The sequence below is a fragment of the Canis aureus genome, chromosome 9 (genome assembly GCF_053574225.1).
Source record: "Canis aureus isolate CA01 chromosome 9, VMU_Caureus_v.1.0, whole genome shotgun sequence".
Taxonomy (NCBI): domain Eukaryota; kingdom Metazoa; phylum Chordata; class Mammalia; order Carnivora; family Canidae; genus Canis; species Canis aureus.
In genome coordinates, this window is record NC_135619.1 from 30,824,144 (window position 1) to 30,967,012 (window position 142,869).

General features: G+C 38.6%; 1 protein-coding gene and 1 long non-coding RNA gene across 3 annotated transcripts; one reads left to right on the forward strand and one right to left on the reverse strand.

Annotated features, from left to right (window-relative positions):
* Positions 1-243: 243 nt before the first annotated feature.
* On the reverse strand, positions 244-67,744 carry LOC144320577 (uncharacterized). Of its 2 annotated transcripts, none has more exons than XR_013386200.1 (3): positions 66,989-67,744; positions 5,180-5,244; positions 244-760 (listed from the first exon to the last, which is right to left on the reverse strand). It is a non-coding gene; the product is annotated as an uncharacterized LOC144320577 (long non-coding RNA). The 2 variants fall into 2 exon arrangements; XR_013386199.1 differs by lacking the exons at positions 244-760; positions 5,180-5,244 and adding exons at positions 27,498-28,555; positions 28,859-28,938.
* Positions 67,269-81,963, forward strand: TMX1 (thioredoxin related transmembrane protein 1). Its single transcript, XM_077909281.1, has 8 exons — positions 67,269-67,508; positions 70,625-70,740; positions 72,267-72,312; positions 74,507-74,635; positions 76,551-76,596; positions 76,691-76,792; positions 76,904-76,970; positions 80,173-81,963. Exons 1-8 carry the CDS (start codon positions 67,357-67,359, stop codon positions 80,349-80,351), a joined length of 837 nt encoding a protein of 278 aa, XP_077765407.1. The 5' UTR covers positions 67,269-67,356; the 3' UTR covers positions 80,352-81,963.
* The last annotated feature ends 60,906 nt before the right edge of the window (positions 81,964-142,869 follow it).

The following is a 142,869-nucleotide window of genomic DNA, read 5'->3' on the forward strand; positions in this document are numbered from 1 at the left end:
ACCATTGTACGTCACCTAGTCAACTATACTTCACCTAAAAATAAATAAATAAAATTTTAGAAATGACTCCTTTCTTCAGATTTTAATTATTTACTTAATTAAAATTCATAGATGTACACAAAAGGCACTGGATCTAGGGATAGTCAGATCTTAATGCAGTAAGAAGAAATTAGTTTTCTGCATAAGGGTTTAGAGATTTATAATTCATGGCCTTTATCACTTTGCTATGCTTCATAATTTTGCATTGCTTATCACAGTGTATTAACGAATACTCATTAAATGCCTGTGAACAAAATCCAGTGAGTTAAAGGACTGATATCAACACTGTCTTACCTACTTTGTCAGAGGAGAGAAGTGAAGATAGATTGAGTTTACTCTTTCCTTCCTAGAAGAATTTGGCCAGAATAATAATTCACTTGCCTCTAACTGGCTGGAAAATGTGGGAGGGGAGGTGAAAAAAAGGCTGGAGGGAAAGAAGAAAGCATCTATATTTTAAGCTTTTCTGTATGTTCCACACACTGGCGATGTGAAGGCAAGGTTCCTGGCTTTGTCTTGATTTTAGATCACTTGGCTTCTGCTGGTGACTGTGTAAATGAATTCATAATGTTTAACATATCCCAACTCACGTGCCTCTTCTGTTTTCTTCACACCACATTGCAGATCTGCTTGTTTGTGTTCTCTCATTCTCTCTGAGGCATTCCCCTCAGATGGCTTAATACCAGGGAGTCCTTCCTTCTATTAGGATGGTGGAGGTTACAGCCTGGAAGCAAATATCAGGCCTCAGGGAAATGCTCAGCAGGGAAAATCCCAGAGCACGTGTTCCCACCATGTGGTGCTACACAATGGACCTTCTGATATGTGACCTCTGGGAGAGAGGGCTAATGCCAGACAAAGCAGTTGCCAGCATGAACCATCAGTTTATCAAACCCTCTAAGATCACTGTCACTCTTTTTTTTTTTTTAAAGATTTTATTTATTTATTCATGAAAGACAGAATGAGGCAGAGACACAGGCAGAGGGAGAACAGGCTCCCCATGGGAAGCCCAATGAGGAACTTGATCCTGAGACCCTGGGATCACACTCTGAGCCAAAGGCAGATGCTCAACCACTGAGCCACCCAGGCATCCTGCCATCACTCTTCCTAATTGGCCTTCCTCTTTGAAATCAACTTTTTGTTGTTCCTGTTTAACGAGACGCTTTTATTAAAGACTTGGTTACATTCCATATTTGAGTAGGATAGCTTTGTTTTGAAATTGAAGTTCAATTTTATACTTTTCTTACAAGATTCACTTATACAGAAAGGATATGTACAGATACCAATGTACATGTAGTGGGGAAAATTTGCTATTTTGAAACTTTACAGAGAAATTAAAGGGGCCCAAGAGAAAAACAGGAAGAGAGATCTCTTTTGAGAGATGGAAGTCAGGCCTATCAGAGATGGCAGGTGACTTCAGAAACAGTGATTTCTTAAAATACACACACATATTAAAAATTCACATGGCTCAAAAATCAAAAATTGAAATCTCCCTCCCACCCCCACCCCCCAGTTCATCCAGACTCTCTCTCTCACTTTCCTTGCCCTAGTAACAACTGTTATTATTTTCTCAGGAAGTTTCTTGAATTTCTGTGTGCCTATACAAGCAGATGTGAATAAATCTATGTATTTATTTGTTCACTTAAAAAATTATCAACTGTTTAGGTAACACAGATTCCTGTCCCCCAAAAGATTACATCCTAGCTGGAAGAGACAGGCAATAATCAGTAGACATAATAAATTTGGAAACAACATATTCCATTAAATTAACAGGGTTAAGGAATAAGGAAACATTAAGGAAGGAGAATTGACATGGGGACCTATTTTCAACATGATCGTCAGAGGGGCCCTCCTTGAGCAGGTGGTATTTAAACAATGACTTGAGTTGAGAAATCCTCATGGGGGAAAAGTTTAATTCCATTCATGAGAAAAATGATTTCACCTGTTTTCTGTGTGCACATGTGGTATTCATTCTCAATTACAGGAGAGTGGTTGGCCTCCACTTCACAGAAGTGGATACACACATTTTCTCCCAAGCAGTGCCTCCTCCAGAAAACTGCCTCCCTTTTTGGGCATCTACCAGTGCCAGAGGGACTCGCTTACTTTATGTTGTTGATGTACAACTTCCTTACCCTAGGAAGAACCCAGAAGAAACTGCTGCATTTCCGCTGTGGTGGGCACCTCACATGCATGAGGAAGAGAGGCAAAGCAGAGCAGCTCATTGCTTCCCTCAGTGGGGAAGGTAATACAAAGTCCTCTCATTTACTGAGCACTTACCATTCATCAGACACACTGCTAAAGCACATTGCCTCATTGGACCTTTTGAACAACATTCAGTTGTTGTGAGATAGGCATTTCTATTCTGTTTTTATAGATTACAATGGTTAATTTTATAGATAAAAATTGTAGACTCGGGTTATGGAAACTGTCCAAGGCCACACAGACCCTAAGTAGTTAACTACAGAGTGTGAGGTTCTGGAGTGGAATAGATTCACTGCAGTCCTTGCTTTGCAAAAGAAATACCAGGGAAGGGACGCATGGGTAGCTCAGCTACCCAGATGTTCAGGTTGAACATCTGCCTTTAGCTTAGGGCGTTGGGTTCTGAGATCAAGCCCTGCATCAGGCTCCCCACAGGGAGCCTGCTTCTCTCCCTCTGCCTATGTCTCTGCCTCTCTTTCTGTGTCTCTCATGAATAAATAAATAAGTCTAAAAAAAAAAAAAAAAAAGAAATACCAGGCAAGTGACTCATTTGCCTTGTCCTTCAAGTTTAGAACAGCTTGGTAGTAGCTTTGGGTAGTACAGGTAAATATGTATGTTATCTCCTGGAAGGTCATTCTGTGGTTACTTACAGAATGCATGGTACTTGGTATTTGGCTCGATATTTTTCACCTTCTATTATAAAATACCATATCAAACCTACCCCTGTGAGGCCAACGAATGTCTTTATTGGCTGTCATATCTCTAAGCCTACCTGTAGATTGCTGGGCAGTTTTAAAATTAATTACATGTTTCTCACATGGAACTCACAAAGTCATAATTTTGTTACTATGATAAAATAGTACAGCTGTCATTTAAAAGTTAACACTTAACACGACACAATCGCCACAATACACACATGGCTTCCATAACACTGTTTGTCAAGTTTTTAAGTTCCTTGACTTGTTGTCAAGAGTCCACAGGAGAAGAAACAAGTTTTTAGTAAAGTGGATCTTATTTATAATAATGTTTCCATTAAAATATATCTCTGATGTTCCTATCTCTAACTAAAGTCTAATTACTCATTAGAGGTAAGACATAACACCTTTATGGGATAAAACCCACTCCCAGGTCAATGCCAGGTGCCCTATTTGAGTTGTTGGAGCTAGACTGTCGATTTTATAATTAAAAGATCAATATTTAGTCCTTCAAAAATGGGGTCGTTTTAATGTTCTGCTGTCATTCTCTTTGATTCTTAGAAAGCAAGATTTAAAATAAACTTAGTTTGTAACCCAGGTAAAAAGTTGACCCAAATACTTCTTTCTGTCATCGAAGATTGATTTTAATTATTGAAATGTCAGTCTTGGAAGTATTATTTTGTAGAAATGAAACTGAGGAGCTTCTCAGGATACTTTTATGTGTGACTGCCTTACCAATCAAATGCATGTGATTTCAAAAACATAATTTAAGAGATTTATTTATGATTTCTCAGTATGCCACATATTCATTGTTCACTGTAAGATGCTTCAACCACAAGTGATGCTGACATAGAAACAATTTAGGGAGGAGGACAGAGATAGAAAATGAGTTTCTGACATTCTGATATGTTTTTAAAATTACTTGGAAGCAATACTGAGAAATATTCCTTAAGTAGTTGCCAGCTTTCAGGCTGCAATTTGTAGTGAACTCTAATTTGATGTCCAAAGACACCTCCTTATAGGAGGAAAACACAAATCATAAGGATAGATCTATGTGACACTTCCTGGAAATTCTTACAAGTTGCCATATAGTCCTATCTTATAATGCAGAAAACAAAACAACTGAATTCACCTCATGTGGCTGGCTGCAAAGACAAGAAAATGTCCTTGTCTGTTTTATTACTGTCATCATTATGATCATTGAGACCCAGTTTAGGAAAACTGCTTTCTATTGACTTTAGGTGTGTCTTTGGTCACTTGCACATAGTAGATGCTTGATGCCCACTTTTTGAATGAATGAATGAGATGTCTATGTTTATGACTGAAATGTGGAAAGAGTTGGAGGATCTTAAAACATTTCAGAGTTCTTCCATGAGGCAACATTGCAATGCTCATGCTAAAGAAAATCTTTCAGAGTTCATTTTCCCCCAAGTTGTTTCCTGCATGAATCATTCTAAAGTTCTCCCAGACACAGTGGGGCTCCCAAATGCCTGTGATGTAAAGCCTCTGCAATGTGTGAAAGTGTAGGAAGTGTTTTTAAGATTTTCTTTCCCAATCATCTTGCCTTTTGGCAGATGACACAATTGAGGTACAATATGTAGGTGGACATTTTCTAAATTATAAAATAAAGGAGGCTAGTGGGTGACTGCAGAGGCAATGACATTAACAAAGTAGAGAAGATAAGGTTTGAGAGTTAGAAAAAGCAAGAATTCTTTCACAATTAATAAAGAACCATGAAACATGATACTAATAGAAAGGATAAAGCAACCAAAATGTACATCGAGTATGCTGCAAGAAGTGCTAGGAAAGCAAAGATCATTTTATTTTTGAACCCAAACTTTTATTTTGATTGCTCTTCCACTACCCTAACTCCTATTTTCAGATTTCACACACTTTCTCTCTCTCTCTCTCTCTCTCTCTCTCTCTCTCTCTCACACACACACACACACAGCTATACACAAAAGTATAATGTGAGCATGTGTGATTTACAAAATAAAATCAGACCATGAAGTACTTTCTAAATATAAAATGAAAATTGAACAATGTCCTCTTTGGATTCCATATGGTGACATTAGGTAGTTCAATCTCACACCATTGAGTGAGGGTGCACACCACTGTGATTTTAGCAGCAGTGGTATTTCAATCCTCAGCCTTGAAGACTGACACTGGGGGTTGTTATACCAAGAGTGGATCCACCTCTTTAGGGCTGACTTACTGGTACTGATATGTAAAATCAAAATGTCACACTTTACCATGAAATATAAAACTGTCACATATGCAGGAGTCCTCACATCACCATGATCAGCTCCTTCCCTCCCTATAAAAAGACCAAATGGAGAAGTCATGTGGAACCAGAAGATTGTATGATGAGCACATACATTCTCATTAAAATGCAGGAAGTGAGAGCAATAGATCAGCTGATGGTATTCAGCAGGGGGCAGGGGTGGTGGGTGGTCAACAGAGATGCCTTTGGGGTCCAGGCAGGTTAAGAGAGCTGAGTGAAGGTAACTGATTGGGGAGTGAAGGTGACAGCTTTTACCCAGTTCAAGCAGATTTTTGCCACATGAAAATGTGGGCTTTTTCAAGAAAAGCAATAAATGGAGAATCTTACCACAAAATCTTTTAAGATTTTATTTGACTGTGTGTGTGTGTGTGTGTGTGTGTGTGTGGCACGCACAAGCAGGTGGAGCAGCAGAGGGAGAGGAAGAAGCAGACTCCCTACTGAGCAGGGAGCCCAATATGGGGCTCAATCCCAGGACCCTGAGATCATGACCTGAGCTCAAGGCAGATGCTTAACTGACTGAACCACCCAGGTACCCTGAATCTTAAAATCTTAAAAAAAAAAAAAAAGTTTCTAGTTAGTTTGAATATCAAAAAGAAAACCTATAGGATCCAGATAATCAATCTGGGAGCGAGGTTAGGTGGGTGTGACCTCTGCCTTGAGTCTCCATAGTCTGATGCATTTGGTTCACAGGAATGGGAATGCAGTCACTGGTTAAGGTTCTCTGTCCTCTGGACAGTGTTTAGACACACACAGCCAACATTTGCCTTAGTGATACTTGCTTTTCTATATTTCTGTGACCACCTCCCACATGGCTTTGGATAATACATTCTTTAGGCACCACAATATATTCATTCTTTCATGGCCCAGTCCTGCTGACCTGACAGCTACTTGGTCTCTAAGCAGATGTGCACTGTCAGCTCTGATCACTATATATTGATTGCATGGTTTAGCACTCAAGTCAATCCTTATTTCCTGTATTGGAAGTTCCAGGGGGATAGAGTATTGTATCTCCATGAACTGACAATATTGCCCTATAAAACATATGTCATTTTGTCAAAATCGTACTTTATTTTTAGTTCTGCCCATTTGACCTGGGATAAACTATTTTTTCCTATCTCTTGATAAAAACAATGATCCTCCTGGTGGCTGGTTTAAAATAGAACCCATCAAATGGACCATCTGTATGGTATCTGTATGAGAGTTTAGTAAAGAGGGGAGTAATATTTGAGAACTGTTTAGTATGAAATAAAATGCAGAAATGATTATTAATTTTTTTGTCTAATCACAGCTGGCTCATTAGATATGTTATTTTTAAAATCAGCAGCATGGTCATAGAAACATTTTCTTCTCAATTTGCCACACCAGTAGGCATATGGTGCTGATGCCAGCATGATAAAATTGAGGCATTGAGGCCTTAAAAAACAACCCATATTATTATGTTTTCCTTTGGGTGCTAACTTGAGATTGAGCAGCTGTTCAACAAGTGTGGGAGGTGTTTCAAAGACAGCTTTTGGGTCTGGGCCTGAAACTCTGCAGAATATGGAAGGTTCTGTCCTATAAGCTGCACCAATCTGGGCATCAGCTCCCAGACAGTACATTTACTGCAATTTAGCCTGTGCTTCATGGTCTCCAAACCTCCAGAGAGAAGTTAAAATATGTTTTATTTTGTCAGATTGGTCTGAAAGAAGCATTATGATCTCTGGTATTTACCTGGCTCTGAAGTTTTGGTTTACTTAAATAATCATTCCATATAGACAGAATTTTCAGAACAGTTAATTGAAAAGAGGGGAAGCTGCTCATGTAGTTGATATACAGATCTTATGGGCCTGTGTTTCATTTGCTTATGAAATACTCATCCAAATCACGACAATAAAAGAAATTTTTTGTTATGGAAAATTTCAAATACCTACAAAAGTTGAAGGAAGGGGTGCCTGAATGGTTCAGTTCGTTAAGCATCTGCCTTTGGCTCAGGTCATGATCCCAGGTCTTGGGATCTGGGATCATGTGCCATACGGGGCTCCCTGATCAGTGGGGACTATGCTTCTTCCTCTCCCTCTGCTCCTCCCCTTATTCGTGCTCACACTTTCTTTCTTTATCAAATAGATAAGATAAAATATTTTTAAAAATTAATTAATTGTAAACAGTTGAAGGAATAATAATAATATAATGAACCCCTGTGTACTCTGAAACCAATCTCACCATTTAGCAACACTGGTCAATTAGTTTCATTTATACCTCTACCTGCCATTTCTACTGCCAATGGATTAAATCTCAAACATTATCTAAAATATTTCAGTGTGTATCTTTAAATAATGACTTTTTTCCTAAAACACACAATAGTATTACCACACCTATAATTAAAAGTTAATCCTAAATGTCATCAAAGATCTAGTCAATGTTCTAATTTTCCTGATTATGTCATACATATTTTTTAATTGGTTTGTTCAAATCAGGATCCAAACAAGGTCTACATATTATGTTATTGTGTCTCCTAAGTATGTTTCTCTCTTAAAATATTTTTTTGGAATGTAAAATATATAGAAAACTGCACAGAGCAGATACATGGCAATGAATTTTTATAAACATGAACACCTTTGTAACTACAATCAGGCCAAAATATAAAACTTGGCCTTTCACTTCAAAAGTCTCTTTCCACAAGACTTATCCTAATGATGAACACTGTCTTCCCCATTTACTTTTATAGTAATTGTTGCTTTGCAGATAGTTCCATCCTTTAGTGATAAAGTGTCTCTGGAAATTGTGAGTTAGCCTTGCCCATTAAAAAAAGATGTCTTTTAAGTGTTAACCTAATCATCGCTGTCTTTTTCTTACCTTTTATTTGGGTCCTTTGACCTAATTTTGCTTATTACAAGCTTATGGTACAGTTCAACATGTTTCTCTGTCCTCGCTATTTCCTGAGAATTGGCAGCTGGACCCAGGGACTGGGTCAGTCTCTCGTTTGATGATCCTTTAAGCAAGAGCATAGGAGGTGTTGGGCAGTTCTATAGGAGGCACATCTGGTTGCCTCCCTCAGAATGTTAACAGCCACTGACGATTACTGCCTATATCTAGTAGTTCATTCGTTTACAAAATGGACATATTCTAATTTTAATAATTTCTATTTCATTTGTTAAATATTACTAATAAAGAGATACCTCCTCTAATCTATCATTTGGCTACCCAGTAGTATAGTTCATGTAGGAAAGGAGGATAGATCCTTGATTCTTTGTTTTTACTTATTTATTTTTAAAGATTTATTTATTTAAGAGAGAGAGAGGGAGAGAGAAAGATAGTGAGTGGGGCAGAGGGAGAGAATCTCAAACAGACTCCCCACTGAGCACAGAGCCCACTGGGGGTACAATCCCAGGATCTATGAGGTCATGATCTGAGTTGAAATGATGAGTTGGATGCTCAATAGACTGAGCCACCCAGGCACCACTCTTTGTTTTTATGTAAATCATCTTTCAAGATAATGAATTTATTCCTATCACATCCTGAAGGTGATCAATTCTTTATGTGTATATATATATATATATATATAGTTACATAAAAACATATGTGTACATATATATTATATATATGCACACACATATAAATATGATTATGGCCTCATAGATTTAAATATATTTAATTTGTTTCAATCCATCAAAATTACTAGTATCATGATTGAAGTTCCACTTGTTCCACCTTTGACCAGGAAAATCTCCTTATGTTGTCTCCTGAACTTTTTTGTGGCAACCCTAGCAGTCTGATAATTTCCTTGGTATTTGGTAGACAAGATATTCCAGGCGTTTTTTGTCATTTTCTGTCACACACCTGGAATCAGCCATTTTTTTTTCTAGAAACTCTAGTTTTAGTGAAAAATGTTATTTCAAGACCACAGTTTGGGCACTAGAGATGCTTACTGTTATGAAGTTGGTCATTATTTCTATTCTCTGTCTCTATTTATACTTATATATGTATATAACTTTTATATGCTACATATAACACATAAAAATATATACCTTATTAATCATTTTAAAATAAGTTGCAAATATCTTGACACTCTTAGTGACATTCCACCTGTTATCGCTTACAAAAATTTTACATTGACTTGATAATATCATCTAACATACAGTCCATATTCAAGTTTCAACTCCCCCTGCCAATGGCATTTACATTTATTTTTAAAATCCAAGATGAAATCCAGATTTCTGCATACTGTATTACTGTTATGTCTCTTTAGTCTTCTTTAACACAGAATAGTTTCCCTCCACCTTTTCTTTTTCCTTTTCTGACATTGACATTTTGAAGTCTGAGCTGTTGTCTTGTAGAATATACCACAGTTCTGTGTTGGTCCTATGATTAGATTCAAGTTAAACATTTTGGCAAGAATACTACATAGATGGGCAGCCCAGGTGGCTCAGGGGTTTAGCACCGCCTTCAGCCCAGGGCCTGATCCTGGAGACCTGGGATCGAGTCCCACGTCAGGCTCCCTGCATGGAGCCGGCTTTTCCCTCTGCCTGTGTCTTTGACTCTTTCTCTCTCTCCTCTCTGCTGTGTTGCTCATGAATAAATAAATAAAATCTTAAAAAATAAAAAAAAAGAATACTACATAGATGAATCTGTATAGTTTCTTTTATAGCTTATGAGAAAGAGGTGTAGTATGCCAATTTTTCTGTTATTACCGAGAAAGTCTGATAACTTAAGGTGTGTCTGTCAGATATCTTCATTGTAAACATCTTTTCCCTTTTTAATTAAAAAAGAGTCTGTGGGGTGATAATTTGAATAACATTATTTTTTCTCCAACAAACTTTCACTGAATGGTTTTAGCATCCTCTATTTATCCTTGAATCAATTATTAAATAAGGATTGCAAAATGGTGATTTCTCATTAAACCATTTCTTCTATATTTATTATTTCCCCTATATATATTATTTTCCTATAAAGGAGATCTTTTTCTCTTTTCTGTTTTTCTATCCCTTTCTCTGAGTTTTACTATGGGAATTATGGATATTTAAGTTTATATTATTCAGTGTGGCTAGTGGCAGCACTCAAAGTGCTTCAAAGAAATGCTTGGTCCACTTTCAGTTTCCTGTCACAATCACAGGACACTTTATAAAACATACAGAAATGCATAATGTAAGGTCATACATCATATATGAATATTGGGCACAGTGACCAGTATCCTGTTGAAATGAACTAAACTTGCACACTCCTGAACCATGTCCATACTTAGTGGGAGTCAAGCCAGTGAAGAGCTTTTTCATCTTCTCAAACTGAAACTCTGTGCCCATTAAACCCTAACTCCTCATATCCCTCTCCCCTAGTCCCTGGTAACTACCATTCCATTTCTGTTTCTATGAATTTGACTACTTTAGCTGCTTCAATAAGGGGAAGCATATAATATTTGTGTTTTTGTTTTTAGTTTTTAAGCAGCTCACAACCGTATTAATTATTTTAAAATATTTTGTTGGAAAAGGAAAAACTGTATAAAAGATTGACAGCATCATCGAGTTTATTACACAGTTTTCAACTTATCAGAAAGACAAATCACTGACAACACGGGGAACAAGGCCTCCCTTTTTTTTCCTGTTTGCCATCAGGAATTAAAACTGAAAATTGTATCATTTGAGTAAAAACAAAACAAAAAATTGGAAGAAAAAAAATTCTCCAGGTAAATGGTTTCTCCCACATTCTAGATATATTTTCCCTTAGACTATCACTTCACTTGATTATCTCTGCATTTTAAAAAGATATGATATGCTTAGAGTGGATGCATAAAAGGAGGGACTCCAAAGGTTGAGGAGAGAGGTGGTGAGGATGGAACTAGGGGTGGGGATAGATCCAACAGGTGAAGGGCTGAAGGAGGGCAATTGAAGTGTGGTGGCACATGTAGGGCCTACCTTCCAGGTAGATAAAGGTCCAAGGTGCTGAGGGTATGGTCCATCTACCAGCAGAATCACTAGTATCTCAGAAGTGGTTCCATGGGGATATCCCCTGTCTTGAGACACAGACACACATTTTTGAGACTATGCCTCAAACTGTGATGGGTTCTAACACGTGCCTGGCCTCTGGTCCACTTTTTCTACATTAAGAATTTTTCCTGTAGGAGTTCCAATGATTTGTAAACAGTTTTCAGAAGCTTTTACCACCTCAGTATACCCTTTGGATTGGCCATTTGCTCCATTCTCTGCAAATTTCAACTCTACCACATTATAGATTCCTACCCAAATCTGCTGCTGGTCTGTGGTCCAGCAGGAGAAGTTGCCACCTACCTCATCTATTTTATAGACCATTGTAGGCATGCAGAACCACAGGGGTCTTGTTGCTGAGCTTGGAGCTGGCTCCCGGCAAACAGGAGGAGGTGACTCCGTGCTGCTATCCTGTCATCTGAGGGCTATGAGGTGGCCGTCAACACATCATCATATAGGTCAATGTGATCCGTAATGCTAAACTCCAGGTTCTGATTTTTTTAAAAAGATTTTGTTATTTATTCATGAGAGCTATGGAGAGATAGAGAGGCAGAGACACAGGCAGAGGGAGAAGCAGGCTCCATGCAGGGAGCTTGATGTGGGACTCCATCCCAGGACCCTGGGATCACGCCCTGAGCCAAAGGCAGATGCTTAACTGCTGAGCCACCCAGGCATCACTCCAGGTTTTGATTGAACTCTTTGTCCATATATTTATCAATCAAGTTCACTCCTTCTGAGATGGTTCCAGAAGGAAGGGGGAGAACCCAGAAAGAGGCTTATTTCACTTAGCATAATGTTCTCAAGGTTCATCCACAAACTATAGCATGAAAAAGGATTTCCTTCTTTTTTGTTTAAGGCTGAATAATACCCCATTGTATGTATATACATATGCTTACCCATTCATTAGTCAATGGCCAGTGGATTGCTTTCACCTCTTGGCTATTGTGAATGGTGCAGCTATGAACATGGATATGCAGATATTTCTTCAAGACCCTGCTTTCAGTTCTTTTGGATATATATTTGGAAGTGGAATTGGTGAACACTTTCCTTGTTAAGGCTGAATAATATTCCATTGTATGTGTATACCACATTTTGTTTATCCATTCATCCCTCCATGGACATTTGGGTTGTTTCTCCCTTTTGGCTATCATGAATAATGCTACCATGAACATGGGTGTACAGATCTGTTTCTGGGTTCCTTCTTGATGAATGCTTGAGGCTCCCTGTTAATTTGTTCATTCATTATGCCTACTATGTGCCAAGAATAGTTGCAAGCCACAGGATACCTCGGTGATTAATCAGATAAAAGCATCTGCTCTATTAGCACTTAAATTTCAAGGAGGGAAGGTATTCCATAAAAAAGAAATATAATAAATAATGTATTAAGTGATATTATGATACATGTCTTGGGGAAAAATAGGGCAGAGTTAGAGTGATAAGATGAAATGGATGGGTTGCAATTTTTAAGTGGGATGCTCAGGATAGGCCTCATTAAGAAGTGGCATTTGGGCAGAAACTTGACAGAGCTTAGGGAGCAAAGTTCAGAAAATAAGTTCTATTCAGCTATCAGGGAGAAATGATAAGAGCATCAATTTAAGTAATTTCTTAACCAAAATTTGAAATGTGTAAAGAATTAAGTTTTTAGGATTATGTCAGTGATAATCTTTTCTCTGGCAGACATAATTTAGTGCTATTATATATAAAATACAGCTTGTGACACAGCTCTCTCTGTATTCACCGAACTCTTTTATTTCCTTCCTGGGCTCACAGGAAGACTACTTTTCCCAGACTCCAGTATCTAGGTGGGACTGGTGTGACTAGTTCTGGGTAAAAGATTGCAAATAGAAATCATGTAGGCCACCAGGTCTCCACCTCCCAGGTGGTCCTTCACCATCCCTCATCATTCTCTCTCTCCCTCTGCACTTGGGATGGATGTAGGTTCCAAGGCTCTAGGGGAGAGATGAGCCACAATATGAAAGAAGCCTGGGCCCCTGAGCCCTGCTAACTTGACAACATTATGAGATGAGCAAGAATTAAGCCTTTTGTGTGGGTGTAAGCCATTGAGATTTTGGGTTGTTACAGCAGTAAGGCAATTCTAATACGTATCTTATCCTAACATATAGCTGAAGCCAGCTGGAAGCTATTTCTTTTCCAGTTATGTGTAAAGCAAACAACCCTACATTGAGTCCCAGGTAGACAGTTCCTTAGACAGATGGTGCTGCTTTTCTTGCACAACTTTCTGCTGCTCCTACCTGAGGTTTGCTGGGCGTGAGAGAGCAAGGCCTTCCCTACTTTGAATAAAGTTTTGCCCCTCTGTGCAGGACTTCCCATGCACTGTATCACAAAAGGTGCTTCTGCTATAATGGCAGGGCCTTCAGGGTAAAACTATATCTGACATAGTCTTAAATATATAGACTCCTTAAATATACAATCTTAAATATATAACTTCCTGACTTCATTCGTGTACCTCAGAAGTAAAATGTTGCCTGGTATCTCCCAGTCACTTCCTGTTCTTTTTCATCCCACTCAGATGGGACAATCATTGTCCCCTCTTTCTGGTTTTTTTCTAAAATGTCTGAGCTGGGTCTCTCAGGTGTTTTTGTTTATTTTTGTTTTACTGTTTTGTTTTCCAGTCCCTAGGAAAGTAAAACACTTTTCTTCATGGGTCTTAGCTTTAAATCAATGGCATACCTCAGATGGTTCAACAGGAGAGGAGGCAAGATGGTGTACCAATTCATCTGGTCCCACAAACTTACCTAGATAACTTTCAAAACATTCTGAATACCTACAAATTCGACCTGAGATATAAAGAGAGAACAGCTACAATGCTACAGAGAGAAAAGTGATTGCTTCACTGGCATACCTCAGGTTTTGACTAAAGAAGTTATTTTAATGAATTTGATGTCTATTCTTGATTTGATAGTTCTGGGAATGGGTTGATTATCCAAGGTTCTAAAATGTTGGTCAGTTTTCCTGAGTTCCCTGTAGTTCACTAACATCTTGTAGCAGACAGTTGAAGTGCCCTGAGCCACACTCCTGGCCCACCTGATTTCGTAATCATTTGAACCATTCCATGCATTCTGACAACATCCTACCTCAAGTGTGTGCAAGGTATCTCTCTGCTTTTCTTAGTGCTTTCTCAGAAGCTGTGGAAGTTTGCTCAATTGGCTTGTGGATTTAGGGGAACCCAAGGTAAAACAGCTGGGAATGGAAGTGCTAGATAAAGCAAACCCTCAGGATGGGACACTGAAACTGGTGAGATGAAAACAAGGACCCCACTCTTACAGTGGTATGTGGAATGGAAAGAACCTCTGGTGAGCTTTTCCTCATAACTGCTAAGAATCTCACTAGTGGAAGACTGGCATGAGGGTTAGGTAGAGGGGGGAAGCACTGACTTCCATAGTTGCTCTAGTATTTATGAGGGTAAGTATGAGGACCACAGCCCTCCACCCTCAGAACTCAGGATGGGACATGGGAGCTGGTCAGTGAACAGTCCCTGTACATGGCCAATGTCTTACCTCAAGCATGTGCCAGGGGATCTCTCTGCTTTTTGCCTTAGGACTTCCTCCAAAGTCTTTTTGGTTCACAAAGAGGTGATTCAGAGGTGTGTGTGTGTTGGGGGGGAAATTAATGCCTGAGGGGATAAACTTCAATGAACGAGGAAGAAGTTAGGGAGTGAATCACCCCGCCTCCCTGTCTTTCAGTGGGCTAATTATGAGACACATTCTCCATAGTTTCTTTGAGGGTCTGCAGTGGGAGTGAGTCCCTGATGTCCACAGCAGTAAAAAGTCTCCCTGTTTTGGCCTCTTTTTTTGCTCAGAAAGTCACCATGTTTTATTCTCTCTCCTGTTCTGTCTCCCTATCTCAGTAGCCTCACTCTTGCTCCCTGGAAACACCTCCCAGTTCAACTACCACACCCCAGTTCTTGTCTCACATTTTGCTTTTAGGGGAGCACAAGCTAAAGCTCTTCTGTGCTAGAATTTCAAGTTCCTAAAATTCATATCTGGGTAGCAGAGTACATTAGGAACCAGTTAACCTATTAAAATATCCTCACTTGGAAAACATATCCTAGGTTAGCATTAGCTGATTCTTGATAATATTGGTATTCTCAAAATTGTACATTTCACTCTCTACCTCAAGTACATTCAGGGAGGATGCAAATTTTTCCTACAAATACTACCCAAGCCCCGTGGAAAGTCCTTGACAGCAGAGCTGAGACAGTAGAGGGAAAGCAAGAGGGAACTTAACTCCTGTAAAGCTGCTGGTCTGAGACAAGGGTTAAAAGTTTCCATAGGCTTAAATACCTCCTTCTGGGAAACAGAACAAATGACAGATAACAACCGCCAGGGGAACAATGGTTGTCTGAGCAAAATAAGAAGTAACAGTTTAAAGCCTGCTTGCACAAGGTATTTCTGTTTTCCAGGGGCCCTAAAGAACATCGACCACAAAGAAAGGCATCCTGTGACTGTCTTGTGTCCAAGACTATTATTAAAAAGTAACAGTCACAAGATAATGACCATGGGACTGAAGGACACTTCCCCACTCACAGTTCCTCACCCTCTGGAAAAGCATCTTTATAAGCCTCCCAAGCTCCCTGTTCAGGGAGTGACATTCCTCTTTCTAATCAGCTCCCTTATATACAAGTTATCTCTAATAAACCCAAAATCCTTTGTCTCGTGTTCAGTGTTCATTTCTATGGCAAGACCTGGTCTTGGGGGTCTGGTAACAAAGCCAGGTAAGGCTTACAATAAGGGTGAGCAAATAACCGGAACCACTATATTTCATACAGAGCAGCTGTTATTAAAAGCAATAACGGGACCTAATTAGGTCTAGTGCAATTGAAAGTAATTGCATTTTCTGACGTAAGCACTTCAGTGTGTCTGAGTGCTTAGCCTTAGTTCTCCATGCTAACTCCCATCACTTATTTGCCCTGCTGTTAGTTAAGACCTGTTTTGCCTGAATTATTATCATTTCTGTTAGAGTTTGTATCTGACTGACTTTTGACCTGTACAACATCAGATGTCTCTGTTTCTACTTTTATCAGGAAAAAATATCCTTCCTGGTTTATATCCCAGATCTTGCAATATTCTCTCTTTGGTAGACACAAGCCTTACCACTTCATTTGAAAGCTTCCAGAATCTCATTTTGTTTCTTTTATCTTCTCTCTTAGGAGTACAATATAATAATGGCTCCAGCCTCTCCAAACTTGGAACCCCTTAGAGCCCTCCTTTTCTGATTCCCCAGGAGAGGCCCTAAGCCCCAGGCAGGCAGTGAGATTCAGACTGGTTGTTTAGATGTTCTTTGTCTTCACTGTGGTGGTTTTCCTTTTTTTCTTTAAAGATTTTATTTATTTGTTTATGAGAGACACAGAGAGGGAAGCAGAGACATAGGCAGGGAACCTGATGTGGGGCTCGATCCCAGGACCCCAGGATCACAACCGGAGCCAAAGGCAGACACTCAATCCCTGAGCCACCTAGGCACCCCACTATGGTGGTTTTCCATTAGAAATTCCTTGATCTTAAAAATAACATCCTTGTAATTCAGTTCCTAGTGCAAAGTCATGCACAGAAAAACACTTAATATAATGTGTTTGTTTTGTTTTGTTTTGTTGTTTTGTGTTTGTTTTTTTAGGGAGGAGAGGGAGAGAGAATCTTAGGCAGTCTCCACATCCAGCCCGATACAGAGCTCCATCTCACAACCCTGAGATCATGACCCTAGTGGAAATCAAGAGCCGGTCACTTAACCCACTGAGCCACCCAGGTGTCCTTTAATACAGTCTTTTATAAATAAAAGCTGAAGGGCACCTGGGTGGCTCAGTGAGTAAGCATCCAGATCTTGGTGTTGGTACTGGGAACCAGCCCCAGGTCTGGCTCTGTGCTCAGCAGGGAGTCTGATTGAAGAGTCTTTCACTCTGTCCCTCTCCCACTCTCAAGCTCTTTCTCAGTCTCTAAAATTAACAAATAAGTCTTAAAAATAAATTAAGACCGAGCCAGATTTAAATCCAGAGAACACACAAAAATTTTTTTTAATGTGACAATTTAATATAATCTAACAAGTGAACAATATTTTGCCTTGGGTTAATATTAGAAGGCTGGCTAGCAGGTTCACATAGCTATAATATACTTCTTAATACTTAGAAGCCAAAAGTAATTTAAAAACACATAAAAAGCACTAAGCTATATGAGTTGGAGAGAGGAGGGTAACAGAATCAACCATATTCCTATATAATGTTTAGTGTTCTCTATGGTATAAAAATAGTGATATAGTAATACCCTATATCCATTATCAGTGCTATTCCTTGGTGTTACACAGCTCTAAAGAGCATAAGAAGAATTATGGTACTGGATAGGAGCTAGGTCCACTGAGCAAATATTTAAGGAATATTGAACACGACTGGAATGACAGAGATTATCTAATTTGACTCCATGATTTTATACCTGTAGACTTAGAGGTAAAGAGGCTTGCTTAGGGCACCAAAGTAGTTTGTGGAACAATGAGTCTTGTGACTGCTTGGACGGTATGCTTCTAACATTCTGTGTGGATATAGAGAGTAACCTATTGATTCTTCTCAGCTGTAGGCTTATCAGGAAACCAGGAAGGATTTTTAGGGATCTAGGTAAAAGGGGGGGGGGAAATCTTCAAATGCAGACTAAAGTTTTATGAACAAAGATATTCATTATAGACTGTTTATAATAGCCAACAAATTAGAAATTATCTGAATTTCAACAATGAGGGAATTGTTAAGTAAATAGTAGGATAATGGAATAATAGGATAACACACAATGGAATACTGTGTAGACATTAGGGGTATTCTATAAAAAAAAAGTTTAATACCATGCAGGAGAAGCAGGATACTAAATTTATATTTGGTATCATCTTACTTGGGTAGACATGAATATAATGTATAAAAAAGATAGAACAAAAGCATACTGAAATGATACCTGGCTGTCATGTACCTTCAGGTGCTGAAACTGGGTGGTGATTTTTATTTTTATTTATTTTTAAAAAGATCTTATTTATTTGAGAGAGACAGTGCAGTGGACAGAGGGGGAGGGAGAAAGAGAGAATCCCAAGCAGACTCTGCACTGAGTGTGGAGGCCCATGCATAGCTTGTTCTCATGACCCTGAGATCATGACCTCAGCCAAATCAAAGAGTCTGATCCTTAACTGACTGAGCCATCCACCTGCCCCTGATTTTTAATTCTTAAAAAATTATGTTCTAAGGTTGCCTGGCTGGCTCAGCCAGGAGAACATGGGACTCTTGATCTCAGGGTTGTGAGTTCAAGCCTCATTCTGGGCTTAGAGCTTACATATAAACAAACAAATAAATAAAGTTCTCAACTTTTCATAATGACTTTTCTAACAGGAAATACTTTTAGGCAGAAACAGTATGATGATCTAAAATGTATTAATCAAAACCTATACATTTTCACATGAAAGAGAGTTTTCAATATTTTGCATCAATCTTTTGTTTGTTTGTTTGTTTGTTTTTGCATCAATCTTTGAATAAGAGAGGATGCATCTCAGGAAAAGCTACACTTTTCATCACAACAATGTGCTGCTGTGGATATTTTTGACATGCCAAATACAGAGGAAGTAACGTCAGAAAATATCAACTGGTTTTAAAGTTAATTTGCAACCCTGACAAGAAAACTAGTAAACTTTCAGATTTTTGTCTTTTTTACTCTAGGTTCAACTTTTTCCCCTTATTTCATTTATTTTAAAGATTTTATTTATTTATTTGAGAGCCGGCATGAGTGGTGGGAGAAGGGCAGAGAGGGAAGGAGAAGCAGACTACCCACTGAGCAGGGAGCCTGACCTGGGGCTCTATCCCAGGATCCTTTGATCATGACCCTGAGCCGAAGGCAGATGCTTATCCAACCGAACCACCCAGGCACCCTTCTTTCCCCATTACTTAAAATTCATTCTTAAACACCCTGATTTTATCTTGTGTGATAGAATAAAAATCATGGTCTTTGTGAGTTCAGGTCCTCTGAGAAGCAGATTCCAAGATGGGGTTAGATGCACATGAGAGGGTAATGGAAGTGATGGATGAGGAGGGGAGGGCAGAACTAGGCAGGAAGACCCTTTAGATGGAAAAAAAGGTCCAACTCCTATGGAAGCAGAGAGGAAGGAGAGGTTGGGTAGTACCGAGTCTCAGACTGCCGTACAGTTCCCAGAGAAGTTTAGGCAGGCCAACAGGGAGTCTTTGAGCCAAATTACCCATTGAAGGAGTCTGGAGTTTCACACAAATAGACACATTTGTACCTCATTGTGGGGGTGGCCTGTGGGAATTGTGACCTTGGTGCCCGTACAGTGGTACATTCAGAGGGATAGCTATTAGAGCCAGAGTCAATTATGCTCATTACAGGTGGTATTTGGCTAGCCCAAGTTCAGGGCCACGACAGTCATTAAGATACACATTACAAGGAGATGGCTGGCTGGCTGGTTCCCTAAGTCTTTGAAACACAGAATGAGTGACTTTGGCATTTTCTTATACTAAGTTATACTCTCTGCAGGTATGCTAAGAGGCAATGTCTCAAGCAACTTAGGAGTGAAGCACATCTGCATTTGTGGGCAAATAATGCATATCACTTTCTGATTCCTAACACATGAAGAAATAGTTATTGTATGCATATTTAACTTCTCCAGATGAACTTTGGCTGGGGATACTCAGCTTATCTATTCTGCTGTACTTTGGTTTTGCTAATTATCTATTTCAGGTAAATATAATGAAGATAATAATATATTGCAAATGAGATACCAATTCAGAACATTTCACAGTATTTCCTTTGGAAGTATTGGCTCAACAGATTATAATTACTGGAAAGCAGAAATGTAAAGCTGTCATACAAATTGAAGTGTTTCTACTATTTCTCTGAGGCATGTAATCAATTCAGCGGAAGCAATCAACAAAACCAGTTGTTTATTGTTATGCAGTCCAAATTGCCTACTGGTTAACTGGGTTTCTTCAGATTTAATTGACTAGCTGCTGAGCTGCTGTGATAACATACCAGCGTACCTAAATGGCTTTTAAGGTGGTAAGATTGCTGAAAGGCCACTATGGCTAATATTAATGAGTAAAACTCCTTTCAATTATTTTACACTTTGAAATAAAGACACTATTGAATTGTAAAATGGTCAACATAGCCAGTAAGTTTAGATAATACAACAGTTTATTGATTTTTGGAATTACCTTGCTATAACTGAGGAGTGACTTAAATTTTGTCTCTGGAATCTTCTTTTTCAGTGTGCCCTTGTATTACCCGGGCAGAATAAACCCTGGATGCCCTCCCTGCTCATGGTAGGAGTTCAATGACTACTACTTTTTTTTTTTTTAAACTGAAGTATAGTTGATATACAATGTGACATTAGTTTCAGGTATACAACATAGTGTATACACTGTACTTTACAACTCTATACTTTATGTTATGCTCACAAAGTGTAGCTACCATCTGTCACCATATAACGCTATTACAATACCACTGACTATACCCTGTAGGAGGTACTTTTCATCCCTATGATTTACACACTTCATAACTGGAAGCCTATACCTTCAGCTCACTCATTTTGCTCATCTCCCCCACACTTTCTGGCAACCACCAGTTTGTTCTCTTTATTTATGGGTCTGTTTCTGCTTGTTTTGTTTGTTCATTTGTTTTCTCTTTTAGATTCAACATATAATTCAAATCATATGGTATTTGTTTTTCCTCTGTCTGATTTATTTTACTGAGCATAATACCCTCTAAGTCCATCTCTGTTGTTACGAAGGAAAAGATCTTATTCTTTTTATGGCCGAGTAATACCCCATTGTGTGTGTGTGTGTATATATTCCACATTTTCTTTATCATTCATCTATGTAGGTCAGTATTTGGTTTGCTTCCATGTCTTGGTTATTGTAAATAATGCTGTAACAAACATAGGAGTGCACATATATTTTTGAATTAATGTTTTTGTTTTCTTTGCTAAATACCCAGTAGTGGAATTACTGAATCATATGGGATTTCTATTTTTCATTTTTTGAGGAAACGCCATACTGTTTTCCATAGTGGCTGCACCAAATTACATTCCCATCAACAGTGTGTGAGACAAGGCAGGAAACAACAAATGTTGGAGAGGATGCGGAGAAAAGGGAACCCTCCTGCACTGTTGGTGGGAATGTGAACTGGTGCAGCCACTCTGGAAAACTGTGTGGAGGTTCCTCAAACAGTTAAAAATATACCTGCCCTACGACCCAGCAATTGCACTGTTGGGGATTTACCCCAAAGATACAAATGCAATGAAACGCCGGGACACCTGCACCCCGATGTTTATAGCAGCAATGGCCACAATAGCCAAACTGTGGAAGGAGCCTCGGTGTCCAACGAAAGGATGAATGGATAAAGATGTGGTTTATGTATACAATGGAATATTACTCAGCCATTAGAAATGACAAATACCCTCCATTTGCTTCAACGTGGATGGAACTGGAGGGTATTATGCTGAGTGAAGTAAGTCAGTCGGAGAAGGACAAACATTATATGTTCTCATTCATTTGGGGAATATAAATAATAGTGAAAGGGAATATAAGGGAAGGGAGAAGAAATGTGTGGGAAATATCAGAAAGGGAGACAGAACATAAAGACTCCTAACTCTGGGAAACGAACTAGGGGTGGTGGAAGGGGAGGAGGGCGGGGGGTGGGAGTGAATGGGTGACGGCACTGGGGGTTATTCTGTATGTTAGTAAATTGAACACCAATAAAAAATAAATTAAAAAAAAAAACAGTGTGTGAGAGTTCCTTTTTTTTCCACATCCTCATCAACATTTGTAGTTTCTTGTGTTTTTGATACTAGCCATTCTATCTGGTATAAGGTGATTATCTCATTGTGGTTTTGATTTGCATTACTTTGATGATTAGTGATGTTGAGCATCTTTTCATGAGTCTGTTGGCCTTCTGCATGTCTTCTTTGGAGAAATGTCTATTCAGGTCCTCTGTCCATTTTTAATTGAATTATTTGGGGGTTTTTTGGTGTTGATTTGTATAAGTTCCTTTTTTTTTTTTTAAGATTTTAAAAATTTATTCATGAGAGACACAGAGAGAGGCAGAGGGAGAAGCAGGCTCTTCACACGGAGCCCGATGCGGGACTTGATTCCAGAACCCCGGGATCACACCCTGAGCCAAAGACAGACACTAAACCGCTGAGCCACCAGGGAGTCCTGTAAAAGTTTTTTATGTATTTTGGATATTAACCTCTGGTTGGATATATGATTTGCAAATATCATCTCCCATTTAGTAGGTTGCCTTTTTGTTTTGTTGATAGTTTCTTTTGTTACGCGAACACCTTTTATTTTGGTATAGTCTCGACAGTTTATTTTTGCTTTTGTTTCCTTTGCCTGAGGAGACATACTTAGCTAAGTATTGTTAAGGTTGATGTCAAAGAGATTACTGCCTATGTTTTATCCAGGACTTTTATGGTTTCAGGTCTCACATCTAGGTCTTTAATCCATTCTGAGTGTATTTTTGTGTATGGTGTCAGAAAGTGGTCCATTTAAAAAAAAACTATTGTAGTAAGAACACTTAACATGAGATCTACTCTCTTAAAATTTTAAGTGTACAGGGATGCCTGGGTGGCTTAGTGGTTGAGCATCTGCCTTTGGCTCAGGGTGTGATCCCGGGTTCATGGGATCAAGACCTACATCAGGCTACCCGCCAGAAGCCTGCTTCTCCTTCTGTCTGTCTCTGCCTCTCTCTCTGTCTCTCTCATGAATAAATAAATAAAATCTTAAAAAAAAATTTAGTGTACAACACATTATCAATGACTGTAGGCACAATGTTGTACAGCAGATCTCTAGAGCTTATTCATTTTGCTTAACTGCAACTTTATTCCTGTTGATTAGTAATTCCCAGTCCCTGGCAACCACTATTCTACTCTTTGAAACTATGAATTTGACTATTTTAGACAACTAATATAAGTGAAATCATGCAGTCTTTGTCTTCCATGATTGGTTTGTTTTACTTAGCATGTTGTCCTCTAGGTTCATCCATGTCGTTGCATATTGCAGATTTCCTTCTGAATGATATTCCATTGTATGTATATACCACATTTTCTTTATACTTTCATCGGCTGAATGCCATTTAGGTTGTTTCTACTCTTTGTGAATAGTGTAGCAATGAACATGGAAGTGCAGTATCTCTTCAAGATCCTGATTTCAATTCTTTTGAATAAATATCCAGAAGTGAGGAATCTTCATACTGTTTTGCATAGTGGCTGCACCATTTTTCAGTTTTCCCAACACCATTTGTTGAAAAACTGTCCTTTCCCCATTGTGTATTCTTGGCACTCTTGTTGAAGATCAGTTAATTGCACATGCATGGATTTATTTCTGGGCTCACTATTCTGTCCCATTGATCTCCATGTCTCTCCTTAGGCCAGTACCATGTTGTTGTGGTAACAATTGCTTTGTAATATATTTCGAAATCAAGAAGTATGATACCTCTGGTTTTATTCTTCTTTCTCAAGACTGATTTGCCCATTCATGGTCTTTCGTGGTTCCATGTGAATTGTAGAATTATTTTTTTTCTATTTATGTAAAAAATTCCAATGGGGTTGTGATGGGAGTGCATTGAATCTGTAGATCATTTTGGATAGCTTTGATATTTTAACAATATTAAGTCTTCCAAACAATGAATACAGGATGTCTTCTCATTTGTGTCTTCTTTGATTTTTTCCATCAATGCTTTGTAGTTTCAGCACACGAGTCTTTTACCTCCTTGGTTAAACTTATTCCTTAGTATCTTATTCTTTTTGGTGCTATTATAAATTGAATTCTTTCAGTGTCCTTTTCAGATTGTTTATTTTATGTATAGAAACACAAGTGAATTTTGTATGTTGATTTTTGTATACTGCAGCATTACTGAGTTTATTAGTTCTAAGTTTTCTTGTGGAGTCTATAGTGTTTTCTATGTTTAATAAGATCATGTCATCTGCAAAAAGAGATGATTTTATTTCTTCCTTTCTAATTTGGATGTCTTTTTATACTTTTTCTTGCCTAATTGCTCTGGCTAGGACTTCCAATATACTATGTTGAATGAAAGTGGCAAAAGTGGGCATCCTTGCCTTGTTCCTGATGTTAGAGGTAAAGTTTTCAGTTTTTTACCACTGAGTATGCTGTTAGCTATAGGCTTTTAATATTTGGCTTTATTTCAATGACTGTATTTCTTGAAGAGAAAGAATGGAATAGACACTTTCAGTCTGTGATTCATTCTCAAAGTGTGGTTCCTAGACCTAGCAGCAACAGCATGCACCCAGGAACTTGTTAGAAGTACAAATCCTCTCAGGCTCACCCCAGACCTACTGAATCTGAAACTTTGGGAGTACAGCCAGCAGTCTGCATTCCAACAAATCATCCAGATGATTTTGATGCATGCTAGGAAGAAGTCTGGCTATCAGCATTTCCCATGTATATTTTTCAGAATGTGGCATATTAACAAGTGTTATGTAACAGAAGAGTTTTTTATTTTGAATACATTTGGGAACTTCTGAGCTAAAAAAAGCTAAATAGAACTCATGGACCATGCTCACAGAGGTCCCCTATGGGTCATTTCTCCTGATCCGTCACTAGTTACAGGAACCTGCTTATGTCCCACAAATAGCACATTTCATGTCCTTTCTCCAAAGAATCTAGTTTCTCATCCCTCTCAGCCATTCAGAGATAGTTCTCCTTCTATCATTCCAAAGTCCACCTTTCTTTTATCTACCCCAGTATGACTGACAGTGGGGAAACAGTGTAGTCTGCTGCCCCACTCACTCTACTGCAGGGTAATCACAGTAATTAATGAGCAACATATTAACCAAAGAGTAGGTTGTTCAGTCCTAAGTAACTACTCTTTTGGGACACAGTGAAATATATATTTAGAAAAAAGACATTTTTCTGCAAGGACACAGTCTTGCTAAAGACATAGCCAATTCCTATTTCTAAACTGAATGAAACATCTCCGTCTGAGGCATCTATATTTGTGCTATTTCAGTGGTTCAGTCCTCCCAAAATTAATGTGGAGTTATTTGCTTTACATTTCTCTGCAATGCAAAACCTAGCAAAGGCCTGCCCACAGAATAGATTCCAGTTTCCATTTTAAAATGCAGAAATTGGTTATGGGCCCCCAGATAGCAGCTTTTTCTTTTCAGCAACTTAGAATTCAAACTCTACCTCCAGCAACAGGAAGAAACTTCAGGCAGCTTAAATATACTGGTGTGTGCCTGATATAGGACTTATATGAGAGAGTCTAAATTACCTTTTCACTTAAGAAAAAAAATGAATATACTCCAAAGCTTTCAAATTTTAGTTTAGTTTCCCCGTCAGTTCGACACTATAAGCCAAAGAGCAGGAGGAGAACATGCAGAAAAAAGGATTATTCGACTCTAAAAAAACAATACTGTGTATCTTGTCTGCCTTTACTTGGATCAAGATATATCCCTATACAATAAAGTACAAACCTCTAATGGCTGCGTAGGAAAGAAGCCTTCCAAAGCACAGACCCTACAGAAAGTGGATAAAATCTGGGTGAGAAAGAACTTGGAAGTTAACTTAAGCATGATTTAAACCGTCTTAAAGGAAAACACCAAATTATGCAAAGTTGCTTGTGCCCTGTCATAATGAGAACAATTCAGTTCCAAAGGAGAAGGGGCATTGATTTAAGGATTGTTGGCATGGGGAACAATAGATGACGTGTCATCCCTTTATATCCTATAATAAGTGCGTGTCATCCCAGTCTTTCCTCCAGTTCCTCTGACTCAAATTCATGCATTGTTAAAAACTTATTAAAATGAACTGAATCAGAGCACTGCAGACAACAAAAATAGAGACAGTTTTTGACGCCAAGCCAAATAATTTTGGCTCTTCTTCCCAACGTTCATGTAAACAAACTGTCAGACACCCATACATGCGAATGGAAAATTATTCACAAAGCAGGCCAATCACTGAGGTTCTCAGAACAGTTCTAACAGCAGGGAATTAACTCACTGACATGTTGTCTGTGGAGGGCTGTTCCTTTCCTTAGTGTCATGTCATATTAACAGGTATTTCATTTTATGTTGTCCACCATGGAACACAAAACTCTCATGTAAATTATAGTAATTAAAACCCAGGTCTTTCTAAGCAGAAACAATAAGCCTTTTCCTCATGTGCTGCTGCTTCTTTCTCCATGTGGAAAGGAGATGCAGAATAATTGTCCCAAAAGTTTGGAGGTCAGATCTTAGGAAATAATAATCAATAAAGCAATCACAATTATCACATGATTTCCCTCATTTGTGGAAAATAAGAAATAGTGAAAGGGACCAATAGGGAAGAGGAGGAAACTGAGTGGGGAAAAATTGGAGAGGAAGACTCCTGACTCTGGGAAACAAAGGGTTGCAGAAGGGGAGATGGGATAACTGTGTGATAGGCATTAAGGATGGCACACGATGAGATGAGCACTAGGTGTTTTACTATATGTTGGCAAATTGAATTTCAATAACAAAAACATACTTGGTAAAGCAGTCACATCTATTAAAAAGATGGTAAAGGGGAAGAAAAGGGGGTGTAGAGCACCAAAAATTCATACAGGAGCTAGAAGAAACTGAATCTAGGGAGATGACCACATTAAAAACATAACTGGATTTTAAAAGTGCTCAATAAATACATGCTAAAGGTTTTGTCACAATTGGGTAACAGTTATAGATTGTAATGGATCCATGAAACAAAAAGTTTTAGTTGTAGTAGAGATTGCCAAATACTCTCCAACATCTGTCCTCCCATCTTTTATAGCATAGGATTTGTAGCTGACTACGTGGCCCACTAGTTTGTCTACATAGCCCAGGCCCTAGAAGCCAGCTGTGACCTAGAGGGATGCACACAGGGGGATGCGGGCAGAAGTGGCACATGCATCTCCCTGGCTGCCCCTGAAGAGAAGAAGCATGCCCTCCACTTCCCTTCTGTCCACAGGTTGAAATGTGGATGAAGATGTAGGTACAGCTGAGGGCAAACCTTAATGATGAGGACCCATAAGACAGAATCCAGGGTCCTGAGACCATGGTGTTGTCAAAGCAGCTCCTGACCACTCACATATAATTAGAGAAATAAACTATCTTGTTTAAGTAATACTGTTTAGATTACCTGTCATAAAAGCTGAATGTATATTCTATTGATGCAAGGTATGTTTGTTTAAAATGAAGGATGTAGAATTCTAATCCTCTACAATGAAGCTTGGTAAAATGACAGCCCCAGGCCAAATCTGGCCTGCTGCTTGTTTTTGTAAACAACATTTTACTGAAATACAGCCATGTTCATTCATGTCTATATTGTCTCTGGCTGTTTCCATACTATAATATCAAAACTGAGGAGTTGTGACAGAGACTGTATGGCCTACAAAGCCTAAAATATGTATTGTCTGGCCCATAACAGGAAAAATGTCCATGCTATCGAGGGAAAGAAAAAGAAAACCTAGTCATCCAGTACAAGTCAGGAAAGAGGGAGAAACAATAGAAAATCGAGAAAAAGAAAATTTAAAATAGAAAGTTAGGAATATAACTAAATGTTGTGGTGGTTCAAATTAATGTGAGTGGGCTGAAGTCCTCCACTAAACATGTTGACACTCATCAGGTAAGACAATGAGTCACATCCGGAGTTGTCAGGAAATCTGGGGCATTTGGATAAATTAGATGATTAATTAGAGAAGCAACAACAGAAGGGATTTGTTGTAGGTAGAATTTTCCTAGGAGAAGAGGAACTTTACTTTCAAGAAATTCTGTGTGAAAAATTCCAGGTAGCTATTAGTAAGCTAACTCAGAGAATCAGTAATCATTTCAGCTGAAGAGAAAAAGACAGGGAGAACAGGCAGTCTTGCTTCTCCAGTGATCTAATGGCCCTTGGTGAAATAGTCTCAGGGAAGAGTGGCTATCAGAGAGGTAGAAGGGACACAAAAGCCAGTTCCTCCAAAAACACAAGCCAAGTCAACTGATGGAATTAAGGGCTTGGAAATCATCTAATTAGCATATACTATCTGCCAAATTTATTCCTTTACATTTAATAAAAGAAATGTATACTTAAGTATCCTAAAGAGCTCTTAACCACTGGAGAAATGCTGAGAAGGAGCCATGATTCTAGTTATGGGTAAAGGACAAACTCGCATCCTCTGGGGGTTACCCAAGGGCGAAAATGGTAAGGAAACCTGTCTTTGAGCTTCTCTGGGCTTCTGTGTGTTTGTCTTGCCAGGAGGAGCATGCTAGCATTCTTGTCATTGACTGCGGCCTTGGTCACGCCTCTTTCAGGGAGCACTTGACTGGACTTCCTCCTAATGCAGCCACCTGCTATGATGTCATCTCCCCGGCTTCAACCATTTCCACCAGAAAAGATTACACAATTGCCCAATTACCTACAGAACCAAATAAGGAGATGCTGACATGAATGGAGCAGCTGCTAGGGCAGGCATGGGGAGGGGGAATGGGGATGTAGGGAGGGCACCCTGACTCTCCTCTCATGCCTCCTTAGAACTAGGAGTCTCCAAATTTGTGATTCAGTAACACTTTAAATCCAGTGTCAGAAAATCATTCATTCATTCATTCATTCATTCATTCAATCCAGTGTCAGGGTGAATTTTTCTGGGATGCTAGAGGTTATAATTTGAAGAACTACTCTTATTATTAGTTCAGTTCAATAAGTATATCCTAAATGTTACCTGTATGTGAGGTATTATGTTAAGTATCAAGGATGCCAAGATGGATTAAAATATGTCCCCTGCCTTTGATGAACTTATACCTAATGGAGAGAAAAAAATTCAAGAATAAAACTCCCTCCATTCTCCTTCCACCACTTTCCCCTAATGCACAAATATAGACATATATGCACAAGTGTGCCAACTATTGGTCCCACATTTAGTTCTATAACTATTACAGTACTTAGGTTGGAGTGGACCCCAGAAACCATGGGTCCCTTCCGGTTTCCAAAATCAGTTGTTTTTGGAAGCAAGGGGACAGAAAATATGGATTTTGTGTTGTTTATAAGCTAAATCTGTTTTGCTGGTATTTTAGCATTACTTAAAAAGGGAAAAATTTGTCTGGTTTAAAAAAATAAAATTGGGGCACTAGGGTAGGCTCAGTCAGTTCAGCCTCTGACTTTTGCTCAGGCCATGATATCAGGGTCCTGGGATCAAACCTCTCAGTGCATCCCAGTTCCTGGCTCACTTGGGAGTCTGCTTGTCCCTCTGCCCTTCCCCCACCCCTGCTTGTACTCTCTCTCACTCTCTCAAATCCCTTAAAGTCCCTTAAAGTCAGTATTTAATTTGTGCTATTTTTCTTGAAACTGGTTCTAACATTTTCTGGCACCCAACACATACTGCTTGAGTAATATACTAATGAAAAATCACATTTCAGTATGGAAGGGACTTGAACTCATTTTCAAGTGTTTTAGAGTTTTTGTTCATTTGTTTCTAGATTACTAATGGCTTTCTGAAAAAACAAAACAAAACAAAACAAAAAAACCCTAAAAAAAGCTCTCCCCTTTCCCCCTGCAAAAAAACTCCTCTACTTTCAAACTTTCAGTGAAAGGAAGGAAGGTTAATCAAGAAGATTTGGGACAAATTTTCCTGTCTTAGAGGTGCAATTTTGAGTTTCATTGACCACTTTCAGAGTTCTATTTGGCCCACAACCAATGTGTTTTATGCATAGCAGAACTAAGTGAAAGTCATTCAAGTTATGATGGTTGTCCCTCTGCTGACAACTGTCAAATTTGTCATCAAAGGGTTGCATGTTGTAGGATGACCTTGGGCAAAATTACCAAGGAAGTACAGGTTATCTTTGACCCCTCTCACTTTTTCTTTCCAGTCCTTCTGCCCTTTTCCTAGTTAACCTTCACCCTTCCTTAATATGACCAGTCTTCCCATGACTGACTGACAGCCCCAACCCCATTATATCTCATCAACCCCAGACTGGTTTTCACTGCCACTTGTTCCTAACAAAATCCTGTTTTTTATGTCATATTTCCTTAAAGCCCATTCTCCTCCAAACATTCCTGGAGCCAATCTGCTCAGGTAGAGTGAGTCAATGTATTTGTCCCTGTTAAATGTCTTAAAGCATTGCATTGGCAGCTTCACTGAATTTAGTTTGAGCTTATACCCTCGGATTTGATCAAAGGTCAGAATAATAAGTGACTATGGGAGAATGATCTTGCATCTTTTCCTAGATTACTGTTGAAAAAAAAGAGTTCATTTTTCCATTTCCTAAACACAAGGGTCTTTTTTTAAAATTTAGTATCAGAAAAATGTCTCTCTCCTGAAAAACCGGTGTCTTTTAACAGGCCATAATCAAATAATGAATCGTAATAAAAAATTCATTTGACTAGTTTCAGGAAACTTGGAGCTCAATCAATGTGTAAGCATAGTCTGGATTTGTGGCATATTTATTCCTTTCTGTGGTCTCTATACTAATGGTCTTAGGAGAAATGTCTCTTTTATTATGTGCCACCTCATGTTTTCCTAGAAGTAAACAAAATATAAAATTGATCATAAAATGTTATTCCTCCCAGAAGCAGATTTGCAATTTCCCAGAATCACATAGCAGCAAATGACTTAACAAAAGCAGTGGTTGTTATGATAACTGGGGACATAACATGGCCTTGGAGATTATTTTGGGATGGTGGTTTTTGGTGTCCCCCAAATTACAGTCCCAGGGTACTGCCTTAACAGGCCCACTCTCAGGCCTGGCCCAGGTAGATCCTGTCTGTTTTGCCTGTGTCCGGTAGGGAAAGTTTGGTGAAAGCCTCCTGGGAGCTCAGATGGTTGGCTTGAAAGAGCTATTCAAGATCAATGTAGAAAGCATGTCAATTTATAATCTAGTCTAGTCTAGAAGGTTAAACAGGAAGACCCTGGGAGGGGGTGCAGAGGGACAGGGGGCTTATCAACAAACTCTTCTGATATAAATATTCAAACCTAGTTTTCATTGGTCACAGTGCTATTTTTGTGTCTGAAATGATGCCCTGTGGGAAAAAAATCAGGGCAACTAGGGCATGGCTGTGAACACCTGGGACTTTATAACAGTTCTAGTTCTAAGTAAAGGTTCTGTTTCTTTTATTCATCCACCTACCCCCCAACCTAATTCCAAGCTAGTTCCCACTTAACTCAGAAGAAAACCTTCATTTAAAAAGCACCTTCACTGTGGATCTCCTTTACATGATGTAAAATGATCTCTTTTAGAATTTAATTCTGCACAGCTGGACAAGCAAGGGGGCGACGCAGGTTGCCACAGAAACTGCTGTTGGTGCTAGGAGTCTTTATACTTTGCTCCTAAAAATAAGATGTAAAATGTACTGAGGGTGTGATTAGTGCAGCACAGAAGGGAATTTCTAAAAGGAGAGCCAAGCCTCCCACCCCCACAGGCACGGGGGTGTTCTTCATAGCTGGAGGACAGGACAGAAATCCAGGAGCAGATGCTTAACATGGCTCCTCCCTCAAAAGGTGCAGGGAAAGACAAATGGGAAAAAGTGGCTTTTGAAGAAGAACACAGTCTTGAATCAAGCATAATTCACAGGAATTTCAAGTTTGGGATGTCCTAAAATCACCCAGGGAGGAAATACTGTTCTTCCTAACCTACAAAAAAGCTATAGAAACTTGGCCAAGAATCTGGATCAGAACATTGTAGCCTGGTGTCTTGCCCAGTGCAAGATGCCGTCTTGCTCCACTTTTGTCAGGTGGTCCTCCAGTCAGTTGGGACATGTTCAGTAACCTTTATTTCCTTAGGAAACATCTAAAAGCTGGGCCTCTCTGTCTAAATATTGTTGGAATCTGCCTTTCTGTAATGTGCACTCACTTGCTTTTGTTTACCTTCTGGAGCAACCAAAGAAAATCAATTGCCACATTATTTTTTTGGTCTTAGTATGATAATACTTCACTTACTACCAAAGTGGAACAATTAACACAAATGTCCACCACATAGCTCAGCAAGGCTCAGCAAACTGAAAAATCAGTCCATTTCACAGATCTCTGGCTTCAGTGCAGAATGACATGCCATTAAAACTGCATCATTTCATGATTACATGCAGAGAATATGTATGTACTCTCCAGCATATTCAGCATCTACCATATGCCAGGCATTGTGCTAAGCGCATACATTATTTCATTTTATCCAGTTACATGAGGTAACTAGTTTATTATTCCCATCATATAGAGGAAATTCAGTTCAGTCTGAATGGCAGCATCCTCATGGGTGTGTGCACACAGTAGAGTAGCAAGGGCATAGACTCTAAAGTCAGAGGGGGTTGAGCTCATTGAACACCAGTTCCTCGACTTGCTAAATTTGTGATCTTGGATAAGTTATATAACCTGTTTAAGCTGCAGGTTTCTAAAAACTGGGTTAATAAAATGTCGTGAGTTAGTAAAAGTAAAGAGAAGTACATGCTTAAAATGTCAAATGTAAAGTGGGTGCTCTCAATAAACCCCAATTCTCCTTCCCTTCCCTTTCAGTCCTAGAGGACCTCACCGCCATTATTGTATGCCAGAGCTGTCAATCAAAAGTCACCTTAGATCCATGTGCAATCAAACCTGGAGAAGCTATCTGTATAGATATTGAACAGTCTGAGCAAATGAACCATTAAATGACTAAATCCTTTGCAAACAGAATATAGTGAAATGATATAAGCTGTTAACATAGAACAATTTACCTCCTTCAAGGAGGTAATATGGAAATCTCACTGACTGTTAAAATGGAAGGAAAAAAAAATAAAATGGGAGGTTGCAAATATAATCTTTAGTTGATCAGCTATATGCCCAGAAAGAGAGAATGAATGTAAAAAGATAATCAGGACTCTCCATCATGACACCGTATAAGATAGTCACATTTTTATCCCCATTGTGCATATTTAAAAAACAAACAAACAAACAACAACAACCCTGAAGCATAGAGAGGTTACGTAACTTGTCCAGGTAAACTAAGCAAACAATGATGGGGCCAGGATTTCAGTTCCAGGTAGTATGGCTCCAAAGGGCTTGCTCTTACTGACCCTTCTGTCCTCTCGGAGTCTACTGTATTTTTTGGTCATTTACTTTTTTTCTCTTCACTGTGCTATATAAGCTCCTCATGGACAAGATCTCATTCATTTTAAAATTTCCTGCAAGGTAGCTTTGCATATAAAGGGTGTGTCATTTCTTAGTTGCAAAGGACAGAGTTGCACACTCTAGCTAGTGTAAGTAGAAAATAAAGGAAGCAAATGATTTTAGTAGCACACATACCGAGGACCATAGCATCAGGGTGAAGGTTATAGAGACTGCAGGAATGTGCAAATTCTACCATCCTGTGGGGTTACCAGATGAAGGCAACACCACAGCTCACTGCTGCCCCCCAGAACACACTAGCTTGTAGCTGAACCTGGGTTCTGGCTGCCTCTGGGTGCCCACATCTTTGCAGTCACATTCCCCAGAATGAATTTGTATAGTACTAGCTTAGGCAAGGCACCAGTTTCTGAACTGAGGTGTTACATGTTTCTGATTGGGGTGGCCTCCATCACTCTGGGGTGGCCTCTATCACTCTCACATGCTGGTGTCTGGCTGCATGGAAGGTGGGAAATAGTTTCTGTCTTCCGTAATGAGAAGGACAGGACTCAAGAGATGGAGAATTTCCCAACATAGGAAGGCTGCTCCAAGGAGTAGGGCAGCCAAAAATACATTAAGTGTCTACCCCATCTGGGCTTGAATAAGGTGTTTTTTTCCCTTCTAACTTTCCTAAATCTTTTTTGCCTGAGAAGTAGATTGTCTGAAATATTGAGATGACTTTCCAGTGGCTGATTAAGAAGAAATGTTTAGAGTTCAGAGAAACCTCAGAAGTTTCCAATTCTATAGTTTTTTTGGCATTGATTTAGTAGGACACAGATAAAGGTAACCTAGCCCATTTAGCTGCTATAAGGGGTAATTAGCAACCTAAATGGTGCCAGAATCTTTAAATGGACTCCAATCTCTCCTCTATCCTCCTCACCTCACTTTAAAAAAAAAAAAAAGGCAGTTATGTTTTTCTTCCTGTTCATCTAGAGCCTATTGATTCCTATCTACTGATTATAAAGTTTCACTATTTTTGTTGATGTTTTACTGATTTATAAATTCATATCAGAGAGAAAATATATGTGAATGAAGGAACACTGAGTTAGCATAATAAAAAAGGTCTTTGAAAACATTAGGTATTTAAAATAGTAATTATTGTTATGCACAATACCATATTATCAAAGTATAATAAAATGAGATTTATTAACCAAATGCATTCTAATAATCTGCTATTTTGACTAGAAATTTGGAGATATAGCAAAATTCTAGAACTATGACTGCTTTAGTTTGGATTCCCCAATTGTACACAATGACTTAAGTACAGGTAGTTGATTTGATCAGAGTGAAGAAATGAGACAAAGAAGGGAGGGCAGCCAACAAAGGACATGTTATCAACCCAGCTATCAATGTGGGAGGCTGAGCTAGAGGAACTTGAGGAACCAGCTTAGATCTCACTCATACCTCAGAGTTATCCTACCTAAGAAGGTGAGGGAGTGCTTGGGGGCTGCTCTCAGGCAGTGCGCATTTTCCTGCCTGCTGACCATCACAAAGTGATGACAGTAAAGTTGCATCTGGGTGGTTCTTGTAGCAAGAGTTCTTGTCCTCAGGTAAAGAAATGGAGGTGCTAGCAGTTGGAAATCATGCTAGAGTAACTTGGTGAGTTTGGGGACTGTGGGCAGGACACCAAGAATGTCTGCCACCATGATTCCTAACTGAACTCTTAAAACTCGACTTACATAAGATGTTGACCTAGTAGTTAATCTATCTGTTAGGAGAAATATGTTTTCTATTAGGACAAATGTTTTCTAAAGTTTCTATGATATTCTCCAGTTTCCTCATCTGTTTAAACCCTGCGGCCCCAGAGTTAATGCTTGCTTGTTGTTAATAGTATGATATAAATGGAATGTTTAATGCTTCTGCTATGAAGGGAAACTTAAGTTCTAGGATATTATTTGTAGTATATGGTATCAAAATACCTGATTTCTTGGTAGGATCTTTTGGGATGTTATTATGACTCTATTCCAGTACATTTTATTGCAATAATTTCCTAAGCCATGGGTAAGAAAAGATGCTTGTTACAGATTTATAGAGAAAGTGGAGACTGGGAGATGTTACAAAAACATTTTTTCATAATAAGAAACCATTCTGGGCCTATAGCTTGACCAGGGAGACAGAGAGAAGCAGATGCCCCCCATTGAGTATGGTGCCAGAGACAATGTGGGGCTCAGTCCCACAACCCTGAGATTAGGACCTGAGTCAAAAATCAAGAGTCAGATGCCCAAATGACTGAGCTACCCAAGAAGCCCCTAGTGCCAGTTATTTTTATCTGGGTTATTTTTCCTTTCTTGCATAAAGTGGTTGGGATTGTTCCGTGGCTTTAGAAAAACAAATAGACAAGAACTTTTTTGGTTTCTCTTCTTATCTAGGGTTGCCAAATTTAGCACACAAAAATATAATACATACTGTTAAGTCTGAATTTCAGATAAACAGCAAATAATTTTTTAGTATAAGTATGTCCCATGTAATATCTGGGATATACTTGTGCTAAAAGTACCTGTTGCTTATCTGAAATTCAAATTTAACTGGACAAACTATATTTTATCTGGTGGCCCTAGTCTTAACCCACTTTAAAATCTGTTTTTGCTTTTATTATGTGACTGACCTACCAGCAATAACTGCAGTTCAATTTCCATTTTCAGCTCTTAAGGCCAAGGAGATACAGGCATAATCTCATCATTTATGGTGAAAATGCAATTATTACAGCAGATGTACTTCATTTGAGAAAGTTTTCTCTTGCCTTTTTCTTTTGAGACTGAAGTATTTCTAGGATTATGTGGAATAATAAAATGAAAAGTGTAATTATTATGGTGTTGAGTTGTGGAATGGAAATTAAAAAATCTATTACTAAAGGCAATTCTCATCCATCACATATGGCCTTTGTGATTAGTTTGTATGTAATCTGCTATACTCAAGGAGTTTTATATACTGTCTGTTATAATAAAAGTAATTTAATATGGGGTGCCTGAGTGGCTCAGTCAGTTGAGCATCTAACCCCTTATGTCAGCTCAGGTCATGACCTCAAGGTCATGGGATCAAGCCCTGCATCAGGCTCCACACTCAGTGGAGAGTCTGCTTCTCTCCCTCTTCCTCTGGCACAAAAAGGCATTAGAAGGCATAGCTGATGCCAGGTTGGAGATAGATGCTCTATGAGGAGGGGGTGCTATCCTTCAGGATGTAAATCCAATGCCATTTTATAGTACTATGTCCCAAATAGGGAGACTACATGGGGTAGGAAGCCAAGGGATAGCAGCAGGAACAGTACTATTCTCCATCATTACCAAGGACCCACTTGGGGACTTTGTGCTTCCCATTCTCACAACTTTTGGCTCTGTGGGTCTGGAAGTCCTTCACATCAAAAGGATGTTTCCAACAGAGAGTATATGAAGATACCCACTAAACTTATTGCTATGGCTGCCATTCGGTCACTTAAGGCTGGCTCCTTGTGCCAGTAGACCAGCAGATACACACAAGACTTCTCACACTGCCAGGTGCAGTCCACCCTGAGCATTATGAAGAGGTAAGCCTGATACAAAATGGGGGTAAAAGGAATATATTTGGTACTTAGGCTATCTACTAAGGCATCCTGTGGTTCTCTCACACCCAATATTAACTGAAAATGGGCAGACGTGAGACAGTAAGATGAAGCCCAGACGTGGATGTAGGTCACTGCACAAGCGAGCCACTTAGTAGAAGTACACACCAAAGACCCAATATTAACTGAAAATGGGCAGACGTGAGACAGTAAGATGAAGCCCAGACGTGGATGTAGGTCACCGCACAAGCGAGCCACTTAGTAGAAGTACACACCAAAGACCAGGGGAATCTAGAATAGGTGCTAAAGGAAGGTGGTAATGAACAATGGTTATAGCTTGGGGCCAAATGCTGCAGGAGAAACCTGCTTTCTTCCTCTAACCTTCCTCCTATAAGCTTCTGAAGAAATTGTGAACTAGAATCCTAGAGAACTTATATCTAGATGGAATGAGCTTAATGAACTGGAAGGCAGTGGATCTGAGCACTGCACAGGATGAACTGTAATAGATGCTGCTGGTGCTCCATCCACTCAGATAACCTATATTATACTTACACACATACAGTCTATTTTCATCAAGTCCCATGGCTAGAATGCTTGGAAGGTCATATACTCCCTTCCTGGGGACAATGATAGTCTGTTAGAGGTGAGACAACTTTGTATGATTTTTACTCCACAGCACCCCCCTCCCTACCTCTGTACCTCTGTCTTTACACACACACACACACACACACACACACACACACACATACACTAATGAATCAGGCCAAAGCTAGACCTGAGACCACATCCTTGCTCAGTGCCTTCCTCTTTCCTTACAGATTTTTTTCCTGAAGATTATTCCCGCAGTAGAACACATTACCCAAACCCCTCTTGCAGGCTCTGATGCTAGAAATCTAACCTGATACTTTGTCATTTCTGACTCCAGGAGGCAGAAACTATTTTTAAGTTGACTTAGACCAAATACAAGACTAATTCAATGATAGGTGGATCTTGGAAGAGAATCCCATGGTATAATTACAGGAGATTAAAAAAAAAGAGTACCTCCCTTCCAAAAAGATATTAAACATAGGTTAAGCCTAAACACTGGAGAAAATAGAATTGAGTAATAGTCGATCTCAAAAACCAAATATGAATTAGCAATGGTAGTGCTATTGTTTAAAGTATTGTTAAAAACAGAGATATATTGAAGAAATTTGATGTCTGAACAGCCAGGAATAAATTTTCCAGTATTTTCTGAATTGGTCAGACCCTTAATAAAAGAGTATACCCTTTTTGGTTAACACAGAGCATGGAGAAACTAGACACCTTGTATGATAGTCACAAAATTGACTGTAAGTACGAAGAGTAGGTTCTGTATGTGGAAAAGATTTTTGGGGGAGAGAAGTATCTTTTTCAGGGAGCCTTTATCATTGACTTTGTTTAGAATTGTCAGTGATCAAACGGTGAATAATAACAAAAATTGGACTCATTTTTAGTCAGTTTTATGACTATTTAAAAATTCTCTATAAACAATACAACTTCTATTGTGTATGCCTAGGTGGTTTGCTCACACCTCCCTGCACTTGGCATGACAGAGATGCACACACATGACAAAAGACTGAGATAAAGTAACAAGAATGTCTGAGAATAGTGCCATGCAAGACATGGCTTATGTTATGATATTGGTTTATGACAAGATAGGTACAGAAATTGAGAGGAAGATCTTAGTTATTTCTTACAGCAATTTGATTCTGCTGATATCCAGTATTGTCTTCTAATAATTCATTTTCTTTGTATTTTACAGAACTACTGGTCTGCAACAATGTTAAATTGTTTTTTTTAAGATTTTATTTATTGGGGTGCCTAGATGGCTCAGTTAGGTGTCTGCCTTTGACTCAGGTTATGATCCCGTGGTCCTGGGATGGGGCCTTGCATTAGGGTCCCTGCTCAGCTGAGAGCCTGCTTCTCCCTCTCACTCTGCTGCTCCCTTATTTGTAATTTTCTCTCTCTCTCTCTCTCTCTCTCTCTCTCTCAAATAAATAAATAAATAAATAAATAAAATCTTTAAGAAAAAAAGATTTGAGAGACAGCGAGAGAGTGAGAGAGAGCGGGAACGGGGGGAAGGGCAGAGGGAGGAGAAGCACACTCCCCTTGAGCAGAGAGCCTGATGCAGGGATCGATCCCAGGACCCTGAGATCATGACCTGAGTGGAAGTCGGATGCTTAACTGTTTAACCAACTGAGCCACCCAGGTGCCCCACAATGAGAAGATTTTTAAAAATCATTCTTTACTCCAGATACTTTGAGAAAATTAGTTGATATCTCCTGCTGAAATACAAGATACACGTGAAAGTCTCTTGATTAAACAAGATGGTGAATAAATCTGTGAATCTAAAAACATAACAAATGGCTGGGCTTAAGAATGGACTAGAAGTCAACAAAGCTGATTATATCAGAACATAGCAGGTTATATTAGCACAATTTTAAACATTAGGTTCTATCCTGGAACAGACTTAATATGGTTTTCCCATATTCCCATATTAGTATGAAGAAGATGAAGATGTGAATATTTGGATGGCTGGTTGCATTATTTGTTTATCTGAAGGCAACAGATTGGAACCAGATAATTCCTTGGGAAGAGTGCTCACCTTGACTTAATAGGGCAGAATCTGGGTAATTGGAAGGATGCCAAGAATAAAATTAATACTATATGGATGATAATGTGCAAAAAAGAGTAGGAGGGATTCTTTGTTAATTCCAGAGCAGTAATAACTGAGATGACTAAGGCAGTATATAATGGAAGACATTTCTGATGGAAATAATTAGGAGATGAATGAAAGCGTCAATCTCTTAGTGACAGGGATTTCTTTCTATCCTAATTTTAGTCCTGATTCTTCTTTGGTTCTTCTGTTGTCTGAAATCTTCTTAAAACAGTTTGGCATTTCCTTTTCAAAAATGCCACCAGGCATCATGATTCAAGCAGCAACTTAGCCCCACAATGTTAATTTTCTCTATAGCAGAGCACAGTAGAGAAGGAAGGAATGTTTATCTCGCAAGGAAGTTTAAATCTATGACTTTTATAATTTCTATGATAGATCTTCTGGGGTACAATTATTAGTCATCTTCACTTCATTATTCATCCATTCATTTCATACTTTATGGTGTATTAGGAAATAATTCTTTGGCAAATGAATGGACTAGATGAATAAAAAAGATTGGAATAAATCTGAGTCTGAGGAATGCTAGATATTCTTGCCTATGGTAAAAAAAAAAAAGGAGAATTTTTTTTTTTCCTTTTCAAATCTATCATGTTGGAAAAACAGTCTGAGAAATCCATTGTTCCAATCACTCAGGAATCAACTGGGCAAAAAAAAAAAAAAAAATGGAGGTCTATCAGGGTCCAAATGCTTTATGATTAGAATGTTTTTTATGAATAGGCAGGTTTTACTGACTTTTTGAAAAAGAGATCAGAGATACTTTTTACATAATCATATTTACTGCAAAAAACCACTTTTGATCTAATGACCCATTATCCAGTGTTCTGCCTGTGGTCAAGTTGCTACTATGTCATAAAACACTGTCATATTTTTAATAAAAGTTATATTAAAAATGACTCTTCTATTAAATAGCTATCTTATGACCTTGTTCAACAGCCAGTTTCAGTGTATAATTAATCTTGCCTCCATGAAATTCTTTGTATGCCTAGCTTGAAGTTTTCAGGTAATCATCGAATTTCTTTATACAACTTTTTTTTTTTCTTTTTAAAGGTTTATTTATTTGAGAGAGAGAGAGAGAGTGCATGCACTTGAGAGGGAGGAGGGGCAGAGGGAGAGGCAGAGGGAGAGGGAGATGGAGACAAGGAGACTGCCTGCTGAGCAGGGAGGACAACTGGGGACTCTATCCCAGGGCCCTGAGATCAAGACCAGAGCTAAGTAGGTGGCTCAACAGACTGAATCACCTAGGCATCCCCTATAGCTTCTTTAAAGAATGACTTTGGTAACATGTGACTGTAGGACAATGTATGGGACCCATACTCACAACTATTTGTTGGTTTTCTGATTAAACTTGAAACTTGGTGGGTTTTTCTTACCCATCTATATACCACAGGAGGCAAAGCAGGACTCTCTTGATGGAAGAAGCAAAGCAGAACTTGTGGGACGAGACAGGAGGAAATAAAAATGTCAGAGGTGGCTGAGTGTCCTGAGATTTTAACCGCCATGGAGGGCTTTAAATTTCTAAGGTTTCTTTTTTCTTTTTTAAGATTTTATTTATTTATTCATGAGAGACACACAGAGAGAGGCAGAGACACAGGCAGAGGGAGAAGCAGGCTCCATGCAGGGAACCCAATGTGGGACTCAATCCCAGAAATCCAGGATCATGCCCTGGGCTGAAGGTAGGCACTACACTGCTGAGGCACCCAGGCATCCCAATTTTTAAGGTTTCTTATCCGTAATCCAATACTTCCCTGTAGCTAATAATTTCTGACAGTTTTTCATGCATTATTTCCAGAGGGAACATTGCTTTTAACAACAAGCACCATGTTATATCAAAAGAAAGACCCGTACAAATACAAGTGGGTGAATGTAGAACCTACCAGTTCACATGTTAATTATTCTTGATGAGGTAAAGTGTGGGTGAGATGAATAAAGTTTCAGACTCAGTTTCAAATAGCTGATAGATCTCCACAGACTCTGTCAACATGTATGTGGTATGTAGTATATTTTCATTGATCATAGTTTATGGAAAACATCTTTAAAAGTATGCAGCATAATCTACTGAACATAAAATACAGGATCCTTTTTTCCCTTAACTAAGTTAGAGCTCTTTTATTGAGAGAACCTTAATAAAGGATTCTAATTTGGCATTAAATGGCACAATAAACTGTGCACATAAAATTTTACTTTTCCCCCTACAGCTCTTGAAATCTAAGATGTAACAAACTGTTGGTAATCGTCATCAGTTAATTGTTATTTGCAGCTCAGTGTATAAATGAAATTTATGTGGGATTTCCCCCAAATACTTTAAGAAAAAAAATATAGGTTCAAATACTACTGTAGTAGAAAGGTTGGCTTTTGGATTCTGTGACCAGGGACTCTGGGATTCCTCTATATTCCTATATATAATCTTGCTCAATTTCGACCTTTAAAGTCACAGTTAATCTCTATTTTTATTCCTTTTTTGGTTTGCTTTATTCTTGTTTTTGAAAATTAAACCATTAAGTGAGTCCAGATTTCTCCTTACACACTTAGATTGAATGTGGTGTATAGCATCTTATATAGCATCCCACTGAAGGATGATTACCATACTAAATATTTTTCTTGATTAATTTAATTGCTGTCACTCTTATTTTGTATTAACTAAGTAAGCATAAATGATGCATATTATTTTTATTACACTTATTATATTTCTAGAAAGAGGTACAATTTGTATTAGGAATTTTTACAAACTTCAATAAAATGCATTTTAATCATACAATAAAATAAGTTTTACTTTGTGAAAATTCCAAACAGAAAGACATGTCAATGAAAACTAAATTTATTAATTTTAAGGATGTATTTGAGAGAGAAACTGAGCACAAGTGGGAGGGGCAGAGGGAGAAAGAATCTGAAGCAGACTGTATGCTGAGTGTGGAGCACGACGTGGTATCACATCTTACAGCCCTGAGATTGGGACCTAAGCCGAAAACCAAGAGTTGGTCGCTCAACCCACTGTACCACCCAGGTGCCCCTCCTTTGTCACTTAAGAAATTTAATGATTGGGCCAGTTCATGCATTTATCACGTTTAAAGTCTAGCACTCTTTTTTTCCATAATGAGAAAGAAATGTCCATTTTTCTTGGCTAAACAATTTTGCATAGAGCACTTTTTAAAAAATTAGTATTAAAACAGAAATGGTAGACTCTCGGGCATGCCATGCATATTGGTGGTCAGCTTAAAACTACCTGTGTGTGTTCCCTGGTTTCAGTAGTATTTGAGCACAGAAGTCACCTCTCAATAGATGTGAGGATGAGTAGAGACCTCTTTTTTTTTTTAAACAAGATTTTATTTATTTATTTGACAGAGAGAGAAAGAGAGAGAATAAGCAAGGGGGAGCAGCAGGCAGAGGGAGAGGGAGAAGCAAGCTCCCCCCTGAGCAAGGAGCCTGATACGGGGCTGGATTCCAGGATCCTGGGATCATGACCTTAGCTGAGGCAGACACTTAATCGACTGAGCCACCCAGGTGTTGCTGGAAGAGTGGAGACCTCTTAAAGCCATGGTGGGGACAGTGTACATCTCTGCATAGAATGAATGCCTCCCAGCATCCAGCATATAGCATGGCAGAGGGCTAGGAAGTCCAGACATACCTGCTGTCTGGCCAGTCTCCTCCAGGAGGAGCCATGCCAAAGGCAGGTCAGGAGTAGGGGTAAATTGTATGGTGAAGAGCAGCACAGTCTCTATCCCCAGCTGGAGCTAGTTCCTTCTTACTCTTTGCTGCTTTTAATATCATAATAACATAGGCTGTACCACTGGCTGCTGGTGGCAGGAGAGAAGGCTGTGACATGAGATGAGAGATGTGATGAAGGATCACAACTACTCTGCGCAGATAATGTGTCACTGCAGACCAGCTAAAAAAAAATGGAGATGTACTCTGCATTTCCTACATTAAATACCTAGTGTAATACCTGACACATCTCTTGCATTATCCTAGAAGTTAGTGCTAGCAGATGGCACTAGTTTCCAGATTAATAAACATTACCATTTCCTTAGACATCAATTCAGATAAGCCAGTGTTCCTAAACTTGAAGGTTCTAGGTGGCCAAGAGACCTCCTTTTAGTGGGTGATTTTTCTTTGAGAATTTTATTGTTTTTTGAACACATACAAAGATGAAACTTCAAGTTTAGGTCACGGGCAGCTACAGTTTCATATGTTGGGAAAATGAAAGAGCAGAAACTTACTTAGCTAAGATCATTTGAATACAAAGAGCCTGAGATGAGTATCGACCATAAATTCTCTCACCTATTCATCTTAGGCTCATGTGTCAGTTTGCAGGGTCCATTCCTGAATTCTAATAGTCACCTTTTACAGCTGTTTCATTGATTTCTCTCATTTGTTTTCCAGAATGTGTGTTTTCTTCAAAAGTACCTGATAAATCACTTTTACCCAGCCTCCCATTTGGGCAGGATATGTTCTTTTCTAATGATAGATGGGACACAATTTGTTCTCAATCCAAATGATATAAAATTGGCTGTGAGCCATTGCTCAAACTTCTATTTTTATATATCTCCCCTTGGTTTTGTAAAAAAATACCTCTAATGAATACAGCTCAGATTTCTGTTCTTAGTAAGATGCATGCAGCATCTTAAACTTATTTTGTTTGTTTTTAGGACTATTTTTAGTTTATCTAATTTTAATAAACCTTGCATTTCATCAGAGTGAACCAGGATTTCTGTAGAAGCATATCATCTCACAAAGGAGTGTCTAACAAATCCTTAAAATGTTCTTTTACTTATGAATGACAATTGTCTTGAAAGCTGATCGTCATCATAGGCTGATGATGCAGGGAGAAGCCCACTGATTCTCTGGCAGATTGTAGCACTTTGTGAAGAGGAGTGGGTCTTTCATTTGAGAGTTTGGATTTTGATTTATGCAGGGAATTGCTAATGTGCCAATATCCATTCTATAGACTTTGTGTAAATATAAATAGAGCCTCCTCTACGGTCCAACTGCAAGAGTGCAAGAACTCTTCTCTCCTGTCCAGCATCAGGATGGGCTTTTCCCATGGACAGTGGCTGCTGGGCCCATGCTGCCTGTCTCCTTCTCTTTGTCTATCTTCTCTCTCCATACCAACTGCTGCTTTCTGAAGCCCCAGACCAACTGTGGCTTGAGGCTCAGAATGATGAGACAGGAGCCCACGATGCATTTGAATTTGCCTGAACCCCAGGGGTCTGATCTCAGCTCCTATATGCTTTCCAAGTAGGAGAGGCAAAGCCCCAGACAATGACTTGAATTTTGAGATGGAACTTGCAATAAATGTGCATAAACCAACAATATTACCAATGATGCTTCTTGTTTCTAGGACTATTAGCATATCACTATGATTCACTTATAGAATTCCTATGAGAACTAGAGAGATCCAACAAAGGAAAACACAGAACGTGGCTGTTTTCATATAACTTCTTTCATGGGGATGAGATTTTCTAATTTCATGAAGATTACCAAGAGCTGCTAATGTATTATAGATCCCATTGCTCCTGAGCTCAGTTTATATCTTCCAGCCTATTTCCTATGTCTAAATGGGGTTTTCCCTTCAGAAAGAGAAATTATAATCTGATTATAACATTTTCCCCAGTAGTTGTGAAGTGTTTCTTTCAGTTTCTGTCAACCTTATTTCAAGATGGAGAGCACTACTAGTATTTTGCCAGCCTGTTTGAAAGATGTAAGAGTAGTAGGCAGATCACTCAGATAACACATAACATACTTCAAAAAGCAATATAATGGCTGCAAATGGTTCTACACCTACTTTCCTCCTTTCCTCAAAAATATGAATAACTTCTATGAGACAGAAATGCCACTCAAAGGAAGCTAAGACAAAGTAATGCATTTTGGATATATACTACATTCATGAAATAGAATATTGAATTCTGGTGATACTATAAAAAATCTGGGTTAAGATGGAAGGATCTTTTACTAAAGAGATAATCTGATCTTTACAAGATGTGCTTTCAGGTAGAATATTGTTTGATTGTACTACATTGTATAAAGGATATTTTACATTTTGAAAGATTAATGTCATCAGATCTTCATGATATACAAAAAAATGTAATAAGTGAAAGGAATGGGTATTACTTATACTCTCAAATATGACACACTAAATCTCACAGTAGGCCATATCAGCAGAACCAACAAGTTACAGATCTACCTTTTTAATTTCAGCTTCATACCACATCGGGCACCATTTCCTACAACTATAGTGTTAACGTGTTTCATGTGATGTATTAATCAGTGACATTCTGATGTGTCAGGCAGCCAGCTGTACCCAGCAGGTTCCCATAGCCTAGCAGATGGTCCACCACTGAAACACACTGCAACACCTGTTCTTTAGAGGACTTCTAACCCAGGCCTTCTCCCTAAACTCAAATAATTTTTTTCAACTTTGTGTAAAAGTCATTCTATTATCTTTTATTGCACATACATGCAAATTAATATTTCATGTATCTATTGGGAGTAGAGGAGGTAGAGACAGAAGAGAATGCTTTTGAGCCCTCAATAAAGTGAGAGAGTATATGTAGTGGTGTGTAAGCAGATGCAATGGAAGGCAGGCTCCCTGGGGCTGCCCTCTGCTCACTGCACCATCTGCTTTGCAGCTGGGACAATAGCAGGGGCTGAATTAGACAAATAACTTAGCCCTGAAGAGGGCCATCTTTAACCTAAAAAGCAACCAAATAGCCCCAGATGGCGGGTTAATGTCAATCCATAGCCTATTTAAGATGATTTGGGCAGCAAAATTGAGATAAAATACTTGATTTAAAAAAAAAAATTAAGGGACTAGGTCTTTAAAAAAAAAGTTTGTATCTTAAAATTTCATTTTTTTTTATCTACAAATATTTGAAGATACAGATTTACATATTTAGATACATTAGCCCCAGTAGCACAAATAAAAGAGCCAGTTACAGATCCCCGAACTATTTTGATCATCTTCACTAGGAAGATCATTGGGGACTGTGGCAAGAGTTATAAATAAAAATCCTTTGGATAGTTCTCTCTAAATTTTAGAGTCTATAAATGACTGTTGACTAAAAGTATAATTATAGGTAGCTATACCATAGCAAATCAGTATTTTTTACATACTCAACTGCAACTCAAAATTCAGGTGTTACTGTTAGTTTGAATTAGGACAAAATGGTAACCTAAAATTAAAATAGAACGCATCCAAGACATGGTAAAAACTAAATCTCAAAGTTCTTCATTAAAAGGCAAACTAATGAAAACTGAATTAGGCCATGGGACAGAGGGAATTCTAATTGTAAAATGAACCATAGAAGGTCATTAGATTGACAAACAGGATGAATACCTGATTCTCAAAACCAGAGCCAGTTTGATAACAACCACCACATCAAAAAGCTCTTGAGGCATATAACATAGAGGATGAAGGGCAAAGATGAAGGGTTTCCAGAATTGAGGACAAAGGAAAATCTTAGTAAAGCATTTTATTTGCATACTTCTTCACAGAATAGTCTATAGCTGTTTACTTGAGGTCATTTAAACAAATCTACTCTTCAGGACATTTTCTAAAACCTTTCTTGTGATCCTAAGGGAATCAGGACAGAAGAGTGGTTGCAAGTGTATATCCTGTGTAGCTTTTATAACACTCTCTTGGCCAGCCCTCAGGTAGATCTACAGAGCTGGGATTATCTGAGGCCTGCTACTTGGCAGACTCACTGCTTAGTGCTGGGGATCCACCATGCTATTTTGTTTTTATATATACACACATAGCTAACATATTTACATTTTACCATATATTATACATTCAATAACGTGTTCAATATATGTTTTTTTAGGATGACAAATCCTAAAAACACTGTGAAGAGTGATGCTCTGGTGTACTGATAAAGGTTTAAAAATCAGCTCTCTCTCTCTAAAAAAAGAGCCTGATTTGTAGCATTTGTTGATTTCTGTGTGTAAATACTCCCCATCATGGCTAATTTTAAGCTACAAATCTGATGCACTGAACATGGGGGTTAGGTAGAAATTTTGTAGCAGCCACTGCTATATGCTTTGGGGCCATACAGATACAATAGATACAAGTAACTTTAAAAACATAGATAATGGTCAAATGCAGTAAAATAATTAGGAAGTGGTAAGTTTTGAGTATTCCTTTTGATTTAACACAGCTCATTTATTAAATTATACCACTGAATTTTTAATAGGGACTGTGTTTGACAGTAACATGTAAAATTCCTGAAAATTTAACTGGCTTTTATAAACAGATAAGCCCTCATACCACTATTGATGAGGTAAGTTATTCCCATTTTACATTAAGAAGAAACTGAGGAACAGAGAGGTGTAGTAAAAGTTTAGTGACTTCCTTAAGGTTCCATGATCTGTGAATGGCTGAGCTGGGATAGCAAATTTAGTCTCCAAAGTTTTCCTGCTTCTCTGATGGGGCAGTGTAGACTTACAACAGCCCATAGGGACCCCAAATGCATCTCTATTTACATTCTTATCACTGGTTGTGGCAAAAACTATTTTGTAGATCTTTAGTGGGGAGGATAATTTTAGGAAGGAATGGATGATTATCCAGCCTTGATGGATAGAAGACTGGTTAGAGGGACACCCCAAGAAGCTAAAAAGGACGGCTTCTTCTCTCCTTTGCTCCCCAGCAGGAGGCTGTGTCTGAACTTAGGCTTACATGCAGAATTTTGTGGAATATTCTTAGTGGAGAATAGCAATGCAAAGTTACACTTCTTAAATTTATATTTTTATATGACTTATAGAAGTCATATATAGAAGTCATTTCTGGCTAAGATGAATGAATTTATAGACTTATAACAGTCATTTAGGCTAAATCCACATTTTCTTCAAAATCCTCATGGAAAAAAGAAAAAAAAATCCTCATAGAGATTTCTGAGTCAGTCATAATTCCAAATGAGAAAGACACAATATTTAGGGGAAGAAAATGTTACCTTTCAAGCAAAGAGTTTTTTATGAGAATTAATTAAATATTGCTGGTCATAACCATTACTAACCCTATACTGACAACAATTACTTTCTGGTATGACTTTTAGTGGTTCTCATTTTATATGTATCTTTTGAAATAATTATTATTCTGAGATTGAGAACAGAAATAATATAAGTCCTATAAAATATTAGGTAATTTTGAATACAATATTAACATTAATCTTGATATTATATATAAAATTTTTCATTATAACTGCACATTTTAATGATCTGCAACTGATAAAAGCAGCTGATAGCATTAAATTGCTTTTTTGTTATGACATTTTTGTGATGAACTAATTCATAACTTTAGGCTCATAAAATGAATATTTCAGTGAATTAATTTTATATTTATAACCTATGATCCTGGGCTGCATATTTATGAAACTCAGGCAAGTAAAAAAATCCATATTCATTTTTGACAAAAATGTAAATCATTTCAAAAACCATTTGAAGCAAATAAAGTACAAGAACATTCATTGCTTGGAGGCTAATTCATCTGAGTTACGAATTTATACATTTATGTGCTTCCTGTGGTCTCCATGGTAACAACAATAAAACAAGTTAACAGAAGAGGTTTCTTTTAATCCCATAAAGGAGGTTGAGACCCTTTCATGACATATTCAAATTTAAGCTATCAAATCAAATTCACATTCAGTCAGCTTCAAAGATTAAAAAGGTGATCAATACACTTGGATGTAATTTTCAACAACCAACAACCCAGTTACCAAATTCAGTGCTATGCACAAGTGTCCTTCATGGCATAAGGCTAAAAACAATGTTTTAATCTATTGCAAATATCATTAAACTATGCATTAATACATTTGCTTAATGAACCTCTAACCTTACTAATTTTCTTATCCAGTTTTTCAGTTTTCATTCTACAAATGAATATGGGCCACGTTGATAATGAATTCTCTGGCTGTCAGAGGTGGAGGCCAGGTCGCACTAGAGGCACTCACTGGAAAAATGGATTCAGAGGAGAGCTGGAAAAATAGCAGTAGAGCTCTCATTATGGCTTTGGGCACTGCGCTCAGCAGAGTCAGGTAAATCTGAGCCCCTGCTTTACCTACTGGATGTCCATTTTCCTGCTTTCATGACTCTTACCCAACCACTGTCTGCTCTAAAGCCTCTGAGAGCCATCTAACATTTGAGGCCTCTCAGGGAAAGATTTCACTATAAAGGTTCAAAGATTAGGAATGGTGGCAGGGCAAGGAGGTGGCTTGAAAATCCTACAGCCTCAAGCCCGACTTGCTTCTGCACAAGGTAAACGTGAGAGTTGTTGAAAGTAACTTCTTTCATAGGACTACTACCATGGACTAGGCAAGGACTGCCACATGTTCAACAAAACCTCCTTGATTTCTGTCCCATGGCTAAACAACATCTCCCAGCCTCCCTTGTGCATGACTCAGTTATGGCTAATGGAACAAGGGCAAAACCATGCTGGCCGTTCCAGGCCTGTCACAAACTTTCTGTGTGATTCTCCACTTCTTCCCAGTCTATATTTGCCAGCTGGATGCAGAAGATCCAGCAAAGAAGTCTGGGAACCTAGCAGATGGGGGGCCATACATGGGAAGGAGACAGCTTCCCTGAGTGGCTACACTGGAGGCTGTCCTCCAACCCAGAACAACCTCCTCACACTTTACACAAGAGCAAAAATAAACTTCTATTGTGTTAAGCCACTGAAATTTTGAGATTTGATTGTTGTAGCAGCCAGGTTTACTTATCCTAGTATTGGGAAAAGGGAAACAGTCTTACATAACATGAATTTTTTTTATCTTTGATGCTTTTGCCAAGGCTGCCCCCTGTTTGTTAAAACATTACTATTTTCAGTGGAGAGATGGCTCCTGATGCTTATTGGATAACTAAAAATAGCAATTTTTAGTAGGAAGACAAAAGGCATTACAGAGGTTCAGAGAAAGGGAGAACAGTACAAATATATAAAATGTCTGGCTCTTAGTGATTTATTGCATAACCATATATACACAAATCAAATCATGCAAAAAGTAGAAATGCAGGTGATAATCTCTTCCTAAACAATTAATGGATAGAGTGGAATATTATCTAACAGCTAGAGGAAATAAGTAGCTAAAATAATAGTATGCAGGGTAATTACATTCTAAATGCATGGTATTTTAAATTGTAAAATCAGAAGAGAGATTTCTGACATAAAAAGACTCTCAAAATTGCTCTAGGTAATCATGACCTCTTTAAAAAAAAGGAAAGGAAAAAGGGGCTGGTAACCACTTACGAAAAATCAATTAATCAAGTAAGTGACAGTAAATAGCTGTAAACTGCTAATCCCTAACATACTTCTATTTATTTCTTTAGCTTAAGGAAATAGTAATATTAAAGAGTCGTCAGTGAAATTTATAATCAGTGTGATAACAATTTTTCCTCCCAAATTCCTATGATGTTGGATTCTTAAAAGGTTTATTTATCTATTTTGTTTTGTTTTTAGAAAAGTTCTCCATTATATATAGTCACAGTGAATAATAAGTCACAATTTATTGGGACATTTAAAATGTATGCATAGTATACATTTAAGTTTGACCAACATAAAGTTTGAATATTTAAAAGGAAACCAGGGCACCTAGGTGGCTCAGTGGTTGAGCATCTGCCTTTGGCTCAGGTTGTGATCCTGGGGTCCTGGGATGGAGTCCCACATCAGGCTTCTTGCAGGGAGCCTGCTTCTCCTTCTGCTTGTGTCTCTGCCTCTCTCTCTGTCTCTCATGAACAAATAAATAAAATCTTAAAAAAAAAAAAAGGAAACTAAAAAAGGAGTAGTATTTTTGAATTTTCATTTTGCCTACTATAATTTGAAGATCTTCATAATGAAAAATGATAAACACTAAAATCTAGTTTAAGTGACAATACAAATAAGTATCAAATTTAACATCCAAAAACTACCAACATCCAATGAACTACTAATTGCTCATCTGTTAGCTTTTCTCCCTTCCCTATTGCAAGGGATAAGCTGACATTTTTGAAAGCATCTTCTAAACTATAAAGCATTTTATGAATGTAATATAAAGTATCATCAATCTAGATGATTTGAGGATAATATCATAATTTAATGAGTAATAAAGACATATGAGATTCAAGCTTCCTTCTGTTGGCCTGCACTCCCATTTTCACATCCAAGAACATGAGGATTTGGAGATGCTCCTTCTTTTATTCAAATAACATCTGTGTAGATATGGGATATCACCTTCACTGCTCTCCCCTCCCCCAATCTTTTCTTTTTCCAAAGAAGAAAACTATAAAGGAAACACAAGGATAAGATACCAACTAAAGCTTTACCAATTAGAAGGAGGACTAGCCATAGCCTTATGAAATTTCTACATGATCACTGCCCCATTTCAGATTTATGTAACAGTTACATATTGCCACAAAGCTTAACATTAAGCAATATTGTATCTAGTTTCTCCCTTTTCCCATTACAGTGTATATCTTTAAAACTGCTACTGTTATTGAGGAAATTTTTAAAAATTGCTTCTTTGATAACTTATGTCAGCTACAGGCTTTAGAATATGTAGTTTTCTGAAGATGAATACAATGGATTGCAAAAACTATTAATGACTGGGTCATCTGATTTCACTTTATTTTCTATGTGTGGTCATGGACACCATTATAATATTGTTCTTGTAAACTACACTGTTGCAGGGAACTTAAAAATTTTTAGTTAGAGGAAGATCTATAAAACAATGGAAAAGTTGGCTTTCATTCATAAATTGTCTTTTCTTGACATACAGGTATAATGGAAAGGAGGTTTTGAGGGAATAGATTAAACATGATGTATAGGAATTGGGTTCAAATGGTTACTAAATGGGAAAAGAGATAGGAGGTTGGACCTACCCACTTGTGAAGTCCTTAATAAACTTTTTATTTTGTAAGGTCTTTAAGGATTAGATTGACAGATATTAATGTGACGTCTAAAATATTAGAAAATATCTGAATTTAACACGTCTAAAACTAATTATATCATAGAGCAGTTAATCCTCCCAAAAAGATTTAATATTCTCCCAGTGCTGAGAATCTGTGAAGTAGTTAATTCCTCACTCTCTGGAATCCAACAAACCTGGTTTGAATCTGACCTCTGCCACTTATCACTGTCTCAGGCACATCGTTTCTTTTCTTTTCAAGACTCGGCTTCTTCTGCAAAGAGTGACTCAAGAGTGTTTGCCTCTGCTAGCTTCTGTGAGTATTAAACAGCATAATGTGTGGGCGCCTCTTAGTCTGGTGCCTGGTATACACAGTAATCATTCAATAAATCTTTGTGGTTTTGGTATTATTGTGGTTGTTACTAAAATATGGCAGTAAGCCAAAATTGTTAATCCCAAGGCCATGGGGCACTAGAATAACGTTAACCTATGAAGTCTACAGTGTGATGCTTTTTATGTTTTCCAAAACCTATTTCCTACTGAAATTCTTTTTAATGTTTTCTCCCTGCTATCAAAAAAAGCATCCTCTGCCACCTAGTGGTTCCTTATGACCAGTCAAGAAAAACCTAAGACACCACCCCCCCCCCAAAAAAGTAAGGAAAAAAACCACCATACTTATTTTAAACAAAGGAATTGTGCTGTAGGTTTTCAAAAGAAGCAATACATAGTAGGAATAAAGCTGCTTAAATTTAAAATATTGAAATATTATTTTTTCTCTATAATATTGGTCAAATTGCATTTGAATATTTAATTGCTAACAACATTTCTGCAGAGTGACTAGTATGGCTTTTATGCCACATTTAAGTTCCTTGGTTTCTTCATGGCATAGGTGATACATGAACATAAGGATTTTAACTGCCATGCTTTTAAAATATAAATATCACAAATGCTGATTTTAAAAAAGTGTGGGGTGCTTAGGGGCCTTCTATTTCTGTGTCTTAAGTTGGGGGTAAGAAAATGTTCATTTTATTACTCTTCTTTAAATATATATATGTGTTATGTAAAAATGATAGTTCATTGGGCAAAAGAGGCAAGAAGGGTCCTCTAGATAGAGGGGACACTGGATGCACAGGCGGGGTATGTGTAATATCAGGTTTTGGAAACCACAGTCGGTCTATGTATTTAGGCTACAAAGTGCAAGGTGAAAGGTGTGGGTAAAAAGGTGGGTGGGGCTCGATTCTCAAAGGCCTGGAATATGATATATCTTGACTTTAGCCTGTGGGATATTAGGAGCCATCATAGAACTTCACAGCAGAAAATACTGTAAGGATGAAAGCTGCCACTAAATAGTCACCTCCTATGTGCCAGATCCCTTTTGTTCTAAAATTATCTCAATCTTTACAATAACCCTTAAAACTTTCCCCCCTCATCTTATCTATTGAAAAGCTGAAGTTCATGGAAGTCAAGTCACTTAGGTGAAGTCACACAGCCAATAAGTGAAGAAGCCTGAATTCAGAGATGATCTATCTCTAAAGCATGACTCCATGTCAGTAAAACAGGAGGCCTATGCCATGCTTCCTGATATGGTCATATTTGTTTTAGGACATTATGTAGCATTCTCTTATTTTGATGGACTTTTTGAGAATTAGGGAACATACTTTGAGGCTGGGGACTGTCTCTTTAAATGTTTTTGTCTACCACTACACACAGTAAGTGTTCAGAGGCTTGCTGAATGACTCCACACTGAGTCCAGAAAGGGTGAGTAGAAGGCACTGAAGTGAAGCAGTGTTAGATGGAACTGCATTTTCATAAACGCATGAGGAGGCATTTTGAACAACCTTCTTAGGTTTTCCAGGCTACCTTATATTAACAAATAACATGTATTGACTATAGATTTTATATATTAACTCATATAATCCTCACAATGACCCATGACTGAGACAAGAGAGATTACATCACTTGCCTAAGGTCTCAGGTTACTAACTGGTAGGATTCAAGACCAGGGCATCTGACTTTAGAACACTCGCTCTTAAGTGTTTCACTCTGAAGTCCCCACTATACTAAACCGCCTCTCAGTGAAGACTGCTGTACTCGGTATGATTTAGCAGGGTAGTAATCTCCTAGAATGATAGTGAGATGTGCAGCCTGTAAGGAGCACAGAAGGAACAAGAGATGTCCTTGGCCTGCTACTGTGCTCTAGGGCCTCCAGCCAAGGGCTGAATTGGGCTCAAAGTCAGCCTGTGTTTTGTTGGCAAAGCCATGTGCCCTGGCTATTGTCCACACCAAATCAGGTCCCTAGTAGGGTTCCTTTGCCAGGACAAAAGTTTGCCTTTTTCAAATTAACATGAAGGCGCAATATAGGCAAGCCCCCTTGCATGGGGATCTGGTTTGCTAGGGGCAGTGAGGGTAGATAAAGAGGATAGTGAGTGTGTGGAAGAAATTACTAACCTTCTAGGACAATTCCAAGGTCAAAGAGTCATAAAACATGATCCTCTGCTTCAGAGTTTGGTCAAGAAAGATCCAGGCAACTCTCCAATCTCTAAAGACTCTTTTAAAAGTCAAATCTTAAATGAACTTAAAATGATCTGTACATAACATACCATTTGTCCCTAGCAAAGCCTGCTTATTTGGGAGGAAAAGACCAATTCTCAGGTAGAGCCATCTGAAAAAAAGTCACGTATAGGAGATAAATCCTCCCTTTGCGCTTCCCAGTTTTATTACCTGCCAAATCATTTTAACTATAGCTACACAGGGGCACCTGGGTGGCTCAGTGGTTGAGCGTCTGCCTTTGGCTCAGGTCCTGATCACGGGGTCCTGGGATTGAGTCTCACATTGGGCTCCCGCAGGGAGCTTGCTTTTCTCTCTGTCTGTGTCTCTGCCTCTCTCTGTCTCTCATGAATAAATAAATAAAGTGTTTTTAAAAAAACTATAGCTACACAATGATAGCTTTGATTTAAAAGTATTATACATACTTTCTATAAATAACAAAGGAATTTGAAAATTGTAAAGTACATATATATGTGAGAGATTAGGACGGTCAAGATAATGGGAAGGATGTTGCTGATGAGATGTTGATGATGATGAAGTTGAAGTCAGATAAGATTTATTGAATTCTCATGATGCTGTGGGTCAATGTGCTGAATAATTCATATGTATTATTTAATTTTTAAACAAATATTTTTGGGACACCTGTTGTAAGCCAGGCATACTTTTTTTTTAATTAAAAAAAAGATATAATTTGTTTATTTAACACACACACACACAGAGAACAATCACACAAACGGGGAATGGCAGGCAGAGGGAGAGGGAGAAGCAGGCTTCTGCAGGAAGCCTGAGCCTTTGACCTGAGCCAAAGCCAGATTCTTAACTGACTGAGCCACCCAGGAACCCTGCCAGGCATACTTCCAAGGAGTAAAGATAAGTTGGTGAATGAGATGCAGTCCTCATGGAAGTGACACGGTAATGAAGGAAAGGCATGATAATCAAAATAGGCAAACATATAATATCAAGTAGTGGTAAGTGATATAAATCAAAAAGTAAAGAAGGATAAAAGAAATGGTCAGGGAAGGTCTTTGAGGAGGTAACAATTAGGTAGAGACATGAATGAAATAGGCAAATGATCTATGAAAACATAAGGGAAAATGTTTTCATACATCAGGCCCAGGGTTAGCAACTGCAAAGGCCCTGAGGTAGGAGAGAGATAGTGTGTTTGAAAAGGTGACCAAAACATAAGGGAAAATGTTTTCATAGATCAGGCAGAGGGTTAGCAACTGCAAAGGCCCTGAGGTAGGAGAGAGCATAGTGTGTTTGAAAAGGTGACCAATGGATAGAGTGAAGTGAGGAAAGGAGACAGTAAGAAGAAATAAGATCAGTTGGTGGCGGTACCAGTAGTAGCAGCAGCAATAGTGATAGTGGCTAAGTCAGTTAGTTGTAGGTAGGTCAGGATCTGGTAGTCCAGTTGAATTTCTAAGTCTGAAAAAATTTTTTTTAAGATTTTATTTATTTATTCATGAGCAACATGAGAGAGAGAGAGAGAGAGAGGCAGAGACACAGGCAGAGGGAGAAGCAGGCTCGATGCTGGAAGCGACATGGGACTTGATCCCGGGTCTCCAGGATCATGCCCTGGGCTGCAGGCGGCTCTAAACCGCTGTGCCACCAAGGCTGCCCTAACTCTGAAGATTTTGAGTTGGGAAATGATATGATCTGATAGAAACGATTATTCTGTGCACAGTAAGTCATTTAATGCTTACAACAAACCTTTGAGGTGGATCTATCATTTCCATATAACAGATAAGAAACAGAGGATTGGAAAATGTAAGTAGTGCCATTAAAATTGGAATACTGGTCTGTCTGACTTCAGAACCAGGTTCCTAGCCACCAGACCTAACCTATCATGACCATTAAAATGGAGCTGTAAGGTGTGGTAGCCAGCCTCCAAGATATCCCCCAGTATCCTTACCTTTTTGTATCTTACACTCATGTGGTCCTCTCCCACAATGAATAGATCTGACCTTTAGCACCAATGGGATGTGGTGGAAGTGACCAACAGTCAGTAGCCTCTGAGGCCAGGTCAGAAAAGACATTACTGCTTCTGCCTCGCTTTCTTGGATGGCTCCCTCTGGAGGAAGCTGGTCATGAAAACCTCAAGCAGCTTATGAAGAGGCCTTCCTGGAAAGGTGCTGAAGCCTCCCCCAGCCAGTACCTCCCATGTACCGGGCACATGAAAGTAACTTTGCAAGTGTATCCTCCAGCACCAGTTAAACCTTTGGATGAATGTCCCTCGAAGAATACCTTGTCAACAACCTCATGAAAGACCCTGAGCCAGAACTCCCAGGAATTAAGTCATTTCTAAAGTCTGAACACACAGAAACTGTGAGGGATCATGTCTATTATTTAATTTAGTTGAGGTAACTTTGGGGAGCAGTACATAATTAATAACTAGGCTTCTGTGAAAGCAATTGCCCCCTACACTGTTGATCTAAATATTCAGAATGGAAATATTAAAAACCAAAAGCAAGGGCACCAGGGTGCTCAGTTAGTTGGTTGAGCATCCAACTCTCGGTTTTAGCTCAGGTCATGATCTCAGGGTCATAGGATCAAGCCCTGTGTTGGATTCCATACTTAGCGTGAAGTCACGCTACAGATTTTTTCTCTCTCTCTCTTTCTCTCTCTCTCTCTCCTTCTGCCTCACCCTCAACATGAGCTTTCTCTCTCATTAAAACAAGTAAATAAATAAAAATTAAAAAAAAACCCAAAACCAAAAGCATATGGGCTTGCTCCTTTTAATTTTTAAAAATGACTGTAATAGTCTGCTTAGGTTTCTATAAGAAAATACTATAGCCTTGGTGGCTTAAACAACAGACATTTATTTCTCACAGTTTTGGAGGCTGGAGAGTCTAAGATCAAGGTGCAGACAGTTTTGGTTCTTGGTGAGGGCCCTCTTCCTCATTTACAAATGCCTGCCTTCTTGCTGTATCCCCACATGGCAGAGAAAACCAGTCTGGTGTCTCTTCCTCTTCCTATAAAAGCACTCATCTCATTATGAGGATTCCATTCTCATGAACTTATCTAAACCAAATGATATCCCAAAGGCCCCACCTCTTAATTCCATTGCATGGTGGGTTAAGGCTTCAACATATGAACTTTGGAGAGATATAAGCATTTAGTCCCTTAATGACAATTAAGGGTCATTTTCTATAATTACTGAGTTTTAGAGAGATACTTAAATATGTGTGGTATGTCAATATACATATATAAACTTTGATATTTAACGTACTAAAATTAATGTAATAGGTAAAAATAAGATAATATGCAATGTTGTTCCATATTAACTGTCAATTCTCATGGGCAAGGAAACTGTGACATCCATGGCATGCTCAGATAACCATTTCTGTCTGGGTCCATTCAAGCATTTCTTGTTGTCCTGACCCTGTATCATTTATGATCCTTTCTCTATCTTGGGCCATCTATGCAGGAAGAGCTGCTACTTGTGTCAAAGATTTCAATGCTAAGTGAACACATTTCTCTTTCTTCTTCTGAAGTTGACATTTCAAAATTTAAGTCTGGTGTCTGTGGCTTTAGCTTTCCTCACGCCTTGTGGACATCTGCAATAATATATATTAAGCTAATCTTGAGCTACAAATCCCCTCTAACTTGCTAAGTAATTATGCCAGTGATTATAATCCTTCAGACGGCTAAATCTTCACTTATGCCTAAATTAGGGGTTTCATGTGATGGCATCACTTTGAATACTCAGAATTTTCTCAAGTTTCATTTAAACATTTTATGCATGAATGAGAACATTATAAAATATTTAATACGCTTCTTTAAAGTAAAATTTTTAAGTCAACCTCATAAATTTAGAATGGTCCTTACTTTTGCCTTTCTGCATCTAGATGGGAAAGGAGAATAATTAATCTTCCTAATCTTGGCTTAGAGAGCTGTGAGACTGTCTAAGGATGTTATCTCACAGAGAGTGTAGTTGTCAGAGTTTAGCTGGGCTACTCCATAATATTGCTGCTTTGGCATCCTTTTGGGGTGGTGAAGCAGCCTGCAGTCTGCAGGTGGTCAAATCAGCCTTGAGCCCTTCTGTGAGTGTATGCCCTAGATAACAGCCCATAATAGAGTCATAAGTAAATGTAAGCTCCTGATAGGACTCCCTCAATGGCCCTTATGATAAATAGTCCCCACCTTCTTTCTAGGACTTTCACTTTGTGTACCTCTTAGATAAAAACTCTGAAATTTACCAAAACTCTGGGGTTTTTTTTTTGTTTGTTTATTTGAATTGGCCAATTTGGCCATAGCCCAAGAATCCCAAAACATTCTACCCACTGACCCTCAAGACATACTGTGTACTTCTCTCAGGACTTGTGAGCAATAAACTTCTCTATTTCAATTTCCCTTGTGTTCTTTCATTAAACTGCAACTCGCCATCTGATAAAGGCTCTTATCAGGGCTCTAACAACAAGTATTAATTTAACAAAGTCACAACAAATGGCTAAGCTAATATCAGACAAAACAGACTACAAAACAAAAAAGTTACTAGATTTAGAGGGAAATTTTTTTTTTAAGATTTTATTTATTCATTCATGATAGACATAGGGGGAGAGAGAGGCAAGACACAGGCAGAGGGAGAAGCAGGCTCCATGCAGGGAGCCCGACGCGGGACTCGATCCCGGGACTCCAGGATCGTGCCCTGGGCCAAAGGCAGGCGCTAAACCGCTGAGCCACCCAGGGATCCCCTAGAGGAAAATTTTATAAAGATAAAAGAGCCAATGGATCAGAAATGTATAACAATTATAAAGATATAAATAATAGAGCTCTAAAACACATGAAATACAAATGGTCAGAATTGAAGAGAGAAATAGTTCGGAACGGTAACAGTTGGAGACTTCAATACCCCATTTTCAATAATGGATAGAACACTTAGGCAGCAGATCAGCAAGGAATTAAAAGATTTAAACAACCCTATACACCACCTAGACCTAATAGACATTTACAACAGAAGAATGTAAATTCTTCTCAAGGGTTGGAATATTCTGTGGTTAGCCTATATGCTAGGCCATAAACCAAATCTCAATAAATTAGGAAAAACTGAAATCACAGGAAGTATCTCTTTGATGATAAGAGGGTGAAATTAGAAATTAATGACAAAGAAATTTGGGAAATTCAAAAATATGTGGAAATAAACAACACACTTCTATATAACCAATGGATGAAGAAGATATCAAAAGGAAAATTATTAAATACCTTGACAGCAATGAAATGATGACACAACGTGACAAAAATTAGGGGACGCAGCTAAAGCAGTGTTTAGAAGGTAACTTAGGGGTTCAGTGCCAATGTTAGAAAAAGAAGAAACATCTCAAGTCATTAACCAAATCTTCCCCCTTAAAATATGTTAGAAGGAGGAAGGGAGAAAACTAAATCCGAAGATGCAAAAGGAAGGAAATAATGAGACAGAGAATTTTTTTTAAAATAGAGAAAACCAATGAAACTAAAAGTTGGTTCTTTGAAAAGATTAATAAAATTGACAAACCTTTGGCTAAACTGACCAAGAAAAAAAGAAAAAAACTCACATTACTGAATTATTGATTAGTAAGATTAGGAATGAAAGAAGAGATATTAATATTGACCTTACATATATAAAAAGGGTAATAATGGGATACTATGAGCTACTATAGGACAAAAAATTAGATAACTTAGATGAAATAGACATATTCTTAGAAAGATACAAACTACCCAACTGACACAAGAAAAAGTAGAAAATCTGAATAGATCTACAACAAAAGATTGGATTAGGAATTTAAAAACTACCCACAGGGCAGCCCCGGTGGCGCAGCGGTTTGGCGCCGCCTGCAGCCCAGGGTGTGATCCTGGAGACCCGGGATAGAGTCCCACATCGGGCTCCTTGCTTTTCCCTCTGCCTGTGTCTCTGCCTCTCTCTCTCTCTGTGTGTCTCTCATGAATAAATAAATAAAATCTTTAAAAATAAAATAAAAATAAATAAATAAATAAAAACTACCCACAAAAAAAAGCCCAGGCCTAGAACACTGCACTGTTGAGCTCCACCAAACATTTAAAGAATTAATAGAATTTTTCAAAAACACTTCTAAAACATAGAAAAGGAGAGAACAATTTCTGCCTCATTTTATCAGGCTAGTATTATTCTGATATCAAAACCAAACAAAGATATCATAAGAAAATAAAACTACAGATCAATATCTCTTATGAATATAGATGTAAATATCCTGAATAAAATACCTGCAAACTAAATCTAGCAATATATAAAAAGAACTAAACATCATAACCAATGGGATTTATATCAGAAATGCAAAGTCGGTTTAAATCAATTAATCCAATACACTATATCAATAGAATAAAAGACAGAAACACCATGATCATCTCAATAAATGCAGAAAAAGCATGTGACATAATTCAACATTCCATCATGATAAAACTACACGACTACCTAGGAACAGAAGGAAACCTCTTCAAGCATTTGTGAAAAACCCAAACTCACATTAGACTTAATGATGAAAACTGAATGCTTTCCTCTCAAGAATAGGAATCAAGACAGACTTCTCTAGTCTTGCCACATCAAGACTATTCAACATTGTACCAGGGGTCTAGCCAGGAAAATTAGGGAGGAAATTTAAATAAAATGCATCTAGATTGAAAAAAAATGAAGTAAAATTATCTTTATTTTTTTTAAATTTTTTATTTATTTATGATAGTCACAGAGAGAGAAAGAGAGAGGCAGAGACATAGGCAGAGGGAGAAGCAGGCTCCATGCACCGGGAGCCCGACGTGGGACTCGATCCCGGGTCTCCAGGATCGCTCCCTGGGCCAAAGGCAGGCGCTAAACCGCTGCGGCACCCAGGGATCCCTATCTTTACTTTAAGATCATATAATCTTACATACAAAAAAATCCTAAGAAATCCACTAAGATGTATTAGAACTAATAAACATATCTAGCAAAATTATAGGATACAAGATAAATATAAATTCTATTACATTTCCATACAGCTGCAATAAACAAACAAAAAATAAAATTAAGAAAATAACTGCATTAATATTAGCATCAAAAAGAGTACTTAAGAATAAATTTAATAAAAATGCAAAGCTTATAATTTGAAAACTACAAAATTTGCTGAAAAAAATTAAGAAGACATAAATCAATGAAAGACACACCATGTTCACAGACTGGAAGGCTTAATATTGTTAAAAGGGAAATACTTCCCAAATTGATCTACAGATTTCATGTAGTTTCTTGAAAAATTCCAGCTTGCTTTTTTATGGAAATCAATAAACTGATTTGAAAATTTATATGGAAATTCAAGGGTCTCAGAATAGCTAAAACAATCTTTAAAAAGAACATGGAGCACCTGGGTGGGTCAGTGGTTGAGCATCAGCCATTGGCTCAAGTCGTGATCCCGGGGTATTGGGATAGAGTCCTGCATCAAGCTCTCCCCACAGGAAGCCTGCTTCTCCTTCTGCCTATGTCTCTGCCTCTCTCTGTGACTCTCATGAATAAATAAATAAAATCTTAAAAAAAAAAAAAAAAAAGGAGAACATAGTTGGAAGACTCACACTTCCTGATTTCAAAACTATAGTAATGAAGACAGTGTGATAATGGCATCAAAGGAGACATGTAGATCAACAAAACAGAACGAAAATTCAAGGAAAAAAATAAAACAACATACATATATGACCAACTGATTTCTGACAAAGTTGCCAAGACCATTCAAAGGTGAAAGAATAGTCTTTCCAACAAACGATGTTGGGACAACTGGATATCCACATGCTACAGAATGAAGTTGGACCTCTTAAGCCACACCATATATAAAAATTAACTCAAAATGAATCAAAGATTTAAATGTATGAGCTAAAACTATAAAATTCTTTTATTTTAAGAGAGAAAGAGAGAGAGAGGTGGGGGAGGGGCAGAGGGAGTGAGAGAAAGAGAAAAACTTAAGTAGGCTCTATGCCCAGTGTGGAGTCAGATGTGGGGCTCGATCTTACTGCCCTGAGGTCACAACCTGAGCTGAAATCAAGAATTGGTGTTTAATCAACTGAACTACCTAGGTGCCCCGAACTATAAAATTATATGAAAACATAGGTAACCCTGGATTAGGCAATAGTTTCTTAGATCATAAAGACTTTCAATTCAAAGTGGATGCCCATGAGAAATGAGAACATTATATCCACACAAAAACTTGTACATGAATGCTCACAGAAGCATTATACCCAACAGCTAAGGAGTAGAACAAATCAAATGTCCATCAACTGATGAATGGATAACCAGGTATGTTCTAATTATACAATGGAATGTTTAATTAGCAATGAATAGAAACGGAGTACTGATACATGCTACAACATGAGTAAACTTTGAATACATTATGCTAAATGAAAGAAGTTAGTCACAAAGGGCCACATATTATATTATTCCATTTCTATGAAATATCCAGAGTACCCAAAACCATAAAGGCAGAAAGTAGATTGGTGGTTGCTGAGAGCTGGGGAAAAGGGTCATTGAGAGGAAATGGGGAATGATTGCTAATGTATATGGAATTTCTGTTTAAGGTGATAAATAAGTTCTAAATTTGACTGTAGTGACAGTTGCATAACTGTGAATATACTAAAAACCATTAAATTGTATATTTTAAAGGGCTATGTTGTGCTATAGGTACATGAATTATATATCAATAATGAGATTATTATTTTAAAAAAGGAAAAAAAAAACCATTCAAGATTCCAGAAGAAAAAGATGATGGCATATATCAGGGCTATGACAGTGGGATGAACAGATAGATTTGAGATGAGTTTAGATGTTAAAACCAACAGGACTTCATGATTTGGTTGATTAGTTAGGAGGGTTAATCTGGTTTTAGTAACTTAAATTTAAGAGTATTTCCTTGTGAGTTTCTGTGGTAAGCCCTAGCAGTGAAGCTAGATCATCAGTGGCTCTTCCCCCTAAACCTAATGAAATAAACCAGAACAGTGAAAAACTAGCTCTCAGAGGGAGAGGAACAGCCCTAGCCTGGGATAAGTCTTCAGTTACATTGTGAAGGTAAAGATGCACCAGTTGTTAAAATATTGAAATACTTGGTTGGTAAACAGCTGCTGCCTGGAGCCTAATGCAGGAATCTATCACCAGGGTGGATCCCAGGACCCAGAAATCGTGACTTGAGCTGAAGGCAACTGCTTAACTGACTAAGCCATTCAGGTACCTGTGTGTGTGTGTGTGTGCGTGTGTGTGTGTATTATATACACACACACATATGGAATATATATATATGGAATAGTTTATGTACACAAAAAAATTCCAAAAGCATACAAAAGAAAATGTTAATAGCAGTTGCCTATGGGGTACAAATTCTCACACAAGATGGGAAAATATTTTAGATGGTATTTCTTTTCACTTAACAGTCTTTAGTACTTTTAGTCCTAAGTGCATTTTTTGTACAGAAAATTTCCTTAAAAGGAATTTTAATAATCTTGAATGATTTATAGTTTAAAAGGAATACTCATGAACATAACCTCATTTTATCCTTTTATCAACCCTGTAAGTATAAACAGGAGGTATTATCTCTATATTACACATAAGAATATATTTATATTCTTTCTTAATACAGCACATACATTAAAATAAAAGCATGGCATATCTATAATTATGATTTTCCTTATTCATTCATTCAACAAATATTTATTGAGCATTTATTATGTACTAAGTTCTAATAGTGGCTAGGCACTATACCTTAGAGATTACAGTAGTGAACAAAATAGAGCTTTCCACTGTCATGAAACTTATATTCTTATTTTTTTTTAAGATTTTACTTATTTGGGGATCCCTGGGTGGCTCAGCGGTTCAGCGCCTGCCTTTGGCCCGGGGCATGATCCTAGAGACCCGGGATCAAGTCTCACATCGAGCTCCCTGTGTGGAGCCTGCCTGCTTCTCCCTCTGTCTCTGCCTCCCTCCCTCTCTCTCTCTCTCTCTCTGTCTGTCTCTCATGAATAAATAAATAAAATCTTTAAAAAAAGATTTTACTTATTTATGTATTTGGGAGAAAGTGTGAGAGAGAGAGAGAGAGTGCAAGCATGGTGGGGAGGAGCAGAGGGAGAGGGACAAGCAGACTCCATGCTAAGTGTGGAGCTGGACATGGGGCTCCATCCTATGACCGTAATATCATGACACAAGCTCAAATCAAGAGTAGGTTGCTTAGCCAAATGAGCCACCCAAGTGCCCTAAAACTTATATTCTTATTGAGTGAGGAAAGAAATCAAATCAGATAAACAAGGACATCAGTTTAATATCATGCAGAGATTTAGAGTAGACTAAAATCATGGATAATATGACTCTCTAACAGGACTTTTAAGAGATAACATTTAAGTTGAGATCAATGACAAAATGGAATGATATGAAAACAAGTGGATAAGTAGTCTAGGTACAGGGAATACCAATGCCAATTCTCTAACGTGGGAATGAGTATGGCATATTCAAGGAGCGATGGGAGTGTAGTAGGGTAAAAGGAGGAGGGAGCAGTTAGGCAGATTTCAGATCATGTAGGAATTTATAAGTGATAATAAGGAGTTTAAGAAGTTGGGATTTAATTTTAAGTAAAGTGGGAATCACTTGGAAGGTTTTAAAGAGAAATGGCTTGATCTTATTTAAGGAGGCAAGAGAGGACAAAGGGAGATCAATTAGGAATCTAATATAGTAGAGGCAAGAGATGATAGAACCTTGGAGTAGGGTGTTGGCTATGGAGATGGAAATTAGTGGTCAGATTCAGGATATGTTTTGGGGGTCGAGTTTATGGGACTTGCTGATGAAGTACAAGAAGAAGGGATGAAGAGGGAAAGCGCCAAAGAATTAAAATGTAAATTTTTGGTCTTGAACAACCTGATGGACGTTGGAGCTTTTTGCTGAGATGGAAGACTACGAGAGGGAGAACCAGGAATTTTATTTTTTGGCCACATTATGTTTAAACTGCCTATTTGATATCCAAGAGACGTCCAGCAAAGAGTTGAATATATGATGTCTGAAACTTCCCAGAAAGGTCAGAGCAGAAATGACAGGTATACTGATGGCTTTTATAGCCAGATTGAGGTTACCTGGAGGAGTGTGTGGATACAAAGAGAAGGAAGGGCCAGTAAAGCAAACTGGGGCAAGCCGACGTCTAGAAATCACATAAAAACCAACCAAGAAGCAGCAGCTAGTGAGGAAGGAGAAAAACAATCGAGTGAGGCCCAACTGAAGGCCAGACAGTAAGGCAGCTTCTAGGAGGGTGTGGTGACTGCAGAATGCTGCAGTCAGTGGAGTAAGATGAATATGGAGAAGAAACAATTGGCTTTGTTAACATGCAGATCACTAGTGTCCTAGAAAGAGCCTTTCAGTGGAGGGGTGAGGAAGTCAGCCAACTGGGGTGAGTTGAGGAGAGATGTGAGGTGAGATGTAAGGGCTACAACTACTAACGTTGGACTAATACTTTCTAGAGGCAGTGCACGTTTTGATGTGCATTTGCATTTACAACGATTGAGAAAAAAAATTTCTAATATTTGTTATAAGCCTATGTGTTTTGTTCCCATTTTGAATTTCAGATCTCGCATCTCTGTCAACTACTACATTTAAAAAGAAATTGAGGGCAGCCCAGGTGGCTCAGCGGTTTAGCGCCGCCTTCAGCCCAGGGTGTGATCCTGGGGTCCTGGGATCAAGTCCCACATCAGGCTCCCTGCATGGAGCCTGCTTCTCCCTCTGCCTGTGTCTCTGCCTCTTCTCTCTGTTTCTCATGAATAAATAAAATCTTAAAAAAAAAAAAAAATCTTGAAAAAAAAAAAAAGAAATTGAAGGACAACATACATCCTAAAGTGCATACAGTGCACTAATCTCAACATGTACGGCTTGATGGTTTTTTATATGTGTACGCCCATGTAACCAACTGTTGAGACCAAGATAAAGAATGTAAAACGTATGCCCTAAGGTTCCCTTGTTGCACCTTTCCAGTCTGTATTCCCCGAGTAAACCAATATTCTCATTTACATAAACATTCATTAGCTTTACTACAAAAAAACTTCAAAAGAAGCAAGGGAAAACTCTAGAGGGCACTTAATTGGAAACTGCTTTAGAGTAAACTTACCAATTGGCTGGAGGAAGTACGACTACCAATTATTTGGCGCCAAAATGCTGGAGCGGTATTTAAGCCAGTCATCTCCGAAGCCCCGCCCCACTGCCTAGGCCACGCCCCCTGCCTGTGCCGCTCCTTTCCAAACGTACTGGGGGCTCGCCAGAGGGTGGGAAGAAAGCGCAACTCTGTCATGCGCACTAGGGACAGGCGTGCTTTACAAACCGACTCAGTCGGACTTGGCCTTGTCATGCGCATTGAGAGTTCCCAGGAGCGCGCGCGGTCAGGCGCATGAGCAGATTCGCCCGCGAGGGCGGAAGTGGAGAGCGGCTGCGCAGAGGTGGGGGCCGCCGCGCTTGCTGTGGGGTGGGCGCGCTGCAGGAATGATGCCCTTCGGGAGTCCCGCGGTTCCTGTGGCGGTGTTGCTGCTCTTGGTTTGGGGGGCTCCCTGGACCCACGGGCGGCGGAGCGACGTGCGCATCATCACGGACGAGAACTGGAAAGAGTTGCTGAAAGGAGAGTGGATGATAGAATTGTGAGTGTGGGGCGGTTGTCTCGGGTCCCCTTGGTGGGCCGGAAGGTCCGCGTCCTAGATCCACGTCTGGACACCAGACCTCACCTCCACCCACCACGCCCTGCGGGCCCTGGGCTCCCCAGTACTCCCCCTCGGAGCCGTGGAGCCGGCGCCCCTGGCTCTTCGGGATCCCTAAACTCGTATTCGGACGCGCCGCTGGCTTGGTCCCACCCCTTCTTGGTTTCTCACCGGGGAACGTTGAGTGTCCCCCGAAGGGTGTGTCCCGCGCGGTGCTGCGGCTCCGAGGCGGCGCTCCGCTGGGAATTCTCGCTCGGCTTCTCACGACTGGGCTGGAGGTGGTTGGTCTGACTAGCTCCCCTACAGCTGTCTATTTTAGCACGATCCTTCCACAAACTTCTCACTTAACTTTTCACCAGACTTTACAAAAGAGTGAATTGAGCAGAACCTCTCTTCTCCTTCTCATTATCCTTTAAAAGTCCATTTATAGTGTTGGAATTTGAGACTCTTTTTTTTTTTTGAGACTCTTTTTTTTAATCTTAAGTTTTATTTTATGGATTGAGTATATTCTTATTTGAGGTGCTGAGTAAATTCAAGTTGGATTGTTGTTAAATTTTCTTTTGCTTTGTTTTTTGTTGTTGTTGTTGTTGTTGTTGTCTGTTTGTTTCACTTTCTCCACATCTCAATTTTCCTTTGGATGTGTTTTGCAAAGAACTGAATACGGTGGGCTGTTACTCTCAGGCTCAAGTGTTATTTCATTAAAAAGTAAAATTAATGTATGAGTGTGATTGTAAACTCTTAAGACCACCCGTAAATGATGATTTACTGTACAGAGGAAATCACTTTTCTGTGGGGACTCTAATAGTGTCCCTTCTGCATCGATAGAAAATAAACTGCCTCCCTTTGCTTTAGTTGCTGATTGGTGGTGGTGGTGGTGGTGATGATAATGATAATGGTACCACTGTTGATAATAGTGGTGTTAGTGATGTTAATTAAAAAAACACTAATGAGTGTTAAGTGTACTAGACACTGCTACGCACATTGTATACATTATCCTGTTTAATGCTCTACAAATTCTATAAGGTATTATTTCCCGCATTTTACAAGTGAGAAATGCCTAAAGGCTTTAATTAATGTGGTCCAGTACTGTTATACTGGCTTCCTTTCTGTTTTCAGAGCCTAAGAGTAGGTATGCAATAATTGTTAGAATAGCCCCCTTCTTTAAAACAGTTCAGGTGAGTGATTTCCTGTATCCTTAGGTTGCCAGTTGATGGATGGAGGTAGATGTCCCTAAAGGAGACCGCAGAAGGCCAAATCAGTAACTCCTGAGTTATAAAATCAAAAAAGGCATAGAACGTTTATATGAAGGAAAAGTTAGGGGGAAGTGTTTATGTAGTATACATATAATCTGTAACTTAGTGAAATGGATTTTCAGGCACCTTTGAAGCTACAGGGCAGAGGAAATATAACCAAGGACAACATTTAGTTTTTATTGACATGAATGACTTATTTTAGATTGTGCCAATAAAATAGTTACAGTTTCATGAATATTAAAACAATAGTTATTATGAATTTATGTGCAAAATACAGACAAGTGGTACTTGAAGTTTTTTTTTTTTTTGAAGTTGTTTTTTAACTCATTTGCTTAAACTATAAATATAGTGGTCAAAAGTTTATTAGGGGATTTGAATTAGAACTCAGTGAAATTAGACTATATTATTGTACTTATTTTTTTCCTTTAGCTTACTGAATTTGGGGTTAAGATTTTAAAAAGCACCTAAGAAACAAGAGGAACTTGAAAAGGGGATAGATCCTTCTAGTCCTAATGATAGTCAGCTCATATTACAAGTCTGTTATCTGCATTACATCCATCTTGATCGGTTTTGTTACAGAGATATTTTCATTGAAATACAATCTCTTGTTAAGGGCTTTCCCTTTCATGTATGGTGCTAGTCTTGTTCCACAGTGCCAATTACTTTCAGGAATTTTATTTTCATAAAGTAATTTCAGATATAATGAAATGTAGAAACTACTCTTGTGTTCAACAAGTACAGGCTTTATTCTTGGTTACATTTAAAAAACTGATTTTTTATTCTTGGTTACATTTAAAAAAAAACTGATTTTTTTAAAACTCAAATTAAAAGATGATAAAATCCTGGGGGAAAATCAGGGCCTTGAAAGATGCTGAATGTCTGAGGAGTAATTAAAAAGCTAATAAACTTACCCATAGATTTGTAAACCTGAGGTCTTAGAAACTGGCTGACCAAGGGCTGGCAAAAGGAATTTTGTTTGGCTTGCCTACTGTTTGTATCTTAGTTAAGTTTTGAGGTAACATTTTTGTATAAATACAGATTTTCAGCTAATTTTAAATAAAAGCTAGACCTTGCTACCAAGCTGTAAATTGCTTCCTGGTGGTCTTGCTGGTGATTATTCTCCATTAAGTAGGGGCCTACATTTCCTTGTTCACCTCAGCCCTGGGGAGTTCCTATTTTTCTCATTTGTGACTCCTGTAGTGCAAATTATTAAAACTGGTGAGCTCCAAATTTGGTTTTGAGGTTTCCAATGGCCACATACTTATAGAGAAATTTACAGGTTTTGTTTTTTTTTTTGTTTGTTTGTTTGTAAATGATTTTATTTATTTATTGAGAGAGAGAGAGCACGCACACAAGTGGGGGAAGGGGCAGAGGAAGAAGTCGACTTCCTACTGCTGAGCAGGGAGCCTGACTGGAGGCTGGATCCCAGGACCCTGGGATCTTGACCTGAGCTGAAAGCAAAGCAAATGCTTAACCCAAGCACTGAGCCAGCCACCCAGGCATCCGAGAAATTCAAAGGTTTTTAAAGAGCTCTTTTGCATGTGAACTTAGAAACTTACTTTTGTGTCTTAAGAACTTATTTTTGTGTCTTAAGAACTTACTCTCACAATTACTTTTCTGTGATTAGTGTTATCAGTTAAGAGTTTTGATTTCCAGAATGTTTGACCCACAATTAAAACTTTTTTATCTTCACAAAATTAATCATTTTGCTGTATTGTTTTTAGTATGAAATATTCTTCACAAGAATTTTTTTCTCTGTGTGGTCATATGGTGCTTAACTTTTTTTTTTTAAACTATATTTCTTAGTTATGCTCCATGGTGTCCTGCTTGTCAGAATCTTCAACCAGAATGGGAAAGTTTTGCTGAATGGGGAGAAGATCTTGAGGTTAATGTTGCAAAAGTAGATGTCACAGAGCAGCCAGGTACTGTAAGTCCGTGGTTAGTCTTTGCAGATTGGGTTAATATGTTCATCCTGTTTGCCACATCACTTGGTTTTAACTCCTTTTCCTTAGATTTTGAAAACGTAACTGACTATGCTACTTAAGCTCAACTACCTCCCCGATGAGGGATCCTTGTGCAGTGGCTGCAGAAAGCAGATTGTATTGCTCTAAGGGACCTTGGAGACATTGCCTTCTTCCCATTCTTGCCCATATAAGAGCCTCTGATCTGATCTTTTTTTCCCTTCTTATCCCAGGCCCCAGACTAGTGGTAAGATGCCTTTGAGAAATCCTAGAATACTGTGGTTTAGGTGGACATTGGCCAAGCTGTCATTTGCATCCATACCAAGCTTCAGAATAAGGAGCATGTGGTTGAGGTTCTATATAGAGCCAAGGGCACATTTCCTGACAAGTGATCTGGATCTTTTAATTGGGTTTCAAATTTAATACCTTTTAATACAAAGATCTCATGGTTATGGGGTCAAATATACTCCTGACATGGCCCCCTGAACAAGTGGCACGCCCTACTCTTACAGATGGATGCTCTTTTTTTAGACCAGCTTTATCTTACCTGTTCTTGGTCACAATAAACTTGGGTTGTTGACTTTGTTCCCATCCCAGATGGTAATAATAGCTAATATTTATTGAGCACTTACCTGGTACAGATATTGTTCCAAGTGTTTTGCGTTTATCCTATACATATAGTTCTGTACAACCTTGTGAGATAGGTAATATCCCCATTTTACACATAAGAAAACTGAGGCATAGATTAAACTCTAGTTATATTACTGCCTAACATGGTTAATAATGTTAGCTGTTATTGCTCACCTTATGAAAGGTTCAAAATAGTTTCCATTTTTTAAATATTTTCCATTTTTAATAACACATTAGACTCTGCCTTTGTTTTTTGAATGTCAAATGCAATTTTATTTTATTTTATTATTTTTTTAAGATTTTATTTATTTATTCATGAGAGACAGAGAGAGAGAGAGAGAGAGAGGCAGAGACACAGGCAGAGGGAGAAGCAGGCTCCATGCAGGGAGCCTGATATGGGACTCGATCCCTGGACTCCAGGATCACACCCTGGGCCGAAGACAGGCGCTAAACCACTGAGCCACCCAGGGATTCCTCATTTGATTTAGACCTAAGATTACTGTTATATTGTGCTCTCCCATTACTCATTGCTAGTAGTCTTATAATTATACCACACAGTGGTATAATTGATCAAATGTTAATATATATATTCACAGATACCTTCGATATTTAAGCATTACGTACTTGTAATTGAGATACTGCGCAATAGTATTGATTTTTAAAGTTGCTTTAAGTACATAATTAGGATTTTTTTTATTGTTACAAAGCTCAACTATTTTTAGGTATGATTTCATATGCTTTCCCCATTAATATTTAAATAATTGAGAATCAACTTTTAGTAGCAAGTGATTGTTGGCTCATATAAAACCTGCTGTGTGTTCTTTCTTGTATTGATTCCTAATCTTTATAATTTTTAGGGCTGAGTGGACGATTTATCATAACTGCTCTTCCTACTATTTATCAGTAAGTATTTGAAGATTCTGTAGTTACGGAGAAGGATTCGACATAGCATAATCAGAATAGTAGGCCTCTGGCCTGGATTAAACAGCATTATATTCAGTAAGGCTTATTTTGCCCTTAGTGCTGTCCAAGGTGTCTCTAGATAGATGGATGATGTATGAGACAGTCCCTGGTCTCAGAGCTTTGTAATTATTTTGGAGGATTATGTTCATATGACATGATGTGATACCAAATAGTATAGTAAATGATGATGAGCCCAGAGTTGTGTTTAAGTCCTGTAGAAAGTCTGGTAACAGAAAAATCACTGGGCTAGGGTGGTTCCTGGTTCATCACAGGGATGTAGATGCAACCCTGAATTTTCCAAAGAGTGCAGAAATAAGCATTCTACCCTTTGGATAATCTCATGAACAGTCATAAATAGTCTCATGAATCTGATATGTTCAAAAATTAGCTATGAAAGGGCTATAGCTCAATCTTCAGACAGTAGTAAGTGAAACGGTTGAGTGCTAAGTAAGAATGAACAAGATTATGTAGTCTTCAGTATCATGTCTTTTAGTTTGAATTTCTCTTCTAAACTGGGGATCAGAAATCTCAAGTCTATACAGGCCCACCTCATTTTATTGTGCTTCACAGATCCTGCGATTTTTACAGATTGCAGGTTTGTGGCAGCCTTGTGTCAAGCTAATCTGTACCATTTTTCCAATAGCATTTGCTCACTTTGGGTCTCTGTCACATTTTGGTAATTCTTGCAATATTTCAGATTTTTTCATTACTCTATTTCTTATGGGTGGTCTGTAATAAGTGATTACAACTTACTGAAAGCTCAGTTAATGGGTTACATTTTTTAGCAATAAAGTATTTTTTAAGGAAGGTATACTTAGTAGACCACAGTACAGTAAATATTTATATGTGTTTGGAAACCACAAAGTTTTGTGACTTGCTTTGTTGTGATTTACTGGGGTGGTTGGGGTGGTACTGTGATATCTCTGAGGTATGCCTGACCTGCCCTATAAGGTAAAGTTCATCTAGCTGGTGAGTTGAATGCCAGGAGGTACTTCTCTTCTCATATAAAGTCATGAAAGCAAGTTGACAGTTTTTTGTGTGTATCTCGCTTTTCTTTGTCAACTTTTTTTTTTCATGTTTATGTCTGTTTCCCTATACCTTTGTATTCTTCCCTACTCCCTTTGTGCCTGTTCATACACATGTTCTATGTCTCTGTAAGTACTACTGTCCATTTTCACTCAATTCTTTTCTCCACATGCCCCTTAACTGGTTCAAATCACTGTCTTTGATTTTCCTTCTCACTTCTTAACATCCCCTGAACTTATCTGGAATTTCCTGTCTTTTTTTTTAAGTCACATTGTTTGTCATGCCCATTCTTTCACCTGTTGAACTTCTACCTATTCCTCAAAAACAGCTCAAATGCCATTGACGTTACAAAACTGTATTTTTTGAGAGGGGGCCTCCTTGTGGTCTTTGGCTCTGGATGGCTAAAGGATCCTCTAACCCTACTATAGGTAGGGAATTTTCGAAGGTTTTTGCACTTAAGCAATAAAAATAAAAGTATTATATAGGGTTGGACTGGCAGTATTATTTAGGGTAGCTTGAAAATAGTAAAGATGTGGGACCAGGGAGAACATTTTTGAACCTATGAGAACTTCATACATTGGGAATGGGAAGGGGGAGGTGGCTGTCAGGAAGAATGCAAAGCAGACAGTAAAATAAGAGGAAAGGAAACACGAACAGATCCCTCCAGGACTTCATAGTAGCACAGTTAAAATGATGTGATTAGGGCTGAAAATACCAGAAAAATGCCTTAAATTTTTAACCTATATAGCTTAAAAGTGGCTAATAATAAGTGCCAGACACTATTCTCACAACTTTTCATGCAGTCATCCTTTTAATATGTGCGTTACACATTTATTGAGCTATAATTGACATATAACTACTGTGTTTCATAGTTTTATTATTTGGAAAGGTAATAATAGTCTTAAGGCTTATGATTGTTTATAACCCCATTGTTTAAATTTGGAGCTAAGATGTTATGAGTAGGCAGTTAGTATGATTTGTTACTTATGCATTACTAATGATTCTGAATATAAGGATTGATTATAAAATGATGTTAAAGAAATAGTAAAAACAAACACAAACTTTACCTACTTGGTTCTGTTTAATATGTAATTCTGATCCTCTTTAGTTGTAAAGATGGTGAATTTAGGCGCTATCAAGGCCCAAGGACTAAGAAGGACTTCATAAACTTCATAAGTGAGAAAGAGTGGAAAAGTATTGAACCGGTTTCATCATGGTTTGGTCCAGGTTCTGTTCTGTAAGTATGAAGGATTTTTCTATTATTTATTTCAGAATCAGTTGGACCAGATAATTACATTTTGTGGAAATAAAGCATTCATACTGAGTTTTAATTCTTGGACCCTTAACAGTACATTCATATTTACTGTGATATTTTTAGTTTGGCTTTTTCTTTTAAGTCCGATACTTTGATCCTTGTTAAGCTAGAAGGAGGCATTCACTAGAATTGAAAGCCTTTTCAGGAATATTTTATCTTTGTAGATCATGGTTATTTGTATCATCAAAAACTAATCAGTCTTCCTGAACAGTATAATGGATAAAGTTATCATTTGAACTTATTCTTTGAATGAGAAGCCTCAGACATGTATCTCCTCTTGCCGTCTTTAGATTTCAGTTCTTCATGTGATTGAATTATTCTACCCATCTGATAATTTTTTGGTTGAATAGTATAGATGAACAATGATCTTAATGGCATGAATAACCACTCGGCTTTATGTATAGCTAGGCAATGGAGTAGTAATACCTGGAGATAGCTAGCATATTTCCTCTTAGCTGTTGGTGTATAAGGCCTCACACATCATTTGAGAGACATCCAGAAATACTGAGTTTTGCTGAGGTCCCCATGGAGTCATCCTGGTGTGGCCAATCTGTTTCTTCCTGTCCTCTTACCACACTTGCTCTTGAAGGATGGGGGGGTTGTTACACCAATGGTATAAGAGATAAAAATGCTCTGGATTCTGGGAGTGGACAAAAGATCAACCCTAGGCAGTATTTTAAAGTAGAATTTTGTCTTTACCACCTTTTCCTGACACCTTTCCTGTGATAATCTCTGAATTCACTTGTCCTGTAGCTCTCAGAATTCCCCCTACTGAACCATCATGCCAACCCAATTAAGGCACCTGATATTCCTGATAGAGCCTAATTAGTGCTAACTACAGTGAGGCTACAACAGTGCTTTATGTTTCAGTTCCTTGTTCCTGTTCCCATTTTGCAGTTCAAACAGGAGAAGCAATGTGGTTGAATCACCTTTCTGGGTTGAACTGAAAATGCAACTGATTTTTGTTAATTTGAAATCTTGTAAATGACTCTTCCCCTCTCCAGTAGCTTGTAAGTCTCTGTTGAATTGAGCAGTCCATGCCTTTTTTACTGGTGGACTGAAAGAGGCACTTCCTGTGTCATTAGATTCACCTACCCAATGATTGGCAGTGGGTAAGACCATCCTGCATCCAGGAACTCTGGCTTAGGTGTGAATTAGTTCATGTGTTAGTGGCAACACTTTTCCGCTGGGGGAAAACAGGGTTTCTGGGTACAAACCCTTCTTAGTTTTGGAGCATGCCTTTTTCTAACTTCCCATCTAAGCTACTTGGGTTTATGTGAAAATAATTATTATTTTTATTTATATTATTACTTAGCATTTATTTCCTATCTAGTTTCTTTTTTTTTAAGATTATTTATTTATTTATTGATAGACACACACACACACACACACACACACACACACACACAGACACAGAGGCAGAGACACAGGCAGAGGGAGAAGCAGGCTCCATGCAGAGAGCCCGATGTGGGACTAGATCCAGGGCCTCCAGAATCACGCCCCAGAAGGTGGCGCTAAACCGCTGCGCCACCGGGGCTGCCCTCCTATGTAGTTTCTTTGTATATCATTAAATGATATCAAACTAATGCTATTGTAAGATTTATTTTTAATACAAAAGGGGGATAATTCTTAGGTGGGCAGGATCAGTTCAACAAGTGCTCCCAGTTCTCCCTTCAGGCTCCCTTCTCTGCTCATGCTTTGGAGGATTAACACCAGCAATAAAATCTGTCATGATGGGGAAATTTTGACTGAAAGGTAGAAGGTATAGATATGCACATATTGTACTTCTAAGCTGTGTGTCTTACTCAGTTTCTGATTCCCCTCTCCTTTCTTTCAGGATGAGTAGTATGTCTGCACTCTTTCAGCTGTCTATGTGGATCCGGGTATGGGCTAAAGTTTTATTTCTATTTTAAACATTTTTGACACTTTTATTCTAAACAACTAGGTTTTTAGTTTATTTTTTTCTTTTTGTTTTAGACTTGCCATAACTATTTTATTGAAGACCTGGGGTTACCAGTTTGGGGATCATATACAGTTTTTGCTTTAGCAACTCTGCTTTCAGGACTATTACTAGGACTTGTAAGTATTTCATTTTCAGAGTACTAGGGAAAAAAAATTAAATCTGATAATTTAATGTAGTTACACTAGCTCTGTTATATACATTTGAATTTCTTGTATTTATTTTTGCAGTGTATGATATTTGTGGCAGATTGCCTTTTTCCTTCAAAAAGGCGCAGACCTCAGCCATACCCTTCCAGTAAGTATATTTTTAAATGTTTATTTGCTATAATTCTGTTCATTTCTGTGAACATAATCACACACATACCAGATTGCCCTTCCAGCTTAGCATTCTAAATATGAATGGTAGATTATTTTGGAAGGAACTGGGAGACACTTACTCTGTGTAAGAATGACAGCCTGGTGGGTTTTGGAACATAGTTATTTTCTTGGCTTTTATAATGTGGATAATTTTAACAGTGCATATAACTTGTAGATATTTAATGACATTGGTCTGTTGTCATTTTATTTGAAAATTCCATGATATTCATGGATCCATTTGAGTATACTTGAATGAGAAAAGGTTGAATATATTCTACTCTTGAAGTCATTCATTATTATAGTGACCACATTTAAAATTTTTCTTTGTATGCTAGCCAAGTTAAGTTTTTATGGTAGGCTTTTGGAAAAATAGCTGATTTAGGATTAGCATTGACACTGTACTACAAGATGAATTTATATAATTAGAAGTATTCACTGATGTCTGTCTTCATATAATTACTTCTCAAACATGCATTTTAATCTTGAGAATTATACTGATTTGGAAGCACTCCTGTTTGCTGTTTATAAAGAACTTTCATTTTGTGCCATCCCATTCAATTTTCAGCAACTCTCTAGATTTCATAAGTGATACCCTCTCCATTTTGTGGTTGAGGAACGTAAGGCTCAGAGAGGTGAACTATTTTCCCAGGGTCACACAGAAGTGACAGAGTAGAGAGTAGAGCCTAAATTAGACTGTTGGCATGACATTTTCATCGTGCTGCCTTTCATGACTTAGGATATTTTGAGATCAGAACTCTTCAGTTGAAATCAGTGGAGATTGCTGATAATTGACAGATTATCTTTTCATTTCTTAGATCATTACATCAGTAATGAAAAGGACATATACAGGGAAAGGAATCATTTTAAACAAGAGCCACTGACCTGTAAGAAAGAAATGCAAGCACAGATTACTTAAAAGACCATTTAAAAGTTGAATAAAAAAATGATAAAAGTTGGTGAATGTACATGTAATGTTTATACCACTTAAAAACCCTTAAAGCTAACAACAGTTTGTCTCTTAAGTAATCTGTGGCACAACTGATAGATATTAACCCATACTTTAATGTGATACTGCGCCTTCTATAGCCGGCCACATGATTTGAGTTGTTTTCCAGTATGTGTGTTTAACTTAGATTTTGAGTTGCTAGGTAAGACCTACCTCAGTCTAACTTTAAGCAAAATGGAAGTTTATTGCTTCAGATAGCAAAGAAGTCTTGAGGGCAGAGATGGTTGGATTCTAGGGCTCAAATGTTAAGATGTGTTTCTGAATTGCTTAGTTTTCTATGCCTTAGTTTGCTTCATTTTTGGCTCTTTCCAGTCCTTAGCATAAGATGATTAAGAGAGCCGTAGTTCACAATCCAGAGTAAGAAGGAGATACATTTTTTTCTTACACCCACCTATCTTTTTTGAAAAATTTCCGTGTACTCCACTAATATAGAGAGAGTTCACTTGTTTGGAACAGTCACTCTGAACCAGGGTTTCTCAGCCTGAACACTTCTCACCTTTTGGACTGGATAATTTTTAATTGTGACAGACTGTCTTTTGTATGTTGTTGAATGTTTGGTAGCATCCCACTGGTTGGCAGTAGCACTGCTCCTTAGTTGTGACAACCAAAGATATCTCCAGACATTGCTAAGTGTTCTTTTGGCCAGGAGGTGGGGAATAGGGGATGGGGGCAGAGTACAGCAAAATCACCCCTGGTGGAGAACTGCTGTTGCATACTGTAGTGCTCACCACTGCTACATGGGATGTGGCACAGAGAAGGGGCTCTTAACCCAACAGAAGGAGGGATGCCAGACCAAATAACATTGTCCACCATGTGGTAATTTCTTCCAGTGTTTTCTTGTGCCTTAACACCCTTGCAACTCCCTACTCTCTTCTGGATCACCTAAGATTAGGGGCAGGCTAGGATCACTGAACAGACTGAAGCTCATTGACCCAATTCTGTGTTCTGTATCTCAGTAACATGGTGTGTTCTAAGTTGAAGTTAACTATCAATGGGTCTTTTTAAAAGAATGGAAAGGGTATATATGTGATATGTGTGAACATAGAAAATTCATTGAGCTGGGCAGCCTGGGTGGCCCAGCGGTTGAGTGCTATCTTCAGCCCAGGGCATGATCCTGGAGACCTGGAATCGAGTCCCATGTCGGGCTCCCTGCATGGAGCCTGCTTCTCCCTCTGCCTGTGTCTCTGCCTCTCTTTCTCTCTGTCTCTCTCATGAATAAATAAATAAAATCTTTAAAAAAAATTCATTGAGCTGGATACTTAGGATTTGTATATTATATTATTTGTAATTTGTATCTTAATAAAATTATATATGTAAGGAAGAACATTTGTGAAACTCCTTGAAAAAACTTGGGTAGGAATATAACCTTTAATTGTAAATGTCTGATTCCTGTTCACCTGGGAACCGAAATGAAGGTAGTGGTGATTTATTTCAGTGTACTTGTTAACTGGAAGAGTGATTGATTGATTGATTTAAAAATTTTATTTATTCATGAGTGAGAGACAGAGAGAGGGAGGGGAGTAGAGGCAAAGGGAGAAGCAGGTTCCCTGCGGAGCAGGGAGTCTGATATGGGACTCAGTCCCAGGACCGTGGGATCATGACCGGAGCCAAAGGCAGACACTTAGCCACTTAGCCACCCAGGCACCCAGCTAGAAGATGTAATAGCAAATTAAGATAGCTCTGTTTAATGCAGTGTATTTTCTTACGGCATCCACAATCACAGCATTAATTTTAGCTTATTAATGTCAGTTCAGTTTATAAACAGGCAGGTAATTATAATGAATTTGGTAAGGTGGATTTTTCAAACCAATTTTTATTTTTATGGTGTCGTTTATTCCTAAAGATATCCCTTTTGGAAATCTAAATTTAGGATTGATAAAGTGGCAAAGCAATTTATGGGCATATGAATTGTCTCTTGATTTTACTCTAGTGCAAGTCTAGTACATCAAGGAAAACCTATTTCTGGTCTTGATTTTTATTATTATTATTTTTTAATGCCCGCTGTGGATGTTATTTTCTGTTGTCATATAATGCTATTACATATTCCGTATGCTGTACTTTTCATCTCAGTGACTTATTTATTTTATAACTGGAAGTTTATACTTCCTAATTCCATCTGGTCTTTATCTTTAAGAAAAATTATTACCAGAGTCTTCTCAACCTTTGCAAAAAGTGGAGGAGGAACAAGAGGCTGATGAAGAAGATGTTTCAGAAGAGGAAGCTGGAAGTAAAGAAGGAACAAACAAAGACTTTCCACAGAATGCCATAAGACAACGTTCTGTGGGTACTTCATTGGCCACAGATAAATCCTAGTTAATTTTTCTAAATGTTGTAATATTATTTTGGCAAAAACAGAAGATCTATCATTTCTTTGTGGTTTGAAGTGAACTGTGACTTGTTTGTACATTGCAAGGTTCAGTCTAGATTGTCATTAGATTGAACAGACTACCTTCAGAAAATAAAAGTAGCACTTGAACAGAGTACCTTCAGAAAATGAAAGTAATACTACGTAAAAAATTTTGAAATAGGATTTAAGAACAGCAGTATGGTGGTTTAAACAATTCTTTAATTTTTGAAAAATCTGGTGCCAAGCAATAAGATTTGAGTATGTTAATAATGTTTCAAGTTTTCTGAGTTGATCAATTACATTTCCCAAATATTGCATTATTGAGATACTTAAGAGGATTACTTTGGAGAAGAAGATTTCTCATTTGATATGATTTTTCTCAGTTTCACTGTGTGAAAAAAGAACATTTTCCCATAAATGGGAACTTTGCCCATTGTCTGAAGAAATGTGTATTTCAGTGACAACTCTGGTCATTTTAGAGATATAGTCCAAAATTTCTTCCTATTTTTAGATTATGCAACTAATAAAAACTACTTTGCTTTAGTTTTCTACATGTGATAATACAGGATATGCTACTGATTTAGGAAGTTTTTATATAAGTCCATGGTGTTGTCTTGATTCCTATAAAGGTTGTTGCCTTTATTGTCCCCTTCTGTTCAGTGTATGATTTGTATTTTTTTTACCATGGGTTACATTTTTCATTTTCCAAATTGGATAATTTTCTGGAAATGTTTTTCATTCTTTAATAAATGGTTCTTTTTTTGTTGTTTCAAACTGAAGTTTACTGCAGGATTCTTAAAATTGAAGAGCTATCTACTAATAATTTAAAATTTTGGCCATTCATTTCAGGTTTTATAACATTCTACTGAACCTCTACTTGAATTTTCTTTTTAATATGAAAGTGAACATTCCTGATTTTTATTTGGTGTTGAGGAAAAGCTTTGATATTTTACATTTTGAAAATTCATAGAAACTTAATTTGATATAAAATAAAGTTAACATTCTACTCAGGAAAAAGTATCTCAGTGTATATTTTCAATGCACATTTGTCCTCACACAGAAAGTTCTTAATTGATTTTACAAAGGCTGTACATGTTTGATGTTTAAAAATCATAGCATTCTTAAGTTTATGAACACACAAAATCCATATTCTGCTGTACTTTTTATTGTGTAGTATTTCACAGGTGAGCATCAGCAGGATGGGACATTTAATATGTTTTTACTCCTCAGACAGCTACAGCACAGAGTTTTCACCTTTCAGCAAAAGCAGTGAGGTGTGATGAGTGGAAATAAGAACTGTATTACCTACAAAACGGGGAAAAACCATAACTCAGAATGAGTCATTTGTCCATTATGTAATAGAAAAGTTCTGTGATGCCCCCTTTTGTCTAGATTCTGCTGCTATGTGACTCCATTAGACTTACACAGTATCATAATGTACAACAGTTTTTCTGAAAGATCTTGCCTTTAGAATATTAAACAGTCTATCATTGAAGAGTTTTGGATGTATAATAATTTTGTGATGCTTTAGAAAAATAGTCTAAGCACAAAATAAACTTTTCTAAGCACTTCACTAAAGCTGGAGACAAGTGTGATTTCTGGTTGCATATTTAGAAAAGCCTAATTATTTTGTATTTAACGATGTTCAGATGAATAGTTGTGTCACTGTGTGTTCTTGATCTGTACAGTCAAAAAGCTAGAGTCATACACCTCTTTTTCTGTTACTTGAGATGATAGAGGAAAATAGTGCTCCTTAATCAGGCATTCTGTTTTCTAGTGTTCTCATATACACAGCATAGATTTTAAGTTTTTAAATGATTAGAAAATACTATGTATGTAGAATATTTAAAAGTAAAAAATTAAAAATTTTAAAAAGTAAAGTAAAATTTTAAAGTAGCCTAAGTAGAGCCATGATATTTTAGAAAACATCTTGCATTTCATCACGACTCTTGCATCTCTCCAGTGACTCTTCAGTTACTCTAGACATCTGAATAATCAATTTTCTGTCACACTAGCGGTGTACAGAAGCTATGCAGTATCATTTTACCTTTAACAGAACCCTTTTGTTTTCATTATAGGAAAGATTAAGGTGCAGTATCAGCATCCTGGAGAACTCTGCTCCCTCCTGGAGAACTCTGCTCCTTCCCCCCCTCCCCAATAATTATTCAGGGATACCATGGAAGTGTAAAATCTTTCCACTCCAATGGAAAATGCAGTTCTACTACATATTATCTAGATACTTAGCAAGAATGACAAAAGTTTTAATGAAGAGTCCTATGTATATAATCGTGGCTTCCATTCACAAGGGTTCTTTTTTCTCCACATTCTCACCAACATTTGTTATCTCTTGTCTCATTAAGTATAGCCATTCTGATGGGTAAAGTGATACCTCGTGGTTTTGATTTGCATTTCCCTGAGGATAAGTGATGTTGAGTATTTCATGTCTGTTGGCCATCTGGATGCTGTATTTGGAAAATTGTTTAGTTAGGTCCTCGGCCCATTTTAATCAGATTATTTGGGTGTTTGTGGTGTCTACTTGTATAAATTCTTTATATATTTTGGATATTAGCCTGTTACTGGATAAATCATTTGCAGATAAATTCTCCCATTCAGTAGATTGCTTTTTGATTTTGTCAATCGTTTCCTTCGCTGTGCAAAAGCTTTTTATTTTGATGGAGTCCCTATAGTTTATTTTTGCTTTTGTTTTTCCCTTGTCTGAGGAGACATACCTAAAAAATACTTCTAAGGCCGGTGTCAGAGAAATTACTGCCTGAGTTTTCTTCTAGAAGTTTTATGTTTTCAGGTCTCACATTTAGGTCTTTAATCCATTTTGAATTTATTCTTCTGTATGGTGTGAGAAAGTGGTCCAGCTTCATTTTTGAATGGTGCTTTTGAAAACAAGTTTCTGTCAAGTCACTTGTGTTCTTATTCAGCCCAGTGCATCAAAGGCATAACTCTGGATGTAATTACATTATAAGATTAACATTAAGCATTTTGACTTATTTTAGAGTTACCAAGGATATTCTGATCTATCACGATAGTTTAAGTTAGAAGTCTTTCAATAAATTTTTTCCAGTTTTAGGGATCCCTGGGTGGCGCAGCGGTTTGGCGCCTGCCTTTGGCCCAGGGCGCGATCCTGGAGACCCGGGATCGAATCCCACATCGGGCTCCCGGTGCATGGAGCCTGCTTCTCCCTCTGCCTGTGTCTCTGCCTCTCTCTCTCTCTCTCTCTCTCTCAGTGAGACTATCATAAATAAATAAAAAAATTTAAAAAAAAATTTTTTTCCAGTTTTATCAAAACAAATTACTTTGATATGGATCTTTTATTAATAAAATAATTGACCTGGGGTAGAAATTTAAATGAGTAGTCCTACTGAGTAACTGTATAATTGTGAAAGTAAAATTTTAAGTATCTTACTTGCAGATTTAGATTTGTATTTATGTAGCAACTTTCACATTTGTTTTAAAACCATTAAAACTAGAACAACAACAACAACAACAAAAAAAAAACTAGAACAACAATAAATTTAAATGAGAAGTTTGGTAATATATAAGTAGTAAGGTCAAATTACATATTTGAACGATCTAAAATAATATTCTTTTAATGATTGTTTCTTTTGACTCAATTACAAATGGTGGTACTGTCAGTATTGTGGCCATTTATGAAATCAGCTGTCCTTTCTACCCATTTGGTTTTGTGTGACATTATTTTTATACCTATTTTCATTGTGGTATGACAAGTCACGACTGGTTGTATCCTGAAAACGAAAATATGAAAAATGAAAATGTAAGAAGTCAAATGACCAAATAGAGGTTTGATTCTCTGAAATTTCTTTCAAATCTAAATATAATTAAGAGCTAGTTTTAAACTGAGTGAAAATATACTTAATTTTGAAGAATAAGTAAGTATTTTTTAAAAACTTTTCTAGTTTCAGTGTTTTTAATACAGCATGTCATAGAAATGATGTTACTAGTAGATTGGATTATATCCAGTCCAGTACTTAGGAAGATTCAACTTAATGCCACCTGGGCATTCCAAAGAAAATTTCTCTATATAAACTTCAGACATCTCTGCTTCCACAGAAGCATCTATACTATACACTTGGTTGGAAATTAACAATGCAATCAACTTTACCTCCCCACCCCAACCCAACTAATATTCCTGAAACTATTTTAACAAATCTTCTGTTGTTAGGTGAACATGTCTCACATACCATCTGTTGGTTTAACAGTCCGCTCAAATCCTTTAAATCCTTTCTGACCTACAGTCAGAAACCTAAAATGTAGGTTTGCATCATTCCCTGGCAGTTAAATCACATTCTGTCTTATAATATTTATTCTCGCATTTATTATCCCAATTAACTGAGTGATACTGAGCAAATCACGATACATCCCTGGCCTCAGCTTATGAGTTCAGTGATTCTGGGGTTCTCTACCTTTAACAAGATAGTCACTGCATTTTTAAGTTGTCTCTAAAACCTGATTGTCATCACCTTGAGACCTGAAAATACTTGTTAGTTTGAGACAAAGCATACTATTGTGGGGAAACTTGGCAGAAGTCAGGAGAGCTGGCTTCAAGTCGTGTCTCTGCCCCTGACTAGGAATGTGACTACCACCTCTCTACACTGATTTTCATTTTTGTGAAATGCGTGTAAGTCAAGTAGTCTAGTTCTTGGATAAATTACTTTGAGGAAGTTCTTGAACAATGAAGTTATTTGCAACTTTAACTTCCTGGGCAGGTTTCCTAGAATATTAATGCCTTGTGAAGAAAGACAGTTGAAAAGTAAGATTGTTCATGTTGACAGTAAATTGTGTGGGTGTCACTGGACACGAACTTAGGTCCTCAGTCTGCTGAGCTGGGAGAGCAGGAAAAAAAAAAGGCCATTGTGCCTTCACTATCATTGTAAACACTGATGTCTACTCTACTCTCTAACATTCACATCCTTCACAGCAGAACCCAGATTTTATGTTCTCCATCTCTCTCTGCAGCCATGTGCTTCAGGACAAGCTGACTCCCTCCTCACCTAGGTCTGAATTTGAATTATGACACCATGATAATCCAAGCCAGTGATTGACGTGGTCAATAAATATGCAGTCCAGTTTGAGCCAGTGAGGAGGTAGGGGCTTCTTGTAAGGTCTCTGTTTAAAAATGAGGATTTAAGGGAGATGTCTCTTTCTTTTGGAGTTGGCCATTTTCTTAGAGTTTTATGACCGTCTCACAGCCTGAGGATGAAATGAATAAATAGGAGGGCAGAACCAAAAGAATCAGAAAAGCAAAGCTAGAGCTTTGCCAGAGCACATCCTATCTCTGGGCATCTTGTTATTAGAGATAATTTTCCTTATTACCTAACCACTTTGAATAAGGCTTTTCAGTTCCTTGTATCTAAAGTATCAGCATGGTTGTCACCGTTCTGGACTTTGTGAACAGTGGTATCTTTATTTGGCATAATTTAGCTCAATTCCATGTCATTTTCAGATTGCCCACCTCAGGTATGGTTAACTTTTCTCCCTGTGACATTCCAATGTCAGGAAAAAGAGTTATCTCTATGTATGTATTTGAAACTAATTCAGACATGTACTTCAAACAGACTTGGTAGAGAAAAGTTAAGTGAGTATAGTTTTACTTTTTTGGAAGGTTTGTGTGTGTGTGTGTGTGTGTGCACTTATATTTTATTACATTAATGTTAGGATCTGTAAGCATTAGAGGTGAAATCCTAGAAGCTAAAAATAGTGTGTCAAGTGTAAGTATAGCTGGCTATTTAGTGTTGACTCAGGTTTGAGCCTAAAATAGCCTGGTTTGGCTTGTAAAATCCTCTTTTATTTGGATTTTGTGCTTAGTGAGCAAATTCCTATTGTCATTTTTGACAATAGCTTGAGTTTTGCTGAGAATGAGAACAATGTAAGTTTGAAGATGGTAAGAAGGAATTATTTTGCCATTCTATTCCATTTGGGGAGGAGCAAATAAAGGATGAAGTAGTAAAAGGTGAAGTTTGTTTATGTCTTCTGGAATGTTTCTCTCCTTTCTAAGTTTATTTGTTTATTGTCAAGATTAAATAAGAATGTATGTGAAAATGCCAATCATAACTTAGCATGTGCAAATAGCTTGATATAGAATGTTTCTTAGTCTGATGTTTATGAAAGGGGATTCCAGCTGAATAAACCTACTGCTTAATAGACTGTAACTTGCATTATAGTATGAAGTGTTTATTTTGCAAATCTGTTGAGAATGCAGTTACTTTTTTTGATGGTTGAGCTCCTTGTCAATGCATGTTTTGATATTTCATTGTTGGAGGACTACTTGCTAACTTTGAGTTATATGCTGCATGTAAAAATGTTTAGTTATGTTCATTGTTTATGTATGAGTTCAAGTTGCTAACAGGTTCCAGCCTTCAAGCTGATTTTTAATCTGGAGATATGTAAACTGCATAAAATGGTGTGTTACTTGTTCTCATCCTTGGATATGAGCTTACAGAGAAACTTAGAGTAAACAAAGACAAGAGAATGTGATGAGTTTTTTTATTAAAGGCCTAACTTTTATTCTGGGATTATATCCTTCTTTTAAAGATATTTTAAAAAAATTTTTATTTGACAGAGAGAGTGAGAGTGCACAAGCATGGGGAGCAGCAGCAGAGGGTGAGGGAGAAAATAAGCTCCCTGCTGAGCAGAGCTCCATGTTGGGCTCCATCCCAAGACTCTGGGATCCTGACCCAAGCTGAAGGCAGACAGATGCTTAACCAGCCTAGCCACCCAGGCCCCCCTATGTCCTTCTTCTTAATGTTTTAAAATTAAAAATGTTAGATTTTTTTAAATGACCCTACCGTAATAAAGAGTTGACAGTCTCTTATGAGTATCTTAAATTTGGAGAATTTTACTGGATGATAAAATTTTGAAGTCTGGGAGCCACTCTTGTCCAAGATGAGCAACCTGAAGTTTCTTCCCTAGACCACTCATGAAGAGCAAATAGAGAGTAAGAATTCTGGTCTCCTCACAATTGATTCCTTCTTTCTTCATAAGGTTTTCTTAGTGGGGTTATTGGAAGCCATGCCATGTTATATAAACTGTAAGCTAAAATGCTCTGTTCATATTATTAAATAGAACCCAAGTCTGATCAAGCAGAGCTGTTGGCTTATAGGAGATCTGTCATGTCACATTTGGTATTACTATGCAACGTAAACCTGTAGTAACCTCATTTTTCTGCGTCTCTGTGTTAAGCTGCAATCATCAAGGAGAATAATTGAATTTAAGCTTCATCAGTAATATTTCCACCTGTTCATATAGGGAGATCAGATTAAATCTGATATTGGTGATAAGCAATAGAAAGTGTACCAGTGGTACACTGAGGTTCTGTAGCTTTATTATTTTTTTCTGGTTGAAGCATCATTATAATATATAGTAACAAGGAGAAGTACCCAACTTAAGTTTGTGTCAATCACATTCATATCCTAACACTACAAGAGCTTAATAAATGTTTGATCAGTATATTTATTTAGCTGTTTACCACTAGGCTTGAGGTAGATAAAGAAAGCTCTGATGGTGCTAATTACCCAATTTTGCACAGAATAGTTTTTATTAACATAGTTTCCATTTTATCTCACTAATAATACTGCCCCATCATCCCCATGGATTTACCTCTCTCCTGTGAGGTACTGTTAAGAACACTTGACTCATGGGGCACCTGGGTGGTTCAGTCGGTTGAGTGTCTGCCTTTGGCTCAGATCAGGATCCTGGGATCCAGCCGCATGTTGGGGTCTCCCCTCAGTAAGGAGTCTGCTTGCCCCAATTCCCCTGACCCTCCCCCTGCTGATGCTCTCTTGTGCTCTCTCTTAAATAAATAAATATTTTGTTTAAAAAAAACAAACACACTCTCCACGTGTGTACTGCTGTAGAGTTTTCAAAGAGCTTTCACAAGCTTTGTCTCATGTGACTCACAGCAACTTAATGAGTGAACAGGGTAAGTTTTGTTATTATTTTACTAATAAGGAAATTGAAACTCAGGCCAAAGACCTGCTTGAGGTTATACAGTCATTAAGTGGTGGATTTAAGACTAGAACCTAGGTTCACTTACTTTAGTAGAGTTCAGTGTTTCTCAGGTTATCTTTAGCTCACAAGTCCCACAAGATGTTTCATGAAGAGTCTTGTAAAACGAGTTAGGGAAAGCATGTATATTCTGTTCCTTCTGGATGTTCATAGTACAGACTGTCCCTGTAATAACAAGACCAATTTACCTGTGTTCAACCTGATACTTCCCTTTATTTGAACATATAACCTCTTTTTATTTTTTATTAAAGATTTTATTTATTTTAGAGAGAAAGAGAATGAGCAGGGAGAGTGGCACAGGGAGAAGGAGAAGCAGACTCCCACTGAGCAGGGAGCCCAATTCAGGATTTGATCCCCAGATGCTGGGTTCATTACCTGAGCCTAAGGCAGATGCTTAATCAACTGAGCCACCCAGGTGCCCCAGAACCTCTTTTAAAATTAACATTCTTTAAACTTCCCAAGGCAATTAGTTTTCCTTAAAGTACACTTTAGGGCAGTGGCAATATAGGAACTTATATACCATGCTACCCTCATACGGGGCTTTCTTTAGTACCTTATAATTTAAGCTTCCTAGTCAATTGTTGAATACTAGCTTCCTGAAAATATACAAAAATGATCTATTGATTAAGCAAAGCTGAGTTTATTCTTTATGATGGTAAGGACAATCACATCATTGACAGAGCCTTAGTACACTGTGTCTTGGAGAGAGGGAAAGCAAAGGCAGGTTATTTGAGTTCTTTTGGGATCTGATTTAAGGTGGGTTTCTTGATTTGAGATCTTGTTTATGAGTGAACAAATTTAGGAGTAGGGTTTTAAGCTACATCTTAAAAAGTAGTCACTGAGTGTCAACTAAGAAGGGAGTATATGCTTTGTTGAGGAGAAATTGAATAGTCTAGTGTTCAGGTAAATGACTTTGAGGAAGTTCTTGAACAATAAAATTATTTGCAACTTGAACTTTCTGGGCAAGTTTCCTAGAATATTAATGCCATGTGAATGAAGACACTAGGATAGTAAAATTGTTAATATTGACAGTAAGTTGTGTGATTGCAAATAGTTTCAGTTCTCAGTATCATACCCTTACCACCATTCTTTGGTCTGAGCTGAAAGATTTGTAACTGGGGATGTGGTCCCACAATCGTTACTGCAGATCTTCACTGCTATTTGTGGCGTTGTGATCATGTATCACAGTTCCCAGATGGTTGTTTCAACATCCATGGTGTTAGTTTTTTCTGTTCTTTGCATTGCTTATTTGTTTAATTATGTGATGGGACATTAGTTGCACAGCAACATTGAAAACTTGCCATCACCCATCTGAGTCCCTATATATATCAAATTCTAGGAGAAGGACTATGATCAGAGTTTGTAGGGCACCTTTTAAACCCTGAGCCAAGAGTGCCCAAATGAAGATGGAAGAATAATTTTCATTTCCATTGCAATGAGTCTGCAGGACCAGACATGGGATTATTAGCCAAATTGCCTAATTTTGTGATTTCTTTGTCAGGTCTCTTTAGAAGTATCAGAGATGCCAGAAAGCTCTGCAGGGATATAATCACACCATTTTCCCCTAAAACAGCACATACTCCCTCTCAAGACATCAATATTAGGTTTAATGGGCTCTTAGTTCAATTTCCTGAATCTCTTGGATGAGGATCACCTTGGTGGAACTATATAGCCTTAGTGGCTTTGTCTAGCTCTCCTGCTTTTTCTCTGAACCACAGCATGTAAGATGGCTCCCTTTTTCTGGGCCTTTTGCAAAGTGAAATTAGCAGAGAAAAGAAAGCAACCTAGAATCTGCTGTGAGTGGTTAAGGTTTTTGAATCAAGGCCCAGTTTTTCTCCTTTCACTAATTTACCTAATTTCTTTTTCTAAAAGGCAAATTGGTGAGTCAGACTGGCTAAGAGACTATTCTGAGAGCAGGTGTCTATTTACCATGGTAACAACCCTTTGTACAGTTTGTAGTTAGTAGCCAATAGACTTTGGTGTTACAGATCTAAATGTATTATAAATTTGATTTTGTGTTACAAATGAAATCACTGGTGGCCACCCACTTACCTGTTTTTGGTCAAAATACCTCTATGTGGTTGTCAAGTAGTTTTTTATGATTTGGGACCATTTAAGGAGTAGTCTGGCTCTAGGTACTGAAATTTATAGTGTCAAGAACATCATTTAGGCACATCTAAAGTGAAAGAAATAGTGTGTTTTACCTGTAAAACTGGATAAAGTGAGACCACTTCCAAATCTCTACCATATGTACCATAGTTCTCTTCCAGGCTCTGTATCTGAAATATCTGCATAAAAGGTTCCAAATATTAGTGTTGATGGATACCAGAGCCTTTTTTCCCTAAAATATCATAGAAGATTTTAGATTTCTGGCTGCCTGTGTTTTGTTTGCCATCTAAAATTTGCCTAGGAGGAGGGGCAAGATGGCGGAAGAGTAGGGTCCCCAAGTCACCTGTCCCCACCAAGTTACCTAGATAACTTTCACATCATCCTGAAAACCTAGGATTCGGCCTGAGTTTGAAGAGAGAACAGCTGGAATGCTACAGTGAGAAGAGTTCCCGCTTCTATCAAGTACAACTTGTTTTTGGCCACTGCACTGAGCAAAATGACTAGAAGGAAAAACTCACCTCAAAAGAAAGAAACAGTCCTCTTTCCCACGGAGTTACAAAATTTGGATTACAATTCAATGTCAGAAAGCCAATTCAGAAGCACAATTATAAAGCTACTGGTGGCTCAGGAAAAAAGTATAAAGGACTCAAGAAACTTCATGGCTGCAGAATTTAGATCTAATCAGGCAGAAATTAAACATCAATTAAATGAGATACAATCCAAACTAGAGGTCCTAACGACAAGGGTTAACAAGGTAGAAGAACGAGTGAGTGATATAGAAGACAAGTTGATGGCAAAGAGGGAAACTGAGGAAAAAAGAACAAAGATCATGAGGATAGGTTACAGGAAATAAATGACAGCCTCAGAAGGAAAAATCTACATTTAATTGGGGTTCCCAAGGGCACCAAAAGGGACAGAGGTCCAGAATATGTATTTGAACAAATCATAGCTGAAAACTTTCCTAATCTGGAGGGGAAACAGGCATTCAGATCCAGGAAACAGAGAGATCCCCCCTTAAAATCAATAAAAACTGCTCAACACCTCGACATTTAATGGTGAAGCTTGCAAATTCCAAAGATAAAGAGAAGATCCTTAAAGCAGCAAGAGACAAGAAATCTCTAACTTATATGGGGAGAAATATTAGATTAACAGCAGACCTCTCCACAGAGACCTGGCAGGCCAGAAAGGGCTGGCAGGATATATTCAGGGTCCTAAATGAGAAGAACATGCAGCCAAGAATACTTTATCCAGCAAAGGGTCTCATTCAGAATAGAAGGAGAGATAAAGAGCTTCCAAGATAGGCAGAAACTGAAAGAATAGGCAGATACAGAATAGGCAGAACAGAAACTGGTTTGGTTTGACCACCAAACCAGTTCTCCAAGAAATATTAAGGGGGACTCTGTAAAAGAAAGAGGAAGTCCAAGGGAACAATCCACAAAAACGGCCAGAATAGGTATCATGATGACACTTAATGACCCCATCAAAAGGTGCAGGGTTTCAGACTGGATAAAAAAAAGCAAGACCCATCTATTTGCTGTCTACAAAGACTCATTTTAGACATAAGGACACCTACAGCCTGAAAATAAAAGGTTGGAGAACCATTTACCATTCAAATGGCCCTCAAAAGAAAGCAGGGGTAGCCATCCTTATATCAGATAAACTAAAGTTTATCCCAAAGACTGTAGTAAAAGATGAAGAGGGACACTATATCATACTTAGAGGATCTATCCAACAAGAGGACTTAACAATCATCAATATTTATGCCCCGAATGTGGGAGCTGCCAAGTATATCAATCAATTAATAACCAAAGTTAAGACAAACTTAGATAATAATACACTTATTCTTGGTAACTTGAATGTAGCGCTTTCTACAACTGACAGTTCTTCTAAGCACAACATCTCCAAAGAAACAAGAGCTTTAAATGATACACTGGACCAGATGGATTTCACAGATATTTACAGAACTTTACATCCAAACGCAACTGAATACACATTCTTCTCAAGTGCACATGGAACTTTCTCCAGAATAGACCACATACTGGGTCACAAATCAGGTCTTAACTGATACCAAAAAATTGGGATCGTCCCCTGCATATTTTCAGACCATAATGCTTTGAAATTAGAACTAAAGCACAAGAAGAAGTTTGGAAGGATTTCAAGCATGTGGAGGTTAAGGAACATCCTGCTAAAAGATGAAAGGGTCAACCAGGAAATTAGAGAAGAATTAAAAAGATCCATGGAAACTAATGAGAATGAAGATACAACCATTCAAAATCTTTGGGATACAGCAAAAGCAGTCCTGAGGGGGAAATACATCGCATTACAAGCATCCATCCAAAAACTGGAAAGGACTCAAATACAAAAGCTAACCTTGCACCTAAAGGTGCTGGAGAAAAAAACAGCAAATAGATCCTACACCCAGCAGAAGAAGAGAGTTAATAAAGATTCGAGCAGAACTCAATGAAATAGAGACCAGAAGAACTGTGGAACAGATTAACAAACCATTAATTCTTTGAAAGAATTAATAAGATAAATAAACCATTAGCCAGCCTTATTAAAAAGAAGAGAGAAAAGACTCAAATTAATAAAATCATGAATGAGAAAGGAGAGATCACCACCAACACCAAGGAAATACAAACGATTTTAAAACCATATTATGAGCAGCTATACGCCAATAAATTAGGCAACTTAGAAGAAATGGACGCATTTCTGGAAAACCACAACTACCAAAACTGGAACAGGAAGAAATAGAAAACCTGAACAGGCCGATAACCAGGGAGGAAATTGAAGCAGTCATCAAAAACCTCCCAAGACACAAAAGTCCAGGGCCAGATGGCTTCCCAGGGGAATTCTACCAAACATTTAAAGAAGAAACCATATGTATTCTACTAAAGCTGTTTGGAAAGATAGAAAGAGATGGAGTACTTCCAAACTTGTTCTATGAGGCCAGCATCACCTTAATTCCAAAACCAGACAAAGATCCCACCAAAAAGGAGAATTATAGACCAATATCCCTGATGAACACAGATGCAAAAATTCTCAACAAGGTACTAGCCAGTTGGATCCAACAGTAGTACATTAAGAAGATTATTCACCATGGCCAAGTGGGATTTATCCCTGGGATGCAAGGCTGGTTCAACGCTTGTAAAGCAATCAATGTGATTGATCATATCAGCAAGAGAAAAAAAACAAGAACCATATGATCCTCTCAATAGATGCAGAGAAAGCATTTGACAAAATACAGCATCCATTCCTGATCAAAACTCTTCAGAGTGTAGGGATAGAGGGAACATTCCTCAGCATCTTAAAAGCCATCTACGAAAAGCCCACAGCAAATATCATTCTCAGTGGGGAAATACTGGGAGCCTTTCCCCTAAGATCGGGAACAAGACAGGGATGTCCACTCTCACCACTGCTATTCAACATAGTACTAGAAGTCCTAGCCTCAGCAATCAGACAACAAAAAGAAATAAAAGGCATTCAAATTGGCAAAGAAGAAGTCAAACTCTCCCTCATTGCAGATGACGTGATACTGTACCTAGAAAACCCAAAAGACTCCACCCCAAGATTGCTAGAACTCATACAGCAATCTGGCAATGTGGCAGGATACAAAATCAATGCCCAGAAATCAGTGGCATTTCTATACACTAACAATGAGACTGAAGAAAGAGAAATTAAGGAGTCAATAGCATTTACAGTTGCACCCAAAGGCATAAGATACCTAGGAATAAACCTAACCAAAGAGGTAAAGTATCTATACCTTAAAAACTACAGAACACTTCTGAAAGAAATTGAGGAAGACACAAAGAGGTGAAAAAATATTCCATGCTCATGGATTGGAAGAATTAATATTGTGAAAATGTCAATGCTACCCAGGGCAATTTACACATTTAATGCAATCCCTATCAAAATACCATGGACTTTCTTCAGAGAGTTGGAACAAATTATCTTAAGATTTGTGTGGAATCAGAAAAGTCCCCGAATAGCCAGGGGGATATTAAAAAAGAAAACCATAGCTGGGGGCATCACAATCCCAGATTTCAGGTTGTACTACAAAGCTGTGGTCATCAAGACAGTGTGGTACTGGCACAAAAACAGACACATAGATCAATGGAACAGAATAGAGAATCCAGAAGTGGACCCTCAACTTTATGGCCAACTAATATTCGACAAAGGAAGAAAGACTATCCAATGGAAAAAAAATAGTCTCTTCAATAAATGGTGCTGGGAAAATTGGCCATCCACATGCAGAAGAATGAAACTGGACCATTCTCTTACACCATACACAAAAATAAACTCAAAATGGATGAAAGATCTAAATGTGAGACAAGATTCCATCAAAATCCTAGAGGAGAACACAGGCAACACCCTTTTTGAACTTGGCCATAGTAACTTCTTGCAAGATACATCCATGAAGGCAAGGGAAACAAAAGCAAAAATGAACTATTGGGACTTTATCAAGATAGGAAGCTTTTGCACAGCCAAAGAAACAGTCAACAAAACTCAAAGACAACCTACAGAATGGGAGAAGATATTTGCAAATGGCAAATCAGATAAAGGGCTAGTTTCCAAGATCTATGAAGAACTTATTAAACTCAACAGCAAAGAAACAAACAATCCAATCATGAAATGGGCAAAAGACATGAACAGAAATCTCACAGAGGCAGACATAGACATGGCCAACAAGCACATGAGAAAATGCTCCGCATCCCTTGCCATCAGGGAAATACAAATCAAAACTACAATGAGATACCACCTCATACCAGTGAGAATGGGGAAAATTAACAAGGCAGGAAACAACAAATGTTGGAGAGGATGTGGAGAAAGGGGAACACTCTTGCACTGTTGGTGGGAATGTGAACTGGTGCAGCCACTCTGGAAAAATGTGTGGAGGTTCCTCAAAGAGTTAAAAATAGATCTGCCCTATGACCCAGCAATTGCACTGCTGGGGATTTACCCCAAAGATACAGAGGCAGTGAAACGCCGGAATACCTGCACCCCGATGTTTATAACAGGAATGTCCACAATAGCCAAACTGTGGAAGGAGCCTCGGTGTCCATCAAAAGATGAATGGATAAAGAAGATGTGGTTTATGTATACAATGGAATATTACTCAGCCATTAGAAATGACAAATACCCGCCATTTGCTTCGACGTGGATGGACCTGGAGGGTATTATGCTGAGTGAAATAAGTCAATCAGAGAAAGACAAACATTATATGGTCTCATTCATTTGGGGAATATAAAAAATAGTGAAAGGGAATAAAGGGGAAAGGAGAAAAAAATGAGTGGAAAATATCAGAAAGGGAGACAGAACATGAGAGACTCCTAACTCTGGGAAACAAACAAGGGGTGGTGGAAAGAGAGGTGGGCGGGGGTGGTGGTGGTGAGGGTGACTGGGTCATGGGCACTGAGAGGGGCACTTGATGGGATGAGCACTGGGTGTTATGCTGTATGTTGGCAAATTGAACTCCAATAAAAAAATAAAAAAATAAAAAAATAAAAAATAAAAAGTTGCCTAATAAAATGATTGAGTTTCGTTACCCATAAAGTTACCAGATTTCATTAAAGGAGTGGAATCATGGAAACTGGGTGGTTCCTCCCAAAGGAAAATGTGTAATTCCAATAGTTAGTTTGGTTGTATGGGTTACCAGTTTATGAGTAATTTGTCTCTTCCAAAAGGCCAAATCTTTACGTTTTAGGTTGTGCACTGTTTAGGAGGATTCTGAGGCAGGTCTCCTCATACCTGTTGATGCTAAAATTGGATGTATTGCATGAGCACCTTGCAATATTTGGTCATGTCTGCTTGCTGGTAAGATGTAATAATCCTAGATGCCTGGACAGGCCAATCACTCATAGAGCAAGAAGAGGTCATGAACCCCAGAGGTATCATTAAAGCCCATGAGAATATCTTCAAGCCATAGAACTTGGAGAGTCTGTGAGCTTTGCTAAACTGAGTTTCAGAATTCCATTTGTTCTTTTTTACCTCTCCTGGAAATTGGGAAAAAATACATAGCAGATTTTCTGAGTACGTGGAAATAACTCTTTAACGATAGTCCCAGAAGAATTGGTACCCTGTTCAGTAGGGAGAGAGATTGGAATTCCTCAGGTTGGGTTATGAAATCAGGTTAATATATTTTTTTAAGATTTTATTTATTTATTCATGACAGAGAGAGAGGTAGAGACACAGGCAGAGGGAGAAGCAGGCTCCATGCAGGGAGCCCGACATGGGACTTGATCCCGGGTCTCCGGGATCATACCCTGGGCTGAAGGTGGTGCCAAACTGCTGGGCCATCGGGGCTGCACAGGTTAATACTTTTTATACTGTAGAGCTAGAGGTCTAGCAAGAAAGGATTTCAACATATCCTGCAAATGAGGCTAGAACAATGACCAGAGCATATTTAACACCCATACTAAGATGTACTTGTATGAAATCCATGAAGTGTTTAAGGAGGACCTGAGTTTGGGGCTCTTGGACAAGTTCAACCTTTGCAGTTTTACCAGGACTATGCTGGTGACATGGGACATGCATCAGAGACACCACCAGCAATTTTAGTAAAGTTTCCCCACTGAGGGTTAAATTTATGTCACTCGACTGAGCTAAGGGATGCCCAGATAGCTGGTAAAACATTATTTCTAGGCGTGTCTATGAGGTTGTTTGTGGAAGAGATTAACATTTGAATCATTAAAGATCTGCACTATCAATTTGAGTGGGCAACATCTAGCCAGTTGAGGGCCCAAATAGAACAAAAATGCTGAAGGAGAGTGAATTTTCTCTCTTTTTACCCTTGGACATCAGAGTTCTTGGTTTGGGGGCCTTTGAACTTGGACTGAATTATTTCACCAGCTTTCCTGTTTCTCCAGCATGCAGAGCAGATAACAGATCATAGGACTTCTTGGCCTTCATAACCACGTGATCCGATTTCTGTTCTCCCTCTCTGCTTATTTGTGTGTTTGTGTGTATGTGTGTGTGTGTGTATGTCTATATTTTGTTCCTTCTGTTTCTGAATAATACACCAAAGTTGGTTCAGTACAGTGGCCAATTTTTCCTTACTGTGGTGAGTAGTTTCATGGAAACTTTTTTTACCACATCCCTTGCTAAAAGTGTCAAGAGATTATCCTCATGACATTTGCATCCAGATTCCTTGCAGTAGCTTTCTTCTAACTCTGGATCAAATTGCTGGCATCTTGTAATATAGCCTCATCTCTCCAGAGGTTTGGTCTTTCGGGATTTCATGGATGCTAGGATTTTACTAAGGGATGCCTATCTCACATCATGATATGCCAGAGCATTTTGTTTAGTGTTGTGTTATTCCTTTTGAGATGAGTTCCAATCATCATAATAACCAGTACTTTAAGAAGCATTACAGTAACTTCAAGGTTCTTTAATCTGTTAACTGATCTTGGATTTTCTGCTGAGATAAAAAAAATCATACCTGTTATCAGTTTATATATAGATTCTCTTATCTGTAAGTAACCAACAAAATCTGGTTAGTATAATGAAAGAAATTCTGCCTCTTGCAGGGTGTCACATCCTAGAGGTGAAATGTGAGACTTGTTACAGTGTATCTCTCCTAATACTTTTCTATGTAGGTCCATCAACAAAGAAGTTTAAGTCTGTATTTTCTAATAAATCAGTTTGGAGCATAGATTGTTCATGCACAGAGGTTAAATAGTTACGAGTGTCTTCTCCAGGTAATACTTGAGCAGCAGTATGGAATATGTTACAACAATGAATGTAAATGAGTACAAGAGAAAATAATAGAATTTCATAGAAGATAAGATCCCCTACTAAGAAATGTATATTTCTAGCGAGCAAGAAAGACTGTACAGCATGAGACATCATCAAGTTTAAAGGAGACCCTAAAACCAAATCTGCAGAAGCCTCTACTAGGTTAGCTGCTGTCCTTACCAGGTCCGGAGGTTTTGCTACTAGGTTAAATGGAAGATTGTAGTAAGCACTTGACCTCTAGTGATTCCCATGAAGTTGAATCACAACATTAAAAGCTTGTCCAGATTCCTTTTATACAAATAGAAAGGTTTATGATAATTAGGAAAACCCATCGTAAGACATTGTTGAAGAGCTCAACTTTGCTGTTGTAGCGCAAAGACAGCATTGGATGATCTATAAATGAATGAATGTAGCTGTGTTCCAATATACTTTATTTATAAACAGGTCACTGAATATGGACATTTTCTTTTACTAAACAATTTAGTTTTTAATATTTATTGTGGTTACTAATATATTTGGAGTTCTTTCCACCATCTTATTTTGTACTTTTTAAGTTTCTTATATATATATTTTTTACTTTTTCTTTTGGATATTTTTTAAAATTTTGTTCTCAATTCTATCTTCTGCATTGAAAGTGATGCTCTCTAATTCTGAAAATTCCTGAAAATTCTAACAAGCATGTTTAATTTAACAAATTCAAAATTTAATCATTATTTTTTCCCAGCAACCAAAATTATATACTATTATCTTTTATTTTACTTCTCTATATTTAACCTCATAATTTTAGCATGATTATCACTGCATTATACAGTAGTAGTTTAGATTTTCTTATGCATTTTCCACTTACTTTTGCTCACCATTGGTTTCTGCATCACAGGCCATTTTTGGGAGGGTCCATTTTATTTCTTTCTGGAGTAGGTCTTCTGAATTTTAGAAGCCACTTATTAGACTAATTTCTTTGAGATAATCTTTTCTTTTACTAGCTGCACTAAAATCTACCCTTTGTTCTTCTGTAATGTCTTGTTGTGAATGTCTTTGTTTAAGCATTTTAGGATTCATCAAGATTCTTGAATCTGAGGATTTATTCCTTTTATCAGTTTTGGAAATTTTTCAGCTATTATATTTTTCAGTATTGCCTCATCCCTATATTATTTATTAAATCCTTCTGATTTTCTTATTAGAGGTATGTTAAAAATTCTCCCTCTGTTCTCTACTAAACTGCCTTTTTTGGGATGCCTGAGTGGCTCAGTGGTTGAGTATCTGCCTTCAGCTCAGGGTGTGATCCTGGAGTCCCGGGATTGAGTCCCTTGGGCTCCCTGCATGCAGTCTGCTTCTCCCTCTGCCTGTGTCTCTGCCTCTTTCCCTGTGTCTCTCATGAATAAGTAAATAAAAACTTTTTTTAAAATTGCCTTTTTATTTTTCATCTCTTTATTACTCTCTCCTTTATTCTAACTTCTTCAAAATTATCTCTAATAGTAATTCTTCAACAGTGTCTAATCTTCTGTTTTGTCTCTTTACTGAGTTTCTAAATCCAATTATGTGTTTGAAATTTCTAGACACTACTTATGAAATATGCCTGTTCATACTCTTAAGTTCTATCTTTAAATATTATAAAAACAAAACAAAACAAAAAAAATAAATATTATCAGTGTAATTATTTTCAGTCATTGTGAGTCAGATATGGTTGTGTTCTGTTTGAATGTCAGTCATATATGCTGATTTGTTTTCTCTTGTGCCTTGGGATTTTTTATCTTAATTTCATAATTTACTTTATCTGTAAATTCATAGGGGCCTGGCTTCAAGGTACATTCCACTAGGATTTGATTTATTTCTGCCAGTCATTTGGGAGTGTTTTAAATTCAGTTCTTACCTTAGAGTTTTTCAACCCCATAGGTACTACAGATTTTTTTGTGTATGCAGGGTCAGTTTGTGAAGAAACTCTCAGAAGAATCGTCCCTTCTCCCAGAGCTAAGGTAAAATAGGTGCATTTCCTTCACATATCCTTCTGTGTTAATCTTATTTCTGAGGGACTTGTTGGCAAGCCTCATCTCATCTTATCTCATCTGACCTATCATCCTAGGTCCTAGGTTTTTTCTCCAATGCCCTTGTTTGTATAAAGACCAAAAAGCTGGAATCCACTGGCATGGATCAGCAGAAGCATCAGTGGGAACTGTTAGTTCCTACACTTAGCTGTCTCACTTGATTTAAGTTCTTGCTTCATTTTTAGCCTATGGAGTGTTTCTTCATAATGTCCAGCCATGAATATAAAGAGATTTAAAAAAACATTTTATCCAGAACTTTTAGGCATCTGTCCCAGGAGTTTTTCTTAATTTTTTATTTATTTATGATAGTCACACAGAGAGAGAGAGAGAGAGGCAGAGACATAGGCAGAGGGAGAAGCAGGCTCCATGCCCCGGGAGCCCGACGTGGGACTCGATCCCGGGTCTCCAGGATCACGCCCTGGGCCAAAGGCAGGCGCTAAACCGCTGCGCCACCCAGGGATCCCAATAAATTCTCATTCCACTAAGTCATTTTGCCTGAAACAGAAGTACTCTCTTGTTCTTTTTGGTATTCTGTGTTTACACTTAAAAATAAATAAATAAATAAATAAATAAATAAATAAATAAATAAATAAATAAATAATAATCTCCTTACCATTACTTTAGTAGTGTTTTGACAAAATCAGAGATTAACAAAAACTTTTTATTGTGGAAGGTTTTTTAGCTATTACATTGGGGACTTTTTAATATTGAAGCATGAGATGATAATGTCACAGACACAGAATTGAATTTAAATTTATAGCTGCATCCTGAAATTAAGTGTGATGCTTTTGTTCTTTTTACTGCCAAATATTTTTATTAAATCAGTTGGGTTTGACAGATGAATGTATGTATTTAAAGGTATGTTCTTGTGTCATTTCATTCAGTTAAGCTGTTATAACTGATAGATTCAATTGATAAATTCTCATTTTATTTATTTTTTTTTAATTTTTGATGCTTCCTTACTAGAAGAGTTGCGTCATCAGTGTTTTTTACCACAGGGTTCATTATAGCACTTTCCACCTCGCCATTTCCTTATATTGCAATGTCTTCTTTTTTGTAGGAGAAACCTGGCTCCCATTATTCATAATATTTACTTATTTGTTCAGAGCCAGTATTCACATAAGATGATTTCAGAATTGCTAACCACCCCTGTGAAAAACAAATTTCCAGGGGATCCCTGGGTGGCTCAGGGATTTAGCGCCTGCCTTCGGCCCAGGGCGTAGTCCTGGAGTCCCCATATTGAGTCCCGCATTGGGCTCCCTGCATGGAGCCTGCTTCTCCCTCTGCCTGTGTCTCTGCCTCTCTCCCTCTCTCCATGTGTCTCTCATGAATAAATAGATAAAAATATTTTAAAAAAAGAAAAAAAAAACAAATTTCCTAAGTAGAATATAATATTTGTGCATGGTTTACAGTAGATAGTCAAAATACTGTTTCTTAGGCCAGCTCTTGCTTTCCCACTTCCTTCATGTGGTTATAGTGTTCATGTAATACAGTTAAGTTCATTTGTTACGTTTATTCCACTTTGGGTTCCCCCAGGCCCTAGTTTAATCATTTATTTTGAGGGTATATGGAAACATTACAAGATTTTAAGAGTCAGATTTATTTACAACAAGGTATATTCAGATTAGTTTCACTGCCCTGCCCTCACCTTCACTACTCTTCTTTTTTTCCCATTTTTTTTCCTGCTTTGTTCCCACTCACTTTCTATAGGCAAAACTCATTAACTTATAGTTTATCCTTTTGGCATTTATTTTGAACAAATGAATATATATAATGAATACATATGTACTATTGTTATATCCCCTCTATCTTACATGAAAGGTAGCATACTTCATTTTGCTTTTTAAATTTAATATGTTATAGAAATCACTCCATATAAATTCAGAGAGATCTTCATTCTTTTTTATAGCTGCATAGTATTCCACTGTGTGGATGTCTCGTTTATTCAGCAACTTCCCTACTAATGGCATTGAGCACATAGGTTGCTTCTAATATTTTGCAGTTACAAACAGTGTGCAGTGCATAACCTTACACATATTCATTTTGTATTGCTGGAAGTTTATCTTCAGAGTAAATTCCTGAAAGTGGGATTGTTGGGGCAGAAGTGAAGTGCATCTGTAGTTTTTATTAAGTGTTGTCAAATTTCATTCTGGAAAGAGTTGTATCAATCTTCATTCCTACCAGCAATTTAGGAGAGTATTTCCCCACAGTTTTACCAATAACTTGTATTCTATTTTTTCCAGTCTGATAGATAAAAATGGTACTTCAGTGGTTTTTTTTTCTTATTTTACATTTCTCTAACATTTTTTTTCACATTTTTAAGGACTATTTTATACTTTGGGGGTGAGTTGTCCATCTTTTTTCCCTTTTTCTACTGCATTTTCAGTTATTTTGATTTACAAGAGCTCTTTACATATTACAGATAAGTCTTGCAAATATTTTCTCCCAGTTTGTTAGTTATCTCTTGTCTTTGTTTATCATGGGTTGTTTTATTTTTGTTTTTGTTATGTAATTATTTTTTAAAAGATTTTACTTGTTAGAGAGAGTGTAAGTGGGAGGGGGGCAGAAGGACAGGGAGAGAGAAAATCTCAAGCAGAGTCTCCACTCAGCACAGAGCCTAATACGGGGCTCAATCTAACGGCCCTAAGATCATGACCTGAGCCAAAATCAAGAGTTGGCAGTTTAACCAACTGAGCCACCCAAGCACCCCTGTATTGTATTTATTTTTATGTGGTCAGATTATCAATCTTTTATTGCCTCTGTATTTTAAATCTTTGTCTCTACACCAAAACTGAAAAGGAAGTTACTCATATTTTCTTCTAATACCTGTATGGTTTTATTTGTCAGGTATCTGATACATTTAGAGTCAATCCTTCTGCATGAAATGCAATACAGATCTAATTTTACCTTTTGTTCCAAATGGCTACCCATTTGTCCTGACACCATTCAAATCCATCTTTGCCCCAGTGATTTGAGATGTCACTTTTAGCATATACTAAACTGCATAGAATCATCACAGAATTACCTTTATACATTTATTTTGGCTTCTTCTTGTACTTTGTCATGGTGTAGTTGGTGTTATATTATCTGTTCATTGCCTGTAGCCACAGATAATGCTCCAGATTGATGTTTGTTCTTCTGAAAGAATAGTTAATTAACCCAGAGAAATTTACCTTCTGGCTATGTATTAAACACTGTTACCCAAATTGAACCCACAGCTATGAGGCATTGCTCCTTCTGTCCAAATGTTATTTTCAGTTTCTGTTGTATTATAAAATCGTTAGGCTGATAGGAAGCTTCCTAAAATGAGTCTCTGGGCTCCTTGTTTGAAACTATGTATTGAGACCTTGAAGAATGGCCTCATGAGTGCTAGCTTTATAAAGGTTCATTGTCTTTGGCTCCTTGGGTTGTTTTCTTAATTCAGTTGCTAGATCTTGGTAGACAAATTCTAACACTGTGATTACTGCCAGAGCAGACATTAGAATTATGAGGTAATTAAGCTTTTGAATACACCTACATCTAAAGTACAGAGTTGCCTGGTGACAATGACATCCTTGTTAAAATACAAAAAATCTGGGGGCACTGAGTGGCTCAGTGGTTGAGCATCTGTCTTTGGCTCAGGGCATGATCCCGGGGTCCTAGGATCGAATCCCACATTGGGCTCCCCTCAAGGAACCTGCTTCTCCCTCTGCCTATTCTGTGTCCCTCATGAATAAATAAATAAAATCTTTTTAAAAAATACAAAAAAATCTGAAAGTCCACAGACATTGCCCTTCGAGATGACTATAGGTTGATGTGAGGAGAAACACTATCCTAGGGGCGCCTGTTCTGCTCAGTCAGTGGAGCAAATGACTCTTGATAGAGATTACTTAAGAATAAAACCTTAAAAAAATACCATCCTAAAGAATCTTCCTGTTTACAAAATAAACGAGCTGTTTGGGGAAATAGATTAATGTAGGCTACTGCAATATTGTACCTTTTCCCTATCTTAAAAGGCCATAAGTATTTGATTAGTGCTGTACTCTGGCTTTGCTTACAAAGCACCTCAAGTTTTTGGGCTTCAAATTTCAGAATATATGGAAAGTACCCAAAAGCCAGAGGAGTATTTATTTATTGCCCTTATTTTGTCCTTTTGTTTTAATACTGATTTTATTTTGTTAGTATTTTTTTCTGACTTATTTTAAAGTGAAGAAGTTGCAGTCCAAATGAAGTTGAGCCTTTTCTTACAGTGATTTTTTCTTTTACAGATGTTATTCACACTCTTGATCTCCAGAGGGAGCAAGAGGGTTATAGTTAAACAGTAATCATTCCTGAAAAAGAACTTTTCTCCTCTCCTGTTCTCGCTCCTCCTCTCCTGTCTTCCCTTTCTCTTTTCCCCTACCTACATAAACATGTAGATTTTGAAGAGTCATGTCTTATCATTTTCTATTTTCCTGATTCTTTTGTGTGACATCCACATAGGTTTCCCTAAACCCTTATGAAGCCTATCTGTCTTCTAGTTGTCAGCCTTTCATTCCTGATAGTGGAGGGGGTACCCTGATGTCTCAAAAGAGTGATTCTCAAGGAACCCAGACGGAAATTTGTTTCAGCAATTAGCAATATTTCTTTGGAAATAGTATTGGTCCTTTCACCCCCATCGCTGCACTCTGCCCCTCCCCCACTCTGTTAGGGGGGCCTACACATTTTTTCCCCTTATTCCTACCCAACAACAGAAACGTTAGGGTGAAACTCTAAACCACAGGTCCATTTTGGATAGACATCTCACCCTCAGGGTGCCTTCTGGGTTGAAAAACTGGTCCATCACAAGATCCTTTGTTGATAGGTCAGTTATTAGGAGGTGCTTTGTATCTCTGTGATCTTCACGATGAAGGATCCCAAGTGTTTGCTATTTTCTCTCAGATAAAAGTCTGTACAAAAACAACTACCTAGTTCCAACATACATATTTTCTCTCTCTTCTGTGGTTATAGCTAAAATCTAGATGGGTTTGTGATGCCTGAGTCTGGACCTTAAATGTTACACTGAATCTTGAGAGCTTGCCTTGAGATAGATCTGGATTGGGTCAGGATAGTTCTTGTGCCTTTTGTCCTAATGTGGCTTGGCCTACAGAAACTTCCATCCTTGGTATAGCCCATGCATGAACCTACCATTTCTTCATAAGGAGCATTGGGTGTTAGGTACCATCTGTATGCTACTGACTCCAAGGTGTTTATCATCATCTCTGGCCCCCATTCTCAGTGGCCATTTGATATGATCACTTAGATGTTTGATTGAAATTTCAAATGTACTGGGTACAAAACAGAATCCTTGACTTTTCCTGCCCCAAACCTGTTTCTTCTCTAGTATTCCCAAATGGACCACCATCTCTCTATTACTCTTAGGAGTCATTCTTGATTTTCCATTTTCTTCACCTGCTACAATCTCATCCTTCAGCCAATTCTATTTTAATTCCAAAATATTTCCTACATCTGCTGTCTTTACTCTCTCCTACTCTCTACTTCACTTCAGCATGCTATGCTTCTCTCTCATCCAGACCATTAAGATAGATTCCTAACAGGAGTAACAATGGCAATGACTTGAAGAAATTTAATGTGCTTTTCTTTTTTCCCCAAATATACCTGCTCAGAGAGGGGATAAAAGAATACAAACTGAGGAGCACCTGGGTGGTTCAGTTGGTTAAGCGTCTGCCTTTGGCCCGGGTCATGATCTCATGGGTCTTGGGATGGAGCCCTTTGTCCAGCTCCCTGCTCAATGGGGAGTCTACTTCTCCCTCTCCTTCTGCCCCTCCCCCTTGTGCTCATTCTCTCTCTCTCAAATGCATAAACAAAATCTTAAAAATAATATAAAGTGAAAAAGCTAAGATTTGGCTTCTGACATTAAAAAATAGGGTCATACAGAAAGACAGACTTGAAAGCTAGTCTTTGTAGGGAGAGAGGGTTTTATAAATGTTTTTGGTGCCCATTTAGATAACAAAGATCAGGGCTGCAGGACTAGATTATAAATTTCTCCCATAACATGTAGAACATCTGTACTATTCACCATTCATGCTGAGTGAGTGATAAGGCTGGAGTTTCAGACAATGGGGCTATGGTAAAGAAGCCTGCACATCTGTCCACACTGATTTTTGGAGGAGGAAGACAGAGGGAAAGAAGACAAGAGATAATGGTCAGTTAGGCATTCTCATCTTCCCTTGTGGCTGCAGCCCAGAGGGAAAGAAGTCAATTAAATACCTGGAGGAATACAGAGAACAGAGGAGCTCCTCCTTGGCTTCTAGTCTGGGACACTGGGAAAAGTTACCTAGAGGTGCCAACCTGGAGGGTGACCACATGTAAATGAGTTCAGAGATATGGTCAGAGAGTGAGGATCTTATTTGTATCCCCAAGCCTTCCTCTGTTCTTCCAAGGCATGAATGTGGAGTTGAAAACCGCCAGGGCTGACATGGACCTGTTGAGATGGGGACTTCGAGACATTCAGAGGGGCCTGTAATGCCAGTGAGAGTGGAGGTGACGGCTAGTCCTACCTGGTGGAGAGCTTGGTACAAACCAAGATGTAGACCAGCTCAGCTTCAGCTGCAGCCCCTAATGACACCATTGTAGGCTAAAGACATTGGGGACAAGGGACATGGCTGGGGAGCCAGAGAAACCAGAGGACCCTGCATGGTTTTGAGGAGTCTTTTCCCCAAAATCCACTAGGTCATGAATGCTTCTCTCCCTCCATACACCATCCTGGAGGGCAGGTATGGTGCCAAAATCTAGAGACTAAGCATGTCTAACCAAAGAGGCTGAATTTTACCTAAAAGAACTACTTAAATCACCGTGTTTGTCAGGGGTTATCTCTCTGCTCTTTTTATTTTCCTATAGTTGATAGGGGCTAGTGAGCAAGAATAGATCAACTCTAGACCAAGTAGAAGTCTAATTTCTTCACATTTTTGAGTCCTGAGGTGGGTTCATTGCAACCCTGCTACCCTGGCTGCTTCTGCATCCACCCTTACCGCCCCTACAATGCCTACACAGTAAGCAGAGCAGGTCTTAAAAGTGTGGGAATTTGATCATACCACCTTTCCACATCTTCCAAAGTCTTCCCATTGGGCCCAGAATGAGGCACCTCACCTCAGCATACAAGGCCCCATATGGTCAGGACCTGTCTCTTCTCTGTCCTCATCCTAAAACTTGTCCTGTAAGCTCCAGCTCAGTGGCCCTTCTGTTCCATGAATGAGCTCTGCTTTTTCCTATCTCAGGTGTGTGTACTTGCTGTTTATACCGATGCCTTCCTTTTGTCCTTTCAGACCCAACTTCCATCCTTTCTCACTTTGTTCTGTGCCCCCTAGGCTGACCATATAAATTGCATCAGTAGACATGCTAGTTTTCTGGCTTTCTATTGGAATTGGCCAATGGGAAGCACTAGCAAGAAATCAGGAGGGAAAAGATACTTGTTCAGGGTATTTATTCTCCCTGCTTCTTTCTGGAAAGGTCACCGGCAATTGGCTGTATCCCAGGAGTGCCCTGGCTCCCCCCACCTTTGGTAGATCACACACTGTCTCTAGTTTCATTAAACTCTGTGTGTACTTTTGTCCAGAGTCCCTTTTGGGTGCCACCTGCTTTCTGCCAGACCTATCTGTCACAGTCTTATGCGTGCTCCCTGCTGGGCTCTCTGCATGCTAGTTTCTTCCTGAGTCTCAGCTCAGATGTCACTGCCTCAGGGAGACCTTCCCTGACTACCCACCATCTCACTGCCCTCCCCTGTGGCCTGCCTCTCGTCCTTCACTCTTTATCACAACATATTTTTAGTTTCTTGCATTACAGTGCTCAAAATCTGATGCTATCTTTTTTTTTGTTTTGTTTTATTGTTTTCTACTTGTCCTTTTATTTGGATTGTAGCAGGAGGCTTGTCCGTAACTCTGTATTATGTCCCCAATAGCTAGAATCAAGCTTGCACATAGTAGGCAAGTCAGTAAATGTTTTTTGAGGACGTGAATGAAGGACTGATTTTTCTTGTTCTTGAGAAGCCTGGATCTCAAGGCAGGGTATAGGGTGTATGGGAGGGTGTCGGAGGCAGGTCAGGAAGTTGTCTCATTTCCTTGCACCTTTATTGCATAAGGTGTTAACAAAGCCTCTCAGGTCCTATTCGCCAACTGGCTCAATCACTAATACTCAGGAGGTAGAAGAGAAGGTTCAGAATAAGCCCTTTGAATGGAAATATGGAAGGGTGTCTGTATCGTCTAATATCTCTGTCTCCTTAACCTAATTCAGGTGTGTCCAGTCTCAGCCGCTTATGGAAGCTGCTTTGTGTGTTTTTTTGGGGTCTGGGGATGGTGCTGAAAGAGTATCACAAAACTTCTTTCTGAGGGGACACTCTTGGAATGCCTGAGCTGAGCAGCGCGAGTGCCTGATAGAGGCTAACTGTCAGAGTTCCCTGTGGAACTTACCCAGCTCTCTGGGCTGTGCCCCTTGCCCACTGAGTCATACATTCCAAGGGACAGGTTCAGGAATCTGTACTTTTTAAAAGTTCCACAGATGTTTCTAGGATATGGGCTGGATGGGAGCCACAGGACTGGCATAAAGAAGAGGGGCTTTGCTTAGTTCTATGAATTCAGGGATCTCATTATGTTGTTTTAAATCTCCTGTACCATTAGCACAAAGCTGGCTGATGAGCCCAGTCCATTTTGTGTTTGAGTCAATCAATGTTTCCTTTCATATCTTTGGAATTATTTCTCATGGCAATAGGGTCTCGAAAACTTGGCATTTGAAGGGTAATATTATTTTTAACTTATAAAGTAAGAAACTGAAATCTGGGAAGGTTGGCAGACCTTTTTGGCCACAGTGGTTCTAAGACCACTCTCCTTCTACCAAGTTGTATTATAACTCAACAGCCCATTGGATAAAACTTTTCAAATGTGACACCCACCAAGTCCCTGTAGAGTTTTCTCTACACGGATTTCCGTGAAAGGCCATTTCATCAACCAATTTGGTGATGTAGTCACATTCACCTGAACTAGACCCATGTGTGCATTGGCCAGTGTTGGCTCTGGTCCTACATTCAGATTGTACAGCTTTACAGTCTGGGATTATATGACATATATCTTCCCTCTGTAATATACCTGGATTATTTTAAAAAATTATTGAAGTATAATTTACATATAAACTATACAGATTTAAATACAGGTAGTTGAATTTTGACAAATGTGTGCACCTTGTAACCACTATCACAATTGAGACATAAAATATTTCTTTCACTCCAAAATGTTCCCTCATATCCTACTCTTCCCCTACTTTTGGCTTCAGGCAACCATGATCTCCATCACTATAGATTTTGCATTTTCTAGAATTTCACACAGATGATATCATACATAGGCAAGATTTTGGGTCTCATTTCTTTTACTCAGCAGTTTTTCATTATTTATTTATTTTATTTTCATTTTTAAAAAATTTGTTTATTTGAGAGAGAGAGAGCTCAAGAGTGCGTATCAGTATGAGCAGAGAGGAAGGCCAGAGAGAGCAGCATAACTCCCTCTGAGCAGGGAGCCCAATGTGGGGCTTGATCCTAGGACTCTGGGATCATGACCTGAGCTGAAGGCAGACACTTAGCCACCACCCAGGCCCCCAGCATAATGTTTTTAGATGTAAATATTTTTACATTGTTCCCTAGTCTTTTTTTCTCTTACCCTATATTTCTACTACCACCACTCTCCTTCCCCTTTCAACCAGGGAGCTTAAGCTTGGTCTGTATTTTCTAGCCCTTCTATCAATATTCATATGACCATGTGCACATACCTGTGGAGAGCCCAGATAATTTGGGTTGTAAAGGTCAACCTCTGTGAACACAGACTAGAATAGCAAAGGGCCAAAAATGGATTTGGAAGGGCAAAAGGAGAATAATCAGCAGAGGTAGATGGGCATTCCTGCTTAACAGATGAGAAAACTGGGAAACTCAGAAGGCACCTACCTATACTTGGTCACCGGCCAGGGCAGGCTTCAGTGGAGCTCTTTGGACTCCAAATCCCCACTTCTCATTTACCTTAAGAGAGGTTTTCTATTTTTATTTTTTTCTTAATAAAAATTTGAAGGTCCCAAGGGCAATGAAATTTAAGGATATTTAGGACTTGGAGCAAAGATGATATTAGTGATGAATGACAATGGTGATGGTGATGATGGTAGCAGCAGTGGAGGTGCTGAGAATGATGGTAGAGATGATAGAGTGGCTGGTCATGACGGCGACAGTGATGGTGGTAATGATGGTGTTCTAAAGAATCACACTGAGATCCAGGGAGGACTGAAGGGAACAGGAAATAAAAACTCATCTTTTTTACAGTGCTTTAACCTATTTTTTCTTATTTCAGTTTCATAACAATCCTTTGGGGTGTGTATTATTATTATCATCCCCATTTTAGAGGAGGAACCTGAAGGCAAAGCAGTTACTCAACTATTGGTAAGAGAAGTGGGTAAAAAACATTTGGTTTACTCATTACAGTAAGGTGTTATGAAAATCAATAAATATTTTAGTGGTATGTATTAGGCATCTGACTGAAAAATGTGTCCAGGGATCCCTGGGTGGCGCAGCGGTTTGGCGCCTGCTTTTGGCTCAGGGCGCGATCCTGGAGACCCGGGATCGAATCCCACATCGGGCTCCCGGTGCATGGAGCCTGCTTCTCCCTCTGCCTATGTCTCTGCCTCTCTCTCTCTCTCTTTCTCTGTGACTATCATAAATAAATAAATAAAAAAGAAAGAAAAAGAAAAATGTGTCCAATTTCTCACTTATTTTTTTCCAATTTTTCACACTTAAAAGTAAATTTTCTTCGTGCCAAGTTATTGCTAAGTGTATTAAAAAGAATGGGTTGACCTATATTAATTTGGAGGGATATCTGTTTCATTGTTACTATTGTCCTGAAGTGGCAAAATACAGATGCAGATATATGTATGTAATAGATTCTATTTTTATTAAGTGAATATGAAACCTACTGATCCCTGGCTTCCAGTTTGGTTTGGCTAAGCTGAGGCTGGTTTCAGGAGATGAGCAGGTGGGAGGAGAGAGATCAGGAGGTTATTCCCCCCACACACACACCTGCTCCCTCCTTGCTTGGCTCTAGTTCAGGCAGGTGATCACAGCTTCCCCTGGTCTCCCCTTTCCCACAGCTTTGACCCTCAGGAGGTCCCTATAAAATCATTCCTTCCTCTTGCCCCTTAGGCTTGGGGTGGTAACTGCCTCCTGCTGTTCCCAGTTGTGGTTGTTTTACCCTTCCCGTGATCTTGCCCCACACCTTTTGTGCCTATTAATTAAGCTAATATTGCTCAGCTCCTAACCCTTCTGTGTCCTGCTTTTTGGTGCTGGTCTGGGACTTTGCAAATTATACCCCTTTGTGCCAGCAGCTCCCTGTTGATTCTGCCAACACTGGGTGCCACAGGAAGCCTAAAGGCTGAGGAGGAGGAAGGGCCTGGTCCACCCTTTGCTTGCTTTTTCTATTCTAGTCCTCTCACAACAGCCATGCTTTCCTGAACCATTAGCACAGCGGGGCACCTGTATCATCCAGGCAGCGCCTCAGAGCTTTCAACCCCAAGTTCTTCCCTTGGTTCCCTGGCCAGAGTAGTGATAGTCTCTTTTTACACTAATTTGTCTGTCTACCTATTTATTTATTTAATAAGTAAGCCCCACACCCAATATGGGGCTCAAACTCACGACCCCAAGATGGAATCTCATGCTCCACCGAATGAGCTGGCCAGGGCCCCGTGCTATTTTACTGTTAACTTTTCTGTGTTATGTCAGTGAGCTCTTTCATGTATTCAGCTCTCCAATACTGTTTTCTCTTTTTAATGTGGTAAAAAAAAAAAAAGCCACATTAGATACAATTTGCCATCTTAACCATTTGTAAGTGTACAGTTCAGTAGTGTTAAGTATGTTTACACTGTTGTGGAATCTCAGAACTTTTTCATCCTGCACAGCTGAAAGCACAGCTCTTCCCATTGAACAACTCCCCTTCCCCCTAGCTCCTTGCCACCACCATTCTATGTCTGTCCTTATGAATTTGACTGCTTTAGATACTTCATGTAAAGATCTCCAACTCTTTTAAACTAATTCTTTTTATTAAAGTAATCAGCATAGTTTATGTTTTCCTGCTTGGACTCTGGTATATCTCTATAGATGGTTCCTTCTTTATAATTTTCAATTAAACTCTTTGTGCTCCTTGATTCCTGCTGCAATCCTAGCTGATACTCTATCTTGAGAGGAGTAAGATAGAGTTACTATCTTGTTAACTACTATTTTAACTTAATTGTTAAGATAGCAATAAAGGGGAAAGCCCCTTTAAAACCAAAAGCAGTATAAATTGGAGAAAGACAATCCATCATATGGTTTCACTCATATGTGGAATATAAGAAATAGTGCAAGGGACCAGAAGGGAAGGGAGGAAAACTGAGTGGGGAAAAATTAGAGAGGAAGACAAACCATGAGAGACTCCTAACTCTGGAAAACAGAGGGTTGCAGAAGGGGAAGTGGGTGGGAGGTTGGGGTGATTGGGTGCTGGGCATTAAAGAGGGCACATGATGGGATGAGCAATGGGTGTTATACTATATGTTGGCAAATTGAATTTAAATTTAAAAATAATAAAACCAAAAGCACTATATATCATTACTAGGAGGAGGAGGAGGAGTGTTCCAAATGAGGCCATATCTGAGCCTCCCTTGTGTGTCACTGGAAGTGCTAACATCCAGAGAAGCAGAATGACAGACAATGGATGCAACCTCAAGAGTTTCAACAAACTCCATGGCTCTGGGCCTGAGGATCAGAAAGAGAAGCCAAGTGGGAACCCTTTCCTAAGAGAGGGTGCGGAGAGTATAACAAAAGCCCCATACTCATATTCACAAGTTAACATGGGGAAGAAGCCAGAGTGCCTGTGTCCTTAAGTGATACAAAGACTCTGGCTGTGGTCACGATGAGACTCTAGTCCCAGATGTCAGTGCCCAGCAACTCAGTGACACTTCAACATCCTAACTTAAAATGAAAAATCTGGTTGCTTTTACAGAGTAGGAAAATCCCCAACCACCAGCCAACTCACAAATGCCAGAAACTCCTTGTAGCCATAGTCCTGGCAAGAGATTTCCCCGGCAGGGTGGGGTCCCCCAACCTCTTTCAGAGGAGTCTTCTCTGAGGAGGTCAGATTTTAGAATGAGGCCCAGTAGGTCTTGCCCAAGGGATTTAAAGGGGAAATGGGGGGTGGGGGCAAGAGGTATTGTGGGCAAGTCCAGGGAGGACAGCCTTGGGTTTTTTGAATAATGCCTTGGTTGGCTGTGCACTCTGGAGAATATAGTCACTCCCTGCCAGGAAATAAGGACTCAAAACACAAGTCTGAGCAAGATTAAGGCATTTTTCTGTAGCAGCTGTTAATCAAGAAAACCTGAGCTCCAAGGACAGGCTATTACTCCTTCTTAAACTGACTTGGTCTCTTTGTATTTGGGTAGGACTATAACATGAGTTTCATGGCTGGATGCTATAGAACACACACATGCATACTCATTCAATGTCTACAAGCTCTATAAGCTCTAAGAAATGATTTACCAAGTTGTGTGAGTACATGGGGATCTGGAACAATTTTCTACCACCTATAAGTGTCACCTGATTCACAAAAGGGTCCATGCCCCCTCCGTGCCTCTCCTTCCCAGGCTGAGAACAGCTCTAGATTATGAATCACGGGAGGGCAGGACCATCACTTTCATCCTGAATCTCCAACAGCATTCTGCTTGGTGTGTTTTGTGTAGTATTTTAATGAGTATTTACTAAATTGAACATGTATAAGGAGACTTCAGCTTCTAGGAACCCACAATAAAGCATTTCCATCTTGAAGGTGGGCTTGTGATGAGTGACCCTTTCCGGGATCTCAGTGAGAGTTGCTTCTCTTTGCAGTGTGGCTCTTTGCATAGGGGTCTTGAAATCAGAGATAAGTAAACACTAGTTTGGGAGGCTGCATGCTTGTGTTGTTTCCCCCACCAACAGTCCAGGCTTTCTTTCCAATTTCATCACCTGAAACATCATAGTCTCTTTCTGTCTCTACTACTCCATGGAGTTATCATGGGGATTCATGATAAAAGTGAGAGAAAGGAAATGCATAGTTTTTGCAAAGCAACAACTGACTGCTTTCTGGAACCTAAGAGGAAAAGAGCCATCCCTCAAGTAGAAGAAACTCTAGCTGAGAGCCACAGAAGAGTTGGCCATCACAAGCCCAGCCAAGTGCAGGAGAAGCTGCTTACACATGTCGGATGGATGAAAGATATGTCAAAGCATTGAGTGGCTTTTACGACTATAGAGGACCATGGTTAAGACATGTGTTGTCATTTAATGGATAGTGCTTTCTCCTGTGGGCATAAGAAGAGGAGTGCCTTACAATCAATGGAAAATGGTACAAAATACAGGCTTACAAAGTTCAGGGAGCCACTACCATTTTACAGGAAAAGACAGATTCAGAGCCTCCTCTGCTGATGAGTCTACAATTAGGAGATTCAGCGTAAGGTTGGCAGATAGTTGACCAAGCACTGTGTGAGTAGGAGTATGCTGCATGCTTGTGATGCTACGAGCCCAATAACTATAACAAAAAGAAGATATAACAGGTCTCAAGAGTATGGAGGGGTAAAGAACCTGTCCTCTTAGATATATGGACTTGAGATAGACAAAAAAATTTTTTAAAAGCATGTTTTTTTTAAAAATTTAAAATATTTACGGTTTTGGGATGCTTCTTTATACAACAGCAAAAATTAAACCTGAATTCATAAAAAGTTTATCAGTTTTCATACCCCACAGCAAATATCAAACATCTTCAAGTAAATTTGACAGTAAATATTTGTCTTAAAGATTATATTTGTCGGGCAGCCCTGGTGGCGCAGCGGTTTAGCGCCGCCTGCAGCCCAGGGCGTGATCCTGGAGACCCTGGATCGAGTCCCACGTCAGGCTCTCTGTATGATGCCTGTTTCTCCCTCTGTCTGTGTCTCTGCCTCTCTCTCTCTCTGTATGTATGAATAAATAAATAAAATCTTAAAAAAAAAAGATTATATTTGTCAAGCATGATTTTTTATGAGCAGATTAAATTCTATATAGTCAATTATTAATGTCCCTAAAATAACAAAACTACTTCAGATTAATAAAACTCCAGAAAATTAACTATTACAAATATCTACATTTCTGCCAAATCTCTATTAATGGAACATGAATGAAAAGAATACATACAACTTGTTTTCTTATGTATCCCACCTCATCCCCACCTTGACTTTTCTCATGTATGTATAAAAATTTTTAGCCATTTCTGGTTCTTAACTCTCCATCATGTTTATGGTTAATTCTTAACCTGGGGCTCATGAGCAGAGATACAGGGATGGGCTCAAAGGAGCCTTTGCCCCCCTGAAATTATATGAAAACTCTTGGGTGGTGTTGAGAAGAGGGATTCTGGTTGTCATCAATTTCTCAAAAGTGTCCAATTTTTTAAAGTACAAAAGAATCCATGAACTACCAATCAGGATTCTGGATCAGTTGTGGCCTGGCCCTGGGCTGCTCCCAACAGTTGGAACTTTTGGCAGATTTATGGCCCTAGCAGGAGGTGGGATTAGACCCAGCAGCAGCTGAGTGAGTAACTAGGAAATGAAATGGGCTTTGTGATTCTATCTTGGTTTTGGGATGTGGCTGCCAAAATGTCCCTGCTCATCCTCAAAATAAACAAAGAAAAGCCATCACATTCCTGTGCCTTCCAGGTTCAATCTGGCACTTTGAACTGTTTATAAGTGACAAAAACCAGGTCCTAATCCTTTAGTTTTCTTCTCATTCTGGCAGGTCCCAGATACCTTGACTGTGATAAGGATAAGCTTAGAGGTGGACTGAAGAGGCAGTGATCCAAGCCACTTGCCACTGGTGGCAAAGAATTGGGTTGGATGGATTCTCCTTTAGTCCCGTGGAATTCCTCTACCTCGAAGGCCCGGCTTGGCTTAAACTGATGCTCAGCTCTGAAATTTCTAGGTTAAAAAGGGACTTGAGAGCATCTAAGGCTTTAGCAAGCATCAGAAATTTGTTGGAGAGTTTGTTCAAAACAGATTTCTTAGATCATCACTAGAGATTCTGGTTCAGTAGGTCTGGGGTGGAGTCCTGGAATTGTTCTGTTTTTTTAGATCAATATCTACAAGTGATTGTGAGAAAGGGGCCATAAAGAGTTTTGCTTTTCCAAATGTTGAGATCTTGGATGAAGAAAAGGACAATCTGGGCCCTCAAACATTCTCTCCTCCATGAGTTCATTCTGTTGGGTCTGGGTGCTCTCCTTATCTTCAGAGATTGGCCTGAGAGGGAAGCACTGTGTCTGTTTTATTTCTTTATAGTTGTGATTGCAAGGACAGGGATGACTTGGGTCTTGCTGCTGTAGCTCCATCAGTCTTGGCCGATAGGAAGATTCTGCTCAGCTCTGCTACCTCCAGCACTTCAGAATTTCTCCCCAGCTAAGGGAATAATCTCCTGAAAGGGCACTCAATGTGGGATGATACACCTTGGCTAACTCAACCAAGAATTGTCTGTTAGGCACTGTGTGTTTCTAAGCCCCTGATCGGCAGAAGACAGTGTCCAAAGTGGCAGTTGCTGTAGTCTCCTTCCTCACAGGAGGCAGAGTAGTATAGTGGGAAACCACCCATCTGGGAGTACAAAGTCCTACATTCATTCATTTATCCATTCACTGAACAAATATGGTGCTTACCATGTACTAAGCACTGGGTTAGGTGCTGAGATTCAAGAGTGAGCAAGACATAGTCTGTGTCTTCATGGAACTCTTACTCTATTCAGAGTGAAAGAGATTAAAAAATGGTTCTAAAGTGCCTACACAGGAGGGAATGGGTTTTCAATCTAGTTTTCAGAGAGAAAAGGGGATGGTATAGAGGTTCATCCTGAAGGTGATTTTGTATTCCAAAATGACTTCTCTCACATTATCTGTTTATTTGGGATAGATGGTGAAGGAGAGCTAATGGAGATTGTCAAGTGGTCAAAGACATCTCCCTCCCAACCTAACACAAAGCCACCTCTTGGTGCCAACATCTCAGAGTAAACAAATCATTACCTAATTCATTTACTCAATCAATCAATCAATCAATCAATCAAGTGATTAGCTAATGACAGCCATAGTGCAAAGAAATATATAGCTTTGTGGGAGTTCACAAAATGGATAATTAGTCTAGGGTAGGGCCTAAGGGAAAGATTTCTTAAGTAGGTAACCTTGAAGCTGAGACCAGAAATAAGAGGTAAGAATGGGTTTAGAATGAGCAGTAAGTTGGGGCCTAGCCAGGATGACTGTAGCTGAGGAAACATGAGGAAGAGTGTCCCAATGAAGTTAGAGAGAGGTAGAGTGAGATCCTACAGAGGCATATGGAGGTTTTTTTCTTTATACTTGTTGGTGTGTGATCTTGAGTAAGTTTCCTAACTTCTTACCTGTAAAATGGGGGGCAGAGCCAACCTGACAAGGTCACAGCAAGGATAAAAAGTTGCTTTGTAAAACATAGTCTTATAAAAATAGAGTGATTATGACTGCTCAGTGTCTAACAACTCATTTTTCTCACTTAGAAATGGCAGACTGGTTTTGGCAAGAGCCTAAATGGGACCCTCCTTAGCTCTTCAAAAGCCTTTCTGTATAGGGAAGGGAGCAAATCTGACCTGTTTCACCAACCCTGGCTCTGATGGCCATGCCTCTTCAGACTCTCCGCTGGGCTCAGCCAGAGCCAGCATTTCCTCCAATAGGATGTCTAGCTTCTGGAAGTTTCTCAGTTTCTGGGTATGCCATCACATTCATTTATTTTTATGGTTTCTCTGACTTAAGGAGTTCCAGCCCATATATTTTGTTGATTTTTAAAAAGTAACTTTGAGAACAGCAACCTGTGGTTAGACAAACATTCATTTTTCATGTCTTAGTAGATCTGTATTAATGGATGTTCAGTTTTCAGTTTTATTTATGAAGTACCACATGGTACCTAAATGCTCAGGGCAGAGTCTTTGGTGAAATGAAGGTCTGTCTATTCTTTATTCCTCTTGTCCTTGTCTCCTTTTTTAAAGTTGGGTGAATACACACATGCAAAACTCCTAGATTAGACCTGATTATCCAACCCTTAAGATGTTACTGTCAACTTCACAAGAGTTGATATAACACTTCTTTTCCCATGGACAGATGCATCCTCACATTAGCACCTTTTTTTTAAAAAGATTCATTTATTTTAGAGAGAGAGAGAGAGAGAGAGAGAGCATGATCAGAGGGACAAAGGTGGGGGGAAGAGAGAGAGAATCTCAAGCAGACTCTTCTCTGAGTGTGCAGCCTGACTTGGGGCTCAATCCCATGACCTTGGGATCATGACCTGTGCCAAAATCAAGAGTTGGATGCTTAACCAACTGAGCCATCCAGTGTCCCTTAGCACGTCTTGATTCCCTATGTGTTTATTAAAATGTAGTCAGAAAGGAGATTTCTCTGGCTTAATGAATGAAGGAGGAATAGGAAGTATTTCTGGGCTGGGAGTCAGGGACCTTGAGTCCTAATGTTGGCTTAACCACTTGCTAGCTGTGTAACATTACATAGGATGAACAAGTGGTGTCTTATACAAAAAGAGATCTATTTACTTTTAAATGACAAGAAAGCTGAAAGTAGGAAGTTATTGGCTAGATTTCAGCCACAAGCTAAATGATGTTATCCAGGACTAGGTTCCTTGTGTCTTTACCTTTTACAGCCCTTATCCTGTGGCTCTTTTATTCTCATGCTTGTAGCTTTATTGTGACAAGAGGCCCACCCCAGTTCCAGACCCCATGGCTGCTCAGGTGGAATGAACAGGGAAGGGTAGTACATCCACCTCTGGCTTACTCTACTGACAAATCAGATTTGCAAAAAAACCCTCAGGACTGTCATATGGTCACTCATAGCAGCAAGGGAGACTGGGAAAATATGTAGTTGTTTTACATTGTAAAGTGGAAAGTAGTAAGGGAGGAGGGGGTTGGAAATGCCTATAGGATTAATCAAGGGGTAGCATCTGCCCCAGAGTTTTTGGACAATTTATATTATTTTGGCCTTTTTAAAAAATTTTTATTTATTTAATCATGAGAGACAGAGAGAGAGAGAGAGAGAGAGAGAGAGAGAGAGAGGCAGAAACACAGGCAGAGTGAGAAGCAGGCTCCATGCAAGGAGCCCGACGTGGGACTTGATCCTGGGCCTCCAGGATCACGCCCTGGGCTGAAGGCGGCACTAAACCGCTGAGCCCCGGGACTGCCCTGTTGGTAGAATTCTTGGTCCTAATACACAAGCACCAAACCCCAAAGAATAAACAAAACTGCAAGGCTGCAGTTTGATTGATGAAATCGATTTCATCAATTTATCCCAGAAAAATCTATCAAAGGACTCACAGGCCTTTAGAACCTTGTCAATTAAAGTGCGGTCCAGCAGCATCCCAGTCACCTGGGAGCTTGTTAGAAATGCAGAATCTCATGAAGTGATGGATATTAACTAAGCCCTCGGTGGTAATCATTTGACTATATCTGTATGTATCTGTATGTCAAGGCATTATGCCGTATGCCTTAAACTTCTATCTCGATAAAACCAAAAACCAAAAACAATGCAGAACCTCAAGCTTCATACCCTCACTGGCCTCTGTAATTTTCATTTTAACAAGATTTCTGGGTGATCTGTATGCACATTAACATTTAAGAATTCCTTAAAAAAAAAAAAAGCTTAAGAATTCCTGGTTTTGAACTAAAGAGCCCCAGAAACCATGTACATTCAGGTTAAACCATCTCACTTTATAACTGAGGAAACTGATATCCAAAATAATATAGCGCAGCCGGGTGGCTCGGCGGTTTAGCACCTGATTTCGAGGTCTGTGCTCTTTCCATTTCTCCATGCTGACTCTCACAGAGAGAGGCCCACACATGAGGGACACTAAGACGAAATACAAGACAGTCCCCAGTTGAATGATAATTAGCTTGTTTCAGACCTGTCCCTGCTGATTAGCCTCCATCTGCCCCTCCAGATCCCTTCTCTACCCTTCTCTGCACCCCAGGTAGACAGACCTCTGCCCAGGCTCTGGCCTCTATTCTGTGTGGCCAGTGGGAACCATCTGTAAGAGATTGCCTGAGTGGAAGAGACAGAGGTGGGATATTGATTTTTACCCCCTGCCCATGTGGTCTCAAAGCCATGACTTGGGTGGCCTCTTCTAAGCTTCTCACTTGTTCTCAGTAACTGCCTCCACCCCTTGTCTTCTCAGGCCCGGGGACAACTGTTTCTTGTATTGCTAGTTCCCTGGGTCACTTTGTGTTTCCCTTAACCCTGCCCACACCTCCATAAATAGCTCCTTTGGCTGCCTTTTTGAGGTGCTGCCTGTTTTCTCACAAGACCCTGACTTGCCTCATTTTCTAAAAATTTTCAGGTAGCGGCAGATAGCAGTAAGCAGGACAGAAGTTGGCAGGAGATCTGGTGGGCTCTGACAGTCGGGACTTAAGGAGAATGAAGAGCTTCAGTTGGGGAATTTATGGCGATGGAGAGAAAATATTTGGGAAGAGCATCAGGCAAAGTTAAAGATTGAAGGGACACATGGATCTGCCTGCATCTGGGGATCAGTTGGAAAGTAAGTGGCCTGGGGTGAAACCAGATAAGGGCGGTTATAGTAATGGTGCTAACATTATTAAGTGCTATGTGTCATTATGTGCCAAGTGCTTTACTTGAACTTTTGGCGGCCATGGGCTCATCCTCATTTTTAGAGGGGGAGAGAAAATTAATTCACAAAGAAGTTATAAACTTGCCCCAGGTCACCTGGCAACTCAGCGGCCAGGGTTTGAATCTTGTGGTCTGGCTCTGAGCTTGTCCTCAGAACCATTATGGTGGGCTGAGGCACAGATTTCCACGGACTGCTTTGGGGCCAGGATGAAATCTCAAGAGAATGGTATTAAGAGATTGCAGGATGTGTAAGGGAAATACCACATGGGGAAGAGCAGAGGAGTCTGATGTGCCCTCCACAGAGCCTTCAACTCAGTGTAGCTCTGGATCATGTGTGGAATCCACCAGGTTGGTTCATGGTTTTCCTCCTTCCCTTTTCTGGACGTGATGACAGAAGTTCTGTCTTTCCTTTTTATAGCCCCAGATCAGAATTCATGTTTGGTCCTCCCCAGTAGCAGGGAAATGGGAGGGGCCTGGGTCTGCATGCTGAGAGCGGCCTGTGTTGCCAGAGACCTGTTATGGAGAGGCCTGGAGGAGGAGATGCCCCCTCCCAGCCCCCAGCAGAGCCTGCACATCTGCATCATTGTGGACTGAAAGGGAGCACATTAGGAGTCAGCATAATTATTTTTGTTTTTAATCTGCTCACTGGGAAATTTCTTTAGTGGCCAAGATAATTCCAATGGCCCAATTTGTTCTCTATTTTCCATGTGGAAACAGATTGAACCCAAGTCTAATTTTTCTCCTCTATAAACTTGTGGTAATAAAAGCTACCTGACGTGTAATGTGCACACATATGAGGGCACATAGCACTGAGACTAAAGTAGGTGTTCACAATATTAGTGGAAATTCTCCTTCCTCTTAATTCGCTTTATTTCTGTTGAAAGATAAACTGAGGCATATTGAAAATTTTAAGCATTTATATGAGCAAAAATTGATTCCAGTGGGGAAGCACCAAATGAGAAGTGGTTAGGAGCACTCTACCAGCAGGAGTTGGGGGAGGGACTTTTATAGAGAAAAGGCAGAAGGAAAGTAAGGAAATTATTTATTGGCTCTAGCTTATTTTTATTTTTTTAAGATTTATTTATTTGAGAGAGACCCTCAAGCTTCATACCCTCACTGGCCTGGGGCAGGAGGAAGGGCAGAGGGAAGGAGAGAGAGAATCCTCAAGCCAATTCCACACTGAGTGCAGAGCCTGATGCAGGGCTTGATCTCATGACCCCGAGCTTATAATCTGAGCTGAAACCAAGAGTTGGCCACTCAACTGACCGAAGCACCCAGGCACCCCATTATTGGCTTTAGCTTACCATCTAGTTTGCTGTTTGTGATCAGTTGTCCTTAGGTTTCACTTTTGTAACCCTTAGGCATTTATAGGTTTGGGTTTTTGGCTTACTTACTGGGCCAGCATGACATTAGAGCCACCTCAGACTAAAGCCCTTCCTAATTAATTAACACTTCCTTCCATTTAAAGTCATTATGAAATAATAGTAAGTGTGGCAGAGGGTAGGTTTTCTCCCTCCCTTCTCCTTTTCTTCCTCCCTTCCTTCCTTGCAACTTTATTGTCAAAAATTTCAGACATAAAAGCATAGGGACAGTGAAATGTGCCTGCATCATCTGAATTTAACAATGTTCAACAGCTTGCCATATTTAGTTTCTCTGTTTTATTTTTTGCTAAATATTTTATTTTATTTTAAGATTTTATCTATTTATTCATGAGAGACACAAAGAGAGAGAGAGAGAGAGAGGCAGAGACACAGGCAGAGAGAGAAGCAGCCTCAACGCAGGGAGCCTGAAGGCAGCCCCAAACTGCTGAGCCACCCGGGCTGCGCATATTTTTGCTAAATATTTTAAAACAATACCAAATGTCATCAATTTCACCTAGAATACTTGAGTATGCATTTCTAAAATATAAGAATATTTTTTAACACAATGAAACTGATACACCTAGCAAAACTAACAGTAACTTCCTACTAGCAAGTTCTACTCAGGCCATATTTAACTATGTTCAAGGCCAACACAGTCTTTTTGTACTTGGTTTGATCAAATCAAGATCCCAACGCAGTGAGGAGCTACAAAGGGCCCTGTTTACAGTTCTTAGAGTTCAGGAATTTCTTTGCCTTTTGCACAATGACTCAGCTTTGCCGATAAAGTGAACCCTAACATTTGTGGTTTTGACTGTCTGGAAACAACTCCAGATGTCCATGGCATTTAGCAAAGTCTGCTGAGGCACAGTTGTGAATCCTGGGCATTTCCGGGGTTGTGTCTGAGAGGGAGTTGTTCAGCTGGAGTGTGCGCCTTGCAGAGAATCAGAAATCTGATTTGGGATTTCACAGATTGGGACTTTTTTTTTTTTTATGATTGGAGTCATACATAGGATTACTGATTTTTTTTTATTTTGCCAAGTAAGGACATTAAAAAATACCTTTTATCACCATTATTTCATAAAAGGAAGGACATTTAGAGAGACAGAGTGTGTAAGCTGGGGGAAGTTTGGGAAGGAGGGAGAGGGAGAAAAGCTTCAAGCAGACTCCCCGCTGAGTGCAGAGTCCAACTCAGGGCTCAGTCCCATGACCCATGAGATCATGACCTGAACTGAAACAAAGAGTTGGACACTCAACCAACTGAGCTACTCAAGTGCCCCAAGGAAGGACATTTTAATGTTTAAAGGACAGAATACAGGGGTATCATCCCCAGGAAATGAAAGTTGGCTACTTTATGCTGACTTATATATGTTTCATGGTTCCAGTTTTCTCATTTTGCCATGGACTGATGAGCACTCTTTTACAGTCTGATATTTAGGAAACATCTGTTTAGTCAAGATTGCTTGGGCAGGAAAAACTTGCAAAGTGATAAAAATGTCATTCTTTTTTGAAAAATATTCATTGAGTGGGAGATGAAATGAGTAAAAGTTGAAAAAGAAGTTCACTTGTCAAGTGGGGTAGGTACAGGAGAGGGGTGCCATTTGTTTGAATTATGATTTGGGGACATGTCAAGAGCCAGGTATAAACTTTTTCATATTTTCCTAGAGGTCTGGGATTGGATCAAGGGATGTTAAGAATTAATTATTTTCTTAAGTCATTAGACTTCTGATGAAACCTCTTCTTGATTATCAAGAACTCCTTCTGATCTTGTTCCTCTTTTCCAACCCCGTATCGCCATCTCCCTGTCCAGTGCCCCACACTTGCCATGCGTTGTGTAAGGCAGTAGCTATTTTGTACCTCTGAACCTCTCCCACAGCCTAACACCAGCACTAAGCCCGTGACCCACACATTTGTAGCTCTTGCCTACCCTGATCTGCTGAGCTTCCAGTTGCCATTCAGCAGCCTCACTTGAGTGTCTTTGACTCAATCCTGCTCTTCCTCCTCACTTCTCCACTGCACAAAGTAGAAAAGTTGCTCATGTCAGAACCGGGGAGTTCTCCCTGACACATCTGTCACTCCTCACATTCACACATTACCTACTTCTGATGCATTGACTGCATAATATGTTTCTAGTCTATTTACTTCATGCCAGGACCACTGCTACTGCCCCAGTCTTGGTCACTGTTTGCTCCTCCCTGGGTTATTGCAACAATTCCTCTTAATCCCCATCACTACTTTAACTCCATCAATCTGTTCTTCACACAGTAAGCAGCAGAAAGACTTTCTCAAGACAGAGATTGTGCCACATTGCACCCCCTGTTCAAAACTCTGAGGTTATTTGAGACAAAGTGGAAAAAAAATTCCTGACAGGGCTTCCAAGTCTCATGTGGCCTGCCTGTTACCCAACTCTAATCCCATCTCAAGTTATTTTCCCTTTTAGTTACCATATATGATTGGCATATTGTGCACTTTGATTTTCTAGAACACTCAAAGCCCTTTCTCATTTCATGGTAAGGAACATGTGGTGTTTCTTCTGCTTAGAAAGTTCTCCCCACCCTTCCCACTCTCTGCCTGTTCCCCCTCCAGACTGTAAGCTTTCTGAGGACAGACCTTTGACTGTCCCTCTCTTTAATGAATAGCTGACATCTAGCACAGTCCAGGCAGAGAGTAGGTGCTTGGTAAATCTATGCTGAATGGGTGAATGACTATTCTAATTAACATCAAAATTCTTCCATTTCTATAAAAGGAATAGAAAGGGGAGGCTGAATATATTTTAGAAAGAAAAAAGGCTAAATTTTTGCTAGATCAGCCAAACTGACATTCAGCCTTCAGTATTCAGACCAGTATTTACCTCTACACTAATAATAATGGACCTTTCTGTGAAATAAAGTAAATCGTATTTTAAGGAAATGTTAAGATCAGCTTCATTTTATCTGCATTACCAACATTGCCGAGGTTCCTATAAAACTCCTGTCAAAAAATCACCTGTCTTCAATAAAGTGCTAAATCTGTCCATTTCTGAAGGGCCTATAATACGCCCATTTAAAAAAACTACGTGCCTTATTAACATTGGTTATTGAAAAGGCTAAAATCAAATATACTTAAAATGGCCTCGTAATTTAAGCTTACATTTTTATTACAATTTGAGAAGAGTCAAAATATTTGTAGAGCCATTTCCTTTTACACTTTTCAATAAATTATGTAATTTCATTTTTTCTTTTGTTTAACAGAAATGAAATGTTTTCTGAGAACTTAAGCCTGTGCTGAGCTCCCCCTTTTCTTATTCCCTTCTAATGCATTGTCTTACTGACTCACCTTTTTAACACCATGTCCTATTTGCTCATTATCTCTACTTTCCAATTTAGGTTTTTACTACCTGCTGATTTAGTCTCTACAGTTATTTTGTGGATATGACTTACCCCTTCAACTATACTCTAAGCTTCTTGTAAATAGGAGTTGGTGTCTTTTTCTGCAGCATCCTCAGTGTAACAATCAGGTCAGGCTAAGTCATAGAGCAGTAACAAAATGTCCAAAGTCTCAGAGGCTTTATTTCCTACTCCACCTGCATGTCTAATATGGGCCAGCAGGGGGACTCTGATCATGTGTTCTCTCAGGGACATAGGCTAATGTAAGACTGCTCATCTTCACCCACATCCCTGATGGGAACAGTGGTGGGAAGGAAACATGGCAAACCACTCAGCCAGCTTTTAAAGTTTCTGCCAGGATGAAACACTTATCATTCCATATGTATGATGTTTGCTAAAACAAGTCACATGGCTATGCCTGAGATCAAAAGAAGTGGGCAAGTGAAACCCTAAAATGTCCCTGGAAAAGGACAGAGACATTGGATGAACTGCACTAATGTTTCACACTTGGTGCCTGCAGAGCCCTACTCCTTTCCAGGGCTCATGGTGGGAATTCTATCATACTTGTTTACTGAAGTTTGGAGACTCCTGAAATTTGGAGACACCTGGAGGAGTACAGGCTAAAGGTAAAGGAGAAGGCGGTTGCTGGTTGAAAATGAAGAAAATATTGCTATAGTGTATTTGCATTCTCCTGGTTTCAACTTCCCTTCTAAAATGTGGAAATAGGGAAATCTCTGGAGAATATTTCAAAATAAAGGACCCATGTGAATACCTGCCTTTATGCACCAGATCACTATGCATACACTAATGATCTGGCCCTATACCCTGACCTAGTAAACATTCCTGCCAATGATTTCAGTGACTGCAGATGTTGAGACTCAGAAAACATCTGTGGGCTACATGAACCTGGGAGGAGAGTGAGTGATCTGGGTGATAGAATTATGAGTCAAAGATGGAATTCTGGGCTGAATAATGAGTTTGCTCTAAGGGATCAATGTGTAATGTTTGTGTCCAAAGACAAATTGCATAACTACAGGATGGCAGATCTTTGAACAACAGCATGTGTGAAAAATCTCCAGGGCTTTCTGTTGACATAAACTGTACTGTTATTTAGTTGTGGGATGTGGTAGCCAAATGAGCTAATAGAATGTCCACATGGGAGCATGATGCCCAGGACAGGGGAAGGGCTAAAGGAGTCTGCTCAGGTGATACATAGAAGCTTGAACTCAGTTTGGGATGTCACCATTTGAGGGACCTTAGCAGATGAGCTTACCCAGAGGAGAATCATTGGCTTACCAATGGAACAAGAATACTCAAGGAGTAGATGAAGGAACTGGGTCAATTTAACCTAGAGAATCAAGAGACTGGATTGGGGAGGTATGAGATGGGAAAGGGTAGTCTTCAAATAATCACAAGGCGACCAGTTGGAAGGGGGAATTTATTTTGCTACAGAAGACAGAATAAGGATAGGTTATAGGGACACTGATTTTTGGCTCATGATCAGGAACAGAATCCTGTGAAAGTTAAATCTCTTGTAGATCATGTTATCAAGGGGACTTATGAATCCAAAGACTTATGAATACCCAGTTGTTCAAGGCTGAGGAATTGTTTTTTTTTAAGATTTATGTATGTATGTGTGTATGTACGTACGTATGTACGTACGTATGTATGTATTTATTTTATTTATTTATTTATTTATTTATTTGAGAGAGACAGAGAGTGAAAGAGCATAAGCAGGAGGGGTACAGGGAGAGGAAGAGAGAACCTCAAGCATACTCCATGCTGAGTGCAGAGCCCAATGCAGGGCTTGCTCTCACCACCCTAAGATCATGACCTGAGCAAAAATCAAGAGTCAACTGGTTAACTGACTGCACCACCCCCAGATTGAGGAGTTTTCTAAGACTTAGGATGTTGAGTGCTAAAATCAGAAAAATCCCAGGCAAACCTGGATGAAGTGGTCACCCTATCAGAGAGGATTGCCCTTCCTGTAATCTAAGGTCTCTTCCAATTTAGAGATTCTGTGATATGTTGATTTTCCCAGAAAATGTTCAGGCAAAGCAACTATTCTTATACACTATTTTTCCAATCCCTGCTTATTTAATCACAAAGGACTTTTGCATGCTCTTTGAGCAATTGTTCCACATTTGTGTTTAAGATTTAATCGCTGCTGCTGGATTCATGTCCTACAATTGTATTACATAATAAGGTGAACATTTCCCTGCAAGTCCAAAGTCATTCATTACATAAATGAGTGTTTTAGAAACAAAGAGCTGCACCTTTCTTAAGAAACAACAATGGGTAATTTTTTGATAGTTTGAATTGCTGTTATTCTTAAATAAAGCATTAAAGAGGTGAACAGGGGTATAGGAAGTTAAGAAGTTTCATTATAATGAAATTTCTCTTGGATAATGCACAATGCAAGAGCTGTTTGTGTTCCACACATCCTTGTAGAAACTTTATTCTTTTCTTTTACTCACTCATTTTATTTGTGATTCTGGAATAAATTGATGAAATCAAACTGCAGCCTTGCAGTTTTGTTTATTCTTTGGGGTTTGGTGTTTGTGTATTAGGACCAAGAATTCTACCAAGAGGTTCTGCAGTTTTTGCCTGGCCTTCTTCCTAATGATGTACTACCTGCCCATTCCAACTGTTTAACTTCAATAAGAAGCATAAGAGATAGTTATTGAGTTTGGCCAACTTTCCCAAGCCTTTTCTCTTTAACTCACTTGATAAAGCCATGGAAATAAAGCCCTTTGAGAAGAGAAGAGTAACTGGTGAATAGGCTCTATTTTTTGTCTAGCTTTATAGAGGAGTCCCTTCAATTTTCTGGCTTTGCATCCAATCCCAAGAATAGAAATCTAGGGAGGTGAGAGGATCATGGGAAGACTCTTGACATGACTTAAAGGAAGTGGCAATTTAAAAAGTTCTGACTGAGAGGATAGTAGTGGGGGACTAGCTGCTCATTCAAATCCACTCCACCACATGCTCCCTCCTACTTTGGTTTGGAATCTTGCCTTCTGAGAATTTTCCTTGTATATACACCTGACTCTGCCTCTCAAACAGAAATTACTCTGTTCTTACACCTGTGCTATTGAGTGTTCACTGTAGTTGTTGGTGATAGATTTGTCATAGGGCCAGGAAAAATATCTTGTGGTTCATGATAAATAAAGACAGTAACAGTGGGTATGGTGCTGGACAACCTACTCATTTAGTTGTCATCCATGCAAGAGAGGCACAAACAGCTGTCTGAGATCAGCCTCCTTGTTGTAGCAGTGTTTTGTGTTCTTGACCATAGAGCCTCTGAAACTCTACTTGGGAACATAATATAAGTAATATATATAGGACAGTAATGCATCTCCCAGAGGGCCTTATGGGGAAGAGATGTCATGCATTGGTTACTATAATCTGCAACTGCACTCACAGCCTCACCAATCTGTTACATTCTCACAAATAGCATTCTGGAATATCAGACTGAGCACAGAAATCTGGGCTTACTTAGTGCGGCCCTTCACACTGATTTGTAAAAAGTCAGGACTGTGAATATTTTCAGTGGGCACTATACTTTTGATCCAGAATCTCTCTGAAATTTTGACAAATCAACCTAATGATAAATATTGGAAATCCATTGCTCATGTTCAGAAAAAGGGCCACTTGAGGTAAATAGCATGTGTTCATCCATAACTAGCTTTATTTTATTTTGCGGTCTTCCAGCCATGTTGAAACACTCATGGGAACGTAGCTGCATTTTTTCCAGGTTTGCATCAGAAATTGTCTAACAGGATAAAGGTGGATTTTCCCCCTCCTTCAAGTGATTGCTTACTTTCTTCTTTCTTGGTACTCATTCCTTGCTGAATTCACATCCTTTTCTCACGCAATCCGTGTTGAGGGCAAGTGAATATCTCCTTACCATTTCCCACAATTAGCATGAAGAGGACACCTGGTGGTTGAATGAAAACCTACTCTCAGGAGAGGTAGCTGGAAGTGCAAGAAGTTGAGAAAGAGAATTGTGGAATAATTTGTGGGCATAAAAAATATGAGAGATTTACAAGTACTAAGCATGTGGTGAGGATGATGTGGATGAAGTAACTCAACAGTATCAGTTGGTGTGAGAGAAGCTGTAGAACAAGACAGTTGTGTGGGCTCCTATGGCAGACCTGTCCACAGACCTGGTGCCCTGGGCTGTCACTGGGCCCTGTCTGCTGCCCACAGTGGCTCCCACTGGGCTAATAGATCTTGCTGAACAAGATATAATGTGATCTCAGATCTACTGTGACTCTACTTTTCAAATAATAGTGTTTTAAATTTATGGGCTTATTAGGAAAAACAGAAAGTTACAGATTGTATTTATATCACCCATGAAAAAAAATTCTCCTTCATAAGCACCCAGCACGTCGCCGGGCTCCATTATCTTTGATTTTCTGTGCAGTCACTTTCCACATCTGCTGTGTTTTCCCATAGGCTGCCCTGTCAGTGTGATGCTCCCTGCACACGAACTACATGCCACCTGTCTTGTTGCCCTTAATTTGTCCCCTGCCTGAATCGCACAGTCACATTATAAATCCAGCAAAAGCTTCCTGTTTTATTCAAACTGGTCTCAAAGAAAAATTATCCATGGACAACCAAGCTGTTTCTCCTTTACTCCACTTGCCTTTAAAAGGCCCTTTAAGGGGCGTCTGGGTGGCTCAGTTGGTTAAGCGTCTGCCGTCAGCTCAGGTCATGATCCCAAGTCCTGGGACCGAGCCCTGCATCAGTCTCCCTGCTCAGTGGGGAGTCTGCTTCTCCCTCTCCCTCTGTCTACCTCTCCCCCTGCTTGTGTTCTCTCTCGGTCACTCTCTCCCTCAAATAAATAAAATCTTATTTTAAAAAAGGCTTTATAAAATAATAACATGCATAATTTACAGTTATGAATTTGATTATGCCAGGACAAGTTACCAAGCTATTGTTTGGTTTATACTTTTTTCCTCACATCAAAGGCCTAAATAAACAGCCAACACCAACTGACCCTTTTATTTCCTGTGTGTTTTGTCGGTCTTCCCTATATACTTCTCAAGTGCTTGAGACAAGTTCATGCTCCATCTGATCTTTTCATTGAACCCACAAAATCACTGTAGGTGGTGTTTTCCCCAGAAATTTTAAGTGAGATATTAGGTCCAATATCTGAGGCAGTCAACACAACTGTGATGCTTCCTTGTTTGTTTGCTTGTTTTTAATTCCTATGGATTGTACCAAGATAAACCTCTCATTTGTATTTATCATTATATATAAAGGCATTATAGAGACAATAAGGTTTGCTTAACCTGCCCCTTGATTCGGAGGATGAGTGTGTGTGGGGGGTGTGAGTGGGTGTGTTTTAACATAAAAAGAAAATGTAGCATGGGAAGAATTTTTACCACAGTCATTTAGAAGGTAATGACCTGGTTTGATTCCTTAACGTAAGGGCAGACTTCTCTGATGTGCTCTATTTTTACACATCCTAAGATGGCTGTGTTGTAAACTGGGGTCATGGTATGTTGACTTTATTACCATTGTTATACCCTTATATCAAAATCACTAGCCTGATAATTAGCATCCTCTCTTTCTGTTTGTATGTAGATAACAATTTTTGAGACATATTTCTCAAGTTGTTTTAGAGTCTACCAAAAAATGTCTTTGCTTATATATTTTAAAAATATATTCTGCCTTCAATGTTCATTTTAACCAGCAAATATTTATTGAACATCTTATTTGTGAAGTCTGTATGAGGCAGTGAGAGGGAAAGGACCCTTTTCCTCAAGGAATTTATTTAGTGGAAGTGGATAAGTTCATTTGTGGGTTAGACGTGGGAATATGAGATTACTAAAAAGAGGCATTTTTAAGCCTCCCAATGAAATAGTTCTACTTCCTGTAGCAAGAACAAACACATATGCTGCTGGTTAATATGCCAAGGTGATGGATATTTAGTTAGATTTTGGTCCTATGAAAAGTGTTAGGTTATGCATACTGTAACACACACATGCACATTTGTTTCTTTTCATGCATGCACATTTATTTAGATCAGTGGCTTTCAAACACATTTTATCTTCTAAGGTAACAAAGACTGGCTGATGTCAGTGGGAGGCAGGAGACTTCCCCATTTACCTGTTTCTGTGGCCCCTGGTCCCCTCTCCTTATGCAGTAGCCTCACTGAAAGGCCCTGGTTCAGATTGGTAGATAAACAAAACTTTATCTTACAACATTAAACTATTACCACTGTGATCCATTTTACTCAAAGATGATTCAATACACATTGTAATATGCTGGTTGATTGTTGTGTTGCTTAAGTAATCTTATCTCTCATGCATTTGCATATCTCCCTCCCCACCCCCACCCCAGCCTTTCTCATCAAGGCCTTTTGCTTTGATCTCTAGTAACATTCCATTGTGTTCGATATTTCTTCAATGTTTGCCCTTTCTCTACCCATTCTTTTTTTTTTTTTTAAAGATGTCACCTATTTATTCATGAGAGACACACACACAGAAAGAGACAGAGAGAGAGAAAGAGAGAGAGGCAGAGACACAGGCAGAGGGAGAAGCAGGCTCCATGCAGTGAGCCCGAAGCGGACTTGATCCCGGGTCTTCAGGATCACACCCTGGGCTGAAGGTGGCACTAAACCGCTGAACCACCTGGGCTGCCCAAAATTGTTAGAACTTTTTAAGCTTTTGTAGGGAGTCAAAAGTATTTATCGTCAGAAATCAGGTTCTTTTGCCATTATGTTCAAATTGTTAAACTGTTCTCCAAACAGTTTGTAAGAAGACTCAAGCAGAGAGCTTGACACAATGGCTAGCCCTTGAGCCTAGCCAAATCCCATCATAAATGGAAACTTCCAGGTTGCGAGGTAAGTAGCTTGAGTGGGTGGTGAAAGGAAAGCGTGGTTCAACTTTGAAAGAAATAAAGGGGGATCCCTGGGTGGCTCAGCGGTTTAGCGCCTGCCTTCGGCCCAGGGTGATTCTGGAGTTCCTGGATCAAGTCTCACATCAGGCTCCCTGTGTAGAGATTGCTTCTCCCTCTGCCTGTGTCTCTGCCCCTCTCTCTCTCTCTCTGTGTCTCTCATGAGTAAATAAATAAAATCTTTAAAAAAAAAAAAGAATTAAAGGTAGAATGCTTTTAACTAAATGTATTTTGTTATACATTTACCTGTACAAAGAAGTGGAGAATAAAGAGATATAAAAATATATGTAGTCTTATCTCACAAACAACTATTTACATTTTGGTTAGTTCTGAATGGAGGAGTGGAGGTCACATGGCAGACAAATATGCCCAATAAAGGTTAGCCATGGTGGAGAAAAAGGTGAGGTGTCTGTGATAGGAGTTTAAAACTCTAGCCAAAGAGAGGTCCAGGTAATGTGAGGCAAAGTTGGGAAGGAATTTAACAGTTTAAAGGATCCATGGGCCCAAGATGGTATAATGAAGGGCAATGTAGCCGGTGAAATGCCTGAGATACCAGATTATCACTGGTACTCAACCAGTGATAAAGGAAGAATGAGAAGTTTGGGCAGAAGAAGCTGATTTTTCAGAACCAGGTTTGGAATCCTTCCAGAAGTGTTCCCTCCATAGAATTTGTGTGGCCAGAAACAGGGGGTTTAGATAAGTGTAAGACAAACAATATTATAAAAAGGCAGAGAGAAAAAGCAACTATTTTCTGTAGTGGCCAGAAGTATGACCTAGAAGGTAGCAAGATGGTGAAAACAAACAAACAGGAATCCAAGGAATGGTATCTAAAGTAGGGTCTTCAGAGTAGATATACACAGGGAGCCGGGAGGGGGGAGGGTCACTATAGGGTGCCCAATTATTTATTACCCAAATTGGGATCCTCTTGAAAAGAAGAAGGGTGCTATGAATAACTATACAGTGAAATCCAGGACTGTCCCACACAAACCATATGGCCACCTCTTTTGTCATTAAGAACCTCAACCATACATAATTTGTGTCTTTACCACTGAAATCTTCTATAATCAAATTGGCTATTTGACAATTACTACCTCCTTTATTTTCCTAATAAATAACTGTGCCTTGGATCAGGCTCTCATCATTTTTCTTCTGAATTATACAGAGAACCTCTCAATCGGCTTTTTTGTCTCCATTCTCAAAGTGGTGCTTAAGCCATTCTCTTCCACCTCATTACCAGAGTGATATTTCTAAATCATCAGTCATTTCTTGCTCTTCTCTCCTTAAAATGTAGCACTTTGCATGGTTCTTGAGGTAAAGCGTGAACTTAGCATGGCATGCTAGTTCAGTCTAGCTGTGCTCATTCAATCTCTGTTGAGATGTAATTAGAGACGGGAACCCCTGGAGCCCCTCCTGCCTCATCCCTCCTCAGGCGTGCAATGATGTTTTAGCCAGAACCTCTGTGCCTTGCTACAAGCTGCTCTGTCTGGCACAGCCCTCCACACTCATGACTAGTCCTACCTTTTTAATTTTTTCCCCAAAACTCAGCTTATGTTTCACTTCTTTTTAAGAAACATTTCCTGATTGTTCCCAGAATAAGAGCTCTTTATATTCCCCTTCTTCACTCAGATTTGTGCTAGTATATGTTTTTGTTAGAATTCTGTTGTACTGGTTGTAATATTCTGTCTTCCTTTACAAGAATGTGTCTCTTTGATGGACAGAACTGTGTCCTGATCATGGTTTCTCTTCTCTTCTCTTCTCTTCTCTTCTCTTCTCTTCTCTTCTCTTCTCTTCTCTTCTCTTCTCTTCTCTTCTCTTCTCTTCTCCTCTCCTCTCCTCTCCTCTCCTCTCCTCTCCTCTCCTCTCCTCTTCTCTTCTCTTCTCCTCTTCTTTCTTTCTTTCTTTCTTTCTTTCTTTCTTTCTTTCTTTCTTTCTTTCTTCCTTCCTTCCTTCCTTCCTTCCTTCCTTCCTTCCTTCCTTTCTTTCTTTCTTTCTTTCTTTCTTTCTTTCTTTCTTTCTTTCATTATATCATTTAGCATTCTTCTAAATATTTATTTTAAAAAATGTGAACTTGAATTTATCACAATAAATGTGATAAATAAATATCACAATTTATCACAATCCTCCAAAGATCAATATCACAATATTGATCTCTGGAGGATACCCTCTGCTTTAGATGAATGTGTGTGTCCCTCCAAAATTCATACATTGCAGCCTTAACCCACAGGGTGATGGTTATTTGGAGATGAGGTCTATAGGAGGTAATTAGGGTTAGATGAGACTGTAAGGATTGGACCCTCATGATGAGATTAGCATTTCTATAAGAAAAGACATCAGAGAACTTGTTCTCTCTCCAAGAGCATGTACCAAAGAAGGGCCATATGAGAGCATTCAGGGAGAGTGTGGCTGTTTGCAATCCAAGGAGAGAGTCCTCATGAGAAGTTGCCATGCTAGCACCTTGATCTCCTACATCAGCTTCCAAAACTATGAGAAAATTACTTTCTGTTGTTTAAACCATCCAGTCTATGATATTTTGTTATGGCAGCCAAGTGGACTAATAGACCTTCAGAGGAAGAACTGCCTATTTATCATTTTGTTTACTGTCTCTAAGTCAGATTTCTAGCTGTAAAAATCATTTCTTTTAGTTCCATGGTAACTCAATATTTAAAAACTTTTGTTTTTCCTTAATTAGAAAAAGTAGGGGCATGTGGGTGGCTTAGTCAGTTGAATACCCAACTCTTGATTTTGGCTCAGGTCATGATCTTAGGATGTGAGACTGAGCCCCACTCTGTACTGGGTGTGGAGCCTGCTTGAGATTCTCTCTCCCCAATTCTCTCTCTCTCTCTGCCCCTCCCTGCTCACAATGCACACATGCTCTCTCTCTCTTTCAAAAAAAAAAAAAAGAAAGAAAGAAAGAAAGAAAGAAAGAAAGAAAGAAAGAAAGAAAGAAAGAAATACATGCCTAATGCACAAGAGTTAGAATACATACACACACATACACAAAGAGAAAAAAATCACCCATAATACAACAGGAAGAGAAAAATCACTGTTAATATTTTGGTGTTTGGTTTTCTAGTGTTATATACAATATAATATACATATATATTACGTATATACACACACATATACATATTCCACAAAAATGGGATCATATGACTTTGGAGACTACTTCATACATAGTTCACATTTTCCTATGACAATAATTATTCTTCTGTAACATTATTTTGGCTACCCAATTCTCTATCAGATAAATATATAACTCAATTTTAGAAATACTTCTAAGTATTCTTTTAAGAGGTAATTAAAATTTTATGAGTTTATTAGTTTCCCTAATTGAATATTTTTTTCACTCTCACAAGGTTTTGTAGTTTCCTATGGTTCAAGTATGGCAATTTCTAGCAAGAGTATTATGGAGAATCATGAAAACCATTTATTCTTTCATTATATTATTATATATTATTATATTTCATTATATTAGTATATTATATATGATATATAATATATTATTTTTATTCATTCATTTTATTATAGTTATTAAGTACCCACTGAGTAGTAGACTATGTCTGTATTTCTGGAGAGAAATTCAGCAGCATGTAGCAAGAATCCTAAAAATATGCATGACCTTTGTTCCAGTTATTGTTCTTTTAAAATTTGTTGTAAGAAAAAAAAAATTTGTTGTAAGAAAATATCATAGATGCACAGATAGATTCATGTTCATTGCAGCATGGAGAGTGAAGGAATGGATGTGACATAAATTTCCACCAGTGGAGACAGAGTTCAAATAATTGTGGCCCATCCATATGATAGAACATTTTCCAGCCATTAAAAGTACTATTTTCAAAGGGCATTTAAGGATGTGACAATTGTTTAGAATAGAATATTAATTTTTAAAAAGTTTACAAAAATTATGTGTACAGTATGCCATCCTAGTTTTGCACAAACCAGACTAAACCGAATCAAAAATCTGTTCAGAGAAAATAAAACAGAATACCAAGACAGTGATAGTATTTTCTCTAATACCTGGATTCTTGGTAATTTTTACTTTTCCCTTATCCTTCTGTGTATTTTCCAGAGTTTCTATGGACAACATGTATTACTTTTGTGACTAAAAATGTTTTAAGCAGTAAAAAATATTCAGGATAGTTTATTAATTTCAGAGAAACGGAACACCTTTTATTGGAATCATTGTTTCTTTTTGGTACAATGAAATGCTTCAAAAACAGATGGAAGATTCATCCTTATGGTGATGTCTAAAGGCTCTGGGAGTGTTTTGAAGAAGGGGAAATACACCAAAGAACCAGAGGAGGCATCACCAATATACCCTATACACCAATCATTCAAGACTCCCCTTAAATACCACTCTCCTGGGGGCACTTGGTCTGCACCCTACAGCAGCACCACAAACATATCTAGTCTAGCCACTGATCATACTGCATTGCAATTATGTTTCTTTTCCCTCCTGGGTTGTTCAGAGCCTACCATGGTACCTGGTTTATAGCACTCAGTAAAATGTAGAATGAAGAAATGAGTGACTCTCCAGACACTAGTATTGCCCAATCATTGTGTGAAACCCTGAGACCTGAGCAAACTAGAGCTGGTCTGTTGGACTTAATGGAGTGATACCAGCTTTACTTAAGAGGAGCAATTCAAGTCAGGATGTGGGACGGCCTGTGTCATTACAACTTCAGTGAATATTTTTCATCCCTACCCCTTATTCTTGCTTTCCCAGGCTTTGAGTCCTGCAGTAGAGTGGTCCATGTCAACACAGTGAACTATCTTTTCTAAGTCGGCTGGGGAAAGCTGCTGGGAACCCCTGACCTCAAAAGCCTAATAAAAGAGCAGTCATATAGTAAAGACCTTGGGAAGAGGAACTGTTGACCAATGCTTTTTTTATGTGACAGCACAAAAATATGGGGGTCTGGGCTAGAAGTAAGAGCCTTGATAACAAGCAATCAGCCCTCTGGCTGCTCTTGTTGTCCTGTGAAGGAATTAAAGTCAACGAGCAGATGGTTAGAGCACAGGACTCTTTCTGTTAACTTCAAATTCCATTCCTATGGTGTAGGACTGATTAATAGGACATGGGTCACATTCTGGATCCTGATGTCTTGCCCACAATTCCTGCTGGAATCAGTGGGAACTGTGGATTGACAGCTGAGGGCACTTTGGTTTCCTTAGATGAAGAGTATAAAGTATATAGTGTGTATGTGTGTTGCAGAGAGAGAGAGAGAGAGAGAGAGAGAGAATGTGTGAGAGAGAAACAGAGAGGTTGAGGTTGAGAAATGCTGAGTATTGGTCTTTTCCAGGAGATAGGACTAAAGACATCCCTGTATGTTTGGGGATAGCTCTGTCTTTACTGTTCTGAATTACTCTACTAATAGAAAGAAATCTGCCATAGATCCCATTTAATATTCATGCCCAAAATAAACCAAGTTCTTGCCCTAATTTGGCTCACTGGCTATTACTTTTCATCCTCAGGGAAGGGATCATCCCCATGTCATCTCTTCCAGGTATTTGAAGAGAAGAGGGTGAGAGTAGAGAAAAATGAAAAGATCGATTCTTGCAAGGAGTGGAATTAATGCCACTGCCCTTTAGCCCAGGATTACTTTGTGGCAAATGGCTCATCTTGGTTTTCTGAAGCTTACCCGCTCTTATTCACAAAGGCCATTTTAGGTCACCATGATTGGCCTTTATTTCTCAAGTGTCTCTCCCTGCCCAGCCAGGGCAGATCTCAACTTTTATTCTGTCTCCTGATAAGGCTGCCTGTTCTGTGTGGGATTCTGGAAGACTGTTCTATTTGATATTCAGTTTTACAGGCTATTGCCAAAAAGCTATTTACATTGTCCAGACACAGAAATGAATGGGTTTTCTATTTTCTATAGGAGCTCTTCATGAAGGATAGCAGAGAATTTAACTTTATGATTTAGCGAGATCAAGCTGACCATAGGTGTGTTGTCAGTGCAGGGCCTATAAAACTGTGTCCAGGGTGGGGGGTGTCACCCACCTCTCTGTGGATCTTAGTGCCAAGAACTTACTCTCTTACTTTGTGCAACTTGAAAATAAATTTTGATATCCTATTGGGCTAATGCTTGTGGCTTGTTCTTTAAAATTGTATTAGGTATTCTTAAGAGTTCCTATGATTTTTTATATTAATTTTAGAATCATATTGTCATATTCCTATCAAAATTATTTTCAATTTTGACTAGACTTTTACTGAATTTATAGATTAATCTGCAGAGAGTTACCTCTATAGAATATTGAGTCCTGCCACAATGACATATCTCTCCATTTATTTGGTCTTCTTTCATATCTTTCAGGAAAGTTTCAGTTCTCCAATGAATGAAAGTCTTGCATGTGTAATTCCAGTACATGATTCAGTGCCTGAATACTCAAACTTTTATTGAATGAATATATTTTTGTGGACATAATGAATAGAATAAGAGTTCAAAAAAATTTTTATTCATCTTTTATCTAGGAATCATTCTTTTTTTAAAAATATTTTATTTATTTATTTATTTATTTATTTATTTATTTATTTATTTATTATTTATGAGACACACACGGAGAGAGAGAGAGAGGCAGAAACATAGGCAGAGAGAGAAGCAGGCTCTATGCAGGGATCCTGATGTGGCACTCAGTTCTGGAACTCCAGGATCATGCTCTGGGCTGAAGGCAGGTATTTAACCTCTAAGCCACCCAGGAGTCCCCAATCTAGGAATCATTCTGAAGCATCTTATCCAATTCTAGTATTGCAGTTTTTCTGGGATTTTCTATGTATATAATAATATAGTCTGAAAATCAGAAGTTTATTTTTTCTTTCCAATCCTTATGCATTTAATTTTTTTTATTGACCTGTTTTACTTGATACGGTTTCCAGTACAATGTTGAACAGATGTAGGAATTCTGTGTCTTTTCAGAAATGTAATAGGAAATCAAAATTTCACCATAAAATGTATGCTTTTAATGGATGCCCTTTATCAAATTCAGGAAGTTCCCCTTCTATTCCTAGTTTTCTAAAGGTTTTTTTTTCTTATTCTTAAAATCATGGGTGGTTTTCCAGTTTTATTAAATGTGTTTAAAAAATAAAAATTGTGTTTAAAAATTGCTTTTCTGCACCTATGTTCATTTGGTTTTCATTCTTTAGTATTTCCTTATCAGAACACAGGTGCAAACAGGAGGGAAGATACCTAATTAATGGTTAAGGCTGCAGGGGGTGGAGTGAGGGTGTGCCAAGTGTGAGTTCTTGTTCTATCACCTCCTGACCCCTAACTTGGGCAAGTTACTCAAACTTGAGAGAAATTTCTCTTCTTTTACTCTACAATAGAGCTTATATAGGATTAGGATATATGTTCACTGAAACTTTGGTGATAAAAATAATAAAATTAAAATCATCTGACTTGGGAATTTATATGGATACATTTTTTGCTGTTTAAAAAATACGTAAATGTAGTTAAGCTTCTTATTTCTTGTGGAGTCAGTATTGACAATTTTGTCTAAAAACTAAATTTAGTTCTCAAAATCTGGATGTATAGTATTCACTTAGGTCATTTCTTCAGTCTCTATAACACCTGAAATGATTATCTTTGCTACTTGTAACCTTGCTTAATTTATGCCTTCTCTTTTTCCTGACCAGTCTTACCAGAAAATAGTCTATTTGATTTGCCATTTCAGAAAAAAAACTTGGGTTTTCATTCCTTCTATTGTTTCTTCCTATTATCTTTATTGTATCCATTCATCTTTGTTTGAGTTTTATCTTTCCTTTTTCTGACTTCTTGAATGCTTAGCTCATCTTATTTTTAGTATATGTAGATGTATATTCAAGACTATAATTTTTCCTTTAAATCTGTTTTAGCCATATCCTTGAGTTTTGGCATATTATGCAAATGATTTCTACTATGAGTTCTTTGTTAACCCAGATTATTTGGATACATGTTTTCTTGTCATGTGTAATTGTTCCATTGTTTCAAAATTATGTCTTTCTGCTACATTTTAGGCATTTGGATTCTATATTGCCTTTAGGTCAATATTGATAACTGTAATTTGACTCTTCTGTGTCTTGTCAATTTTTGGTCTCGGTGATTAATCACTTTCTGGGAAGGCATATTGGAATCTCCCTCTATGGTTTTCTTTTTTTATTACTGGGTTTTGTAGCTTTTTGCCTTATATATTTTGAGACCATATTGTTCAGCATAACAGAATCAGGCTCATTCTAACTCCCCCAGCCCCCAAATTCCTTTTCATTTAGTTTGTTTATGCCTAATTTTGTTTGCCTTAAATTCTATTTTGTCTGAGACTAATAAGGCTCCACTGGCTTTCTTGCAGCTACTATTTGCCTGACACATGTTTTTTTGTTTGTTTGTTTGTTTTTTGTTTTTTTTTTTTAATCTATTGCAAATATCATACAGTTGGAATTTTAAAAGTACCAGTCTGAGACTATACTATTACCAGTGGTTTTAATGTTTTTTTCACTTATTACTTGTACTTTTTCCTTCCATCTAATTTTTTGTTTTTGTGTTACTTTCCTTTCTCTTTGCTATTATTTTGCCCTTTTTGTCCTTACTTTTTGATTTTTTATTTATTTTATCTCCTCCTTTTCTAATTTGGAAGTTATATATATTTTTTGTCTCAGCCAGTGGTAATCTTTAAATTTTTGCCATTGATACCTAAGTATAAAGTCAACATTTCCCTAACAATGGGAAGACTTCCACTTTTCCCCCCATTTTTTTAAATTGTGGTAGCCTACACATAATGTAAAATTTACTATCTTAACTATTTCTAAGTGCACAGTTCAGTGGTATTAAATACATTCATAATGTTGTACTGCCATTACCACCATCTGTGTCCAAAACTCTCTTGTCGAAATGAAGAGTCTGTATTTGTTAAACAACTCTCCCGGTCTCTCCACTACCTGGCATCCACCTTTCTAATTTCTGTCTCTGTGATTTTCACTACTCTAAGGACTTCATGGAAGGGGAATCATAACCTATTTGTCATTCTGTAACTGGCTTACTTCATTAGCATAGTGGGGAGCTTCCACTTTTAAAACTCTGCTCTTCTATTTTCGTGTTGTTGGTGCCTACTCTTTTCTTCTATCTTATTTCCTACTTCCTGTTAATTACTCATATTATTACTGTTTTCTTTAGAGGCAAAGTTACTTAAAGTTATTACTATCTATACTGACATTGGTGTTCATTATCACATCTGGCATCTTGCTCCTTTGCATTTCCTTCTTAATGAGGTATAGTTATAGCAGGTATTTCAGTGAGAGTCTGTGAGTGATAAATTCTTCCTTGTCTTTGTCCATATATGTTCTTATTCTGCTCACTCTTTCTTAAATTTTGGGTTCATCAGGTAGGATTCTAGGTTGACAGTTACTTTCTCACAATGGTCTGAAAATACTGTTTCATTTTCCCATGGAATCTACGGTTGCTAGTGCAAAGTTGGCTGCCAATCTGGTTGTCATTCGTTCCCTTCTAAGTGATTTGTGTCTTCTCTACTCAAAGGATTTTCTCGCAATTTTGATATTCTACAGTTTTACCATAATCTATCTGCTGGTTGATTCTTTTTTATTTATCCTCTTCAGCATTTATGTAGTTTTTTATCCTAAGAAATTAAACATCCAGTTATGGAAAAAAAATCGCAACTATTATCTTTTCAAATCCTGCTTTACCTTTATTCTGGCTTTTCTTTCTTTTGAAGAAGTATTTTGGAATTTCACATTCTAGTTTTCATATCTCTGAACTGATTCACATTTTCTGTCTCTCTCTCTGTACTATATCCTGCATGATTTCTTTAGATCTATTTCCCATTTATCTTATATCCTCTTCAATCTGCTATATCTCTTGAGAATTTCATTTTTCACACTGTATTTTTCATTCCTAAAATTTCCATTAAAAAAACCTGTCCTTTTTTGTACTTTTATTTATAATTTCTATTCTTTTAAAAAGTATTTAAATTATTTAAAATATACTAATTTTGTATTCTGTTTCAGAAACTTGGAATAAAAATTCCCTCACATATTACATCCACTGGCATTTTCTCTTGGTGGTTTATTCATTTCTTTTGTGGACTTTAATGCTTTCTTTGAACTCTGTGTCAGCAGGGCTTTTGTTTTTTTCTTGTGGGACTTCTGTGTTCCCACTTGGTTCAAGCATCCCTACCAGGAATAGCTGAAGTATGGTTTCAAGAAGTTATGCATTTCTTGCTATAGGGGACATAGTAGCAGCAGAGAGACAAGTCCCAAGTGAGAGAGGACAAAATT

Coding starts and splice junctions, on each gene's coding strand:
- TMX1 (XM_077909281.1), top strand. CDS start 67,357: ATGATGCCCTTCGGGAGTCCCGCGGTTCCTGTGGCGGTGTTGCTGCTC. Junction 70,741..72,266: donor AGATGTCACAGAGCAGCCAG/GTACTGTAAGTC, acceptor TATAATTTTTAG/GGCTGAGTGGACGATTTATC. Junction 72,313..74,506: donor GCTCTTCCTACTATTTATCA/GTAAGTATTTGA, acceptor GATCCTCTTTAG/TTGTAAAGATGGTGAATTTA.